Raw genomic sequence first — 144,179 nt, 5'->3', positions numbered from 1 at the left:
CCATTGAAGTTCTTTTGACACATGACTACACACATGAAAACAAGATGAATATGGATAAAGTTGAGGAGTTTTGTTTGTGATTGATTTGATGCTATAGCTAGCTCCTTTTAAATTCTTATACTTATATTTCAGATCTAAATACTGGTTGGCTTTTTTTCCTTGGTATTTGGGACTTGACTTGAAAAATTTAAATGAGCTGATTTTCAAAGGGTAGAAGTTATCTCCTTTAAAAAATTGAAGTTTATCAGAGTTGGGCTTTGAAGACATTTACTTTATTGTTTATATATTTTGTCCCAGTTATCATCAAGGCAAATGAAACCAAATTTTGTGTCTTCACATGTTTACTTGCTGAAAAACATCCTGTGAGAACAAAGCAATAGCAATTCCCCTGTTTGGGAGCTCAGAAGCTTAGGCCGATTGCAAAGCCTCTTTTCCTGAAAGAAAGTTTAGCCCTGGAGAGCATAGCAGTTTGCCATAGGCTTAACTAACTAGAAGAATGAAATGTCCTACCAGACAACTTGTCTGTGGGTTAAATCTATTTTACAGTAAATTGCAGATATTTTCATTTACTAGCTCAGATGATACACTGAGATTCTTCAAGAGAGGTTGGTGGCACATAGGTGAAATCCAAACTGGAAGCAATGGCAGAGACAGGAGAGATTTTCTATAATTATGGAAGAGATTTAAAAAGTTAACCAACATGCTGAGTTGTGAGGTGGATAATGCCCCTGAGAAAATTCGTTTCCATGAATTTTTCTGGTTTTGTTACTCATCCTCCCACATTTCTCTTTCCTTCCTCATTTCCGTCACAGCTGTACTTTAAATACTCTGGGATTGATTCCGCTTTCCCTTGCCCCGGTTTCACTGCAGTCCGTTGGGGTTAGAGCTTGATTTGTTTCTTTAATTCAGGTAGTAGTAATGTTCCATCTAAAAGACGAAGGCAAAACTTGAGAGAGTGACATAGAGTCTGGGAATGATGCTCAGAGAAAATGTAGAATGAAGACTATTTATTTACATACACCAAGTTCATGAACTATGAAGAAGTATTTTGTCCAGTTGCTTGTCTGAAGACCAAAGCATCTGCATAGAGGATTTTTTTCCAGTTGTGCAGTAGCTGTGGATGAGTCATCATGGAGAAAATAATGTTTACTGACTCAGGAGAACTTTTCTCCGGATATATCGCTCAGATATTACATTGGTGAGTGTTGCAGGACAGAGTAAAGTGAGTTACAACAATTTCTAACAAAAATTAACATTGTATCTACGGTGCCAGGGAGCATTTTTAGGACATTTCCTTTCTATTTTGTTGGAATAATGTCCTGAATCCTCTATAAGAAACAGAATGGATTAGTGTTTGGGAGACACTCAGACCTGTGGCATTCAACATTAAGGTCTACAGCTGTAGCATTTCTAATAAATATTGAATCACAACCTGTACACATATAACGTAATCAAAACTAATGCATTTCATGTATTCCAGATCTGCCCAAATAACCTGAGTTATGAAGTTGTGAAGAAGATGAGATAAACCTTAAATGTGGCACTACTAAATACTGACTATTACTGTATGCGTTGCAAGGATTCCTGTGATCTAAGTTTCCATTTTCTGTTTATGACCCTATCTACCGCTTTCTGCCTTATCTGGGTGAAGGGACCAATAAAGAGTGCAGAACCATTGTAGCTGTTTCGCATTAAAAAGGAGAAATAGAAAGAATTAGATAGCTTCAATGATTTCAACTTTGTTATCTAAGTGAGAACAGACATAATGAGAAAATTTCAGCTTCTTCCCTGAAGCAGGTTCAGAATTTATGGTATCTGCAGAGAAAAGAATTAAAAATCCTCTAAAATCTCGTTGTTCAGTTGGCTGACAAAAAAAAAGGGCGATGGTTGCCAGGGTTTTAGAATGTAATCCATAAAGAAATGTAGAATCCAGATGAAGTCCAACTGGATTTTTGTTTCTTTCAGTTCCTTTCATGCCAATGGGCAGACAAGGAGACAGGAACCCAGCAAGAGCTGCAGAGGATGAGCACCCCCTGCTCCACAGCCCTCCAACCTTGCACAGACAAATTACTTTTGCGGGGAAGAGACTGAGAAGCATTTGGAAGTTAAGGTAGGATGCTGGAAGAGAAACTACATTGTCAGATCTTTAATTATTTGGAAGCATTATTTTATGCATCACATAGGGTTCATACATCATTTTATCAGGCTACCATATGTCACTTCTTCTTCTACTAAATTGGTAACTAGCTGACATCTGAAAGCATTTTCACTTGATAAATTTGACTTTCCTGCCAAAGATCATTGACAGCAAGGTCTGGACTCAAATAATTTGTAATCCCCTTAAGGTGGACAACAGTCATTATCTCAAGCTCCCACTGAAAACCATTACCTACTTTCCCAAATTACCCTTAATACACAGTTTTCCCTCTCTCACAAGCACTGAATATACACACAAATCCAGGAATATTTTACTAAGGAAAGAAGGACATCCATTATGTAACTGAGAAAACACAACTCTAGTATCCTTAGTAATTTTAATAGATATTTTCCAAATCAATTTTCTATTTGGTCTGAAATCCCAAAAGGTAAGTGTCGCTTCGTGAGGTTACTTCATTTTTCTTCACTTGGCGAGCCTTGCTAGTATTCTGATGCCAGTACAAAGCCTTATTTCCAAGTGCACAAGCCAAGTTGACCAACTGCCAACGTCTGAGAGTACCTGTTATTCCCGTACCATGATTCTTCTGGGAGCAGGTAATGACTGGGGTCATGGAGTCCTGCAGGGTATTGTGGTAAAAGGCCACCTGCGCTAACTCAGTTGTGTTCCTACAGCGGAGGCTGTAGCACTTCTTTCCCTCGAGAAGGATTTGTATCTGAAAAAGGAACCTCTATGGCCCTTTACATTCTTGCAGTGCCGCTTACCAGTGACTTCTAACACTACACTCTGCGGAGATTTTGGAATCAGCATCTGGGTCTTCATCTATCAGTGAAGAGAGGATCTCTGGTTACAGCCATCACTTTGTGTGAGTGATCTGCTGATTCCGTAAACCTGGAGCCTCTGTCCAGATGTAGCCCTGGATAAACACACAGTGTAGATAAAACTAGCAGATTTCCGGCTGATCACCAAAAGGTGGGAGCAGAGAGTTCTTTCCTCTGCAGAGCACTAAGACAGTGTTTACATAACGTCCTTAATCACATTTTTTTTTCAAATGTGTTTTTTGCAGTGCTGCTCATCTCAAAGCTTCTTCCTTTCAAGGTAAGAAAAGGGGCTGCTCTTGAGTCTAATCCAAGTTATTGTTTCAACTAAAGACAGATTGAGTTGCTGCATTGAGCAGAGCTCTGTTTATAGCAGAGAGGGCTATTTTTCTGGTTTTTTTCTTTAAAGGTATATACAGGTCTGATCTCATCTCTTCAGGCATTCAAGAAGAATGATTGTATGTGTTTAATGAAAAGAAAGTCTCTTGTTTTACATTTGAGGTACCTTGAGATTATATAATACGTAAAGACTTTGTGTACTACATATGCACTATATATAAAACGCAGGCTCGACCAAGATGAGAAAAGCATTGAATGAAAAGCACATTGTAAAATATTGCTAAATTATGACCAAGAAACACTTGATTTTGAGTATCATATGAAGTATAGCACGGAACTTATTCCTAAACTAAATCAACAAGACCTTTAAAAAGCTTTCCATTTGGCCGTCACTTTCTCAGGTTATTCAAGGAAAACGCAAGTTAAATGAAGTGCCACTGATTCAATGTAAAAAATATAAAAAGCCAAAAATAATGTTAGCGGGAAATCCTCCTGCCTCACACACAACATCTTATACTGCCAAGCTGCAATGTTTTCTTTTATATCCTGGAGATTTTAGCATAAATTATTGTTTTACAGTTGGCAGTTGTTAGCATTCATGCTGTTCAGTCCACTCTAATGAACTTCGTTTGAGATTGAAATGTATGAAATCATTCTCCAGTAAGTAAGCAACCCATTAGCAGCAACTTCTGATGATTCCTTATAAAGGCAGGAGACATTGAACATATTCTTCACTACATCTACAAATCATATGCCAAGGTCAAACAACCATAGCGTTGCAGAGAAAACCAGAAATTACTACAGATAATGTGAAAAAAAGATGTTGTGGTTGTTGCATAAAGACAAGAAAAAAATAGTCCTTCCAAATCAGGACTGAAGAACTGTTTTGCAACTGTTTTCCTCTGGTAAGAGGATACCCACGGTCAGGCAAGGATAGGTGATACATTTATTGTCCCACCATTAAGCTTCAGCTAGAATTAAATTGGAAGAAGATAACTCCTAGGAATTAGCTATGAAAACAAACACTTATTAAGTTATTTATTTTTAGTTGCATATTAAATGTCACTTTGGCAAGTCAAAAGCAGTAATAATAATTCCAAAACTGTGTAATTTCACATTGCACAATAGAGCTCCTATAAAGCCACTCGACTTCAGCACTTCTATCAGGTTTCTGCTCTTTAGATTCCTTTCCAGATTAATTTCTAACTATTCAGACAGAGGCTGCTGCTCATAACTTCTTGTTCGCTTTATAAGGATATGACAAGACAGTTAAAAATACTCCGCGGGCTGAAGGGAAGGATATTAACAACAGTTTTATATATCCAGTTTGGCTGACTTAGGTTGAAAAGCTGTTACGCCTTGACCTGTGTGTGAAAACAGCTCCTTTGAGGGAGATTGGGACCAAGAGTACTTCATATGCCCTCTGGTTGGAACAGCACATGCTGGGGGCAACCAGCTGGAAAGCAGAGAAGGTCCCAGGGGTCCTGGTGATATAAAGCTGACCATGAGCTAACAAAGGGCTGTCACAGAAAAGGCCAACAGCCTCCAGGGCTGCATTAGGCAGAGCACTAACAGCAGAGTGAAGAATATGATCTTTCCCCCTCTGCTGAGCACTGGTAAGACTCATCTGGAGCAGTAGGTACAGCTCTGTGCCCCTCAGGAAAAGAGAGACACGGACATACCGCAGTGCATCCAGCAAAGGGCCATGAGGATTATAAGCATCTGACATTTGAGGAAAGGCTGAGGGAGCTGGGACTGTTCAGCCTAGAGAAGAGAAGTCTTGGGAGGACCTCATCAATATATACGAAAGCCTTTTTATTCCTACTTGAAATTTTTTCCTTATTAAAATGTAAGTTATACCATCACTATAATGTTCACGTCAGTAAATGACTTCTAAATGATCCTAACAGCATTATTTAGGGCAGGAATTTTGAAGGAACTAAAGAAATCTGATTTACACAACATCCTGATGTTTTTGGTCAAAGGCCATGAGTATTTTAATCTGTTCACATGCCACCCCTAGATATAAAGCCATTTCTGATGAAGCAAGGTAATGCAATTCTAAATACACATTCACAAGAGAAATGCCAGCAGGTTAGAGCCAGATCTGCTCCAGGTTTAATATCACGTTGTCCATACACAGTACACGGTAATTCCACTTTGCTCATATAATTTCTATGCTTTATGAGTATTTACATTTAAGAAGGTAATTTGCTATCAAGAAAAGCACCAGGCATAAAACATGAAAATTCCCAGTACTGAGTAGAACATCCTCCAGCTATAAAGCAGGTCAGAAATAGAAAACACCCTTCAGGAAGTATCTTGACAATCATGTTATAACTGCCTGGAAGGAGCATCAGGCTCTTTTTAACAGCCATCCTTCCCAGCAGTTTTGCCGTCTCCGCCCCAGACATCAGGCTAAGTATAAGTATCACTAACACATATAAAACCAGACGGCAGCCAGTATTCTTGCATATCTTCCAGCTCAGCTGTCATCTCGACTGATTCTCAGTGGGCTCAAATATAATCCGTTGAAGATGTCATTCCCACAGGAAGCTGAGGATCAGTTCACACAGGACTTTGTGTTTGTTTGCATACGCGTTTTCACTGTACTGAATGTCATTTTACTGACTGCACTTAAGAATTTCCCTCCCCCCCTGCACTGTGTGAAATGAGATTAGCCCCCAAACTATGAGGCTGTTTCTGACAGAATATACGTGAATCAAACCACAGAATGTCTCCCACATTTGTGAGAATGCCTTGAGGAAAAAAAAAAAGGCACCTAAATTGCTTCACATCCTATTTTGTCTGCATTACCCCTAATAGAAATAACAAATTGATTACTTTCTAAAGCTTGTGGTCCAGAATGATTACGAAGAGATTGTAAGCAAATCCTTTTATGTCTCAGGCAGATATAAACTTTTTTTCCTACAGGATGCTATCTCATATCATCTTCCCAGGATAAATTTCAAAAAAACGGAAAATGTTTTGACTCAGACAAACTAACTGCAAGGGTAAATGTACAAATAAAAATAGAAAAGAAAGAAAAAAGAAGGATTAAATAATAACATTCTTCTCTCTCGATGAAAACTTTACAGTATCTCCCATGGTAGGAAGAAATGTAACTATGACAATCAAATTTCTTAATTTAAGAGTAAGTTCATTTATAGATAGAACTAGAGGAGAGGCATGTGATGCCATTGGGCAGAGAGTGGTAAAGAACTGCTTCAAAATCACCTTAAGCTCAGTCTTCGCAATCTGTTCAATCTGTTCAAACTGACTTCCCATAATGGGGTCTTATGCACTCTCAATTCTATTAAAATTTATTTTTCTCCAAGAAAAAAGAAGATAAAATGCCGTGTTTAGTATGATGGAGATTTACACATATGTTCATGTCTGTAAATACATGGGTGTTTTTACAAAGGTCAAAAGGCAGCTAAATAAATCTTCAAGAACTATGTAATCCTAAAACAGCAAGTCCAAATGATAATTTACAGTGTATCTATTACCAGTTTCTGACTGTCTGTGGGAAGACTAGATGTAGTTTCAAGAAAAACATGACTACACCAGCTTTTAGGCAGCTGAATCTATTGAAGTGAATGGAAGAACATCAATTATTGAGAGAAAGGTTGCAAAGGAATGAGGAAAAAACATTTTTTAGAGACGAGCTCTCTCGTAAGGAGTAGTTTTTACAGCACAAAATGTAAGAATTACTTGATACCCAGAATAAAGAATATTTTAAAAATTTACTAGAGAAAGTGGCAAAACTCTACTCTAGAAACAAGCACCCGTCCACAAAGAATAGGGAATAATCATTACGTGATAAATCTGTGCCGTGCCACCATTGACTAGAACAGCATGGTTGGAGGAGTGTGTGGAGTATAGATTCTACAAAGCTGAAGAACTCGTACAAACAAGAAATGCAAAAACAGAAATACAAATGTGGCCGGTTAGAATAATAAACGTGCAAACCCAATCATCTTGTGTGTATTCCTAACCATAGGAAGTCTGATACCTTTCTGTTTCATAGTGTCTTAGTCATTTTAATGTGTTGTATACCCTAGAGAGAAGTATAGCGTCTTATAAGCCACATCTTCCAACTATAGCAAAGACAGCCAACACCCACTTGCCAGTTATAGAATTGTAGAATCGTAGAATAATTTGGGTTGGAAAAGACCTTAAAGACCATCCAGTTCCACTCCCCCTGCCACAGGCAGGGACACCTCCCACTGGCTCAGGCTGCCCAACGCCCATCCAACCTGGCCGTGAACATCTCCAGGGATGGGGCAGCCACAGCTTCCCTGGGCAACCTGGGACAGGGCCTCACCACTCTCATGGTGAAGAAATTCCTCCTTCTGTCCAGTCTAAACCTGCCCCTCTCCAGTTTATACCCATTAAGAGCTGTTTGTACACTGGTAGTAACAACCACCAGTTTACACCGCCTGGATGGCCGAGTCGCAGTAACAGTATTGAAGGACAAATCTTTCCAAAGTCTTTCGCAACACTGATAATATAAATATTCACGTGCATCAGCACACTGTCAAGGACTGTGATGTTGTATACAGCACAGAAGTGAAAGATGGAGTAGGTGAAGAAGCGCAAATATGAGATCATCGAAAAGAGACTGGAAAAACTGAAAAAGGAACTGAGCACATCTACTTACATAGCAAGTGTAGAAACATCCCTTCTTTTCCAGTTAAACTTCCCTTCTCCCAGACTTTGGCCTTTGAAATGGTGTTTGGATCACTCTTCTGGGAATTCCCTTTATTTCTTGAGCAAGTCTCTATCATATAGGCAAGATCTTCTGCCAACAGCAGAATAGTTCTATACTTTAAGACGTACATGTTCTGTGGCACCCAGGTTTCGAGACCTAAATTCAAGGTCTTACTCTAAAAATGTCTCTATCAGGACTCAAATTTTGTTTCAACTGAAAAGGCCAATTTGAAATATGCTTAATTAAGTGTACATAATTCTCCTGAGGAATACCATCAAAGTTGGTGGGAAAAGCTTTGAAAGATAGACCCAAGTTCCTTATTGTTTTCTGTTTTCTTTATTATGGGCTTTTTACACGTTAGTAAGTACAAAAATCATTTTAACATGTAATAGAAAAATAGATAATTATTCAGGTACATTTTGGAGTAACAAATGTTAGAAGGTAGTACAGGAAGAAAAATCTAACCTGGCAAGAAGCCAGCTAAGAAAAGGACTTTCGCAATGGAAAAACTTTCAAACCGCAGGACATAACGCAACAAAAGCTCTGATGATCATCCCAACTGCTTCATGCCCAGAAAAATTCCATTCTGCGTAATGATTACTGTGGCTGTGTGCTCATCTTTTCTTGGCTGTCTCTGTGAAGAACTTGTACTGCAGAGGGTTTTTCTTTTTTGATGACTGATATTCTGTTTCAGCAGCCAGTGGAAGTTTGCCCTTGACTTTTACAGAAGCTGAACCAAGATCCAGAACAAACAGTGACAGAGATTGCTGTTCTGAGTTGTATGAAATGGGTGAAAGAAACAAGTATAGGCATAAGAGAAGGAGGCAATCAGATTAATTTAATGGTTGGGAAGATACTTTACCTGGAGCACCAAATAGAACATTTCAGGTCGATGCTATGGGCCCACATTTCTCGTATCAGAGCAGAAGCATTCAAATAAAGCTACTTGGTCCAACTTGGCAAACTTATTGTTGTTTTAGTGGACAGGCCAAGGCCTGACTAGACACTAGACCAGAGCTGGCAAAACTCCTCACAGTCGTACTAGATTGATTTATCCTGACTGAAAACCGAACAATACAATGTCCTCTAACAAAATAAGGCACACCGGAGGCAATGTGTTAAAACTTTTGATGGCTTTCTTTGCGTTGAACCTATATTACTAACAGAAGACTTCAGAATTAATTCTGGCAGCATTCAAAAACATCAACTTGCAAAACTTTTGGAGTCAAGCCATTCTGGCAGCAAATATTTGGATTAGATTTGGAAGGTAATAACAATCCATAACAATTTTATATTGAAAAAAAGACATTTCTTGCCAAAAATTGTGCAAAAATTTTTACTGTTTAAGCCAGCAGAAATGCAAGACCTTTTTATTAGGTGTAAACTCTATTTTAGCAATTAGACATAAAAAGAAAAGAACTTTCAGACTACCATTACAATAAATTCAAGGGATTGCTACTGATTGCACCTATGTATAATTCCAGTGAGATTATTTCTGATGTGAATTTAATATATCAAAAGCTGATCCCAAAGTACTTTTGCTTTTCATCCACCATAAAAATATTATATAATTCCAGAAGAAGTGTTTGTTTCACACAGAATTACACTTCTGGTATTTCTAAAATACTTGCCACCTTCCCATTTAAGCAGGAATGTTTGTTATTGTAAATAGCACCAGTAATTTTGTTAATGCAGATCTCCTAAGGCTGTAGAATGGGTTCGTTTTAAAATCTCAGGTGCAGTGATTCAATTAAAATTTCAAATCTGAAATCAAGCTGGTAAGAAGAAATATAGCAGATATTCAAGAATTTGGCAATATGCAGATATCTTTGTTCCGTGGTTCTTTAAGTTGCATTATCAGCAAATCTCTAGTGCTGTTGTTGTTCAATTTCACCAGTTTTTAACTTGAGTTCATACAATTCCCCCAGACAGGACTTTCATACAGATCATCCTCACTGTTTCTATGGGACAACTGTTCTTAAATATCATTTGTTTGATGTGTGGGGAAAAAACATTGAACCAACTCTTTTCACGGATGATGGAGGTTGGTGTGGGGTGTTTAATTAACTGTTTTCTCTCTTGACATGTTGCTTTATAGTTAATGTAACAGAAATGCAGCTATTAAAAGATCTTGAGGTAGGAGTAGTCCAGTCTGGCCAGTAGCTATTGGCCCACCACCCAGCTGATTTCTGCTTTACTCCTAAACCAGAGCTGTGATTCTATGCAAGACTGAACGTCTACCACGGGAAGTAATTCTTACAGTTAATATAGTCCCCTCTTGTTCAGTGTTCCTCAATGCTAGACCTACACATGGAGAATGGGTTTTAAAGCCCAAATTCACAAAAAGTAGCAAAAATACAATATTTAAGATATACAGTACAATATTTAAGATATACACGGACAGGCTGAGAGAGTCAGACTTGTCCAGTCTGGAGAAGAGAAGGCTCCAAGGAGACTTTATAACGACCTTCCAGTACCTGAAGGGGCTGCAGGAAATCTGGAGAGGGACTGTTCATAAAGGCTTGTGGGGATAGGACGAGGGGGAATGAGTATAAACTGGAGAGGGACAGATTTAGACTGGACATAAGAAAGAATTTCTTCACGATGAGGGTGGTGAGGCCCTGGCCCAGGTTGCCCAGGGAAGCTGTGGCTGCCCCATCCCTGGAGGCGTTCCAGGCCAGGTTGGATGGGCCTTGGGCAGCCTGAGCCAGTGGGAGGTGTCCCTGCCCATGGCAGGGGGGTTGGAACTGGATGATCTTAAAGTCCCTTCCAACCCAAACTATTCTATAATTCTATATAGTCCAGACCTCCAGTTGATACAAACTTTACCGCACTGCAAATATTGACATAAGAACCAGTTTGAAATGTTATTTCGTTCTGCAGTTCTTGTGTCTGAGAACATAGAACTGGACATTTTGGTTTATTCTCCTCTCACTAGATTCGATGTGTCACAGAGTTGGGAAAGCCATCACTTCACACACGAGTGAGACATTCCTGAATGCAGCTGTTTGCACAAGCAAAACCATCTGGTGCCCAGTGGGGATTATATTAAGGTTCACATTAGACAGAATTATGGAGCTTTACCTAATGGTTCTCCAAGTCTATGTTCCTACTTACGCTGCTGCTACACACACAGCTGCTATATTTCACAGAGCAGCATTTTACGTATGCAAAGTACAGAGCCCTCTTCCTGACTTAAGATAGATTGCCTTCTGGAGAGGTGTTTTCTAGACCATAGATGTTTGTGTTTATAAAGGCAGATGTTTGTGTTTATAAAGGCATTGATGTCTGGACATTCAGCGTTACTATAGCACCATGGTAATTTTGTCTGTATAGAGTTCCCGAGCAGAGGATGGAGGAAACAAAATACTTCTGAAAAAGAAAAAAAAAAAAAATATGTTGAAAATCCTATTTACAAAGAGATTTAAAATCATTTTCAATTGGGTTCTGTGAAATTAGCACTGGGTGACACCTATTGCATCTTTATGTTATTAAAAAGCTTGTTGCCACACATTACAATTTTGCAGCTTTGAGATTGTTTTGTGTGTTGTTAAAAATTTCCAGAAAGGTTTCTTGAGAATATTATATTTACCAGGATGAACCTGACTCACAGCCCATTGTGGCCAACAGCAACACTCCTAGTAACAATGATATGTTTTGATGGCTTTTGATTGGAGGGGGGAGACTTAGATGAGACATAAGGAGGAAATTCTTCACCATGAGAGTGTTGAGGCAACGGAACAGGTTGCCCAGGGAAGCTGTAGATGCCCCATTCCCTGGAGGTGTTCAAGACCAGATTGGATGGGGCTTGGAGCCTGATCCAGTGGGAGGTGTCCCTGCTTATCGCAGGGGGGTTGGAAATAGATCATCTCTAAGTTCCCTTCCAACTCAAACCATTCTATGTTTCTACAATTCTGTGTTTCACTTTGTAAATTGTGAATTATTAAAAATTATGTCAGGAATTGACATGAAGTCATAGTATTACATGATATGACTTAGAATTTGGGGAAAAATAATGAACGGGGAAGACTGCCTGATTTGCGTTAATATCCATACAGTGTAATCCAAATGAGTTCAATACATTTTTGACAACTAAAACAGTGTAAAATATTCAGAAGGACAGCTAAACTCTCATATATATTCTCTCAGGTTGGTATATGGTCAAATATCCCTCAATACTGAAGCTCCTTTTTGGTTTAGGTTATTCACACGGGCTATTAAAGCCTCCATACTCTCAGCCTGAGGCTAAGCAAGATTCAGTTGGAATCCTGTAGCTTCCAGATGAGCGGAGTCCCAGAACATTCCTAATTTTTTTTTTTTTTGCATCCTCTTGCAATAAAATTACTGACAAGGTTAACCGTCTGCTATTTCTAAGGAGCAGTAAATCTCCCAGTGAGAAAGGTATTGCCCATTTTTCGGTTAAAAAAAAAAAAAGAAAAGAAAAAATTAAAAAAATCTCTTTGGAATATGTGTGAGAGGGAAAGACAAACTTTGCTTTAAAGCCTGAGCCTTTTTCAAGGCTGAACATCTCAAGTCTTTGCACCAAAAAACATTTGCAAATAATTAATAAGCAAATAAGAGCAAGCAATTCAGCAGCTATTATGGAGTGAATAATAGGTTACAATCTGAGACTATCCAGGGCACAGTCAGTTTTATACATTAAGATAATGAATCTATTAACTTTATTTCTCCTGATCTGGCTATGAATGTTGCTCACAATTAGTTGATGGGGGTTTTTGGGTGGTTGTTCTGATTTTTCAAGATATCTAAATAAAATTCCTTGAGGAGAGTTTTCTGGCTAAGACCACTCCAGTTCTTGTATATGAAGCACCTCCAGATTGGAATGCTTATGATATTTTCTTGCCGCAAGCTAAAATCAGTCAGAAACACTTGTGAATTTTGCATTCTTTCAGCATCTTGGTATTTATAGGGAAGGATCCGATACTGACACGGTAAAAGTGGTGATCCTCATGGTCCTCTGGGAAAAAGAAAAAAAAATGGAACCAAAATTGTGGGCAGTACCATTTTTAGTCACGATAAGAATGCAATTAAAATGCACAAGTCTTAAGGCTTGCTCCACAGAGCCAAAAGAAAAATTAGAAGCTATTAATTATTTTTTTTCTACACAGCCTTTCTTTCCCCACTCAAGGAAGGAGATGGAGCTTCATACTCTCTTCCAGCTCAGGTGGTGGAGCTTTCAGAGAAGTTCTACTTGTCCTGATTTGACAGAGAAATTTCCCTGATAAGGCTTTACTTTCTTCCCTAGAAACAGCTTCAAATTTCATATAGACTGAGATCACTACTCTAGATTAGAGAATATTCATGTCATCCGAAGTTATCTACTAACTGTAGCAAGGGACAGTGTGTGTATTTGCACTCATCTTCCTATTACTTATTGCAACAGTCTGCCAAAAAAAAGTAAATTTCAAATTGCGCATGAGATTTCATTCAGATTTCTTTCCGTGTTTTCAAACAGTACTTAAGGTTAAAAAATAGCTCCTTTCATCTCTTTTTTTCACAGATCTTTTAGGATGTAAGTGACAAAACAGAGAAAATAATATATGTGAATATTTTCACATCAATAACATTCAAGAACAGTGATCATAAATAAAAAATATTGAATTAGGAAAAAAACTGAAAGCCTATAATTTTTCAGTTACGGGTGCAATGTAAATACCAGAAAGTTAACAAAGACTTGACTTAATGGGAACACAGATGAGCTCTAAGCTATGTAAAAAGGAAGCCCAAATAATCAAAGACTGACTCAGCTTCCCGAAATATGCAAAGTGTAAACAGGAGAAATTCTCTTTGTAAACACGTTCTGTAAAGCCTTTGACACAGTCCCCCACAACGTGCTTCTCTCTAGATTGGAGAGATATGGATTTGATGGGTGGACTGTTTGGTGAATAAGAAACTGGTTGGATAATCCTGTTCAGAGAGTAGTGGTCAATGGCTCAAAGTCCAGAATGAGATCTGTGATGAGTGGTGTCCCTCAGGGGTCCGTACTGGAAGCAGTGCTGTTCAGTATCTTTATTAGTGATACTGACAGTGAGATTGAGTGCACCCTCAGCAAGTTTGTGGATGACACCAAGCTGAGTGGTGCAGTTGCTACAGTGGAAGGACAGGATGTCATCCAGAGGGACCTGGACAGACTGGAGAAGTGGGGCTGTGAGAACCTCATGAGGTTCAACAAGGGCAAGTGTAAGGTCCTACACCTGGGTCAGGGCAACCCCCCTTTTCAGGATATGACAGGGGATGACGTGCTTGAGAGCAGCCCTGCAGAGAAGCACTTGGGGTGCTGGTCGATGAGAAGCTCAACATGAGGCGGCAACGTGCGCTCGCAGCCCGGAAGGCCAATGGTGTCCTGGGCTGCATCCAGAGCAGCGTGGCCAGCAGGGCGAGGGAGGGGATTCTGCCCCTCTGTTCCTCTCTTGGGAGACCTCATCTGGAGGATTGTGTCCAGTTCTGGAATCCTCAACACAAGAAGGAGATGGAGCTGTTGGAATGGGTCCAGAGGAGGCTACAAAGCTGATCAGAGGGCTGGAGCACCTTCCCTAAGAGGACAGGCTGAGAGAGTTGGGCTTGATGAGCCCGGAGAAGAGAAGGCTCCTGGAGAAGAGCTCGTCCTTTGCTTGTTGTGTCTCAGGCATCATTCTAAGTGTCTAAAGTGAAAGGCTTTTGGCTACTTCTGTGCTAACAAATCAGGCAATGCCAGAGAATGTTCCTGGGCACTGGAACTTGAACATGTTAAATTCTTAGAACATTTCCTGGCACTGTTTTCCCTGGCCAATAATTGCTCTATGAAACAATTCCCAGGCATCACCTGAGTGTTAGTGCAGGCCAGAAACTGATCTCAATGGATGATCACCCTGGTTTGGTGGCTTAAAAAACAATGGATTGCCTTCCATGCCCCTTGGCCTCACTGCCAGAGGATAGTCCCAGGCGCATAGTTTCCTGATAAATACGTATCCTTTTGTGCCAGATCAAATAAAGATAGATTCAGAATTAACGTCTCAGATCCTGAGCCAATGTCATCTCGCATTTTTGGCCATGAGTTTTAACCATTCCCGGGGCAAAGTTAATCGATTTGACTATTCTCAACTGTAATTTTGGTTTAATTATCCTGACTATAAAACTACATTTTTATGGCCACTTTTCATATTGAGATCCTGATAACACAAGTTTCATTGAGAGAGTTTTATTAGCTGTAGTATGCCTCTTTCCTTTCTGGAAGTTCAGAGTGGGCTTTGAACATTTCTCAGTCATTTTATTATGCTTTCCTTCTTTTTTTTTCTCCCTTGGCTTTGTTAGTTCTCAGCACCGCAAGTCAAATCTAGTAGCTTTTTAAAGGACAGTATGTAAAAACCTCAAAACCTGTAGTTTCTATTTTGTCTTTCAAGCTCAGAATGGTCTAGGAAGGGAGCTGCAGGTTTTTTCCTGCTGATGGTTCCCATCTAATGACAGTAGCACAGGTATGAAATGAGTATTTCATGAACTCATGGCACAGTTTATATGGTTAACATTTAAAGTTCAATATTAGTGAATTTGAAGTCTGCTGGTCTAAAATCAATGCCTCCCAGCCTTAGTGGATGGAGGTGCCTCCCTAAACCAGAAAAGAGACAGCCTTTCCGCCCAGCAGAAGCACTTCTGCACCTCCAGTGATATACGCAAAGCTCACCTTTCTCTTAAGACCTCGGGCAATTTAGAAGTCTATGTCTGCCTTTCAAAGTACACCGATGCAGCCTATCATTGGCTTTTTCCTGATAAGACCGTGTGAAAACCATCCAGTGGACATATTTTAATTTGGCCTAAAATATTAATGATTAGAGAACTCAAACAAGAAAGAAGAAATTTGGGTTCTTGGCTCAATTTTGTTGAAAAGACTTATATTTAAGCACATAAATATGGAGCAGGTGGGTGGAAGCTCATTGCCTTCCATTCTCTTTTGAAGGCAACATGCTGGGCACTGAAGTACGCCGAGTTTTGTGCTGGGGTAGTAATCAAAAAGATATTACTTTCCTATGCTGTTGCTCAAGCAATCAGGTGAGACAAAGCAGAGGCAGAGATCTGGTTCCTGCTTGCAGTAAAATATTATTTGTTTTGCTAATAGTCTAAAATAAACCACATACACCTTCCAAGGAACAAGCTGCCAGCAATAGCCGCGCGAAAAACATTTAGTCACCTCTTCTCTATTGTCTTTTCACAGAAAGCTGCTGAACCGCACAGTGGGCTGGAGTTGAAGTGAATAGTTTTTCTTCACTCTCAATTAATTGTTACCCTCTTGTTAGGAGGGGTTCAATATCTTTGCATTGAAACCTGTGGCTCCTGCTTTCTGAATTAGCTCTTTAACTGCCTGAAGACCTTAGAAGAAATAAGTTCTACGGATGTCTGGTGAAACACGGACAAAAGGAAACCTCTCCACAGAGCAGCCCCTCCCCAGAGGAATGATGCCTGAAAAATGTCCTGGGAAGTTCCAAGCTAAGTTAAGATGTTTCTATTTAATATTGAAACACAGAATTTTAGGACATCCTTAAGATAACACTGATAAGAGTCCTGTGTGAAACCTACATGAGTTTTAGGAATTCAAGTTCTAACTTTGGAAGGAAGAGGGAGCCTAGGACTATATCTGTGCTAGTAACTCAAAAATGTCCAGGAGCTGCCTGTGGACCCGAGGCAAGCTGGCATGAAGGAACCCGTACCATTAATAATAAATGTTTTTAATCCTCCAAATCAGGGCAGTTTCATCCAAACGGCAAACGGGAATCACTCTAGCAGTGTTTAATTTATTGCTATAGATGTTTTAGGGGGAATGGATCTCATCCAAAATTGTCAGACTTCCATATCTGAAACAATCTTCTGCAAAGTACTGTATTTCCAGCTGTTTCTCTTCTTTATTTTCCTCCACAAATGCATAAATTTCTGCCATATTTTGTTAGTTCTTAACTAGTTCTATGTTTATATGATCAACACTGTTGTAACGAAGAAATTTTACATTACCTATACTGCACATCTTTTCCAATAAGTCATCGCTTTTGCGCAGCTACAGGATTATTTTTGCAGGTTCTTCATTCAAAGTGTTATTGCTACAAGTGGGAGTTGGATATGAGGGTTAAAAACAAGTTATTTCTTTTGGATGCTGATATTAATACTTCATTTAAAAATATTGAGGCATTGCATTTGCTCCAATGCTCTTCACTTACTGTGTGCTAAACAGAAAAATTCGTATCGCTGCATCCAAAGCAGCGTTGCCAGCAGGTCAGTGGAGGGGATTCTGCCCCTCTATTCCAGTCTTGCGAGACGTCATCTGGAGTGTTTTGTGCAGCTCTGGAATCCTCAACATAAGAAGGAGAATTAGCTGCTGGAACAGGTCCAAAAGAGGCTACAAAGATGATCAGCAGTCTGGAGAACCTTCCCTATGAGTACAGGCTGAGAGAGTTGGGCTTGTTGAGCCTGGAGAAGAGAAGGCTCAGAAGAGACCGCATAGAGACCTTCCAATACCTGAACAGGATACAAGAAATCTGGAGAGGGACTGTTTACAAAGGCTTGGAGTGGTAGGACTGGAGACAATGGGTATAAACTGGAGAGGGGCAGATTTAGACTGGACATAAGAAGGAATTTCTCCACAATGAGAGTGATGAGACACTGGCCCAGGTTGCCCAGGGAAGCTGTGGCTGCCCCATCCCTGGAGGTGTTCAAGGCCAGGTTGGATGGGCCTTGGGCAGCCTGAGCCAGTGGGAGGTGTCCCTGCCCATGGCAGGGGGTGGAACTGGATGGGCTTTAAGGTCCCTTCCAACCCAAACTATTCTATGATTCTGTGATTCTATGATTCTATGATTCTGTAATTCTATGATTCATTCCAGCTGACAACTTAAGCAGAGTTTCTCTCTGACCTAAACACTGCATTTACTTTGTTTCCAGTGCATGACCTTTGTGAACTTGAATTAACTCTTCCTCATAAGATATTCCTATATGTTTCATAGGTTGTAAAGAGTGAATACATTTTGACAAAGTTCAGACCTGACAGTCCTGAAGCCAAATAGCTCATCTGTTTTCCAAAAAGTACTGGACCTTTGTATGGATAGTAAAATTATCCAGAAGACAGAAAATATTCAGAAAACTTTCTTATGATACATAAACCCTCATGTTTTAAGGCACGAATCAGCTCCCACTTGCTGAATGAGAAGGAATTTCCATAAAGGTAGTATCTGATGTTACACCAAGCTGAAACATCTGCTTCCAGATAACGTTGGACTGAAACATGCACATAGTTGTCTGACAATAATTAACGTCTTTTGTTGCTTTCATGGTTATTTGCGTTCTTCACAAACATTTCTCACAATTACTCGCAATTTCAACATAGAGAATTTGCAGGTTTCATATCCATTTTTTATTATCATCTTTCATCATGCATGTTCGTAAAAATGAAAGGATATGAAAAAAGGTGGGAAATGGGTTGATGCAGGCATCCCAGTCAGAAAGTCAATTGTAAGAAATACATTCAGTCAACAAGGGAAAAAAATAAACCTACATGCATCATGCACACTTTGCAAGATGACTTGGCTGACTTTTGGGGTTCTCTGTTTGACTGCCAAATGAATAAGTAGAGAGTCAAATAGTAAGATATCCAGTCCCATCAAAACCTACTGAGAATCCACTGAAGCTCGAACAGTAAAAATTTCCAGGAAAAATGGAATCCCGCTATGTTTTCCTCAGAGTGGTCTTACAACAAAACAGACTGTGCACATGCCTATGATTAATTACAATGACTTGTCAGAAGTATCCACACCACCACGATTCAAAAATGAGAGCAGAAAGGGCAGCAAAGCTACAAAACAGGCTGTAAAAAATTCTGAAGGAAGGCAGGAGTGAATAGGGAGCCAACAAGTTACCTGTCAGGCCACAGAGAACAAGGCAGGGAAAGGAGTAACTCAACAGAAGACAGAGCATTCAAAGACTCAAGCTGTCGTAACAGAGCAGCTGGAACAGAAGAGTCTTTTTCTATCATGGGTATTTCCTCATATTTCTATTTTATGCAGGGATGTTGGGAGAAAAAAAAACAACTCTACATAGGCCTGCCTCTTTCTTTGTTCAGAAATATGGGGACTCATATGATATGAATGCCATTTAAGATAAACAAAGTAGTAGTCATATCAGCAGAGATGCTTGCCAAAGCAAAGCTGTCTAGTATGACGTAGCAAGCCGATCATATTTGTCCAAGTGAATGTGCACAGCTTTCACCTAGTTTTGAATATCCACTAAAAATGACGGCAGTTAAAAAAAAAAAAGCTCTCATGACATGTAACAGGCAAAACTGTCCAAAGCTTTGAAAGCGGTACTGGGAGGAATACGTTTTATTCCAAGTTCTGTTGTTCTTTCTCCATCTGTCAAATTTCTCAGGTCGTTGTTGACAGCAGGGAGGTATCATATAGGAAATAAATGTAGAATAAACTTGATGACTAACTTGGTGACTAACCTGATCTCCTACTATGACAAGGTGGTTTAATTAGTGGATGATGGAAAGGCTGTGGATGTTTCCCATCTAGACTTTACCAAAATCTTTGACATCATTCCCTACAACATTATCCTAGAGACACTGGCTGCTCATGGCTTGGACTCTTTCCTGAGTTAAAAACTGAGTGGATGGTTGGACCCAAAATGTTGTGGTGGATGGAGTTAAATCCAGTCAATGACCAGTCACGGTGTTCCCCAGGGCTCAGTTTTGGGGTCAGTTCTGTTTAAAATCTTTATGAATGATCTGGATGAGGAGATCGAGTGCACCCTTAGTAAGTTTGCAGAAGGCACAAGGTTGGGTGGGAGCATTGACCTGCTTGTGGATAGAAAGGCTCTCCAGAGTGGAAAATCAATGGGGCAAAGCCAGTTGTGTGAGGTTTAACAAGGCTAAGTGCTGGATCACAATCACTCCGTGCAATGTTATAGGCTTGGGAAAGAGTGGCTGGAAAGCTGCCTGGTGGAAAATGACCTAGGGACGTTGGTCAATAGCCAGCTGAATACGGGCCAGCAGTGTGCTGAGGTGGCCAATAAATGATGGTTAACAGCATCCCAGCTTATATCAGAAATGGTGTGGCCAGCAGGAGTAGGGAAGAGATCGTTCTTCTGTACTAAGCACCAATGAGTGAATACCGTGTTCAACCGTTGTCAAGCATTGACAGGCTGCCCTGGGGAAGGGATTGAGTCATCATCCCCTGAGTCATTTAAAAGATGTGTAGATGTGGTGCTTAGGGTCATGGTCCAGTGGTTGACTTGGCAGCGCTAGATTAAGGGTTTGACACAATATATTTTAAAAGTCTTTTCCAACTGAAACAATTCTATGATTCTATAAAGAGTCTTGATTAAAAAAATGTGCTGTTAGTTTTAGTTAAAGATGTTTGGGTTAAGTAAATGTCAGATGTTGCCATCAACTTCTGATATTTTTCCTCAATGAAAAAAAATTAAATATCTTGTCCTTCCTGCCCCTGTATTTCATTTCTGTCCTTCTATCCTCTAATTAAAAGTGATGTGAAAGCAATATTAAAGAAATTAAAATCTAGCATTTCTTCGGTCAGCTTGATTTTAAAAACACATCTTGTTTGGTAGGTATCCCTGGAGGCTGTTTAGTCCAGTGCCCTCCGCAGACCAGGGCAAGCTACCAAGTGAGGTCATGTTGCTCAGAGCCTTGTCAAGTTGTTTTGGCTGTCTGAGTAATGAAGATCCTAAGACCTTTCTCGGCAACCTCCTTCAGTGCTTAACAACTGACACAGTTTTATACTCATATCCAGCTAGAGTTACCCTTTCACTGACAATATCTAAGACTTTAAATCTGTCCTCTCCTCCTTGGGTGGCTGAAGATAACAATTTGATATCTCTCCTTTTCCTTCTCTTCACTGGGATGAACAAGGTCCTTTTCTTCTTAGACTCTTCTGAAACTTTTATGCACAAGATCACTGCCTTAGTGGATGGTCCAGTTTGTTAATATTGCTTTTGCACTGAAAGACCTCAAACTGGACCCAATATTCAACGTACAATTTTAATGAATGCAAGGTAGAGTGGAGTATTGAGTTCATTTGACCTGCAGATTACACTGTGGCCAATGCAGTCAAGCATGTGGTGGCCCTACATTGCAAGCATGCACAGGTGGCTTGTACAGCTCGCTGTCCTCCAGGATGCTCAAGTCCTTTCTAGCAGAGCTGCTCTCTTACAGGTGACTGCACAGTCTATACCATTGCTTAGGGCTGTTCTGTCCCGGGAGCAGGGCTTTGCATTTGTCTTCATAGAACTTCATGACATGCTTGTAGGCTTGTTGCTCCAATTTGTTCATGGCAGGGCCAATACATTGCATAATTGACTGTCCTTAATTTTATGAATTTGCTGAATTGCCTCTGTCCCACTGCCCATGTTGTTGATGAAGATAATAAACAGCAGTGACCCAGCCTCAGCCCCACAGTAACACCATTTGTAATCAGCCATGAGTTAGATTATAAACCTTTGGTCACTGTCCTCTGAGATCAAAGAGATCCATCCATTCAGTCTGTACAACAAGAAGTTTATACGAATGATATGCAAGATTGCATTACGGCATTGCGAAAATCAAATGAAATAAGATCCACTGTAGCAAAAAGAAGTCACTGCAGTTCTAGCTGAGCCTCAGGACTTTCTATGCAACATTCTGGATCCAGGCCTCTAGCAAGCAGCGAAACTCCCAAGGCAGAGGTGTGGTCAGCAGATAGGTGCTCCTTTTCCCCACAGAAAGCAGACTTTCATCGCTGTCACCCATCGCTCCCTCTTTGTGACACAGGTTCTACCCTCAGAGCAGGCATGGCCAGCTATGACGTCTCCGTCAGATAGTCTGGAACATTTCTTATGCAAGATGGATTCTTACTGACCTGGAACAGAACTTTGTTTCTGTGAACTTCATGCTTTGTTAGTGATCAGGATTAAGATATTTCAATAAAGAGCCTGAAGAACTTGGTGAGCAAGTAATTACATGGAAGAGGCATCCTGAAGACAACATCCAGAAGAGCATGAAGCTTATAGCCATCATCCTTGAACCTGAAATATGGAGATTTTCTTGAGATATTAATGATCCAGAAATGGATTACAAACATATTTCTCATTTAGAATGAAAAACAACCCCAAGACTAATATCTAAGGGTATAAGTCCTTCTTATATACGTTGAAAGAAAATTCTAGGGTTTTGCTTCCTTTGCAAATCATAAAATATTTCTCTAAAAAAAATCCCATGAAAGACTTGTTGAAAGAGTTCAAAAAGTTCGGTGTAGAATTCGTTGAAATGTTTAATATTAGGGAACACAAGACATTCCTGAAGTTCTCTAACAAGTGAAGACGTCATTAATCTGAGATTATAAAAGATCATGGCACTTGAAGGAAAATTCCCAGTCATTATTTAGATTTTGGCAAGTAATGCTCACTAAACATGTGCAATGATCTTGCATTACTAAATGCTGCTCTCAAGGAAATTCCACTTACCATTTATTATGGACCTTAATTTTTCTTCATAACAATGAGACAGTCCATAGTCTAAGACATCATGTCCTAGGAATTCCATGAAATCCCTACCTTTTCCTTTGCAATCTCAGCAATCTATTTTCTCCTTTCAGAGAAGGGAGTAATTGTGAGAAAAAATCCTTTACTTAGCCTTTACATGAGGATGAAAATGAGTATTCCTGTCTCAGCAACGAGTTCTTCCTCCTGCTGAGATATACTAAAGTCTTAAATCTGCAATTAAAACACCTGAATATCAGGTTCAAAAGGCTGAATTCCAGTTAAAGTGTGTGGGGCTCTAAAGTATATTGTCAATGGAGCCTGGAAAGCACTTCTGTTCCCTGTGTATTAAATGCATATAGGTTGATTCTGTTTATGACCTATGACCTCCTGTTTGACACTTTGCTGCCACCCAGTAGGACACAGTAGGAACCCAGTAGGAACCCTGAGTTCCTCTATGCCCTTTGTCATTCTGTTGTGGATGTTTGGGTCAGCCTAGGACATCTCGGAGGGCACTCAGGAACCACTGTGCTGATGGTCTGGTTAAATAAATAATCCTCAAATGCTTAAAAATCACATAGAACCTTATTTTCATTGCCTGCAGTGGAAATTTAAGCACTTAAAATGCCTGTAGATAACTTCCCCCAAGCGTTTAATTGGAGGAGGTGTCTTTAGTGCCATTAATGTCTGGGCTAAGCTAATGCAGAGTGACAGAAGTGGCACTGCAAACAACAGCTGTGGTAAAGGAAGCATCACTGACAGTGGCTTTAGCCACCTTCTGCTCACACAAGTGGTTCTAAAAATAGGCTTACAGCAGAATCACTGAGCAATTCCAGAGAAATCATCTAGGGAAGAATACAATGTTATTCAGCAAGAACGAATGTCAAGTTCTGCACATAAGTGAGTGTAATCAGCTCCGTAATGACAGCATGAATAATTTGAATTCTGGTGCTACAGAAAAGGATCTCTGAACTACAATGAGTCACAAGCTGAAAATTATCCATGATAGGCTGCTGCAAAAAAAAACCCAGAACATACCATGCTGATATAGATAAGACATATTTTTGTCTGCAAAACACATGAAGTAACTCTTGTGTTCTACTTGTCGGTAGGACGGCCTCAGGGGGTGTATCATGTCCATTTTGGGGCAGTGCAGATCAAGAAGCGTATGAAACAGTCCAGAAAAGAAACAAAAATGACTGAAGGTCTTAAAAACAGAGCCCATAAAGAAAGGCTGAGAGAATTAAGGCAGGGCTGAGGGAAGAAATTTTCACACGACTTTATCTTTTTTTGCCTTTAAGAAAACAAAAGAGAATGAGGAAGAGAAAGACACAAATCTGTTTCTTGTGCTGATCCTTAGTAACGTCTTTCAGCCACTATGGTTTATTTCTCCCATGTGTGTGCATCAGGATCAGAGTCCATGACACCAATTTGTCCATCACTACTCTTTAGCTCACCCTCATGAGTGAGACTTTTAGCAGGAGAAGCCTTTCTGGAAATGTGGCACTACTGCCAAATATTGAAGACTGTTCAATCTTGTAACCTTTTCCCCTGCTGTAGTTGGTATCAGCTTGCATTTGTACAAAGAGTTTTTACACCACATAAAAAGCAGACTGAGTCAGAAACAGAGGCAAGCTACACATTACCTGAAGAAATTAATAGTTTTTATTAATTACGTGAAGAAGCTTGACTACCTTTTTGTTTCTTTAAAGGCAGAATCAGAATATAACTATCGACTGAGGTCTAAACGGTGCTATGGAGTTGTACAGAAAGTGAATTGTTATTTAAAGGGGAAAAAAAAAAAAGAGAAAAAAATAAATCCATTCATTAAAATCTGACATCAGGGAGTAGCAAGGGTCTGTTTCTGCCCAAGAGCATGGGAGTCAAAGGTGATGGACAAACGCTGCCTCCACCAATGGGACGCCGTCCCACAGGGGCTGCGCATGGTGAGCAGAGCCGTGGGCTGGTAGCACGGTCCATCAACAGACCCTGATCCAAGTCCACGGTTAATGCCAGCGTTCCCATCAGAAGCCAAAAGGAGACGGGGCCAGGGAAATGGCTGCAAACACACACAGCTGCAGAATTGTTTGAACAGGGGCAGAGAGCCCCAGGCTGAGATGAAATGCAGCCCTGGACTTACAGAGAGGGATGGGGAAAGCCCAGTGGAGGCTAGATATGGTCAGTAAGGCCTATTGTTGTTCTCAGGACTCTGAAAAGTTTCAAAGGAACAAAAAATAACATTTAACATACACCTGACTGATTTTAAGGATACCTGTATTTAAAAATAATTGATTCCACATAGCACTTAAAATCCTAAAGATGACAGATAAAATTCAACAAACACAATAATTTGTTCATTGCTGTTGAATTCAAATACAGAGGTCTAACAATAGCAAAATATCAGATATAGTTGCTAGTAAATTTGAGCTGAAGGGAAGATTTTTGGTCTTGGCTCAAGCTTGAAGGTTTAAGCTTAACAGAATTACAGTTTAGGCTGGTGGCAGGACCAACTGTGTCAAAAGCTTTTTTAACAGTTATATGGGTTTGGCAAATATCTCATTTAATCTCCCGAGAATTGTTGTTTTGTGAGCATCTGGCTTCATCTCAAGCGGGAAACAGGCTTTTCCAGCTTTGGGATCTTACTGGAAACCATAAACAGAGGAGTGATGTTGAAGCTGGGAATTCAAATATGTCCCCGCCCTCCTTGGCCACAGATAAGATGAGTTGATAAGATGCGACATTCTAGTTTCAATCCATCTGTTCTTTCAGGCACTATCAGATGCACAGCTCGTTTAACCGACAGCGAATTCGCAGAATAATTTGTATTACTCGCATTCTGCCATAGCCTCAGTGATCTCTTCTCCTTCCCCACTTCACTCACAGCCACAGACTCAGCTATTCGTGGTGTGTCCCTCTCCTCATTGTAGTGGGAGGCAGCTGGGCTCTCATGGATTGTTTTAGCCCATTTGGCTGCGAAAGCTGGCTGGCAATCCTGTACAGCTGTAACCTTGGCCCGCTAACTTTCTAATGAAAGCCATGCCACCGTGGGTACCAAACGGAAAACAAATACCCTTTTGTCCATGGAAAGTCTGGCAGAGAAGCAGATTCACTTTTGTTTCAATAGCGAATTTCCTTTGACTGGAGCCCTCCCTCAGTAACTCCTTTGATTTGCCTCCGTTAGTCAAATTGACTGAAGAGCCAAGGGCAGAAGTTCCGTGGTACTTCAAACTGCAGCTGCTGATTATTTGAAACAAAGAATGAACCATGAGTAAAGAAACCCTGCTAAGAGAATTCTTAGAGGACAGTCTTACTGGGAAGTGGTTTCACTCCCCAAACAGGTTTTTTCTTTCATACATACACAGATTCAATAGACAAGCTTTGAGCAGTGAGGAATGTCTGGCATTTCTGCTGTCCCTGTGCGTGTACATTGGAGTGCGGTATTTTTAGAAGCCCATCGCATCCAAGTATGCATGAATTCTCACGTAACCTCATATTGCGAACAGCTCGCAGGGTCAGGGATGTTGGGGCTTAGATTAAGCACATGCTTTAGTTCATGCCGGGTGTCCAGAAATTATTGAAAATGTGAAGATTTCCAAACAAACACACACTGCGTATTCCAATCCAGGGGCAAAATGTGCTGTAAGACTCAAATGAAGCAGAGAAGCAGGAAAGGTTATGGTAGCTTGAGTATGGTGTACCTCTGCAGAGCAGAGATATTATTCCTTAGTGTGGAGAATGTAAGGGGAAAGGTGGACATTCAGCCCACAGCAGACAGCCTCATGGCTTTTGTAAATGTAAGTTTTTTCTTAGGAGAATATCTTTTTTCTAGATAGGAGATTTCTACTGGGTCTACCGTAGCGTCCTGACCCACGCCCAGAAACGATGCTTTCGTTGTTTTCTCTTGGCCTGACCATCTGTCAATCAGCATTTAAGTGCCTTCACATCAGAAGAGAACTGGGTCAGCTTTAAAAAGAAGGCCCAGGGAAGGGCAGCTTCAGAGCATGTCTAGTTGGAGACAGCAAGTTATTCGCACACAAAGGTGAAATTCAGAGAAAGGGGAAAAGTTGCAACTCAAAGCTTTCTGGAGCTTTTCTAATTTCCCTTTATTTCCAAAAGGATAAGAATGCCATTTATAACAATGTTAGAACCTGGCAAATATAAAGAAAACATTTAAAATAATACCGCAGTGCTGGGACAGAGGTTTTATTGGTTGAGCCACAGAACACATTTACAACAAACTTCCAGTAAAAAGGGCACTTTTTTAAGGGTAGGGTAAGAATCTCTAAACTGCTGAGTGACTTTGGACCCCTGAAGCTTTGGAGGCCAAGCAGAGGACAGTTTAAAGTGCCTAAAGTGCCTTGCAGCTTTGCCCTAGCACTGAAATACTGAATCACTTGACATGTAAATTATTAGGTGCACTGAAAAATAAACACGAACATATTCCACTAGGGCACTTCTGAAAAAAAACTACTTTTTCTTTTTTTTTTTTAACAGTAAAATAAGGAAGGAATAATTGTAAACCATGGATTCTGCAGGTCCTTTTTTTTTATTTTTCATTAAAATGCATAATAAGACTTTAAGTACCTAATTTAATCATAAATGCTTGGGCCTAAAGTCATTTGCTGAGTGAAATCCAAGTTTAGAACATAAATACAACATTCCTGCATAATGCAGCTTTGATCTACTGACTAATAACAAGGAAGGATTCTTGTTCTATTACTCCCAGAACACAAATTAAACGGGCTTTGTGTTATCTTTTTCTAATCTTGATCAGATCTGTATGTCTTGTAGGTCTAAGAGGGCAACCTTGAGTACTGTGTTCAGTTCTGGGTCCCTCACCACAAGAAGGATGTTGAGGCTCTGGAGTGTGTCCAGAGAAGAGCAACAAAGCTGGTGAGGGGCTGGAGAACAAGTCTGACGAGGAGCGGCTGAGAGAGCTGGGGTTGTTTAGCCTGGAGAAGAGGAGGCTGAGGGGAGACCTTATTGCTCTCTACAACTGCCTGAAAGGAGGTTGTGGAGAGGAGGGAGCTGGGCTCTTCTCCCAAGTGACAGGGGACAGGACAAGAGGGAATGGCCTGAAGCTCCATCAGGGGAGGTTCAGGCTGGATATCAGAAAAAAATTCTTCACAGAAAGAGTCATCGGGCACTGGAACAGCTGCCCAGGGAGGGGGTCGAGTCGCCTTCCCTGGAGGTGTTTAAGGAACGGGTGGATGAAGTGCTGAGGGACATGGTTTAGGGAGTGTTAGGAATGGTTGGACTCGATGATCCAGTGGGTCCTTTCCAACCTGGTGATTCTATGATCTAATTATAATTCTGTTGGCTTAAGGGCAATCCCTGCTTTTGGATCCAGACATTTTTAGAAGGGTTGAAGTGACTTCTTTCTCTTTTAGTTTTTTTGTGGTTTTTAATTTTTTTTTAATTTATTTTTTTTTCTAAGTTTCCTTAAAAAAGAGAAAATGAAGAAATGGAAAAAAAAAAAGAGCTAATAAGATGGCCAGTTTTATTTGTTGCTTCTTGTGAATTTGTCTCGAATTCAGAAGGCATTTTTCCTCAAGAGAGGAGATAAAGTCCTAAATAAATAAAGATAACACGGTGTCACGTTACTGGAACTCTGCAGGCTCGTAGAGTGCCCTGCAAAAATACTGTGGAAGAATATGCTGGATGTCTTTCTAGTCCCTATGGTAACCACTGGAGCGATAAGTTGTTCTGAGGACAAGCGGAAAAAAAAATGCTATGAGAAAAACAGACCCTTCCTAACTACCACAAGGAAAAGGCATGATCTCTGCAGCCTCCTAGCAATAACGTACGCTGTGATTATAAACTTAAGTATGCAAACAGAGATCCAAGTGCCAGAAAGAGGATAAAAAACAAAGAGCTGCCCCAAGGCTCTGTGGTTTTATGACGGGGCTTGAGGTACTGAGGTAATTTTCAGCCTGTAATTAATATTTCCCTGCTACTGCCAAATCTTCCTCAAACGAACGTCTCCTCTTTCAGGGTTCCTAATTGGATATCCTCCGAACAAAGTCCCATGGCTTGAAGTAATGTAGCGATCACAATAAAATTACGGCATAGTAGCAGTTCTCCAAATACTTCCTAAGCACTGTAGGTGGCTCCACTGTAGTTCCTTCATTTCCTACATTTTCACTTTCTCCGAGGACTATCTCCTCATTTTGCTCAGTGCCCACTCATCTTCAGGGGTGAATCCAAGCCAGGGATGAATGAGATTTCCATACTCCAGGGAAGAAATATCTCTTACCATTAGCAAAACATATCTGGAGCATTCTCATCAGAGCTCTCTAAGCTCTTACCACAGCATTACCTCGTGTGAACCTTCATATGAGAAGAAGACGAATTGCTCATAATTGAATGTAAAAAACATCAGCTTGGCATACTGAAGAAAGGGGGTCATGTTGTTTTTTTTTTTGCTGTAGAGAGCTCAGAGAACAGGAAGGAAATGTTCTTGTGGAACAAGGGGGAAAGGAAGAGGATCTGGAGCATGACTTTTCAGCAGAGAATTGGAGGAACTAGCTGAGAAAGATGAACACCTGGCATAGTAATTTAAATTCATAACATAATTTTGCATTTAAACATCAGACCTGTAGCAAATATTTAAAATTTATATGTTAAATACTGTTTCTAAAAACATATGCCTATACACCAAAACATACAAAAATGTCACTAGCATGCAAAAATTTATTAATAACTGTAACAATGAACAGTTCCTAACCAGAGAAATATTATACCCAATTATAAGAATTGTCTAAAGAACTAAGTGGGTATCCAATAACACTCAAACTAGCAAAATAGTCTTTCCTACAAAATACGTGATTGCTTTAAAGTATTTGCTTGCATCTCACTCTGAAGGTCAAAGAGCTCTTTCCTGCAGCTCACCAGAGCCATGACTGCCACTGAAAGGGGCCTTTCACGTTGTGCCTCTGAGCTGGGAAACACTTCCTCTAAATACAAACTTAGAAATCCTTCACTTCACCATTCTGCCGTTGCCCCTCGAAATCTCTCTCTCTTATTACTATAAAAGGAGGAAGAAAAAAAATCCAATATGATTAGTTTGTTAAGTAGATAAAATACACTCTGAATTCCTGCACACCACTTCCAGAACTTCAGCAACAGATGTACCTGAACTGTCAAAGCGTCTGATACCAGAAGGGTTGCAAATTCCCTTCCTTCTGCTCTAGGTAAGGTAAACTATTGTCTAGGTGGGGTTTGACTGATATCTCCTAGGTAGAAATATGTGCATAGATTAACCTCTCTGAGTAGAAGTGTGCATTTACCGTGAGCTGTCAGTGAACCATATGCACAGGATAGTTAATAAACCAGTCCCAATATACATAATACACTACTAGTCTCTACTATAGAGGCAATAATTAGTAACTAATGTAAGGCAAATTATCCCCACATATCTCTGTAATCCTCAAATTCCATTCAGATAAAATTTTCAGGTGAAAAACAGGATGTGTCCAAGACATGGCTATATCCACCTGGTAAATAACTCCGCTTCTACAGAATATCAACAGCACGTACCAATTTGTTCTCCAAATCTAGATATTTTTTATGTCTTTTGTCTCATGAGGCTGAAATTTCTGGTCATTTTTGTTGCTCTTATCTTCTCTATAGTGGGAATACAAATATTCTGTGTTTAACTTTGCTGCATCTATTTACTTGCCAGTATCCCTTCTCTCTCATTGGAGAACACAAGCCTTATAAAGGTCAAAGTCATGAAAAAAGCACTGTTAGCAACTGCAGAAAGAAAATGGATGGAAGATCCAATTTTGAGAAAGCTTCAAAGCAAGGATGTGCACTTGTCACCCTTTAATCTGCCTTCCCTTTTATCAAAAAGCTTTTCTTGCTACTGTTAGCAGGATGCACCAGAGAACGTGAGTTCTATCAGTGTACCTTACAAAATCAATGAAAGTCCCTGGATCTGCAGGGTCATGAGAGGATGGATAGTGCCACTTCAGTCACATGATATTCTTTAAGGCCTCTTCCAACCCAAACTAGTCTATGATTCTATGATTCTATGATTCTATGATTCTATGATTCTATGATTCTATGAAAATGAGGTTACTGCAATATACTGCAAGGTACCTTTAGGAAATTATTTTTGTTGTTGTTCAAATAGAGATAAAATGTTGTTGAAAGTTCTTTAAAAATAACTTTTATAAAATGCCCTGTCACAGAAAACACAGATGATGGTGGCTACATCCGAGGTAGAAACAAGCTAAAATATCCCCCGTGAGGTCATAGCGATATTCCAGGGCCTTCATGAAAATGTGAAGTATGTCACAAGGGGGATTTTCCTGATGATAGAATGTATAAAGAGCTTCAATAAAGCAAGCAACGGAGTTAATTCTGGTGGAAGGGATCTACTTTGAGTTATTAAGAACTTGCTCTCTCTTCCTGTATCTTTCTCTGACAATTTAGATCAGTGGATCCTACAACTCAAACCACAAGAGAAGAGTACAACCTGTGACTGTTAACTTATTACTTCACTCCCAGTTATAGACCTTGGGCTGCCAGGAACCTCCTCCGTCACTTTTTGGCTCAGCACAGGGCACTGTTTGACCCACCAGTTTGCTCTGCTGCCTTCTTACCCCTTTGCGTACACATAAACTCAGAGGAAAATCTAGCTATGGCTTTTCTAGTTTAGAAAAGATTATTTGTTCCAAGCTGTTATGTTTCTCAAGTGAATATCGAATGAATTCATATTTGTGGGAACTCTTGTAACGTTTCCAGCTTTACACAACATGTTTGTTTTAGGGCTCTGGTGACGTCTGTAATGTGTGGGTCTGTTGAGATTTGGAACAGATGCATTATTTTCCTCAGCCACCTGGAAGAAAGTAAAATATTGAGAAAAGCTGGTTTATAAGGACTCCCCAGTGCCCACAAACTGGTCTGGTTAATAAGAGAGAAAATATTTCTGATTTTTTTTTCAACTGCAAAACAAATGGCTAAAAAATATAATGGCTGCTTTCTTTCAAGGAAATAAAAATGTCAGGAGAGTTGCAAGGCTTACAATTAACACAGTAGCTTTCCTAGAGTCCTGTTTTGGAAGGACATTAAGGATTTGAGAATGTATTTTTCAGATGATTCCTGCAAACCTAAAACTAAAGAGAACAAACCCTCAAGCTTGTGTGACAGCTTTACCAGGAGATAGAGGAAATTCAGGGGGTTTGTTTAAGTTATTAAATTTTTCTGCTGGCTAAAAGACATTCTTGGTGTGTATATTTGAGGTTGAGAGAAAAAGATCTCTGCAAAAATGAGACAGAGACCACGTGACAGACCAGAGAATGGATTTTTATCCAGACAGAGGGATGTTGAGTTAGTTGCAAATGTCCTTGACATTAACAGGCAAACTGCTTTACATATACAGATATCATCAGCCATATAATTTGCTGAAGTCCTCATTTGCTTCCCCTCAAAATAATAAAATGTGGCAGAATATCTGTAAGCTCCATTCCTTCCTTTGAAAGGCAGGTCTATCTTCAATTTGAAAAGATGAGCCCTGTGTCCTGCAATCCTGAGCAGATGGACTTCATCTACCAACAGAGACTTTGTAGATGAACAGAGGCTGGGGTAGAGGATCAGAGGAGGATCTGAGAAGATCCTGCTGATCTGCGGACGGCTCACAGGGCTCTATTTGCTGCTCTGCTCACATATGGTCACATGGCCTCAGAGAATGGTGGCATCCATAAGAAGAAATACCAATATTGCCTCAAGATGGAGCTTCGTTTGTGTAGATGTCATAGAATCATAGAATTGTAGAATAGTTTGGGTTGGAAGGGACCTTAAAGATCATCCAGTTCCAACCCCCCTGCCATGGGCAGGGACACCTCCCACTGGCTCAGGCTGCCCAAGGCCCATCCAACCTGGCCTGGAACCCCTCCAGGGATGGGGCAGCCACAGCTTCCCTGGGCAACCTGGGCCAGGGCCTCACCACTCTCATCGAGAAGAAATTCTTCCTTACCTCTAGTCTAAATCTTCCCCTCTCCGGTTTATACCCATTCCTCCTCATCCTATCACCACAAGCCTTTGTAAATAGTCCCTCTCCAGCTTTCTTGTAGCCCCTTCAGGTACTGGAAGGTCCCTATAAGATCTCCTCTAAGCCTTCTCTTCTCTAGGCTGGACAACCCCAACTCTCAGCCTGTCCTCGTATGGGAGGTGTTCCAGCCCTCTGATCACTCTTGTAGCCTCCCCTGGACCCGTTCCTACAGCTCCATTTCCCTTTTATGTTGGGGATTCCTGAGCTGGACACAGTACTCCAGATGAGATGTCAAATACATCAGATGAGGTCTCAATACTCCAGAGGAGGTCTCAAATGATGATGTCATTTCTTAATGACTGTGTATATAGAATATCCATATGTGCAGAGGCCAAGGGTTGTTACAGACCAGTCTACAGAACCTGCCTGAACTAAGTGTTCAAACCTTAAAAATACCCCTGAAATGTCCCTCAGTTTTGCCCATGCTATAAAACATATCAAATACCTGTCTCATTTCTTTGTCTCAGATTCCTATTACTCCTCTGTCTTGGAGTAAATCTTCGTGGTCGTGGTTAATACATAGAGCTTTCAGTCACAAGACTTCCCATGGATGGGAGCATGGATCCCTTCCAGGGCGACTACCCTGGAGGACCTAGGCTGGACGTGCACAGTCATAATGGTTTTTTCCAACCAAGCAAACCAAGCTAATCCATGGAATTGAGGACTGCATGGGATGAGCCTCTAGCTGACTTAACTTTGCCTTTTGTATTGATAAGTTATGAACAACCAAGTCACTGCAAATACATCCACAGCGTATTAGATTAGCAATAGGGTGACAAGAGCTGTTTGGTCGAGTGACTGATCTTCGCCTTCTCTTTCATCAATAAAAATGAAAAACACAAATATTTCTGTTTAGCTGACTTTAGGATTTCTCAGGTGGTTAGGAAGAACTTGTTACTGTGAAAGTGTTTTAAAATATCTTCACAGGCTGAGTATCTTTTACAAGTTGACCTGAAACATCATCAATGTTAAGTAAATAAGCTAAGGTGTTTCTTAACCACTGCAGCGAATAAGGAGGAGATAGTATATACAGCAAAAACCCCTTGCCAGAAGCAAGAGATTTTGTCCAAGATACACACATTTCAGCAGCAAATGTAGAAAACAGTTTCCTCATCAAACAGCCCAAGCTTCTGGTCTACAAATTGTATGTTTGGATAGATAGTGTTCTAAAAGAGACAACTTTCTGATCAGCTGTGTTCACGGGCTTTGGAGCCCCAAATCTACCTCTTTTTTTTACATGCTACAGCTCAGCTGCAAGACACACACATTCGGATTTCCAAAGAATCAGGTTTGAGCCCTTTATCTTCCAGTGAAATGATTCTTTGCATTTCTTTGGAACTACAAATTTTCAAACAAAACAATCTGCGTTTATCGTCAAGAGAATATTGAGTTTAGCTGAAGTTTGCCTTTGTCTCTGCATTTTATAGTTTGAACGGCAGTAATTGAAATATGATTTGTAACAATTTTTTTATGAATCACTACCAAAATTCTTGCATTGTCCTTGTGCGCTGGCCATTGTGTAAGACCAACTCTTAACCACAGTCAGTTAATCTCATCTTTGAAATATCGTGACATTTACATGGCAAATGCTCCGTAAAAGGATCAACGTGAGAGAAGTGGTGGGTACTTCTTAAGAAAATAAACTGAATAAAATACTTCTTTTTCAAGACTGCCCTCTGTGCAGTGAGCTTGAATATAAAGACATTTAGTCATAATACTAAGAATATAAAATATGGAATGCATTCCTCCCCTTTGCCCCCCAAAATCTAAATCTTCATTATGTAGCAATTATAATTAGCTACATCTGCAAAATGCATTGCTGCATTTGAAAATCCCAAAGGTCCCAGTGCAATTTCTAACAGATGTATCTCTGTTCTTAAACAAAGGGGAATAATGGTTCAATCAGCTCTTCAGCCCACTAACCACAAGAAATACATCAAGTTATATATCTAACATCTGGTGATGATATAATGTCCCGGTTTGTTTTTCAGCATCTTACATGGACCTAGAACTACGTCTGGCTGTGAAGCTCAGCAGAGAATTGCACTATCGTTCACTTCTTATTGCCTTTTCAGAAATGCTATGAAATGTTTCATTGAAATGATAATGTATTTATGAAGTCTATTATTTAGTGAGCCATTTGTCATCCTTGTATCATGGAAATAAACCAGGTATCAGGTTCACAGGAAATGTCTGTTTAAGTTAGACTCAAAATTGCTCTGCTGGGGCTTGTTGCCATGCCTGATTCTTCTAGCTAAGCCCCGCTTGAAGCCAAAGTGGGAGTGAGATGAGCATAGTTGGATAAAAAGCTAATGGGAGTAGAAGGATTAAGATGAGGAGTTAAGGATGCAACAAGGAGAAAAAGAACAAGCAGCACATGTGGCACTGCAGTACAGCAGGAACGTTGAAAGGTACATCGGAGAATTGACAGCAGGACTAAATCCAAACAGGGATTGTCAGCTAATGGAAGAATTACATAGAATTGTATTCTTCAAGCAGCTCACCTAATTACCCCTGTAATTACCCTAGACATCATCTAGTCCTTTGGGATTTAGATGCCTAAAAATTGCCACCCTTTAAAATTCACTGCTATGATTGTGCTGACTTTCTGGAAAATGCTAGTTGGAATGAACCAAAAGGGGACAAGTTCTTCTTAACAAAACACTCCAGTTTGCAGCTATGGACCCTGGCCTTGTTTTACTTCCTGTCATACAGAGCTTCATCATACCCTTGACCCTTAGAAGAGCAACGAAGCTGGTGAGGGGGCTGGAGAACAAGTCTGACGAGGAGCGGCTGAGAGAGCTGGGGTTGTTCAGCCTGGAGAAGAGGAGGCTGAGGGGAGACCTTATTGCTCTCTACAACTACCTGAAAGGAGGTTGTGGAGAGGAGGGAGCTGGGCTCTTCTCCCAAGTGACAGGGGACAGGACAAGGGGGAATGGCCTGAAGCTCCTCCAGGGGAGGTTCAGGCTGGATATTAGAAAAAAATTCTTCACAGAAAGAGTCATTGGGTACTGGCAGAGGCTGCCCAGGGAGGTGGTCAAGTCGCCTTCCCTGGAGGTGTTTAAGGAACGGGTGGATGAAGTGCTGAGGGACATGGTTTAGGGAGTGTTAGGAATGGTTGGACTCGATGATCCAGTGGGTCTTTTCCAACCTGGTGATTCTACGATTATATGATTCTTGGAGTTAGTGGTGTGTCAGCATCATTGCCCTGGCTTACAATCAGCTGTTCTTCCATGTGGGGCAGGCTAGCCTTGGGATAAAGTTGTTCCCAAGTCACTACAGTGACAGTACTACTACTGCTGTGAATTTTCTCTGCTTTCATTTCATAAAAAAATTCATATTAGACACACCTAGTTCTCAGCCTCTCAAGTACTCCTCTGCCACTTTGCAAGTCATCAAATTACTGTAAAACCACTAAAAAATAAAGTCTCAGTAATCTTCTAAGTTAAATGTTAGCAAGTAGCTGAAAATTAGCAGTACCATGCCTTTTTCTCAGTTACATCTGAAGGAAAATATGAATTCACAGAAGTGATTCCCTGGAAGTGTTCAAGGCCAGGTTGGATGGGCCTTGGGCAGTCTGATCCAGTGGGAGGTGTCCCTGCCCATGGCAAGGGGCTTGGAATTGGATGATCTCTAAGGTCCCTTCCAACTCAAACCATTCTATGATTGTTCTAAAAGGATGGCTAAAGAACAATGCTGTTCTTTGGAACAAGGAATGGTGCTTTGGACGCCATGGCACATGGAATTTAAAGCCCAGACAAGGGTGACATTTAACACATAACCTCATTCTTAGGGTGTCTCTTTGAATTAGTGTCGGTTGCTCACCGTGCAGCATATTCATTTTCATATATCCTGTTAACAGTTTCTTAACTCTCATTATGCATCATATTAAGCTTAAGAGCCAACACTCAGATTTCAAACATTTTTTCAGATGGGACTACTTTAAGTATAAATATTTATTTAAGGACGTTCTTACATTTTAAGACAGCTACTTTTAAATATTTTCAAACTATTAGGAATCCAGTGTACTGACTTCCGTAGATTCCTAGAACCTCCACATTTGCATTTTGGTCTTCTTATTTACACATAAGCCAAAAACTCGGAGTACCCTGTGACCAATCACTTTGGGCATAAGTGAATGTAGATGGACCATATACGGATACTGTTTGATGTCATTGATGATCTGGATGACAGGGCAGAGTGTACCCTCGGTGAGTCTGCAGGTAACAGTGAAATGAAAGCAGTGGCTGACACTCCAGAGGGTACACTGTCATTCAGAGGAACCTCGACAGGGTGGAGAAATGGGCCAACAGGAACCTGATGAATTTCAACAAGGAGAATTGCTAAGTCTTGTACCTGGAAGGAACAGTCCCAGGCACCAGTATGTGCCGGGGCCACCCAGCTAGAAAGCAGTGTTGCAGAAGAGGACCTGGGGGTCCTGGTAGACACTGAGTTGACCATGAGTCCCCTTCTGGTTCAAGTTCCCAGAGGTGTTGTAAATAGAATGATTCTGTTTACAGTAGACTTTAAAGTAGCTTGTCTTCATTCGGTTAACCAAATTCCTATGCAAAATAAAGGCAATGACAGTAAAAATTCAAAAGAAAGAGTAAAGGGAAATAACACGGAAGAAGGAACAATAGTAAGGACACAAGACCACTAGTGAGCTTCAGGTTTTCAAAGACTTCACACAGGCCTCCATTATTATGTCTTCTTCATAGATAGGAGATTTAAACATTGAGCAATTAAAAGAGTTGCCTAAACATGCTGGAAATTAATCCAAGAATTAAACCACCCTGTTTCTTATTTTCAAGGCCATCCTGCCTTCATTTAACTGTTCAAGATTCAGCCAGACAATGCCTAAGGGATGTTTTTCCCCATTTCTGGCTTGGTTCAGAATTTTTTTTTTTAGGATCAAGATGACAAATATTATCAGTGTAGAATCCAACAGCTCCGGAGACAGGAGGGCCAGCAGCTCTGTTAGCCATGCATCCTTTCTAACCACCCAGCATGGTTAGAAATCCATCCAGATGGTTTCTTTATAGCACTTTTGATAAACAATCCCTACAAACACACTGAGTTTTAAATTACTCATTCAAAGCACAACCCATTTATATGTGTTTAACAGCAAAATCTCCTCCAAAATTCAATTTAACCACTTGGGCTAAGACACAGCTTGACTAGAAGAGTTCAAAACCATTTTTAGTATTTCTTATTCTGATTTGAACAATTAATTCTACCTCTGACAATTACTTAAAAAAATCCCAAACCTTTTACTTTAGTTACATCATTTATATAAAATACATCAAACATAGGATATTTCATACAGACTGTCAAGTTCTCCCAAATAGCACATTTCCACTTCTCAGTACACAGGTTTGTGTTGCCTTCAGGTCAGGGAAACAGAATTATAATAGAGAACAGAAAAGCCAGTTACTGAAAAGCAAATAAAGTATGGATCAATATGGGAAGAAGACGTTTAATCAGAATAATACTATGATGTACAATACGATTTAGTGGAAAAATAATAACAACAACATACCAATTTAAAAAAAAACATTTCAAATGCTGCAGATAATTCTTACACAAAAGTTTCCTCTCACAACAGATGGAATGTTCTAGATACTGATGAAAACATCAGTATTAAACCAAAAGCAGATACCATTTGTTTAGATACTCTGCTGTTCTTGCCAATAACCATTTATTTATATTAGTACACCTTGCACTTAATTTTGCGGAAATTTTGCCATGAAGTAAACAGAGGAATCTCTTCAGTTTATTTCAGGGACTATTCCACACTTGGAGGAATTGAATGGAGTTGCTCAATACTCAGTAACCCTTTTTCTCCTCCAAAACTGCATTCGATCTGAAGCACCTCAAGGAATTCTTCCATTGCATTTTTTTCAAAATATTTCTTTCAAAATAACTATGAATTTTTGTCTTATTTGCTGTCTTCATGATGATCATTCAGCACAAAGCTCTTTTAACTTCCCTTACGGAACCAGGCACTGTGGTACTGTAGATGCTTTCCTCTTGGATCTACCCTTTGACAGAATACTTTGAATAGGACTTTGGACCCTTTTATTTTAGGTACACCTCAATGATCGTCATGTAAGAAGAGAGGCATGTGGGCTGTAGATGTCACTAGAAGGGCATGACAAAGATCGTATGCATTGTAGGAATAGTTACATATAATCACTATAGGCACAGAAATCTTTAATTCATAAAAATCTAAAATATTTCATAATTATCCCCAATATAAGAAGGATAAGGCTCCAGAGGAGGCCACGAAGATGATCCGAGGGCTGGAGCCCCTCTGCTATAAGGACAGGCTGAGAGAGCCAGGGTTGCTCAACCTGGAGAAGGGAAGGCTCTGGGGAGACCTCAGAGTAGCTTCCCGTGCTGAAAGGAGCTCTAAGAAAGATGGAGAGGGACTTTTTCCAAGGGCCTGGAGTGATAGGACGAGGAGGAATGGCTATAAATTGGAGAGGGGCAGATTTAGACTGGACATAAGGAGGAATTTCCTCACCATGAGGGTGGTGAGGCCCTGGCCCAGGTTGCCCAGGGAAGCTGTGGCTGCCCCATCCCTGGAGGTGTTCCAGGCCAGGTTGGATGGGCCTTGGGCAGCCTGAGCCAGTGGGAGGTGTCCCTGCCCATGGCAGGGGGGTTGGAACTGGATGGGCTTTAAAGTCTCTTCCAACACAAACTATTCTTTGATTCTATGATTCTCTGAAACAAAATACACGCGATAAAGGAATACCATAATCAGTGTAAGTTTCCTTCCTGCCTGCAGCTGGAAACTCAAGTATCCCATAGAGACATTCTAACTAATTTGCTCTCGAGTTTACAAGACAAAAGGGAAGTATGTTTTTTTCTGCCTGATTGCCAGAGCATTTATTCAGGGTCTGAGAGAGTCATGTCATGTAGTCATGATCCTGTGCGTGCTTCCTTGGTGTGCTGTGCCAAGACTGATATAATAAGCTTTGGAAATCTTCACTGAAGACCAAAATGCACTTCTAGAGATCTAAGAGAGCAACCATCATCCGAACAGTATGGCAAGCTGCCAAGGAGAAGTCGCTACATCTTCTGGGAGAGTTATAGATATTCTCTGACTAGTGACTGATTTTCTGCTATCTGCCCAAACCCACAGAAGTGAGTTGTTACTCGTAGTTCAGTTTCATTTGTAGCTGGGCACTCCCAGGGGTGGACCTTCTGGCACTGAGGCTTCTGCTATAAAATGACAAACTTGATGGTCTCCTGTAAAAGGAATTCTTCAGTGCAATCCTGTCTTTAAACTGTAGTAAAGTGCTATCCCTAGCAATGTAACTAGGAACGATAAATCTTAGAGATCTTATCACTGCCTACAACTGCCTGAAAGGAGGTTGTAGAGAGGTGGGTGTTGGTCTCTTCTCCCAAGGGACAGGTGATAAGATGAGAGGGAATGGCCTCAAGCTGCTCCAGGGCAGGTTCAGATTGGATATCAGGACAAAATTCATCACCAAAAGGGTTCTCAGGCACTGGCAGAGGCTGCGCAGGGAGGTGGTGGAGTCCTCATCACTGGAGGCATTTAAAAGACAGGTAGGTGAAGTGTTTAGGGATATAATTTAGTAGAGGACAAGTACAGTTAAGCTTGATAATCTCAAAGGTCTTTCCCAACCAAGCAATTTGATGATTCTATAAAATTTATCAGAAATGTTCCTTGGATTACTTCTGTTTTCAGGGAATGCAGCTGTGTCTTTTCTGTTTATTCGATTTCGTTGTACTGGGCACGTGTAAACAAGCCAGAGTCGGGACATGGGCCTGAGATGTTACAGAGAATGGGGTTTCTTCTCAATAAAAATATATTGCTCAGTGCTGTCGCACTCATCCGCAGTAGACTGACGTTATTGAACTGATCTCCTGTTCTTGTATCTTAAACACCAAATTCCTTCACCCTCTTAACACACAAAATCCAGAACTACAGGAATATTATTAGATTGTTTGGGGTAAAATCTTGGTCCAATTAGGTTCGTTCCCAGCACTGCTCATGCAGTGTCAATGATGTTCACTGAACAGAGACAAGACTCCAGCCCTGTCTTTTATCTCCTCTCCGCAGATTTTTATGGAATTTTAGAATAAAATAAAAAAAAACCCAACTAGCTGGATGGAGATAGGAAGAAAAAAACAGGAAAATAGTGGCCAATTTGGGGAAGCCGTTTCTACAGCACTTTTGCTAGATCATATCTTATTAAAATCTTAAATCGTAAATGCTTTATCCTTTAACTATTCCATAAGAAAATGGAAGAACATGATTTTAAAACAGCTGAAATGAGGCAGCTTTCTTCACAGCAGACTTCGTAGTACTATCTCATTTTCTTTGCAAGACTCTGTAAATCTACTATTTTCTGTAAAGTCTGGGGTGAACAGTTTGTATTCTAGTAATAAGCAGTCTACAACTCAGCGCTTGGTTTACAAAATAAATGTGTGGTTTTCACGCTGTTGGCATTTTCTTTTTCTCTTCTAAACTAACTCTTTATTTTCACCATTCAAAGCAGCAATTAATAAAAAAAAAAAACATGCAAGAAACTTTTTGGTGTGCAAATATTCTAACACACAAAATAATAAATATTATGGGTTTTAAGACAGTCGTAGTTATATTCTACTGCTAATCTGAGTGGTTCTAGAAGACAAGTGGAACGGCTTGCTCTGTTCCTATTGGAGAAGCAAAAACACCTCTGCACAGAGCAGATACTCCTTTCGACCCTCTCACAAATAAGCAGTCATCACAAAACCAATAAGACTGCTACTCACTTGCAGCGTTGGTTTCAACAGACACACCGAAGTTTGAATGAACTTCAGGTCTTCATCTGTGGCCGAATAATTTTGCAGAGCTGTGGTGGAGTTCACTGGCACCGGCAAGTTCTCACGTCTGCAAACCAAGGCTGTTCAGCAGGCCAAGAAGGCATTTGATTTTCCAGTGGTGCAAGTCCAAGACTTAAATATGCAAAATTCCTGACCACGGCTTAGCTTAATGTAGCCAAAACTCTTTAAACTTCTAATATAAACAATTTCTGCACCGTATTTTTCTGCTCTTTCGTAAGTGTGGGCTATTCTTGTTTTAATTATATTTAAATTAAAGACAGGGCTACAGGCTGCAATACAGACGAGCTTGCGGATGAAAGGGAAAGGAGACAGGATTATCACTAGGAACACACAGCCTACACAGTATGTTTACAGTTTCAATCCTGACTTTCCTATCAAAGCCTTTCTCTCAAAGCTGTTGTACTTTTCAACAGTGTATCAAGAGTGAAGCAAACAGCAGCAGAAACAACAGTGACTGTCAGCAGACTTTTTTCGTCTTGGGAACAGCTTCTCACCACAGAGAAGGCGCATCTTCTTTATTTTTCCTTTACTTTCTTGCTCTCTGAAGTGTGTTCAGTTATACTTGGCTGATTTTTGTCACAAGGAATGTCAGGCAGGGATTTGCCTGCAGCTGCATCAGGACGTTGATACCGCATTAAATAATTTGAAATCTGAAGTAAATTACTTTCTCCGATCAAAAAATTCCAATAATTACGGATAAATTTGGATTTCTTTCTAGACTGAGTTATTCTGATTAGTACATCACAGTTAAATACAAAATAATGCATGGGGAGAATAAAGAATGTGACTCCTACTTACACAACTGGAGGCTATAAAACAGCTAAAATCACAGAATCACAAGGTTGGAAAGGACCCATTGGATCATTGAGTCCAACCATTCCTAACACTCCCTTAAACCATATCCCTCAGCACTTCATCCACCCGTTCCTTAAACACCTCCAGGGAAGGCGACTCGACCCCCTCCCTGGGCAGCCTGTTCCAGTGCCCAATGACTCTTTCTGTGAAGAATTTTTTTCTGATATCCAACCTGAACCTCCCCTGACGGAGCTTCAGGCCATTCCCTCTTGTCCTGTCCCCTGTCCCTTGGGAGAAGAGCCCAGCTCCCTCCTCTCCACAACCTCCTTTCAGGTAGTTGTAGAGAGCAATAAGGTCTCCCCTCTGCCTCCTCTTCTCCAGGCTAAACACCCCCAGCTCTCTCAGCCGCTCCTCGTCAGACTTGTTCTCCAGCCCCTTCACCAGCTTCGTTGCTCTTCTCTGGACACACTTCAGAGCCTCAACATCCTTCTTGTGGTGAGGGGAAAGCAGCTTTAGGATCTGGCTGAATGTGATTTCTTGGTGTGATTCAGCGAGTAGGAGTCATCTTAAACTCTGAATACACACCCATAAAACCTTGAAGTTTTTAAAATAAGAAGTAAGAAGCATGATCTAGTTGACAAGTAGAAATGAAAGTAAGAGTTATGCTGAGCAGTGCGGGAGCTGAATACCTGCACATAGACACAAACTATCGTAGGCTGAAATTCTTTGTGAAAGTAACTAACCCACAATCGCAGTTCACGTTGTGGTGATGCAGAAGTAACTTTTTACAGTTTTCAGTCAAATCCGCACATCTTTTTAAGACCTTATTCAAACACCAGATAGTGTCTTAGTGTAAGAAACACTGGATAAATTGAGTTTATCATGTTGTGCAGGTGCTAGACAGGACTGCAGTGACTTCTGTGGGCTTCTGAAGTCTATTAATCTAAAGTACTAGGTAGGAGTTATGTCCCTTTTTATTGTTCCCCAAAATGTTTGATATTAAAAAAACAAGGTGACACGCTTTCTGAATAAACCTGAAGTTCAAATGGCAATTATTTGCTGCTTGTTACATGCAGGATGTGGGGTGACGGCAGCATTCCACTGCAGAAAAAAAAGAAAGAACATACAAAGAAGGTTTTTAAATTCACATGAACATCTGCCTGCGTCAGAAAGAAGCTGTCATTTTCTGACCTCAAGGCAGCAATTGCTTGTTATTGCCTGAATTGATTGTTGGTAGAAAAGAAAATCCAAATAATCCCATGGCAATATTTAAATACTCTCAGTATAAGAGAACAGGTTGGCAATAACAGGGCCATATGCCAACATGCCAAGCCAGTTCAGTTACTGCAGTAACTTGGATTTAGTGGCTATAAACTCGAGAGAGGCAGATTTAGACTGGACATTAGGAGGAATTTCTTCACCATGAGGGTGGTGAGGCCCTGGCCCAGGTTGCCCAGGGAAGCTGTGGCTGCCCCATCCCTGGAGGTGTTCCAGGCCAGGTTGGATGGGCCTTGGGCAGCCTGAGCCAGTGGGAGGTGTCCCTGCCCATGGCAGGGGGGTTGGAACTGGATGATCTTTAGGGTCCCTTCCAACCCAAACTATCTTATGATTATTCTCTATATATGAAAGCTGTCACTCTTGCCTCCTACGAGTAGCAAAAAGATGGCTCTCTATTGTAGGTTGACTTCAAAAAGTGAGGCCTCAGCCTGGTGTCACCTTGCCGAGTTCCTTGGAACTGTGAAACCCTCAGCATGGAAATTCATAGCAGAGAGTGCCTAAGCTGGCACGTGGGTATGGGAAAAGGACAGGAACCCCAGTTGCCCCTTTGGCTAATGTTTCTAACTGGCTGACTCTGAACCCTTCTCTGGAGCATTCCATTCAGACCCCTAAGTAAGCCCTCATTCATCATCTGGAAGCTGCCATTCTGAGGGGTCAGTCAGATGATTTGCACCAGTAAACTCTTTGGCACGTTGTCTGGAGTTCATGTTTAAGTCCCTTAGCTGTGAAAGCATGGAGGAGAAAAAATAAAAAGGTGATCTTTGTTGAAAGAGAGGCGATGCCTCAGAGTGGAGGAAGGGGACTAAACGCCTGCCTTACTCCCACACTAGGAGATGGTCCAATAACCGGCAAAATTGATTCCCAGTGCCTGGAGACCCTCTATTTCACGCTGGTACACGTGTTGCTTTGGTATATTGAATCAGTTCCTATATTCCTGATGAACTGTTGCATTCTGCCTGAAAAGAAATCAGAGTACTTGATGAATTTTTTTCTATTTTTCTCTCCACAACAAAGCAATAGCTTCGTTTCCTTTCTCAGGAAAATTCCCGATTACTTTTTTTTTTCCTCTGGGCACTTTTTTTCATGCTAATCTCTATGAAAAGAGACATGAAGCACTTTACTGTGCTGATCCTCGGACTGGCTGCGAGCCAGGTTAACAACAGACAACATCTCATAAAGATATAAGTAGGTAATGGGATTTATTTTGGCAACAGAGCAACATTTTTAAAGCCTGTGACTTGTGGGAATGTAGAATTGTATCACTGAGGGAGGCATCAAATAGACACAAATATCTTTACTGAACACAACAATTAGGCATATTCCTATATCACAGGAATTGCTGTTCTGTTCCATTTCAGAATCTAAACAGATGCTCAATTTGTAGCTTTTCAGCTAAACACAGCTGGTCAGATCTTCTTGTAACTTAGACATATCTGATCTGTGCTTTGCTCCGTCTGTTACCAGGCTGGAATGCTAAAGCACAGAGAAAGGACCACTCATAACACTGCTGCTGATTAAGACAGTGTTAGTATCTAGTAATTTATTACATGTCAAGTAATTTACTGGTTCCCATTAGTTTTAATAAGGATAATGTTGTTTCCTCCCACTGAAAGCCTGACAAAATCCATTTGTGAAGATACAGATTAATCAGGTGGATCTAACAAAGGAGTTGACCCAGTGCCCTGGAAATCCTAATTCCTCAACAAAGGTTCAGAGTGATTTGGCAGTAATTCATATCCTATGATGGAGAAACAACATGATGTAAATAAGAAGACCTTTCTTGCACAGGAGATTCATTTTGAGATGAGATTGCATGAATCTGGATATGCATTTGTGAAATCACAGAATCACCAAATCGCTTGGTTGGAAAAGACCTTTGAGATTATCAAGTCAAACCATACCTGTCCGCTACTAAATCATATCCCGAGCACTTAATCCACTCATTTTTTAAATCCCTCCAGGGATGGGGACTCAATTGCCTTCCTGCGCAGCCTGTTCCAGTGCTTGAGAACCTTTTCAGTGAAGAAAATTTTCCTGATGTCCAATCTGAACCTGCCCTAGAGCAACTTGAGTCCATTCCTTCTTGCCCTATTGCCTATCACTTGAGAGAAGAAACCTGCACCCACCTCTCTACAACCTCCTTTCAGGCAGTTGTAGGCAGTGATAAGGTCTCCCTTCAGCCTCCCCTTCTCCAGGCTAAACAACCCCAGGTCCCTCAGCTGCTCCTCATAACCCTTGTTCTTCAGCCCCTTCCCCAGATCCATTCCCTTCTCTGGACACGCTTCAGCCTCTCAATGTCCTTCTTGTAGTGAGGGGCCTAAAACTGAACCCAGGATTCAAGGTGTGGCCTCACCAGTGCTCGGTCCAGGGGCAGAATCCCTTCCCTGCTCCTGCTGGCCACGGTGTCTCTGATCCAAGCCAAGATGCCATTGGCCTTCTTGGCCACCTGGGCCACTGCTGGCTCATGTTCAGCTGGCTAAAGATGTGCACACAGAATGAACACAGAATCAAGTGCATTGGAAGGCAAGTTGTGGCTGGATCTATCTGAAGACACAACGAAGTGAAGAAACCATAAGAACGGGCTGTAACCAAATGTTATGAAATTCCCATAAAAATTGGGAAAAAAGTGTTCAAGAACATATTTCTGCTAAGAAATAATTGTACTTTTAAATACCCTTTCTGAGTGTACATGTATTTTTTTCCCACCACCTAGAAGAAAAAGCAAATAGATGCTTAAATTCTATGTGTCATAATATTAAAGAAGCTACTGAAGCTACATGATTCATTAGCTCATTGCTTCGTTCCTAGAAATGGAGTCTTGATCATGGCAACCTTAAGGAATATGGATCTTTGACAAAAGCCTATGCACTGGAACGTTCAGCAAATGATCTAAACCATACATGCATCGAGAAGAAATCACTTGGAATTTACTTGGAAATGTGGTCCATTTTATTTTAACTGAAAAGCATTCATTATACAGTGCAAACAGTTCTTTGGTAAATTTACTGATTACAATAAAAACAACAAAGTCATTGTTTTAGGTAACATTAAAAAAACAAAATAAATATGTTAAATTTGCAACATATTACAGCAATATTCTCACAGTGGATACTGAGGAAATGGTCATCTAGCCATTGGCCATTGTTTCAGAAATGTTAAAATCAATACTGATTCCGCAGACACTGCAATAAAACTGAATTAGCACAACCCATGACTGATTACATTTTAAACTGTGGATAAAGACCTGTTTTTTCCTGAATGGTTTTTAATCGGATGGATGGCAGAAAATAACTCAATATTACACTCGTTTAAGCATACTCAGACTCCTAAGCCCATTTTATATACCATATGAATAAAGAGTGAACAACGAAGAAAACCTCCCACTTTACTCTGGAGGCTGGAGAAAAGGAACAATCAGATATAAGGTACTATTTTATAATGTATAAATGGAAATTCTCTTCTCCTATAAGCGGAAATCTTGAGAAAGTTAATTTAATATAAAATTGGACTAAAAGAATGCAAGTAGTAACCAGCTGGATCTATTACTGTCTTATTTAACTGTTTAGACAGTTAAATTATATTTGGTTTAGCTTCACAATCCTTCCTTTTTGAGGAATTCCTGCTATAGGTCAATGGAAGTTCCATCTGAGTTGGAATTACAGGACGAGACATGTGGTTTGGGCTCTCAATAAAAGTCAACAAAACACCAGAGCATCAAAGAAATAGAGGAATGACAGCCTCTAGTAACCGTGTGATACTCAAACATGCTCGCCACACACAATTTCTAGAAGTATTAACATAGAAAATTACGTAAGTCAAAACATTGTATATAAAATCAATTAAAATAGTCTTAAAAATATAAATCGTAGCTCCATGTGTACCTCTACTACACACCTTTAACATATCACTCACATGTACATATTGTTCCTACCATAGCATGAAACTTACTGTAGTAAGCTTTAAAAATACACCAAAGTTTGACTGTATTGTCATGGTATCAGTTTATCAAATTAGAAATTATTAATGTTAGTAATTAGAGAAATTATGTGCCAAAATCTTATAGTGGAACTCATATTGCTGTGCTACGTTAGACATCAGACAGGTATTTGATCTATCATGCAATAATTAAGTATTCAGTCTGTGTGCATAATCTGAAATGTTTACGATGAGAATGTTTAATGTTGTGCAGATTTCTTTGATACCAAATCTCTGCTCCTTAAATTTGAACAATAAACTCAGAAGTTGATGAAATATTTAATACCAGAAAAGCCCTGGTTCTAGTTAGTCCTGACTTAGAACTTTAGGACAGAGACATAAATTCTAACATATTAAGTGTTCAGGGAGAGAATCAATTCTGAATAAACACAAACAAGCTGCAAAATGAGGTATGATAGTTGTCCTTCACTGAATATAATATAGAATTCCTGGTCAAAAATATGCAGTTTGAATTCTAAAAACTACACAACTTTGAAATGCTAGTGTAGACGTATACTCTATAGCGTTAAACATTTATTAAACGGGAAATAAAGTCCATTGGCAGGCCATTTTTAACATGAATGATAAAAAATATTGAGGTAAAAATATATATGCATTAGATGAAACTGGAAAAAAACCCTAAAAAATCAAATACCTTGTCAGAAAAAGTAGTCAATCGACAATTAATCAGGATGCTTGATTTTGACTGTTTGGGTTTTTTTTGACAAACAGTGCCACAATATAATCAGGAACGTGTATTGACAACACGCACAATGAATCAGTAGGAATCTTCCTCTAGAAAAATGGCACGTGACATCATTTCACATTTTCAAAACAGGGCCATACAAATGCGTTGAGTTGATCCGAGATCAAGAGGAGTGAGCTTTAAAACGGGACTGGATGCTCATCTTACAATGATTTAGAATAAATGAAACAAACAAAGAAGCTGCCAAGCAATTACATATTTTTTTGACAAAAAGGATTATTTTTAAGATCAAATGCTACTCTGTCATGTATATTCTGCTAGAAGGAGGAACACTGTCGATACATTTGTAAGATACATTCGGTTGTTTTTTAGTATCTTCCAATTACATCTATTTATATTTCCTTACTAATTCTACCTTTCTTCGGGTGAAAATTTTGATTAGTTTTGCTCCTTGAATTAATGAAAGGATGCTGAAAGGTGTCGGGTAGTTTTCTTTATTTCCTTGCTGGTCCAGATGTAGAAATGTTAGCGTGACTCACCAGTATTTCCATGCAGAAACTGGCCCTCTATGGCATTGCTTTCGGCACAGTGACCTTGTGTTTTCCTTTTTCCTTCATTTACTAAATAATAACAAAGAGCTAAATATCAAGTCAGACTGGTTCTGAAAAAGGGAGAGTAAACTTTTCATGTTGCTAATTAAAAATAGGAAACAAAGTGTTCATTTTCGAGTAAGTCTTAAGCCCAGTCACTTTGGGTACCTAAAACTTCCTGACAGTGTTCTTTCAAAGTAGCACCAGTTTGTGTTTGTCTAACCTGAGAAGTTTAACACACAATTAACTTTGACCTGTTTGCTGTTTTCCCTTTCGTTAAGTTTTGCATTGTGATTACCTTCATGGGCAGAAAAGAAAATGATATATTATGCTATACTGCTACAGCACCATTAGAATATTGTAAATCTTGATTTCTTGCTGTTGTTAAAGACTGTAGTTACCTGGTTTTGCCATCAGCAGGCATTGATATGGTTTGAGGAGTATGCACCCTAAATTCTTAAAAAGCAGACTTATGGCTTCTTTTTATTAATATTTTGTTTTAAGCAGACTGGACAGCAATCTCCTTTAACCTTCACTGGCGCTTCGCAGTCAGCTGGTGGGCATGATTCTACAAAGCAGGTAATCTGACCAACCTATGTCAAGAAATAAAATAACAAAGTCAGAACACACTCGGGTATATGTTCCAGGCAAGGAATACATTTTCAGTATATGGGTCCAGAGGAGGCTACAAAGGTGATCCGAGGGCTGGAGAACATTCCATACGAGGACAGACTGAGAGAGTTGGGGTTGTTCAGCCTGGAGAAGAGAAGGCTCCGAGGAGACCTTATAGCGACCTCCCAGTGCCTGAAGGGGCTACAAGAAAGCTGGAGAGGGGCTGTTCACAAAGGCTTGTGGGGATAGGATGAGGGGCAATGGGTATAAACTGGAGAGGGGCAGATTTAGACCGAACATTAGGAAGAATTTCTTCACCATGAGGGTGGTGAGGCCCTGGCCCAGGCTGCCCAGGGAAGCTGTGGCTGCCCCATCCCTGGAGGGGTTCCAGGCCAGGTTGGATGGGCCTTGGGCAGCCTGAGCCAGTGGGAGGTGTCCCTGCCCATGGCAGAGGGGTTGGAACTGGATGATCTTTAAGGTCTTTTCCAACCCAAACTATTCTATGATTCTATGACTATGGAAGAATAAGTTCTTATTCATCCTTTCTATGATCTCGATAACTACGATTAACTCCACGTAGTTTACGTCAGCATAAACTTAGACTGAAAAAGTTCTGCATATCACGTCATCTTTAACAGAGCACTACACCACTTTTTCTAACATTAAGGCAGGAAACTCAGGGAGACCAAGTCCTGACATATTTCTTTTACTACCTTCTTAAAATTTTACTATGATAAAAGAAAATGAAAATCTAGGACTAAGTTAGATGAGCTTTTATTGATTTTTATGCATTCTAGTAGAATTTTTCAAGATGTCTCTCACTTCGCCATTCATTTTACCATTATACATCCATGAAAATAGAATTATAACAGAAGTACATAAAGGCTGGATTGAAAACCAGCGTCAAGGGCAGGGATATCTCAATAATATATATTTTTGCACCAAATAACTGAAAATCCATTATAAAACAATTAGCAACCCAGAAATTAAGAAGCAAAAAACTAGAACTGCTGTTTTATAAGCAGAACCTGATCTAATTTTTATCTCAGAATGGCTTTCCACATACTTACTTTACATTCACACACAGTACAAGGGTCCTTTTTCCAGGTTTCATTGCTGGAATATGATTTACCCTTTTCATCAGTGCAATCTGTTTTACTGAGGCGTGATTCAAGTTTTTTTATCTGAAAACATTAAAAGAAAGTTAATAACTGTATCAAAGACAGGTTTTTCTGGAAACGGGTATTGGTATGGAAACAGTCTTTCAAAGGAAAATTAACAGGAGATGCACCTTTCCTGCCATTGGAATATAGAACTACAGGATACAAAGAAAAGAAAACTACGTGACATATATGGAAAGACCAATCCAAACTTTCAAAAATGTCTAAATGAAAAGGAGGTTAAATACAAAATAAAACATTAAATTTAATTAAAACCATTTGCTTGGATATTTCACTATCTCTGTTTCTTCCTTAATGATAAAAAGGGGGTCATATGATTAGTTTATCTGGCTGACTGCATGCTTCTTGCAAACAGTAATCAGGAAGGCACAGTTTTTAACCACACCTCAGTCTATTTTACATTCAAAAAAGACAGAACTGACAGAAGTGTAGTGAGTCTTAATATAGCATTTCCACTATACACATTATTTGTATCTATAAATTACATGGGAAATCTGTTCTAGATTAACTTCATTATTCTAGGCAAAAATTTAGGCCTACTTTCAATTTGTCTGTCTTGTAAGGTATATATTGTTAAAATTGAATTCCACTATGGCTGACTTATTCTGAATAAAGAGTTTATCCCACATTGGAAAAGTCTTCTCTAAGTGATCTAGACCATAATTACATTTGCAGCTGTAGTCTGGCATGTTACTTGTTATGATGTCTACGTTTGAATCATAGGCTTACATAGATTCTATAAATCTCAGGATAAAAAATGAATTCTAGATACATTTTTAGACACAAACTAATCTCCTGTTTAGTATACAATGGTTATACTAGGCTTCGGGTTCAAAAGTCAAGAGGGTCTAATTGTAGAATAACTCAGTATAATTTCAAAAGAACATAGAAATAAAGAAGAATAACACACCATGTTCTGTGTTGTGTTTTGTTTGAGATACTATGTGGTGGGGTTTGGCTGCAGTGGATGTCTAAATATTAAAAACATAAGAGGAGCGGTGTTAGGAAAACATGATAAATTAAATATATGACTAGAAACTGTCCATTACAGCAACTTACCTGATTTCTGAGGCTTGAAATAGTTTTTTGCATTTCCAGAACAAATTCTTTGAAGTCATTCACGGCGGGTTTGTTTGTATTTTCATTAGATGCCGACGTGGCATTATGAAAATATTTACTCTGTTTCACAGAACTGCAACAAATGAATGCCAAGTCAGGATAGTCATCTGTCTCATTTGCATTTGGCTAGATATTTTAGAACACTTAGCAAAACTGTAAACGGTCAGTAACCAACATAATTAGGAACCTTCTTCACGCTGAGGGTGGTGAAGCCCTGGCCCAGGTTGCCCAGGGAAGCTGTGGCTGCCCCATCCCTGGAGGGGTTCCAGGCCAGGTTGGATGGAGCCTTGGGCAGCCTGAGCCAGTGGGAGGTGTCCCTGCCCATGGCAGGGGGGTTGGAACTGGATGGGCTTTAAGGTGCCTTCCAAACCAAACTATTCTATGATTCTATGATTCTAAGAGACGTACAAGAGTAAATTATGTTAATCAATTCAATCTGTTGATGGGTAACAGTTAGCAAGGGAACTGTCCATGACTAATAATGTATTACTTGGCACCACTTAAGAGAGCATTAAAAGCAAAGAAAACACTAATTATTAAGTCAATTATTACATTAAGATACTTGAATCCATACAAGAATTTCTGTTTTGTTAGTCTGTCTTCTCCAGAGCTAAGGGATACTGAAAGAATGAACCGCAGAAGAAATCCTCTCTCATAATAGGGCTGATGGTTTATAATCTTTCTGCCTAAATTAAATCAGCACTTATTGGCAGGTGTTCAAGCTACTTAGTTTCCCATAGTTTTTCATCTAAATTAAAAAAAACCCTCTCTAAACAATATAACATGCCAAAATTCCAGTAAAACAGCTGCTATTGTATAACAAAAAGTTTAATCTTCCCCACCTGCTCAAGTAATTGAAAATGAGAAGGAAAAAAAAAAAGAGAAAAAAAATCACCTCATCACAAACGCCATTTAAATACAACAGTGAGCATGAGAACTGATGAGAATGTTAAAGAACGGAGGTTGCTTTAGCTTTATTTATGCTATAAATAAGGCATTGTAAATTTACTAAATTGTAGCCCTGATTAGTAGTTGGATTGTTGTAGATTTTTGAGCTTCATTTCTGAAACACAGTCAAACAGCAAGTTAACACAAAAAGGCTGCTTCTCAGATATAAGCGTTTATTTTTTTCTTTCTTTCATTTTAATTTAATTTAATCCTTCTACAGTTTTAGAATTATGGGACTAGCATCTTTAAAAAGTGAATTACTGTTTCCTAAATTTAAAACATTCTAACAGTTCACTTGGAAAGCCAGACAGAACACCCTTCTTCAAGGGAACCTTTCCTTTTCTCTCTGCAAGTAAACTTTTACACAGCTCCTATATTCCCTTGCTTAAAATCCAAAACATCTATAGGCTCTCTTACTTCAGAACAGCTTCTGATCTATTAAGTGAAACACAACGGTGGTGAATCTTCAGTGCTATAACATTCGCATGAGTATTTGAAACTGCTAAAATACATGTACCCGTCTACACATCTGTCTAGATGCTTTCCTTGCCAGAGTGGGCAAACTCTGCTTGGTCATCTCAGTCAAGCAGATAATTTCATTTGCTAAAAGAAGACGAGCTGTATGGAAAGAACAATAATTCAAGAGAGTCTCAAATTCTCTTATTGTGAAGCATCTTCACAAAAAATGTTTGGTCTGAGCAGAACTCAGGTCGTTTCACTAATTCATAGATAAGTTTTGATTCCCTGGAGACAGCAGGAACCTTTTGCAGTTGATTGTGACCAACACTGTGGTTTAATACCTTGTTACAGTATTTTCATAGAAACATGGAATGGAATGGTTTGGAAGGGACCTTAAAGATCATCCAATTCCAAGCCGCTGCCAAGGGCAGATACATCTCCCACTGATCAGGCTGCTCCAAGCCCCATCTAACCTGGCCTTGAATACTTCCAAGGTTTTGAGTATTAGTGAGTTATAAACAACATTGTATGACTCCTGTTCTCTGGTCCTGCCCTGAGTATTTTGGTACTAGAAACAATCCCTACCAACATAAGAAATTTTTATGCTAGTGCTATCAACACTTGGTTTCCTCCTCTTTCTACAGGAGGATCTGATGTCTCTGAAAAGGAAAGGAAATAACTTGGTTACTGCAGGCGCAACAGGAATGTGGGATTCCAAATCCCACAAATTAGGCTGATTTTTTTTTCTTTTTTTTTCATGAAAAGCCCAGGAAGAACAAAAGCATTATATTTGTGTCACTCGCAAAGGGTCTAATGCAAATCTGAGCTTGAAAAAAAGTGCTCAGCAGATAAGCAGACCTGTCAGAACAAACTACATCAATCATAACCTTGAGAAAACAGACACTGGAAGAAAGTGTTATGCTCTTACAAAGAAATCTTTGAGTTTCATTCCATTTTTAAAACAAACAGTTTTCATACTTCTTTAAAAAAAGCAAATCTCACCTTACTGTTTTGGACATTTTCATTTTCTTCAAGGGCTTGTCCTCCTGAAAGCTGTAATCAAGAGAACGTCTTCCTCGGAAGTGATAAGAAAATGCATTAAACTGTCCTCTCGTTCTACAGTCTGAAATTAGAGAAGAAATTACACATTATAAACTACACTATCTTTCAGTGCTTATAATATTAATCTGGTTTTACAGTATCTCCTGAATTGGCAAAGGCAATTCATACATTCAGCCTGATCCCTTTAAAATCACTTTGATGGCAGATGAATATTTCTTAGTAATACAACATTTAAGCCAGGTGGATGGAGAGAATTAGATTATTCTTGGACGAGCTCTTAGGTATGAAACAAAGACATACAAGATTATTTTCACAATTAAACAGTAATACTTTAACTACTCTTTTAAATTCTGAAATTTCCACTCTCCGTTTTAAATTATTTTCTGCTTTTTGACTAGTTACCTATAGAGGAAAACAGTGATATAAAAACCAGCCCGTTGCTTCCTCATCTATTCCACGCATTAATATTTGGGTTTTTTTGACATTTGAAAGAGAATCTTTAATTAAATTCTGAAGATCATCTGTAGATGCAGTTTACTGCTGATCAGCCCTATTTCTCAGTTTGAGGGATTTGAAGGTATCACCAGTCACTTAGACTCCAAGACCACATCATAGAATGAAAATCTCAGGCCTGAGAATAATCATGACAGAAATCTTCTGAGATCCTAAGAGGACGTCTTCACAGGATGAAGTATGAATGATGACGTACGTCTTTCTTTCAGTTCACTTTATTTAGCATTCCAAACACAGTGAGTATTTGGAAGGAGTTCCATTAAAAAATAAATAAATAAAAAGAAAAGTAAACCAAAACTGGAACAGAACTTTGGAGGAGAGACAATGAAAGAAGCAGAAGCTTTAAAGCAAAAAACTATAGGGGTCCAAACTGCAGTGGGAACCAACAGACCAACAGCATGTTCAACTCTTAGAAGTGGAGAGTCTGCTAAGAAAACAGAAGGCAAAGACAAATACAGGATTCCATGGACATATCCCAGTTATGTCTGGTACCAGCAGAATAAGCCATGAAAGGAACTGAACCCGCGAAGCTGGGGAAGGGGCTGGAGAACAAGTGTTATGAGGAGAGGCTGAGGGACCTGAGGTTGTTTAGCCTAGGGAAAAGGAGGCTGAGAGGAGACCTTATCACTGCCTACAGCTGCCTAAAAGGAGGTTGTAGAGAAGTGGATGTTGGTCTCTTCTCCCAAGTGACAGGCAATAGGACGAGAGGGAATGGTCTCAAGTTGCACCAAGGGAGGTTCAGATTGGACATCAGGAAAAACTTCTTCACCGAAAGGCTTCTCAGGCACTGACAAAGGCTGCCCAGGGAGGTGGTAGAGTCTCCATCCCTGGAGGTATATAGAAGATGGGTAGATGAAGTGCTTAGGGATCTGCTTTGGTAGTGGACAGGTACAGTTGGACTCATTGATCATAGAATCATAGAATCACTAGGTTGGAAAAGACCTCTTGGATCATCAAGAAGCTTTGAGGTCCCTTCCAACCCAAATCATTCTATGATTCTATGATTTCCAGTTCAAAACCAATACCTATATATCATTCTTGAACAGAATATATTCACAAAATTCTCCTTCCCTTCTCTTTCCTTGCAGCTTGTCCCATTCTTGAGCTAATTTATTACCTTCCTCTTCTAACAACAGCTTCACTGAAGAACTAGATATTTACTGCCAAAATGTTATTCATTCCTCTTATGTGTTCTGCTATTTCTCACACAATCTTCTTCTTGGCCACTTAGAAACTAAGCTCTTTCAGAACGGAAGAGCCTGCTGAGCCTGTAAGATGCTTGGCATGAAGGCATTTTCAATCACCCTTCCACACTTCTGTCAGCACAGTGAGAAAAGGAGTTAACCTCCAAAGGGCCACTTGAGAGAGAACTAATTTTGGTCAGTGGAACTTTTTTCTTAAAGCAATCTGTTACTGAAAACTTTCCTGAATGGCACAGAAATTTTAGTTTCTTTTGGAAGCAATTCTTGAAAGCAATTTCTGCTGCTCTCCTTTGTTTAATGACTGCTAAGGTCATCTCACAAAACAGATTTTTTTAGTTATTTTTACTTTTTTTGGTACAACAGCACAATGGTCCATTGTTTTTATTCCTTCACTGTTTTTTAGTAACAAAGGGCTGAAATCCTGGGAAGGTTTTATCACCTTAAACTGGTAAATACAAGAACCATATGTTCAGTGACATCTTGAAGGACACAGACCTGACATTTCTGTAATTTTTAAAGGCTCAAATAACTCAACTTGTCAAGTGAACAACTCCTGTTCTCGGTTTCAGTTTCAGATACAAGGGAGAAGATTGTCACTGATGAGAGATGCAAGACAGAATGCTCTTATCTAGCCTTAGGAAGTCTAAACCAAGAGGTTTATATTTTTTTTTTTCTTCAAAAAAGAAAAATATGAAGAATACCTTAGTAGTTGTGGTAAATCAGAAAAATGAGCCTAAATTCCTGGGGTTTTTTCAGCCCACCTAAAATTTCCCCAAATGAGCTACACCCAGTCCAATTAATTTTCTCCACAGAAGTCAGATGTTTAAGAGCAACTTAATAATTCCTTTTTTCTATGGATAATGTTTTCTTCTAGAATCTACATATTGTTACGCTGCAAATGTCAAGATAATCCAGAAAGCTGGGTGGAAACAAACCTAATGAAGTTCAACATAGCCAAGTGAAGGTTTCTGCACCTTGGGAGGAATAACCCCATGAACCGATATAGGTTAGGATTGGACCAGCTGGAAAGTAGCTCTGCAAAGCAGGATCCAGGAGTACAGCAACAAGTTGACAACGAGCCATCAATGTGCCCTCAGGGCCTGAGAAGGCCAATAGTATCCTAGGGTGCATTAAGAGGAGCATGGCAAGCAGGACAAGGCAGGTGATCCTTCTTCTCTACTCTGCCCTAGTGAGGCCCCATCTGGAGCACTGCATCCAGTTCTGGGCTCCTCAGCTGAAGAAAGACAAGGAACTACTGGAGAGAGTCCAGAGGAGGGCCACAAAGATGATCAGGGAACTGGAGCATCTCTCTTATGAGGAGAGGCTGAGTGAGCTTGGTCTGTTTAGCCTGGAAAACAGAAGAGTGAGAGGAGATCTCCTCAATGCTTATAAACATCTAAAGGGTGGGTGTTGAGAGGATGGGGCCAGACTCTTCTCAATGGTGGCTAACGACAGGACAAGAGACAACGGGTGCACACTGGAACACGGGAAGCTCCACCTTAACATGAGGAAAAACTTCTTTATGAGAAGGTGGCAAAGCACTGGAACAGGCTGCCCAGAGAGGTTATGGAGTCTCGTCTCTGGAGATATTCAGAACCTTCCTGAACACATTCCTGTGCAACCTAGTAGTTTTCTCTACTGCCTGCAGGGAGATGTTGAGAGGCTGAATCTTGGCTTTAAGGACTCATCTAGGAGCTTAAGTTTAAATGCAGTGAATGACAGCCTATTGCTTCCCTGCTGCTTTTCACCAGGGATGGTGAGTACTGGCATGAGACACGGTAGCAAAGACAAGACACTGTCCCAGTTTAAGGTCTCCTGATCTTAAGTTTATGGATTAGAACTATATCTTACCGATCAGAGATATCTGAAAAATATAAAATATACTTTGTCTGGATGAAATAAAAATACTGATTCTTTCAATAGAATTTGTAATAAAAGAGAAATGCTACATGAAATGTACTACTATTCAAAGAAGAAAGGATGCAATCCGTAAAATTACAGACCCCAGAACTTTATCTTAGCAGCCTGGAAAAGTCTCAGTTGTTATTAAGCTAACAGATGCTGTCTTTAAATGTAAATTTGCATTTTAAATGTAGATTTAATTTAAAAAAAAATACATTTGTATGTAGAAAGCGAAAAAACCCTGTAACATGTCAAGAAAACCACAAGATCTGTGTAAAGATAAAACATGTTCAGGCATAAACTGCACCATTGTGGTATTTTGAAGAGTTCTTGGTAAAGCACTTCAATTGTCACCAAAGATCTTGTAGTCTCACACTGAGGCTTTTGTTAACATTTTCAAACATTAAACTTTTCCACAGTATTTTGCAGCTTCGTATTTTCATTGAAGATGAAAAGGCATGATGAGTAGTGCATAACAAAATATAAAACTAGAAGCAAAAGACAGAGAATTTTTAACTTGGAGTAAAGCACGATTGTTAAAACAAATAGTCCATGTCTTTCTGGAAGCAATGCTTAAACCAAATTGATTAATGTGGTCAGTACAGAAGTGATGATGGCATAATTGTTGGTCTGGTTTTAAAACGCAGGAATTCATAAATATAGGTCGATCCTACTGGGAGGCCATGTATAAACGCACCCAGACTAAGAATGTGTCTTAACTCTTCTAATAAAATACAGCAATTTTAAACATTCTTAATTGTAATTTGTACATGGCTGTTTTCCAGAATTAAAGAAAGAAGAACAGTATCTGATACAGGAGGTGGGCTGGTTGCTAACGGAGAAGCAGTTCGGAAAAATTGTCTTCCTAAATCACTTTAGGCTTAAGCTGATGACTTCAGTCTGGTCTGAATCACTTCCCACTGGGTCATTGTTTGGCATAAACCAAAAGGCTAAATACATTTTTCATTTTGATTTACAAAAGAACGTGCAAAACTTCTAAAGACTCACAATGGAGAAGTTTTAAGTTTACATATTTGAAGTAAAAACATGTTTCCATTTGAGCCGATATGTTTTTGCACCTAATTTCTGGTCTTTTTTGTTTAACATAATTAATCTTACAGAAACACTTAGTATATCCATAAGAGTGTGCTTATATTAAGGGAAGGGAGATTTATGGTTTCTGTGTTTTAGGTTCAGAACTGAGCTATAAAGGCAGTCAGGGGAATCCTGAAGGTGTACATTGAGTGCTTCTTTAAAAAAAAAAAAGTATTATTTTGCACCAGAGAACCTGAAAAAAGCACCAAGTTTCTTGTCTAAAAAATGTGAAACTTGGATTTTCTTTACTCACTTAAAGAGCTGCAGTAAATCTGTAGTTATCGCTCACCATCTCTGACACGACGAAGAATGGCAGAAAGTGAAGGAAGCCAGAAGAAAAACTTCTTTACCTTAACAGAATCCCTTCTTTTTTCCTCCCTCAACTAGTAATACTGTTGTAGGGCATATTAACTGAAATCTAAAGGTAATCTGGTATTGTTATTATAAAAAGGAATAATGTCCTGCTTTATAAGAAATAAAGGAATAAATGTCCTGCTTTACTCAAGAAATCTAAGAAGTAGCTTTTTGTAACTATTCTTCATACAGAAAATATTTTTACTTTAACAAGCCAGGAAGGATTACAAAACCAGAAGCTGAAACAGCTGAATGCGAGTCACTTATTAAACACAAATAAACTGAAATGAACGGCATTCTGTATTCTAAATTTTAACTTAGAGGGATTTTAATTCTAAAATAATTGGAAGTATTTTAAATGTAGAGAATATTATAATGGGTTTTTTTTTCTTATAAACAAACAACAAATATAAATTTAGAAGTATAAACAAACCTAAAGTATTTAACTTAAAGTAAACGCTGCTCCTCAATGTATTCTGTGCCCCCACTTCACAGAGGTGACTCCTTAGTGCCACAGGACCAGCCCACAGAAAGTATCACATCCATGCAAGAAAGCAGTTCAAGCCACGCATACTTTGTTTTTTCTTCATTAACCGCTGCAGAGATTTCAAAAGAGTTCTGAAGAAGGGGATACAGCTTCTTCAAAGAACCTGAGTTATTTACCCTTTCTTTTGCTTGGCAGTTGTCTAACTGTACTGCATCCAGTAGTACTCTGTGGTAGTAACATTCTTGAATGAAAATACAAGCTAGGCTGAATATTCTAAAGAAGTTCCAAAGACAACATCTCTAGAAGGCTCAGTGACAGCCTAACATTTAGAGAAGCAACACAGAATTTCTCAGAACAGCTCTACAATTTTTCCAAATTGATGTAATTAACGTATTTGTGAAACCATCAGCCACGTTGTGTGAACCGTGGCAAAGTGAACTTGGCCTGACCTGGTAGAATTTGATTTGAATATGAATAATTGCCAGCTAATAAAGCAAGTTTTTTCCAGTTAATAATTTGTTTGACAGTGACTTCTAGATAACCAGGGCTCCACAGTGAAGTTCCCAAAATTCCTGAATACACTTTTTCAGCCACAGCAAGTCATCTGAATTTTGTCAAAAGAAATTTATAACGACATTGTCCAGGAGATCTCAATAAAGAGAGGTCACTGTCCTCTGAAGTATTTTGTTGTTGGTGCTACTGCAAAATATTCTACAAATCTGCGTGATCCAGAAGGTTCTCTTGGGAAGGGTTCTTTAACTATGATATAGATGCAGTGAAGTCTGATGTGAAGATGGCTAAAGAGAGGTTGTGCAGAATAACTGTATTTGAGACAAATGCCAACATACAGACTAGCAAGAAAAATGGGATTCTCATTATCCTGAGATTCATGTAGCCAAGTAAACCTTGTTTCTGGAGGAAAAAAGCTTACTTGTGACAAAAAACAAATCAGCCCAATGTCCTAACTTATACAGGAGATCGGGATGAACAAGAATATTTATCCACAAAAGGAAGAAAACAGGAAAACAGTTAACTACACCATGCAATGCTCAAAATTATGCTATGTTTACAATGTCTCTATATAATATAAAGCATGGAATAACCACTCAGTTAACAAGGATTTTGCTAACTGCTTTATTCCCTTATTAAGAAGCAAGGAACTTCTTAAGACTTCTTAAGAAGCATTATCCTACTTTCCCCTTTTTGAGGCTTGCAATTAATGAAGACAAAAAGGTTATCTCAAATAAATTGTTCAGCATCACAGCTGATGAGTAATGACACAGAACCCAACCTTTGATACAGAGTCAGATGAGTAGACAACATCTCAATGTTTACGTCAGTAAATAAGGATCTTTCTCACTCATCTTCTTCTAATGGGAAGTTAAATAGTTATACTCTGCTCTGGATTTGAGTTTCTAACAGAAGGTGAACCACAGTCAAATATCTTCTTAAAATAAAATGAACAGACACTAAAGAAAGCGCATGTTAATACATCCAAATCCACCTTATACAGACCTTCACAGCAATCTTGCCACATCCTGAGGTCCAGTTTAGGAATATCTTCACAGCTACTATATCCATGTGGGAATTCAGCCACCTTAAAGACATCGTGTTGTACCCTGGTTATGTTGTCACCATTGTCACACAAAACTCTGGCAAGAGATATCTGCTTGATTTGAGTGAGCTGAGCAGGAGTGAACACACCCGGGTTCTCATACCATAACCTGTAATCTCACAGAAAAGACAAGTTTGCTAGTGAAAAAAAAACAAAACATGGAGCTTTCCATAGATATTGCAATATTGTATTCAGAATGAAATTAATTATTTCATAAATTCTATTCTCAACTTTACATTATATCCAAGGGAGGGATCCGGATGCCAAAATGTAAGCGCTTGGTGTCATTTCAGCCCTACTTGGGGTTATGCTGACACTCCGCAAGGGATGGAATCTCCAACAAATCCTTTGATTTCTCTTCTAATCCCATTTTGATGTCCTGGGTATCTTTGGACATCTAAAATGGCACTAGACTAACAAATTTAGAATTCTTTTAAGGCAGAGGCTTAAACTGCCATATATTTCGTTCTCTGGGCTACTTTGAAATGGTGATGAGAAAATTTGGATAGAATTGCTGAGATCAGAGGAATGGTTAAATCTCTACCTAGTTTATTATCTGGATAAGTGAGACTGTTAATAAATTCTTTTCTTTGAAACTATTTTAATGACTATACTAATTCAGGGACTTATTAATATATATACTCATTTAATTCATTATATACATTATATTGCTTAGGGATATGGTTTAGTAGTAGACAGATATGGTTGGACCTGATAGTCTCAAAGGTCTTGTCCAACCTATGGATTCTACGAGTCTAAGGAGGAAACACTGTGGTTTCAAATAATTTATTTTTCATAAGTAAGGGGCTAAAAGCCTGTTATCAATAGAAAATATAAATAATACATTACTATGAAAAGCAAGCCAGTCCCTGGAAAAGAGTATTTTTTAAGTTACTCTCCAGGATTTGAAAACATATTGCACTTCTCTAACATATAAGAATTGCTCATCTTAGAAAACTGTAGTTATAATTCTGTATTGATACTTTTTTGCATCTATTTCAAAATTCCAGTACCTGAAGGGGCTACAGGAAAGCTGGAGAGGGACTATTTACAAAGGCTTGTGGGGATAGGATGAGGGGCAATGGGTACAAAATGGAGAGGGGCAGATTTAGACCGAACATTAGGAAGAATTTCTTCACCATGAGAGTGGTGAGGCCCTGGCACAGGTTGTCCAGAGAAGGTGTGTCTGCCCCATCCCTGGAGGGGTTCCAGGCCAGGTTGGATGGGCCTTGGGCAGCCTGAGCCAGTGGGAGGTGTCCCTGCCCATGGCAGGGAGGTCAGAATTGGATGATCTTTAAGGTCCCTTCCAACCCAAACTATTCTATGATTCTATGAAAAATAAGTAGGAGGCTCTTTAAACTGTAGGAAAAATCAATAACAAATTTCTACTAAACTAAAGAATTGTCAACAAATTTCATTTTACCCACTTATAGTTTCATTTTTGTAAGGCACTGGGCAGTGCCAAATGAATTTCCAGCTACTGTGATCAGAAAAAAAAGACTTTGACATTTCCATCTTGACATAAAATCAGGCTTCCTTCAAAAATCACTCCTTTTCCCTGGACAGGCGAGCTCATTTTGCAAGGCGCTGGCAGCTTTGATCCTCTGCCCCATTGTAAAGGCTTTTCAAAGAAGTGAGAGTTGCTTTCATTGTGTCTAATAATATTTCACTCTTTACTGGCATGTTGCTTCAAAACATCTGTATTCTTTGGACAGCAGAATCCCATTTCCTAAGTATTCATTGCTTTCCTATAGTTTCTAAATGTTGTTTCAGGAAGAAAAAAAAAAACCTTTTGCTGGAAAAATGCAAACAGACACGCAAAAAAAAAGCAGTATCATAATCTTGTTGTGACACAAATAGGTACTTGTCAGCAGCAATCTGGAGCTCATACTGCATATATTTCTCCTTTTACTCCCTCTGCCTCTAGGCATGATGGGTTTATGTTTTACAGCTTACTTTTTAAACGGGTTTTATGTCAGAAAGTTGGGGGTTTTTTTAAGTATACAACAAGGTTTGTGTTATTGACTACAGAAATAAAAAAAGCCTTTATACTATCCTAAGTAGCAATTTTACAACTTACATAAAGCAAGAAACATTGGATAAAGTGAATCTAATCTAATTTGGCAATGCTTACTCGGTTTCACTTTCATTAGGATGGGATTAATCAGCCCAAGTCTTTCTACCCTCACAACATACAAAATCCAGGATTCTAAGTCACAAACTACGTCAAAATGAGGGAAATGTTGATTTTCAGATTCCAGATGAGTGTGCTGAAAGCATGCAAAGCAGATGTAACTGCTGTAACAACTGCAAAGACTATTTTCCCATTTCAGGTAGCACAGAAACTACAAATGAGAAATTGCTCATAATGTGCACGTAAAGTGATTTAAGAACAATTATCACATTGTGTTCTTTGGAATAACCTGTCTGCTTTTAATATGCTTTTGGTGCACAGACCGCTTGTATTGAAAATGTATTGAAATATGAAATATGTATAGGAATTACACACAGAGTGATAATTTTCCAGCCTAGTCTTTAAGTAACAGAGATGGTGAAAGTATCTCAATCATCACAATTTCTTTCCCAGTAAAATAATTAAATGCAATGAAAGGAGATTAGTAACATCCACTTTTCAGAAAGATAACTAACACGAATAACTGCTAAAAGGAAACTCAGAATGTGTTGGCTCTGGTGTTTTTTGCAGGTCAGTATGATGCTTCTGTACATCATAAAAAGTGACAGACCGAAGAAATAAATTAATCATAGCTTCTAACAACGTCTGAAACCTCTATTCTTTATCTTTTCGATTACATATTATAAATGAAAACATAATGCAGTTTGATTCGGAAATGAGACTTTGCAAAGGTTACTAAGTATCCTCAATTTAAAATTACTTTTGGTTTCCATGATATTTCAATTTACCTGTCTCCATCGCGAATACGCCTAAACTGTGTGCTTAACAGGCACATCAAGGTTGGCCCCAGTCGGCTCCCTGGAACTAAATCTTCTACCATTAGAGCAGGAAATAGGTCTATGTTCAGTGGGGAACCATACAACCTATAAATAGAAAACCACAGATCTTTAAAGTCAAATCTTTTACATTTACAAAATAAGCAGTATGTCATAAAATCAAGGGCAAGAGATACAAACAACCTGCAGTAAAAATGACAGCGACAGTGCTACATCGGTTGTGAATAACCTGTAGGTGTATATGCAAGAAATCTTGCAGTGTAGGTTGCTTATGTGAACAACATCACAGGGGTCTGCAAGCCTAGCGCACAACTGCTTTTCTCCTAGTAGCCTTCTTCTGATTCCTTGGAGCTGTTTCTTTTTCAATAGCTTCTCTTTCCTGTCCCTCAGTAATCTCTTGGGGTTTTTTTACTGTAGTGAGACTAATTCTCTGTCTTTGTGTAGATAAAACTAGGGGTGGCAGTAGCTAAGGGTTTATTTTCAAACATTAAAGCTCTAAATATGAACAGATTACCGGTAGAGAAGGATGTCCGTGTGAAAATACAGCAAACAATATTCCCATTTGGTTTAGTGTATGGAATGGATAGAACTGGACATGAATGTAAACACTTGCATGCAACTAGCATTAAATATGACCTTATATTGAAACAACTTTCATCTTTAACAGCATTTCTAAAACTGGACAATTCAAATTAATCATTTAACAAACACATGCAGTATATATTAATTTCTTATTGATCACAGAGATATAGAAATAAAGAAATTATCTGCATGAGGGAATTTTCCATATCTATCGTGGTACGTATATTTCTTAAAAAAATCTCTTTAACCCTTTCTTAACAAATATTTTCTTCTAGAGAAGACATTTAGCTACTAACTTTGCATGCACATTTAGATAATTGATTGTTTTTCTTCACCTCAGCCTCACCTGCTAAGTTTCTCCCTGATTTCAGGATTCTTAATTTCATTTTTCAGATCTTCAAAAGTCTGAGCTGAAGAAAGATTACAGTAAACTCTAAAATCATGGTAGGGAGGAATTCCATGATCTCTGCCTCTCTGAATATTGATAGCTGCCAGATCTAAAGCCACAGTACGTGCCATGGAGAAGAGTCTTTCTGTTAATTCTGTATTGAGTAATTGTGATGGGACACGCATCTTACCAGCAACACCAAACAATCCCCTTAGAAGTGGATCAATGCCTCCTTCATTTACAATCCGAAATGGAGAGAAGAATGCCTTATGAAGAGGTAGAGGGCCTTGTGGAATAGGTTCAAAGTTTTCATCCAGTCGATACAGAAAAGGATTAATAAGTGTGTGACCAAACCTAAAAGCGGCAGTTGCAAACTCATTAGTTATGCCAGAATTAACACTGGGATCATAACCCTTATATTCGCCAAGCATCTTCATGCCTACCTCTCCAAAGATCTTAGGTAGCCAGTGGCTAAATGTTATGTGTTGCATTTCCGCACCAACAATTTTGCGTGTTTCGTGATATATTGTGTCACCGTCCCAGTGTGGATTGAGTTTCAGTAGCTCTGTGGCAATTCTGTTGTGTTCTCTAAACCACAATGTGTGGATGCTGGTAAGACCCAGCTGTTCGTTAGAACGCTGATCACCAGCTAAAAAGCAGGGAATTGGGCTCTCATTTTCATCTCTCATACATTCTGTTGGTGGACCAGTAGCGAACGGAAGAAGGGGCTTGCCAGATCTTTGTACAATGCCCTGTCTCAGAAGGCCCCTTTGACTCGCCAAGTCTCTGATTTCTAGTGCTTCACGGTCCGAACTGCCATAAACATTGGACGCATCGATGTATGAAGTCAGCTGGTTGATCTGTTCTCGTGGGTAGACGGAATTCATCAGGAGAGAGGTCATGCCGCTTCCACAAACTGGACTGGAGCGTACGAAAAACATGCAGCGCGCACCATTTCGGACTCTGGGATCATTTGGTGGTATCATGATGGAAAAGCATGGAGGATCATTTGTACAAACCGAACTGCAATGCTGCCCATCTGAAAACCTGGCCTCGCTTAGAGCAGCCACAGTGAGGTCAAGGTCATGGTCAAGAAACTGACCCCACTGCATGAGCATGTGAGTGTACTGGTCATCAGGAGTTATTGTTTCCGTTCCAATCAGAGTAGTCGAAACCAAGCGAGGCATTGGGAGTGGGTAGCCGTTAGAGAGCCTCTTGGGTTCAATTCCCCGAGGCAAATTAAATCCATTTTCGTAGACTGATTTTAACAGACGCTCAAACGCTGTCAGAGAAGCACCCCACATGGGGTGCTGAAGGTTGTTGCACGTTCCATCGTATGTCCTGTACTTCTGGTGGAAGCACATGTCTGAGCAGTTGTTCACTCGTCGATGGGCTGTACATCCTGAGAGATTAGCTATCAGATTCAAGTACTGTGGGGATACAAGGTCGTTATAGTGATAACCTGAAAGTGGAAAAGAGACAGAGAGAAAAATCAAAGACTTCATAGGTTCATGGACCCCACATATCATTATTTTTTTTGAAATGTTACTTATTATACTGCATTTTCTGCCAGATTAAACATCCCTTTTGTTTGAAAAGAACAATAATAATCACACACATACACACACATATATATGTATCAGAACATTAGGTCATTTAAGCAACAGCCACTATTAGGTCACAGGGGAACTCTAAAATGCCGACTCAAGTACAGCTTCTACAGAATGTTTACAAAAGAAGCTCATCTCTTATTTGATCACTTAAGAAAGCAGAGATATTTTCAGAAACAAAACACTCATCTTGAGCAAAATGGGTAATTTTTCCCCATATCTGTAAAAGCATTTACAAAACTGTCAATAACTTTTCATGGATTTCAAATTTTTTTACCTTTCGAGACTTGATAATTCACTGAACATTCCTATTTTGCTTTGCTTTATTACAGAGAATTTAAAGAAAAGAAATCCAACAAAAAAACACATGAAAGACAATACATGAAATTGAAAACAAAAAACAAAACAAAGCATGAAAGACAAAACCACAGACAATACAGCTAAACAGAGGATTGCACTCTAGGACGAGTGGTGTGGAGTAACTCATATTCACTACTACCCAGCACTAGTTTCTAAACAGAACTGGTGTTTGCATAGCACTTGGCATGGGTTTCCTCTGCAACCCACATCATTCACCTCTGGGACTACAACATACAGCTTTCCAGCGTTTTTTTTCTCAGTTCGTAGAAAAATAATATATACAAAATATACACCATTAATTCATTAGAATTATGGTTTTATAACTTCAAAGTAAGGCTGTACGCTGCATGATCTCTGCTGTGGTATGACAGCATGTGGAAGGACTGAAGATCATAAGGACTCCAAATACAGTGCTGGGTTACTGCAGACAGCAGGTCAGGCTGCACCTTGTCCATGCTGCCTATTAGGAGTCATTCTAAAAAATGTTTTTTTTTCTTAGAAAGAGTTTGGCTTCATTTCATGAAAAGAAAAGGCATTGATTTGGGCTACATCTGCATTATCGGCTTGTGTAGAGCAACAGAAATGTGTCTGTAGAGCGAAATTTTTCAGGTTGAGAAAGACATCTCCACTGTGTCCATTGTGCAAGAGGAGTACTTTCTCTTCAGAAAAGCTTTACATTTTTTTTCCTGGACTGAATATGGCCCTGAAGCACATTTTTCACTTAATTTGAAAAGATAAAGTTCCATAGACCACAGCACAACTCACACCAAAGTGAGTAAGTGGAGACAACTGGGAGGTTCACTTTAAATGGGCCCTGTTGATCCAAAGCACACCCTAAGTGATCAATGGATATCGTATGGATGAGCGAGATTCCGCCATCCAGGAGAGAGTCTAGGAGGTAGAGTATTTGGCAATGTAGATGGATATACTTTTAGTTAACTAGGAACCATCAAACATCACCATTGACCTTGATCTGGAAAGCTTGCAGTCAGGAGTAAAACGAAATAACAGAATAAAGGCAGAAGGAAAAAAGGAAATGACTGAGTGTGCAAGGTTACCACATTCCCACAGGCTCACAAGGTTTCACCACGATGATAATCGCTCAAGAACATGAACTGAATGCAGTTTTGGGAGATATTGGTGCAGGCTAACTGCACATCGTCAGGAAATGTTCCTTTTAATGCTGAACTCAGTCTTGGTGCGCTTGCAAAGACCCTGACTTTCACCTACGTTCAACACATAAATGTGTGCACATTGGTTCTCTGCCAATTTCTACAAAGCAGGACAATTTTAAACAATCTAGTTAAAGCCCCTCTTTGTCTTTGCCTTGGAAGCGACTGGACTGCTCAGAGCTGCTCAGCTGAGACAGGACCTGTGCTCAGTCCAGGGATCTGTGTTTGAACAGACCCAGGCTATGTGTTCTCCACGTGTTTTACAAGTTAAAGTGAAGGTACTGGAGACCTAGTGTTCGCATTAGGCACACCTAACCTGTTCTTCTAGGCCTACATAAATTATTTTATGGAATACTCCAGGCTAGGAAAAAGGAAAACAAACCACAGAGCAAAACCAGTAAGTGCCCAGTGGGTAATGCAGCAAAACACACTCTTTAAGGATATTGTTGATAACATATTTTAACGTGCTGGCTACCAGGGCAGTTTAATTCTAAAACTACACACAGAAAATGTATTTTTTTTATAATAATTCTCCTTTTTAAATGACTTCCATTCATCACAAAGTTCTTCTCTTATGATCATTACTCATGCAGTCTTTATGTAAATAATTGTCTGCTGTCGTTATCATAGAATGCTTTGGGTTGGAAGGTACCACGAAGGTCATCTGGTCCAATCCCTCATCAACATTTCTGATATCAAGTTGTTAGCAAAACTCAACTATGAATAGTTTGGGTGCAATGACCTTCATTACCAACTTAAAATAAAAGGTTTAGCTTCTCCGTTTAGAAGTTCAAGTGGGATGCAATGGATTACATTCAATGGCATTCTGAGCAGCATGGAGACTGCCATAAATGCCCATCTCAGAGCCTTAATTACCCCTCGCGCTCGAAGGCACTAACTCGGGCTCTGCTTTCTAAAAGGCTGGTTGCTGAGAATGTCTAGTGCTTAGGAGCTGGTTTGCTCAATTCACATAATATTAGCTACATTTTTTTTCAAACAAAAAGGAAGATGCTTCATGGAGTCATAGAAATATCGATTAGAAGGGTCATTTTACCCAGACCAAGCTCCTGCTTGAAGCAAAGCTGTCTCCAGCACCTGATCAGCTCAGCTGTATCCCTCTCTAGTGGGCATGAAAACCTCATGGGTTTTCATGTGGGCATGACTGCGACTGCTCAGCTTTTCTGTAGGAGTTGTTCCAGTGCTGCATTGGCGTCCTGGAGAGAAAACGTTTCCTAACATCCAGTCTGAACGTCCCAAGCAGCAATTTGTGGCTGTTCCCTTTGTTTTACAATCTGGCACTGCAGAGGAGAATTTGGCTCCCTAGTCTTTCCTTGGGATATTCCAAGATTTTACATTAAAAAAGTCTCTGAATGGGAAATTGTCAAATTTCTCAACTATTCCCAATGCAAAAGTGCTAAATAACACCTTTCATGGAGCTCTGCATTTGATATAAAACCAAATACAGGCAAATAGGAGTATTAAAATCTGAGCACTAGGCTATTTAAATGAAAACAGGTTTATTTTAATAATCAAGTACCCCTAAAAGCCATGTTTCTGTATATTTTGTAGGGCAGAGAGGCAAGCTCTGGTTGTGAACAGAATTTTGTAGGTTTTAATGCCAATTTTTGGTAAACATAGGTGACTGATCCTAGTGAAAATTAGTCAAGCAATTCACACACATCAGACTTCATACACTCCTAGTATTATATTCAATATGCTTGCATATGCATCTAATCAAAGAACCAAATTAAATTGAGTTGCTCTTATAAAACATAAGCCTTCAAAGAAATTTGAATAGGTTTTTGTGGTAAACTATCCCTCATAAATTATTTACTCAGCTCTAATAATGAGCAACAAGCTTCTTTTACTAGCAAACGTTAAAGGACTCCACAAAGCTTGCAGTCTTTGGTCTTATAAATACTTGACTAGTTCGTGGTCAGAGTTAAAGTTTTCGGAAGTTACAATAAATACGCAATTATAAACATCAAAAAGAATATAATGAGTAAAAATATTTCCTCTAGATTTCCAGTGTAGCTTTTGGCCGGGTCTCAAGTCTCTCTCCTAAAAGCCTACCATTATTTCCAAATGCTTCAGTCTGTCTCAAACCTATCCACACACATATCCACACACGGTAGTTGTATATGCCCCAACTGGACTTCCTGAATTTGAACTTGGACTTCAATAACGAAAAGGTAGAAATACTAAACCTCACATTTTTCTGCTATTTATAAGAAGCAGCAATAACTATTTCTCATTACATCAGATCACCGTTAAAGGAAACAGCTTAGTTTGGCACACACTTAAAGAAGGAGCAGCAAATAATTCTTTGAATACTATCATGATACACGCAGAAACCTTGGTTTGAAAAGCATACAAATCCTTCTTGTTATATCATCTTTTCTCCTTGCCAAGGCACGCGGACGCTAAATGGTTTTACTTAAATAAACATGAACAAAGTACTGATTATTTTTAATACACAACTGTCTGTTTCGAACCAATGGTCCTACGAATTAACACACAGGGAGTTAACAAACAGGACTCATTATGCACATCTATGATACTAAATGTGATCAGCAGAAGAATCTGAACGTGAATTTTTCCCTACCATGTCAACATCAGGAAAAGAAAAACCACTGTACACGGAAAGCTCAAAAAAACTTGAGTTACACCATATTGTAACAATGTGCAAACCAAGGACTGAGTTGGGCAAACTGCAAAGCCAAATACTCCACTGATTTCAATGTAATGGTTCTGCAACTGAGACCCAGACTCGGAAAAGAAATGTGTCTAAGTATAATGACTTAAGAAGGCAAATATGCTTCAACACAGAAAAATAAGGAAAGAGTACTGACTTGTTCCATTCAGGTCAACCATTAAACCATCTTGTACATGATCTTGAATAAGCTGTAATGTCCTTTCAAATATTTCCCCAGCTCTGGCTTGCTCAACAGTGTATGGATCCCTTGGGTATCGAAATAAGGCTAGCAAATCATTTGGAGAACGAGGACGACTGATAGATAATTTGAGAAAAAAAAGTAAGTGTACACAGGAGTTACAAAATAACAATACTACATAAATCATGTAAAAGTTCAGTGACATGGTTAGTACATACCTTGGTTACTCATCTCGAAATGGAAGGCAAACAAAAAAATACTGAATAAGTTAATAAAGCAGTAAATATTTATTAGCAATTAAACATTTAGTAGTCTTGTAATACATGTGATCTCAACAAATTGTTGCAACAGAGATCTCAACAGATTCAATAGGAAACCTTACATGTTAAAGTGTTAGTATTCCCAAAACTAACCAGATGCTAACAATGTTATTTAAATAATAAAATGACATTTCGCTTAATAAATCTTCCCTTATTTCTAGTATACACAAAATTAATTTTGACTTCATATAATAAGAGAAGAAAATACCTGTCAAACAGATGTGTACGTGTTGAATTTATTGCTCTGTCAACAGTCGCAATTGCTTCCACAATTGATGTTTGTACAAAAGGATCTCCATTTCGGCTGACATTAGGGACTACAGAAAGAGGAATTCACATGTTATTGCAAAAATGGCCACACACAAAAAGATACATGTATAAAACAAAGTCTAGACACGACATCACTGCAGTTGTACAAAGTAAACCCCTGTTCTTTAAGCTTTAGTTCGTCCAAATATAAAATTCTTAACCACTTTGGAATTCTATAAAAGCATATTACAGTACTGTAAAATTCATTTAAAACTGGAGTTAATCTAAGTTTAAAAGTCATCTTGCTTATAATTCCAAACCAAAATAAAGTGATAAATTCACACAGCATTTAACTGTCCATTAATTAGTCCTAGTTTCAAGTAAAAATGACAAAAGAAAAAATAAAATAATGTTTTTTTCTTGGGATGGTGTTTTATCACCTTTCAAGTGTTGGTATGAAGAGCCTGATTTATATCCATTGAAATCAAAACAAATATTCCCTTTGATTTCAATTAGCATTTAATTAGTGCTGAATTAATACTGAATTCAAAGTAAAATTTGATTTGACTTTGCTAAATGTTAAAGCATTTACAGGTATCGTAGAATCATGGAATAGTTTGGGTTGGAAGGGACCTTAAAGATCATCTAATTCCACCCCTCTGCCATGGGCAGGGACACCTCCCACTGGCTCAGGCTGCCCAAGGCCCATCCAACCTGGCCTGGAACACCTCCAGGGATGGGGCAGCCACAGCTTCTCTGGGCAACCTGGGCCAGGGCCTCTCCACTCTCCTTGTGATGAATTTCTTCCTAATGTCTAATCTAAATCTTTCCCCCTCCAATTTAAAGCCATTCCCCTTAGTCCTATCACTACAAGATTTTGTAAACATTTCCTCTCCAGCTTTCTTGTAGCCCCTTTGGATACTGGAAACTGCTCTAAGGTCTTCCCGGAGCCTTCTCTTATCCAGGCTGAATAACCTCAACTCTCTCAGTCTGTTTGCCGTTTAGAAAAGATGCATCACACAAATTCAAAGACATTTCTCCACTAAAAATGAACAAAACACAACCCCCTTCCCCCAAATTTAAAGAAAAACCCCAAAAAATTAACATTGCTGCTCTCCTGAGCTGAGTCTAGTAAGCAACACATTATATATATATTATATATATATATATATATTATAGTTTTAAAAGCTCTAAATTATATTTATTTCAACCAGCCCTTTGCTTTCTACTTTAAAATCATCTGGCTTTTAAACGCTACCTTAAAAATCACAACTCTTCACAACACTGCAGACTCATGAACGCACAGGCCCATTCATCTGCCTTTTTACACAGTACTCAATTGCAGCTGGATGTTTGTACAACATATCTAGGGCTAATAACCTTCCTTTCAGGCTAAACCAAGAATTACCAGATCCAGGGGCAACAGCTAACAATTTCCAGAGTCTGTTTAGATTGGAGAAGCTACACAGGAAGAAGGGTAAAGTAGGAAAGAAGTCCAACGCAAACACACTGGAATTAAATCAGCAGATGGACAAAATCAGCTGACATAAAAAAAATGTTGTTTGCAAGCATTTCACAGCCTCCTCTCCTCTCCTCTCCTCTCCTCTCCTCTCCTCTCCTCTCCTCTCCTCTCCTCTCCTCTCCTCTCCTCTCCTCTCCTCTCCTCTCCTCTCCTCTCCTCTCCTCTCCTCTCCTCTCCTCTCCTCTCCTCTCCTCTCCTCTCCTCTCCTCTCCTCTCCTCTCTCTCCTCTCCTCTCCTCTCCTCTCCTCTCCTCTCCTCTCCTCTCCTCTCCTCTCCTCTCCTCTCCTCTCCTCTCCTCTCCTCTCCTCTCCTCTCCTCATTCTCTTCCACCTGTTCCTCCTCTTCCACTTCCTCCTCCTCCTTCTTTTTCCTTCTCCTGCACCTCCTCCTTCCCCTCTTCTTACCTCTCCTTCTCCCTCTCCTCCTCTTCCTTCTTTTCCTTTCTTTTCCCCTTTCCTCTTCTCTTTTCCCTTTCCATTTCCTTTCTTTTCTTCTCCTTTCCCTTCTTTTTCCTTCCTTTTCATAATATCATATTATACGTAGAGTTGGAAGGGACCTTAAAGATCATCCTGTTCCAACCCCCCTGCCATGGGCAGGGACACCTCCCACTGGCTCAGGCTGCCCAAGGCCCATCCAACCTGGCCTGGAACCCCTCCAGGGATGGGGCAGCCACAGCTTCCCTGGGCAACCTGGGCCAGGGCCTCACCACTCTCATCGTGAAGAATGTCTTCCTAAAGTCTAGTCTAAATCTTCCATCTTCCAATTTAAAGCCATTACTCCTCATTCTGTCACTTCATGCCTTCGTAAAAAGTCCCTCCCCAGGTTTCCTGGAGCCCCTTCAGATACTGGAAGGTCGCTATAAGGTCTCCTCAGAGCTTTCTCTTCTCCAGGCCAAACAAACCCAATTCTCTCAGCCTCTCCTCATGGTAGAGGAGCTCCAGCCGTCGGATCATCTTCGTAGCCCTTCTCTGGAGCTGCTCCAACAGTTACACATCCTTTTTATGTTGGGGATTCCAGAACTGGACATGATACTCCACAATATTGTGTGGAACAGATGTAATCTCAGTGTTCATATGAGATGTGTTTCTTTCAGAGCTTGCTTTCTGATTAATGGTACACGTGGACTGAATCACAAACCTTGGTCAGTTGTTAACTCCACTGCACTTTATTTTTGTTAAGATTATTTCCTGCCAGTCATTCTCTTTTTAGACTAATAAATATTAAAATTCAAAGCTCCCTGCTAGCCTTTCACACAATACCTTTTTTTTTGGGGGGGGGGGGGTGGGACTGGAAGAAGAAAAATGACAATTATTTAAGCAATGGATACTTAACTCACACAATTCCTGCTTCACATTTAATCCAGAGACTTACAAAACAATGGAAAAGGATAGAAGAGAATAGCCAAAGGAAAGCATCTTTAAAATGCTCTCAAACACAGCCCACAAAACCTGCCCTCCAGCTTCTATAAATCTGCCTTTATTCTGTCTCAGAGTTAAGAAAAGAATGTCTAAGATGTTATTAATACCATCCAGATATCAAGTATCCAGTACTTATAATTTGTCTATCCTCTTTTCTTCTCTGACTGCTTCATTTTTACAGCAGCCATAGAGAAACAGTATCTGATATCTTCCTAGTTTTAAGGAGAAACATCATTTACAGTTTTACAGTGAATGCAGATTAATCAAGGACAGTTCATTAATTTTAGGTTTATTGGTGCTACAATTTACAAGATAAAGAACCACATCATATTTAAATATTGCAGGTCAGCTTGCCTCAAGTTGTGTAGTTTATTAATTTCAGCAGATGAGAATGAGAAGTTGACACCCGCACAAAGTCAACGAAACTGGTTTCCATTGAGGTTATAGTTCAATTCACGGCTTACTTTTTCAGAGCTCTTGTTGATTTGAGAATTGGTTATTTTTATTTTTAAACAAAAACAACCAAACAAAAATTTGTTTTTTTGCTATGCATCTCCAGAGCAATCAAGATTAGCAGATTTTGATGGACTTTCTTTCCTTTGCAGACTTCATTTATGTAGGTGAAAAGTTATTACCCAATGATTCCCAGTTCTGCTATTTTTCTCTCAGAAATCATCTTTATTGATTGAAAAAATATAATTTTTGGTAGAGGAGGGGATAGATTGATAGTCTACTAAAAGCAACGTAAGCCAAGGAATATCATAGTCTTGTTAATACCATGTGATTGACACCACGGTAATCAACACATTATAAAAATCACTGACACATATTAATGACTTTAGTAAATAAAATACGGAATATCATGCTGAGAAACAATCACTGGGAAACAATATCCAATATATTAAAGAAATCACTGCTCAATACTTATTTTTCAATGATACAAAATATGTCATGTTTTCTAATGAAAGGCAAGAAATCATACAGTTTCCTTAACATTTTCCATCAAAATGAGTCTGACTCAACAAGTCAAAAAAGCACTAGAATCAATCTGTGTAATAAAGTTATTTACTTAGCCTCTTTGGTTGCTTTATTACTAATTACTACGTATTAACTATTATTTGCCATTATTACTTCCAAAAAAAAAAGAATAGGCTCAAATAGTGTCTTTTTCCTTCAACTGTTTATTCCTTTAGCTTCTTAACATCATTATGACTTTCCTAGGTTCTTTCACAATCGTTGCAGCCTTATCTTCAAACACGTGCTGTAAGTGCCCCTTTAAAGATGCCCCAGGACTTTTTGTCAAGTTATCCCTAAAGATTAGGCAGTGTATTCAACTAGCGGATTCTAATAGATCCAAATAATATCTCAGGAGGAAAGCGGCATGATTAACTGGAGCCCAAATCATTGTTTGTTTCGCAGCTTAACCCCTCGAGACATTCTGGCTGACATATTCCCATCTTATATGTGCGCAGATAATTGCCTGAATTAAGTGAAAGGAAAAAAATAAAAGAAGAAAAGATTAAGAGAGGAAAAGGAAAATATGAATAAAAGAAAGATTTTAACATTCGATTAACTTTTTTGTATCTGACAAATTAAGCAATTAGAATAAAACTAATATCGTAACTCATAGCTGTGACTGATACACCTTACCGTTAACACTAAGCACCATACTAACAGAGGAGTATCCTATGGTATTCCGGGCAACACATTCGTATCGACCTTCATCAGCTGTTCCAACATCACGAATGGTAAGAAATCCCTCTGGACTAACATGAAATTTTCCACTCTCAGTTACCTGGACTCCATCCTGCAGCAAAGCACAACGATTAGTTATTCTAAACACTCTTTGTTTTCAAATCTGAACGTTTGCCTTCTTTCTCTTATTTTAAATGTTAATTTATACCTCTGTTTTCTAAAGTGTACAAAGTATTTATTTGCTTCTGAAAGTACTCATTATTATAAACCAAAGTATTTTAATAGTTACAGGTCTTCACCACATAAAATTTACGACCTCAAAACAAGATTGAACCTCTTGAGAACAGCTTTATATATATCAGTTCTTCACGTACTACAAGTTTAGCAGCTACTGAAGGTACATTAAAGGACATTTTCTAATGCTTACTAATTGAAGAGAAGAAGATAATTAGGAAAATTGAAGAACAATATTAGCAACTCATTAATTCACCAGTAACTCTAACTGTTCAATAAAACAGTTGTGCACCAATGGAAATCAAAGCCGTAGAGAGCTTATCAAAGCGTTATCGAAACATGTCCAACCTGACAGCATCAAAAGATTCGGCAGTACATTTTTTTTTATTGCTTTATATCTATGATATCATTGAAAGTGTGAATGTTAATAGGATATTTGCACAGAACTGTCATTAAAATGGATAGGCCTTTTAAGGTCTACATTATGAGTTTTAGCAAGTCTGTGTAATGATATGCGTAACCATATATATATCTCCATACACATAAAATTTAGGTTCTCTAATATAATCTCTAATATAATCAAATCGAACCATCATCCCAATACCATTTCACCTATTAGATCACGTCATAGAAGTGCCACATCTATATTTTTTTAACACCTCCAGGAATGATTCAGCCTGGAGAAGAGAAGGCTCCGAGGAGACCTTATAGCGACCTTCCAGTAGCTGAAGGGGCTACAGGAAAGCTGGAGGGGGACTGTTTACAAAGGCTTGTAGTGATAGGACAAGGAGAAACAGCTTTAAATTGGAAGGGGGAAGATTTAGACTAGAGATAAGAAGGAATTTCTTCACGATGAGGGTGGCAAGGCCAGGGAAGCTGTGGCTGCCGCATCCCTGGAGGTATTCCAGGCCAGATTGGATGGGCCTTGGGCAGCCTGAGCCAGTGGGAGGTGTCCCTGCCCATGGCAGGGGGGTTGGAACTGGATGATCTTTAAGATCCCTTCCAACCCAAACTATTCTATGATTCTGTGGTGAGTCCATATGCTCTGTATTAAACAAGATTTGCTGCTGGAACTTCAGGTAACATTTTCAGACAGCAAGCAAGCAATAATTTAACAGAGCGCACTTTAAACAGCTAGTTACAAAGAGACAGAAAAGCCATAGCCCTTCTGCAACAACCCAACAAGTATTTAGTACCTTATTCCAGGTGATTACTGGCTCCGGCTCTCCTTGAGCGCTACAGGGGATCTGCACATTTGTGCCAACTTCCACTGTCATGTCACTGGGAACACTGGCAAATACTGGAGTCACTAAAAAAAGCAAATAATATTGACATGATATAAAATTCAGCTTGTGCGAAAGATGATAAAAAAAGGCCTGTGCCACTTATTTTTTTCAGTTGCCCAACATTTCTTAATCTATAATCTCACTCTCACTGAAAGTTTTTAATTGCTTAAGGTTTGTCTTAGAGATAAAATCCCTCGCGCCTGATTTCTGCTTCAGGCTGATTTTTAAGTACCCTTAACTTCTAATAAAACAAGCTAGTATTTGCCAAAAACACTTAAATACTACAAATTAAAAGCTCTGAAAAAGATTTCTGCAAGAAGCTAAATCTGAATAAAGACACCAGAATGAAAATCCCATCAATTTGTCAATTCTTTTAAGTTGTAATGTTTTCAATAGGAACAACAGAGATTTCTTAGATGATAAAAGCAAAACTTTCCACAACTCATTCAGCTGTGATTCCCTCCGCCTGACTTGCTGAGGTGTAAGCCTTCACAGTGCTCCTACCCCTTTGACACCAATGAGCCCATGGCCTTTAAGGATCAAAAAATCACTTTCAATTTTAAGAACACTGGGCACACAGTTACTTAAATCTAGTCTGAGGAAAAGGAATGCATTTTTTAATCTTAATTTCCTTGAAATCCCGATCGACATCCAGCACTCAGATATCATCATGAGAAGCACCTGAGAAGCATATAAACTGGAGAGGAGCAGATTCAAACTAGACATAAGGAGGAATTTCTTCACCATGAGGGTGGTGAGGCCCTGGCCCAGGTTGCCCAGGGAAGCTGTGGCTGCCCCATCCCTGGAGGGGTTCCAGGCCAGGTTGGATGGGCCTTGGGCAGCCTGAGCCAGTGGGAGGTGTTGGGTTGGAACTGGATGGGCTTTAAGATCCCTTCAAACCCAACTACTCTATGATTCGATGATTCCCTCAATATTATGGAGGCATTAAGAATTGTATTTCTGCTGTAATATGTCAGTCTTTTTGGGGCTGTGGGAGGAGGTTTTGTGTTTATAGAGAAGTATCTGGCCACACATTTGGCCACATATTTACAATACAAACAAAATCCGGCCCAGGGCTTAAATTGTTTGTACGTAAATGGTTACCAAAGACCAGAAACTATTTAAAGAAGGCATCCTGAGTCAAGGCTTTGGATGTGAGCCACGTCATGCCGGCAAACAGACCTGGACCACTAATCTGTATTCATTAATACAGATTTAGCCACAGTGACCACTGACCAGACATTCCTCAGATAAACAGTCCTTTTGTTAGAAGACCAGAAGAAAAAGTTGTCTTCACACATCGTTGGAAAAAATATTGAAAGGAATGTATGGAGAGCTCCAATTTCAGGCTGTGTATGTAGCCACACCAGGCTTGTATTCACTATCTTTTGGTGACTGGATTTTGCAATCCTAAGTACACAAAAATCATTTAATTACACTTTACTCAAGTTCAGCGACGTTTAACACAGCTAGAAAGCTATACAACTTTTTAAAATTGTGTTTTGTTTCATGGAATTTTGGTCAACACCTTATATAGGTGAAAGAAAATCTCGATTTTGATAAATCTAGTACTACTCCTAACTAAGAAAAGATAATGGATTTTTTTCTGACAAACCTCTATGGCTTAGGAGGACATTTGAACCCCTTTCACTCAAATACTGTTAAAAATGAAGTTGCTAACAAGAAATGCTTTGAACTAAATGGTTAATCTCCTTGAATTTAAACACCAAAGTAATTAAATTATAAATATTAATATGATTGCAATTAATCCCTGAAGTAGCTTACTTAGAATTAACTTGAAGAAATGCATAAGAAAAATTCAGTGGTTTGTTGGGGTTTTTTTTCTCTCAGCTTATTTTAAGTGTAAGGAATCACTTTCTTTGTGAAGGTCATTCTGCTGTTGTAAAATAAAATGTTCTGTTTCTAGACATCAAAACATCATGTTATTAACACTATTTAGCTATCAGTGAAGAGTCTTATAATAAACTAGTCTTTTCACAAAACAAAATACTTTTCCCAAGCATAGGAATTCTGTGATCCTCAAAGCAAACGTCTGTTCTTTACCAAAAGAGTAAATCAAACATCTTCCACAGAAAAGAGACTTTTATAAAGGAATGACACCCTGTACAAATTCTGGTAAGTATCCACACATGTTATTTAAAACTACCTGGAACCTAAAAATAAATACACTTGGGAATAATAATCAGAAATATGAAACGTTATCAATACCCTGAAGAGCAAGTTTTCTTTCTTTCAAAATGCATAGTCTCATTCTAACAAGCTTTTATCAAACAAGGCCATGATTAGTTGTAAGCTTATGTAGTCTCCAAGTGTCTTCCAACAAAGTCTGTCAGGGCATACTGTCCACATGCTCAATCTACAGAAACTAATAAACCATGTTATAAGTCTAACCCATCAACTTAGAATCACTGTAAAATGCAACAAAAATCCAGAAGGAAAAACAGATCTATTTTTTAATTCTAAATAAACTACTTCATACTAACATTTTATGCCATGAAAAATAATTAATTTTCAATATTACTTTTCAGGGACGCAATAAATCACACACATTATTTTAGTGTAAGCTTAATTATTTGTTTTTTTTCCAGCAGTGGTGCATGGAGAACTTACCTCTAGGCTGTACAGTCAGATATACAACAATTCGTTGAGATCCGATAATGTTGACAGCTTGGCATTCATACTGACCCTGGTCATGCAGAGCAACCCTGGAAATCCTTAGGGTTCCAGAGGACAGAACTAAGTGTCTTCTGTCAACAGACAACTGGCCTCCTAAAACACAGAGCAACAGCGTTTGCTATTTATAGCAGTGCAGAACAAAGTCCCTTTGTGTCAGAAAAAGAGAAATCCAGAGGACGTTACAGTTGATAAAACACTGGAAAAAATTAGTCTCTAAAAAAACCAAAGTTTGAAACCTTCCCTTCTCAGAAGATAAACATGCAGAGCAAACAAAACATACATGTGCACACAATCATAATCCTGATCTCTTCTGTGTTTGTGGTAGAAATAAATATTTTCACCTAAGAAGCGTGACAAAGCATCGGAGGGAGAAGGCATGATAAGAATGCCAACATGTCTTACTGTTCATTTAATATTATTGTCGTGTGTGTAAGACACAATCTCATGCGCCTGAGCCATCTAGAGATTCGACAGAAAAATATATACAGTCCTGAAAAATGGAATATAATACAAATGGAATAAAAAGGAATTCAGTGTACCCCAGTCTTCCTTTCAGGACATTTCATTTGATTGGAGCAATCTTGGTAGAGGGAGAAACAGGGACATTATCAGCATCAAAATGATCGACAATTTGTTAAAAATCTTCTTTATCTATAATAATTTAGACTTTTCTAAGACTTATTTTGGCTGGTAGAGCTATTTCACTTAATTCTACTGGAATATCTACTGATAAAACATCCACGACAGTATTTCTTCCTGCTGGATTTGGCTTAATGCCTTTACAGCCACAACCTGATAAAACAATCAGCAGAGTGCACCCCAGTGTTCCTGTCAACACATATGAAGTGACGGTTACTGATGTCGGCTACAAGTCGGACTGTTCTGGTTTCTGAAGACAGCACATCCCAACTCATTTCAGATCTCTAGTTAATGACAGTCATCTCCATTTCTTCTGCAGTAAACCAGCACTGCTCGTTATTCACACGTGCTTTGTCTCATATTTCTTAAACATTTACTATAAGGAATTTATTATGGAGATATATATTTTAGTGACTCTTTTACTGGTACGGTTGGACTTGATGATCTCAAAGGTCTTCTCCAACCTAGTAATACTATGAATAATGAGAAACATTTGGGCAGCAAGTTTCAACTTGCCTTTTCCAGCTAAAGCAGAAAGAGATAAACGCTATTTCCTTCAGAGACTGAAGCATCTAAACAAACAAATGCAATTCCTTTCAGTGCATGAATGATTCCAAAATGAGAGCTAAACTACTCTAGAAGTTTAAAAGTGAAAAATGGAACGTGTTTACCTCCTTTAGTCCAGGCAATAACAGGCTGGGGGTAGCCTTGCGCTTCACAAGGGAAGTCAACCGTCTGTCCCTCAATCACTGTTTTGTCTTGAGGAGTGACAGTAAACTGAGGTAGAGCTACAGAAGAGAAAACAAACTGGTTGAAAAAAAATACAACTGAGAGATGCCGAACTCTCTGAAATTACAGACAGTTTCCTGTATGACTCGAATAGCTCATACTTGGGGGAAAAGTTTAACAAGACCAAATGCCGGGTCCTGCACTTGGGGCACAACAACCCTATGCAGCACTACAGACTGGGGGAAGAGTGGCTGGAGAGCTGCACAGAGGAGATGGACCTGGGGGTGCTGGTTGACAGTTACTGAACATGAGCCAGCAGTGTGCCCAGGGGGCCAAGAAGGCCAACGGCATCTTGGCTTGGATCAGAAATGGGGTCACCAGCAGGTCCAGGGAGGTTATTCTCCCTCTGTACTCAGCACTGGTGAGACCGCACCTCGAATACTGTGTTCAGTTCTGGACCCCTCACCACAAGAAGGATGTTGAGGCTCTGGAGCGTGTCCAGAGAAGAGCAACGAAGCTGGTGAGGGGCTGGAGAACAAGTCGTATGAGGAGCGGCTGAGAGAGCTGGGGTTGTTTAGCCTCGAGAAGAGGAGGCTGAGGGGAGACCTTATTGCTCTCTACAACTACCTGAAAGGAGGTTGTGGAGAGGAGGGAGCTGGGCTCTTCTCCCAAGTGTCAGGGGACAGGACAAGAGGGAATGGCCTGAAGCTCCATCAGGGGAGGTTCAGGTTGGATATCAGAAAAAAAATTCTTCACAGTAAGAGTCATTGGGTACTGGAACAGCTGCCCAGGGAGGTGGTCGAGTCGCCTTCCCTGGAGGTGTTTAAGGAACAGGTGGATGAAGTGTTGAGGGACATGGTTTAGGGAGTGTTAGGAATGGTTGGACTCGATGATCCAATGGGTCCTTTCCAACCTTGTGATTCTGTGATTCTGTGATTCTGTGATTTGGGTTGGAAGGGACCTTACAGATCATCTAGATGCTAACGGAATTATTTTATATTGTGAGCGCTATAAGGCAGAGAGCTAGGGCAGCCGCTGGTGCAACAGGAACATCTCCCTCACAACCTGGCCCTGGTGTTAGTTGAGGCCTCTGGGATGTACTCCCATAGATCCAAAACAAGAGTTACAGCAAGACTTGTAGAATCAAACACAGAGTATTCCCTGGATTAAAAATACCGCCTTCTCTTTCTCTCACAAGATGCTCAGCTAAAATGTGAAGAAAATGCAATGTATTCAAAATCATCCCGAGTTGCTTGTTTTCTTCTTTACCCAAAAGAAAAGCAGGGTGTGGAATACAGGACAGCTTCTGCAGTAATCAAGGCGTTATCAGTACGAGAATGCATTTGTTCAGCTTTCAAAACACAATCATCCACTGGCGAATGATAAATGAACAAACCACACAGACAAGTTGTTGTATACTTTAAAAACTGAACTCATTAACAAAGCATTTGCAACCTGAACTGTTTGCCAACAAGAGATGTCAACATGGGGACAGCAACAAACTTAAATTTAAAAGTGAATCAAAATGTATTGCAAATAAAACTTTTCATATTAAAACACCTGCAAAAGGATAGTCTACATCTATATAGGATTTTTTTCAGTGAGTTAGTCTATAAGAGATACTCTGAGTTAAATGTATAGCAACTTTCATATAAACTAGACTAGATGCATGTAATCAAGAGAAATAAACTCTCATGATTTTAGTACCATTCTGACAATTCAGAAAAAAAGACAAACCCACACAATTTGAAGCAATATATTCCTCCTAAAATGTTTTTCAGCATGTTAAAATTGAAAGGGGGCATTTTAGATTAGACATTAGGAAGAAATTCTTCATGATGAGGGTGGTGAGACACTGCAACAAGTTGCCAAGGGAAAGTGTGGATGAACCCTGGAGGTGTTCAAGGCCAGGTTGGATGGGGCCGTGGGCAGCCCATCCAGTGGGAGGTGTCCCTGCCCATGGCAGAGGGGTTAAACTGGATGGTCTTTAAAGTCCCTTCCAACTCAAACCATTCTATGAGTCTACCTCACTCCTAGTTTAACGTTACTCACCTTGGACTATGATGTATGCAGTCGCATGGATATTATCTACGCTGTTAGTTGCGAAACAGGTATACTCGCCACTGTCCTCCTGCTTCACATTTTGTATGTAAAGTCCTCCTGATGGAGTTATTGTGATGCGAGGGTCACTCGGTAAAGGAGTTCTGTCCCCTTTGGTCCAGGTAATTCGTGGCTGAGGGTGTCCAGTTGCACTGCACTCCAATGTAACGCTCTCACCTACCAGCACTTCGGTATTTTGTGGGTGAATCACAAAACTTGGCCGGGCTATGAGAAAAGATTGATGTTTAAATATTACTTTTAGCTCACACAGCATTAATTCAGCTAAATATTGCAACAGTTTGGGGAAGCCGAGGCATTTTAATAGCTCTGCCCCAACATACTTCTAACCTTGGTGCAAACTCTGCCTCGCATTAAGCCTAACCTAGCTATGTTTATAAATGTCAATAGAGAAGAAATTAAAGTTCATATAATTGCACTGATATTTTTTCTTAATTCCCATTAGAAACACATTCAAACGTTTCTTATGAAGGTCTATTTAGAGGCACAGATATTGGCTAAAAATTGCTGTAAGTACACAAAAGGGAAAAACTGATCAAGCTACATTTCAGTATCTTTTCCCAACTACACGTATAAATTGCAGTCACGGTTTAAGCTCACCCGATGCTGAGTGAGAAAACAAAACTTTCTCCCAGCTAGGTTTGGAATTTATAAACATTACAGTCGTGGACAGGAATTTACTGCTTGCAAACACGAAGCACTGGCAAGATAAAGATTCGGGCTAAAAAGCTCCTGAGCAAGGATCACTGCTTAGGGAGTGCCAAAGCCTTCAAGAGTGGCCTGTTCAGAATCTTGTGGTTTTCAGGTATTCAGAGAGAACGTTACTGCACTGAGCAACGCTCCAATGCAACAGCTTTTCATAATCCTTCTATAAAGACCCTACACGTCTATCATCAGAATTGCATACTACAATAAAGATATTAATTAACTACATTATTTACATATTTGTTCCAGGGATATTACAACTTCATAATCTAGTTCTTAAGATGCCCAAGCACAAGAAACCTACATGCCAAGAACATGCCAGAGCTAAAGCATTTCATTTTTAGCAATCCTATTATCAAAACAGTTGATAAATGCAAGATTCAGAAACAATGTTCTTTACCTGGTGACTCAAAGTATCGAAGAGTAACTTCCTGAGTTTTCACTTCTCCAGCCACATTTTTTGCCATGCACTGGTAAATGCCTTGGTCTGTTTCTTTAGTATTCTGAATCATTAACGTGCCATCATCTAGCAAGTTTAGACGGGAATCCTCTTTCATACTGAGCTCATTACTGTGACGAAAAGAATCTGCTGGAGTTAAACCTTTAAATCACAAGCACAGAAACCTGCCAACTAATAAAACCCAAAATACATTACCCAAAATAAATGAGGGCAAAAAAAGTTTTACTCTGTTACGTATCATAAAATAACAAAACTTTTATTTTTCCCCTAAAGAAAAGAAGAAGAGGAAAAAGAAAAAATGACAGTAATTTTGCTTATGCAGACATTACATCTTCAAAAAGAAAACTCAGAATACTTTTATGAGTAAAAGCTTATAGGCTTATGGGGGAAAAAGAAGAATAAAATACATACATGCAGTCTCATTTTCTCTTAAGGCTGTTCTAACTGGCAAATCAATTTAAAATGTTTCCACTAATGTAATTTCACCACTCAAGATACTTTCTGCTAGGAGAGGGGTTAGTTGCTGTAAAATCATCTTTGTGCCAACATGTGCCTGGATTGCGCAAGGAGCACTAAAGAACCTGATTATAATCAGTACTGGTTTGAAACACAAGTTAAGATCAGGTCTTTGGGCTATGTGATGGATACATATCTGTGATATTAACTAAGAACAGTTACGGGGATTTATTAAAGAAATTCTTTCTCACTCCATCTCTCACTACATGATGCAGAAAGCACAGAAGAGGGATGAGATTTCACCCCTTCTGTACAAAACCCAGCCTAACTGCTGATCTATTCAACATACTGCTCAGAATGGTCAATGGCTTTTGACTGAAATCTTGCCATATTCACCTTGCAAAGAGCTTTGCTCTCATTCATGAAGCCAGGAAACAAGCCAGAGTCAATAATCCCACACCCCAAGCTCAAATTTCTTCTTAAAACTCTTTCATATGTGTATTCTGAATACATGTTTTCTTTGTTTATTATAAAAAGTACACGAGCCAAAGAAAATTTCAGTAAAATAATTATACCATCCAAGTTCAAGGCTCTGTTCTTGACATACTCCGTAAACATCATATCCTTGCTGCATGTGAGCTCCTTACAAACATCAGCACAAAGCTACAGAACTAGGACTCTATGTCATTCTATTTTATCAGCATCTAACAAACAACAATTGTTCATTTGCTAATATGAAATGTGAGCGAATTTATTTTCCAGATCAGGTTTTCCATTTGCATAAGGGCATTATTAAATCAAAGTCTGCATAAACTAGTGGTAAACTCACAAGTCATGTGCCTGTCATAAATTAACACCAGTTTAAGCCGGGCAACATGCAACCACGTAGCTTGTTCAGCCACGCTGTGCCCAGCACTGATGGAGAGAGCCAGGCTCCGGGCACGGTTCATGCAGCCACTCTGCAGCAGGCTGGCCTTTGGGCTGCTGAAAGATGTTTTTACGGGTCCTTCCCACCTCTGGGAAGCAGTGAGAAGCAATGGGGCAAGCTGTCCAGAGAGCTTGCGCCACCTTCATCCCTGGATAAAGCAACCCGGTATGATCCTGCTTTGAGCAGGAGGCTGCACTGGAGACCTCCCGAGATCTCCTCCAGCCTGAATTACCCTGCAGCCTCGCGGTATAAACACTTGTCTTCTCCATGTAGTAGTCTGGGAAGCCTGGAAATTAATAACCCCTCGTCTTCTGGGATGGAGCTACACCCTGGAGGAAAGCTGCCTCCAAGGAGCTAGGGCTAAAGGAAGGCTTCCTCTGAAATCTAGCTTTTATCCAGTTGTAACTTTTGCTCTGCCTCAAAATATAAAGCAAACAGACCTGTGCAAAAGCATGCAAACACTAGCTGAACCACAGCCTGCACGTGCAACACATCTACGTTAGATTGCCTGGTACTTACACACAAATTATTTACAGGTGTACGCACCTTTGCAGATATAACGACAGTTAAAAATCCAACCAATAACGTTGTAGTCATAAATGAATAGTTTCCAAAGTTATCAGCTCTAAAGTGTCCAGAACCACTAACAGATCCCGCCACTATTTCTTCATATACTTATTTTAATCTATGCTTCTGCTGTAAGCATTAGACATATTTGCAAGTAAGACAGGTGGACACGCACCCAGAAATATATACACACCCAGACTAACACACTTACTTCAGGTTCCTTTCTTCCTCTTTTTAACTTACTTGTTTCGGAGCCAGATAATTTCTGGTTTAGGATTGCCTTCAGCTCTGCAAGTGAAGTACACTGTATTCCCTGAGGTAACATCCACATCCTGAGGCTCTGATGTAATTCTTGGCCTCTCTGCATCAACAATAAAACATATAAGAAACTCTTAATTGTTTGAAAACCACTAAAGAATGGTAAATAAAAGATTTTCCATACACCTCGTAGAAAAATATCTTTCACAAAAGTTTTAACTTAAAATATTTATGCTCTTAATCAGGATTAATAGCATTTTTTTCCTCTGCAATGGTGACTGTGGGCTTTCCGCCCTTCTCCATTGTTCTTTAGGACCTTTTAGCAGACGGGAAACGGATTGTGCAAATTTGTATCAGGTTCTAAAGTAGCGGTTGGATTTATTTGAAAAGGGTCTCAATTTGCTTATGAAAGAAAAACTTTAAAGCAGCAAGCACAAATGCCGTTAAAAATAACTTCCTCTAGATAAGTATCAGTGCCTAACCTGCCTCCTACAGAATAAATTGTCCAGCTTGCTTCCTGCACTTTTTATACTCAGGCTCCTTAGATGTGCAAAGTGGTAGGATGCCACGTGATTTATTCTTGCACCAAACCCCATTTTTATTGTCTTGTTCAAGAACCTTATAGATGTTTCATAATTCTCAGGACTGGAATTACATCCAACACAAAAAAAAAAAAACCCACAAACCAAAAAAGGACAATTGACTTCTTTTATATCTTCATCTCATCATGTGCCTGGGCAGACAAATGCCCACTGCATGATGAAAAACCTGCGTTTTGGCTTCAGACCTGGAGAGGTGCCAGGGCTGAGCCCCAAGATGTCCCTGGGGCACAGCCTGGGCTCTCCTAAATTGAAGGAATACAGACGAACAAAAGGATATCATAAAAGTGATTATCCATTAATCCTTCCGTAACAGGATTTCAGTGCCTGTGCAGGGCACTCCTTGTAAGTGTACTGAGTGAAAGATAAATTCAATGGCCCCACCCCAATTCCAATAATATCAACAAGAGTTTTAACGATAATGTCTGTGAAATCAGGAGCAATTCTCTATGGTTTCTTTCTTCCCTTTCCCCTGTGAAAAAAAACAAGGAATAAAAGGCACCAGACAATATTAACACAATCCCAAAGACTTTAGTTCACAATCCTTTTATCATCAAAACTGAAATATAAATAGGAAAAATAAACTCCTTCCAGATAATCACACTCAGTTCCTCCATGGGAAATTTCAAACATAGCAATATTTGTTTCATTAAAGACAGCCTAAGAGGTAAAAGTTCTGTCACAAGTAGACAAAAACTGAGAAGGAACTCAGGGAGATTTCTGGAAATCACTAGTACTGACCCAAAGCAGTCAGTGTTATTGAAGAGCACAGATGAACATATTCTAACACAGAAAAAAATCGCAGTCTAGGTGCATTTAACACATTAAAGAAACCAACAGGAAGCAGCAAACCCACCACAGTTAAGTTCTTCTGGTGTTATCGTGGCCACTGATCTTCCCTGGATCCTTCGTGGATACTCACAGGTAGCGGCTGCTTGAGCGTTACCCGACTCCGCGTAGGTCTTCAACAGCTCTGCCAGCCACAGGATTTCACAGTCACAGTGCAGAGCATTCGAATCCAAACGCCTGCACAAAACAAGAAGCGGCCACACCAGCTGTGAGCCAGCTTGGACTATTTTGCTATGATCAAAATGGTTCTGCAATACCAGCAGTGCCTTTATCTGTGATGACAGACAACAGGCTGCAAGACAGGGGACGGTCACTTGCTTGTACACATTGTGGTTGTCTTTATTACAAATATGTATCTTATTTTTACTGCATAGGTAGGGCTGTGTTCAACATAGCAAGCACGTTTATTTTTTTAACCTCGGCATTCAGTGAATAAATCAACTTTCATTTAGATGTTATACAATCTTTGCTTAAATAAGAAACTCGTACCCGTTCTCCCCACATTTTTCTGCTTAGTACTTATTATAGCAGTAACTTTACAGCTAACCTGACATCTTTACAACTTCCCATTTTGCTGATCAGGCCACTGAGACAAAGACCCACAGTTTTACTTAAACATTAAGCTCTTGTTGAGTTCAGTGGGTCAGTAACTTCGTGAAACACCTGCGTACTGCAGATAACAAGAACCCATAAATTTTGTTGACTTTCTTCCCAGCAGTGAAGTACTTACTACATGGCGCTCTGCATTTTCTAGTAGAGGAAAAAACATATTAAGTAGAGATATCTGTACGATTAGAGATAGATAGATAGATAGATAGATAGATAGATAGATAGATAGATACATACATACATACATAAATACATACATACATACGTACATACGTACATACATAAGAAATAAAATTGCATAGCAAAGCAGTATTTGGGGATGATAAACTTTTGCATAATTTTGTCTTTCAATGTTTTTTTTTAACCTATTGTACCAGATTTTGTGAAAAACAGGCAAGAACAAGCAAAACTATTTTAAAAACTATTGTACAAATGTCTCCCAGTGTATCAGACGTTACTGGTAGAATTTAAATCCGGAACACTAAAGTCACAATACGACCTTTAGGGATAAGCTGCCCAAGGTCAGAGGACACCACGTCAGCCTAGCTCAGTGTCCTGTTCCACTCAGAGCCAGTATTAAAATTCCCCTTTGCCTAGGAATTACATGATGAAGAAGAGTTCCTTTCTGTTCACTCCGATTCCACAAGAATTTAAGGGAGATGTGAGTGAACCAGCTGCTACTGGAAGGTGCACACATCATCAAAATTGACTTTATTCAGCCTTTCACCCACAGTTAAAGGTATGGATTCACAACGGTCCTAAACCAGCAGGACCACCTTCCTGTAGAGCTGGCGCTGTGACTTGCAGCAGAGCAGACCCTCAGCAGTCCTCCCAGAAACGGGGGTTGAATGCATGACTGTCCTTCTCGGAACAGCATTCTTGGATAATTTAAAGTACGTTTATCCTAGATCAGTGGAGATCCAAAGTGGGAGACAGAAACCCCTCTGAAAGTCACTTTACTGTGATACTCTCACTGAGTTGCAGTTTGCAAATGCTGCTGAGGGACTACGAAGCCTCTAATTTTTCCAAGTTTTCTGCTTTTGAAAGTAATACAGATTCTTAAATCGTCAAGCACCATGTTTTTATCATCAGATAAGAACAAGGAAAACAACAGAATATAACAAAATAATCAAATATTGAAAGATGTCATAGAGGGATCACCTGGTAAGCCACAGACAAGAGGGGGTTGGAACCAAACAACAGAAAAAAAAGAAGGATCTGTGTATACTATTATGGTCTACAAAACGAGACCATATGATTACAAGTCATTCCAAGACAGGAAACAATCAAAAAGATTTAGTCACTAAAGACAGTAGAACATAAAGCAATGGTCTCAATCTATACAGGTGAACAACTGGAGCACAGCTCAGGAAAAAATATTTAAAACAATGAAAGGCATTTGCAAGGAAGGTACATATCGCGAGGTATGGCATAATTAGACTATTTTAACTTTCTCCCGTTCAATAATATTTCAGTTTACTTACAGTCTCTTCATGGACTCTAACTGACTAAATGTCCCAGGAATCAAATGAGCTATTCGGTTGTTATGCAAAAATCTGTTAAAAAGCACAGAAATATGCATGTAATAATTCAGATTTTGAGATGTATTCATTGCATTTACATTCTTCTAAAAATCCTCTAAGAGAAAGTAACAGTACAAAAGAACCTTTTTGCATAAATTTATTGGCTGCTGTTTTTAAGTGGCCTCCAAGGTGTATTTGGTGTGTCCATAAGGGGAAATAGAAGCCATAAAAAGACATAGGAAGCAAAAGGAAGGGAGTTCATAAGTATTCATACGAGAAACTAAAAAAAAAAAAAAAAGTCATAGTATAAATATTCTACTTCTTCATTCATAACATTTATTTTAGGCCAAAGATTGATCACAGCTCTTTGGGAAACAGTTTTGCAATAGAAAAATACAGAACAGGCAGTGCTCGCTTCTGCATGCCTCAAAGGTTGGCCTGACCAAAGCAGTCTTGGCAAAGACTATGTACTAGCTACAATAAAAATATTGGATTAAAAATAATCTGAGGGAATGATAAAAATATTATTTTCCATTTTCAAACATTTGATTTAGTTCAAATAAGGAAGCAAGCCGACTTCTGATTCTTACCCCAAGAAAAACAAACTTACAGCCTTTCAAGTTTTGGAAGATGGGTAAAGGATTCAGGTTCCAATGTTTCTATTTGATTAAAGTGCAGATACCTGAAAATATGTTAAACAAAAAAGAAAAATACTGAAACAGTTTTCTGAACGAAGCTGAAACTTTGTAAAGTATTTGTTATTATTTACACAAATTTTATAAAGCATTTGTTATTGTCTACACGGTATTTATACAGCTAAATGGTGACAGTGAGGTTGTGGCTTAATTTGCTTTTGTTACCTCCTGAATCCTACATGTGAATCTGCAAAATACAAGACATGACAAACAAGAAGGGTTTGCAGATCACTGTGTGTGCTTGTAAATTTATGCACAAAAAAAATGTGTTTGAAAACCATTACTTTGGAGATTTTGGAGATACGACTTTGAACACTCTTCTGCAATGTTTAATTTTTATTAGTAAGCATATTTGAACAAATACGCATGGAAAAAAGAAAATATTGCAGGTTGTTTAGAAAACATATACCATTTCCAACAGAATAACACTTTTACAGGGCAACTGCACTCATTGCTATCACCTTAAGTGAGAATTTCAAAAGTTGCTGAGAAGTAACCTGCTCTATTCCATGAATACCGGCATCTAAAGCTATGAATGCTCTCAAAAGCTCAAAAGCCAAACAAATTGGTAATATAAAACCGAGTTTGATTGAATTGCTTTCAAAATTGCTTCCCAGTAACTGGTGTACAATTAACCACCACAGCTGAGCTCTGTTTGATGCTCTGTTGATACTTAATGTAAGCTTTTAATATTGCACAGCAACAAATATTACACAGCTGTTAATCCTGTAAAACTGAAAAAGATAGCAAGATATTTAACTAGATTATTAATCATAGAATCATAGAATCACAGAGTAGGTTAGGTAGGAAGGGACCTCAAAGATCATCTAATTCCAACCCCCCTGCCATGGGCAGGGACACCTCCCACTGGCTCAGGCTGCCCAAGCCCCATCCAACCTGGCCTGGAACCCCTCCAGGGATGGGGCAGCCACAGCTTCCCTGGACAACCTGGGCCAGGGCCTCACCACCCTCATGGTGAAGAGATTCTTCCTTAGATCAGACCTAAACCTGCCCCTCTCCAGTTTATACCCATTACCCCTCGTCCTATCACCGCAAGCCTTTATGAATATTCCGTCTGTAGCTGCTGTGAAAATGGGCAGCAAAGGCAGGATCATTCCAGTCTTGACTATCCTGTGGAGGTACTCCATAGCCTTGCAGATGTGAATATAAGAAGTAATTGATAAGACTCGCACAAGGAACTGTGAAAATGATGTATAACCTTTGGATCCTGATTATATCCAAATGTATTCAAGCCTCCTAAAGCTTCCTTTTTGACATCTGATAAATTCAGGAAGATCTGGAGAATGTGTGTATATAGAAATCACCCAGAGCTGAAGCTCATCATTTGAAAACGAAATCTCAAGACCACGAAATCTCTTGAAAAAACCAATCCTTTGGCACGAAAAGCAATAGGACACAGGAATTCCCTCATGCTGAAACACCGCACATGCCCTGACCTGAGCTGAATGGTCACTGCAGAGAGAGGAAAGGGGGAACAAGCAACGATTACAGCAGAGAGGCGTTGCAGTGAGCCTTGGAAGGCGCGTGCAGCGGGGAAGCCAGGCACGTGCCTGGCAATCTCCCAGATCCCCCGCCAGCAGCAGCACGGCCCAAGCGCGAGCCAGCGAGCGATGCCAGGGAGCAATGAATGGGGACCACAGAAAAAAGCCAAGAAATCAGCACGGATGTGATCAGGCACATCGGAGTGTCAAGCCTGCTTACTGCCAGTGCAACGCGTGGCCACATATTGCAGGGAGCATAGAGTGTGATCCTGTTTGCATAAGAAAACAAGAACCGTGTCATCATGCTATGCCTGTCAGTCTTCCACTCCCTATTGAAAATACAGGCCAACTTCATCTAAATTAAAAAGACAGACATCTCAAAGGCATATCCTTGCTGCGAGGGTCATTTAAACAGCCAGCAAAAAGAAGAGGGACCTCAGGTCCAGCCCTGAGGACGGACGGGCAGGATGGGGCCAGTATCTGCCAACAGGAGGTACGTAGGCACAGGTCACCAAAAGCCAGAGCTCTTCTCACCCACCTCCCCAGCATCAGCAGCATTTGGGAGGAGGCAAGGCAAGGTGGGGATCGCTGCAGCGAAACAGGATGAAGGGGAAAACTACAGGGTTACTTCTTTTGAAGCACTTTTGATTCTGGAAAAAATTGCATACATTCTTTTCGTGTGCTAAATTGAATTGAAATTCCTGTGCCAATAAAATTGACCTCTGTCAATTCTACTTCCATTTTCATGATTCATTAGCACCTTGCAAACGTATCTCTTTATCTTCCCAATAAAAACATATCTCTTTATCTTCTCAATAAAACATATCTCTTTATCTTCCCAATAAATTTAGCCTCTTGTACTTCTTTGTCATTGACAAGGCAAGATTTTAAGTACAAGTAATACCTCTTACTGGGACAACAAATAATGTTGGTAAAAGCAGGCACATCGAGGTACACAACCCCTTCTTCCAGGGCCATAGATCAGAAGTGAGATCAGCAAAAGGAGAATAAGAAAGGACACCTCTCTCAGATGGTTTAAGTGATGTTTACAACATTGAATTCAAAGCAACAGCTCATAACTGCTGTTTAGTATTCAAGACTACTATAATTACAGATGTAAAAAATGTTTAATTTGCCTGAAAACTCATCTTGTTTTTCCAGCCAAATGAATCTGTCTAATTAAAACACTAATTCTGTTATAAACCTTGCCATGTTTACAACCTCAAATCATCACAGATACAACTAGAATAATTCAGGCACTGAAGCACAATAAAACAGTTAACTCTACCTCATCAGAAATCAGCCTGCCTAAAGTAGGTCAAAAAATCAAATCATGAAGTCCAGATGGAAAATACTCCTAACTGCTTCAAATGACAAGTTAGTGAGGTTTTACAGGTCTGTCACTGTTTAGCAAAGCAGAACAAGATTTTTAAATTATTACCTTGAAAAAGGTCCTGAGCAACTTGTCAGGTAATTTATAAATAGAGTAATGTATTAAATAAGTGGGAAAAATAATTAGCCAGAAGTGTAATTCTAGAAAAAAATAGATGTAGAAACCAGATTGTATTGTAAGTCTGCAATAAAAAGAACAAAAAGTCCTTGGCTTTACAACTCACACTTTAATCACACTTTATCATTTAGGTTTATAACTTACATACTTTTCTTGTATCATAGAATCATAGAATAGTTTGGGTTGGAAGGGACCTTAAAGATCATTTAGTTCCAACCCCCCTGCCATGGGCAGGGACACCTCCCACTGGCTCAGGCTGCCCAAGGCCCATCCAACCTGGCCTGGAACACCTCCAGGGATGGGGCAGCCACAGCTTCCCTGGGCAACCTGGGCCAGGGCCTCACCACCCTCAGCGTGAAGAAATTCTTTCTTATGTCCAGTCTAAATCTGCCCCTCTCCAGTTTGTACCCATTGCCCCTCATCCCATCACTCCAAGCCTTGGTAAAAAGTCCCTCCCCAGCTTTCTTGTAGCCCCTTCAGGTACTGGAAGTTCACTATAAGGTCTCCTCGGAGCCTTCTCCTCTCCAAGCTGAACAACCCCAACTCTCTCAGCTTGTCCTTGGATGGGAGGTGCTCCAGCCCTCGGATCATCCTTGTAGCCTCCTCTGGACCCATTCCAACAGCTCCATCTCCTTCTCATGTTGAGGATTCCAGAACTAAAAAGCGATGTATGCACATCTGGAAACAGAGTGCATCTGCAGCTCGATTTTGGGATCCGCAAACAGCAAACTCACAGCCTCTCAAGCCAGGCATATGTGACATTTCGGGTGGGATCCGGTAATCCAAGCACAGGCTTATAAAGAGGCACATAGCAGCTGTCTAAGCACAAGCACATAGAGGCAGCTTTCATTGCCTTTCGGGTACTCTGGCTGCTTTCCTTCTGCTGCTTCAAAAAAAAAATGCAAGTTTCCTGCAGCGTTGCGTTGCATTTGCCAGACACAAACATATGTCTTGCAGATTTAACAGGATCTAAACTGGTACTAAGCAGCTACTTTTCACCAGCTGACTTTTTCCCTTCGTGCCCTGCCATGGCTGAAGAGTTAGGTGAAGAAATATGTATGGCTCAGTGCGTTTGAGCATCTAGAACTGCCAAGTGTCTTCAGAATTTACTCTAGCACAAGTGAGTTTCAAGATCTGATTCAAAGATCTTATTCCCTTGGCAGAAATCTCTGAAAAAAAAAGAAGATATTTCTACTACCTCAGCAGCTAAGAATTCCGCCGTGGAGGTTTAAGAAGCATCCTGCCAGCCATAGTAAATATCGGGCTTTTTCTTCCCTTATACATGCAACAGGTGTCCTAAATCAAACTGTATTTCGTTTCTCTCAAAGAATAACATCAATAAAAACCCAACTAAACATAATGAAAAACTCCCCCAAAAGTGTTTGCGTTACTGTTCAGGCTTTTTTTTTAAAAAGCAACTGAGTTTTACTCTGCTTCGCTGGAGCAGAAGAAATTAACTATGAATCGACTTTTCCCCTGAGATGTGGACCACAGCATCTACTTCTGAAAACACTGAGCAAAACATTGAGCAAAAAACAATCTCTGAAAACAGTGCAAACTCAGCATTTGGCTGAGTCAACACATCCAGCAGCAAAATAGGTTTGATAACTTAAAGCCGTAGAAGCTTTACATGGAAACGTCAACTGAATAGTCGATGAAGTCCCAAATTGAAGTTAGAAGACTGGGAACTTGATCAAAAAGACTAACTTTTCCTTTGCAAACTCAGTCATTCTCCAAAGGCAATGTGATAAAACAGACTCTCTAGAGTCGGAACGTGTTTTTATGCAAAGGTGCATAAAATGGCAAATCTCTCATAAATTACAAATCTCAATGAATACTCCACTAAATTGATTTCCAGGCCTGCCTTTTCCTAGCATCCTATGCTCCCAATTTCCCACCTGGCAAGCCTTCTTTTGAAGCTTTGCACCGGAAAGGGCTCTAAAAGAAGCAAGCTTTCTGCTGTGCAGGGCAGGATCCCCCAATCGCTGCCAGGACACAAGGACAGTCGCTGAGCAGTGACTGTGCCAGGCTCTGTTTCCATACTTCCAAGCTAGAGATGAGACTCAAATCCCATATAAAACTTGATTTCATACAGAATAACATTGGTATCTCAAGCTCGAGCTTACGCTTATACAGTCCAATATCACTGCAAGCAGAGAGGCTTAACTGCAACCTAGAAGAAAAGTGTTAATATTCCAAAGCGATTTATGTTTTTCAGTCGTAACAGATGAATGGGAAACAGAGCAAAATAAAGAAGAAAATAATGTTGCCACCTGCAGCATATCAAGGTTGTGGCACAGGGAAGAATACTATTCTGGAAGCATTAGTAATTCAATAAATAGACCTTGATATTTAAAATTCTACCGAGAAAATAAGAATCGTTACTAGCATGCTGGTCAGCTCTACCAGCTGCTGTCGATATGCTGCAATAATCATTTCTAGAGTAGTAGGAAGAGAAAAGCTTTAAGGAAACATATTACATCTATGTATGTTTCATAATTATCACTTATATAGGAGCTCTACCTTCAAAAGGCATCTATTACCCTCTAAAATGACCTTGTATGATTTCATACCAATCCAAAGTGTCATTTTATTTCAGCTATAGCCTGTGTCCACTAACATCCACCAGAGCTTTATACAAACAAGGAAAGTGGTACATGTCACCGAAAATTTCTAACGCCCCAATAACTGTCAGGAGATTCAAAATTTTCGTTGGTCCTAGAATAAAGATGTTTAGCCTTCTCAATTTATACGCTACAAAACTCAACCGTCTAGTACAGTTATCTGACAGTCAAGCTGTGAAATAGCTATGCGTTTATAGCTCTTTCTGTTTTCCTGAACATTACCACAATGAATGCATAGCAATGCTTTTTTTTTTGATTATGAAACAAAATACAGTTAAAATTACTGGAATCAATATAATCCGGTTTTGTCATGCTAAGGACTACACCTTGCATTCTTTTTCAGTAGAAATAATTCTTCAGTCATTATACAGGAAAACAAATACGACGTTAATCAATCGTTCTAGAAGACATTACTGAAAAATCTACATTACAATGAACTTCCTTACTTTTTAAACATCCGTACCCGGCAGTGATTAACACATCAACAATAGTAAGGTTTTAATTTTAAATTCTTCTTGTTTTAAAACAGAGCAAAAACTGGGTTAAGCTTCAACAAACTAATTCAGCTTTAGTTACGCTGCATAAAACTAAGTAACTGCTGCAGTTAAAGGAATTGCAATGTCATAAAACCTACAGAAATGAAATCAGAACATCTCACTACGCAATGCAAATTACTTTTCAACATTTTGCACAATAACGCTTTTTCTTCATCAAAGCTATGTAACAGCTTTTGGGGACACGGGGTGGGTGGGGATTCCAATCACAAATGAAAGACAAACATAGAAACAAGGAATTCGACACAGAGATCAATCGTGTTTTTTCACATGCAAATGATTATGGGGCTCACTGCCTAACAACCCAGGGAGTACAGACATGCAGAGCATGCAGGCAGGATGTACGGATGGAGACGTGCACTTTTCCTCTGCGAGGGGGGCCATGGAGATGACAGCACAGAAGAGAAAAGGCACTTACAGTTGTTCTAGAGAGGCAAGTCCTTTAAATGCTTGCCTGTCAATTGACTGGATTTCATTCTTGTACAAATAGCTGAAACAAGAAACAATCAGTAATATTAGTACACACACAAGAGCTACATGAAGGTGGAAAAGAAGAATTAAGTTGACACATGAAGACAGTTTTTCAACTACATATCGGGAAAAAAAAATACAAAACAAAACCTAAACACATACACGTAAAAATACTTCAGTCCTTGAGATGTCATCCCAAATGTTTGCCAAAAAAGACAAAACTCTGGGGCCTTGTAGACCCTGAGACTGTCACCTGGATGTCTTGGGCTTCCCAGTGCCCACTGTTATTACTTACTGTCTCTTGATGGGCTTGCCAAAAGTCAAAATAAATTCAACTCAATGGGACAGAATTGCATCAGAAGTGCCTTTACACACCGGGGATGCCATTTCTTTAAATGATGCCATTTAAAGAAAGCTTCTTGCTTTCTTTAAAATATCTCATCTAAATACTGGTACAAATATTCAAATTATGATGGAATAAGTCTTTTCACTGGACTTGGAGAACAAAAAAGTGAGAATTTCTGTTAACTTTGCCTGTGTCACCTTTTGAATGTTTAAAAAAAACATACAAGATAGAATATTGGTATCACATCCATAAAACAGCATTGTCTATTTGTTTTATCACTGTGCAGAAGATGGACATTAGGTCTCCATTGATAGCCTATAATATAAATGGAATAAACACGTGCAAAGTACCAGTACATTCACATGGGTTGTCTATGCCTTTTCTACAGAATCAAAATAAATCAGGATGGATCAGTGTATGTGCTCATGTTCATCGTGCTTGTAACAGCAAAGATGGTTTAGTGAGAGGGTGTTGGAGGAAAATCACACATTTTAGCTGATGATTGCAGCTTCTGCATGGAGGCAGCAAATGAAAATATTTTGGGGGTTTGGTGTCAGTCACTCTCTTTTTATGTTAGGTTAGGAACAGGTTCACAGTTACGAACTTTGTAACGATTATTGGACAAATGATTTGAAACTCAGTTAATCAGGCATGGATTTCTATGAAAATAAAAGGGATGAAGAGACTTTGGACCACAAATGGCTTTATTAGCAGGCATTCTATTAGTAGTTGTTTTCGCTTTTCTGTTATTGTAGTTTTCAGTAACTTACTGGAAATATTGCAAACTTCCTTTGAAGCAACACATAAAACACTGGCTCTGATAGAGTCGGCGGCAGTTTTTACACTGACTTGACAATGGGCAACATTTCACAACAGGTACTAACAAGGAAAAACGTTGTAGGTATCTGACGTTCAACTCATGACAACTTTGGGGTACCATAGAGAACTATCCTTCTCTTGGCTCTACACTTAGTTTTCCAAGGCACTGCTTGCTGAGATTCCGGCACATTCATATACAAAGACTTGGGTGCGCTTAATTAACATAGAAACACATCTGAACAAAACGTAGTCCCTCCAATAACAGAACATATAAAATGCTCAGAATTATGAACAAATTAAACAGGAAAAACATACTGTCACATAAAATTACTGTAAAAAGACAGAGAATAGATGTATTACACATTTTGGATGTTGAATTGCTTCTTATGCTATTTGAAAATAATACTGTTTCACAAGTATTCAAATAATTCTTTTTACCAGTTCATTTGAGGATCACAGTCATCACAATTTTGTCTCTCCTTAACTTTTCTCTGTGTATGATATTAAATTCCTACCTTATTTTCCAGTAAGAATTTTAAAAGCACATTTCGGCTCGCTCCCTAGATAACTTCAAAGGGCTGAACAACTAAAGTGTTATTTAACTTTCATAAAACACTCCACTTGGCAGTGTTGAAATTTCTCTTATTCTTCTGAGTGGTAAATTTCTGATTAGACCCAGCAAATCAGAGTGGGCTCAAATGGTTTTAATAATCAACCTCAGTTAAGCATCTGTCATTTGAATAATTTTATTCAAGAAATCTGAATGAATTCATTTTTTTAGATAAAAATGATTTACCAGAATCAATTATGTAGTTTTTATTTACTTTTTGAAGACAAAGTAAGGCCGACTGAAAAAAAAGGTGGGTTAGAGAATGACTGGGATAACAACAATGACTCGGATAACAACTTCGAGTTTGGCTGAGTTTTACCACCATACTGCAGGGAAGGGAGCAGCCTTTCGTATTTGTTTCTGGAGCTCTTACTAAGCCAGTGCAGTGGGATTTTAGTTGGGAATTCAGCTTTAAACTACAGCTTTCTCCATTTGGATCAGAAAACCCTCAGCTGCAGAACACTCAGCTGAATTCAGTCCATCGGGTTCGACCTCCACAGAGAAACCTCAGCAACCCCGAGGCTACAAAAACAGTCCTGTGCCAAATGTGTTAATCAAAATCTCATTTAATTGTGCATGTGTTTCCCTGAGGATATTAACATAAAGAAAAATATATAAATATTTGCCTAATGAAGAGAGAGATGACAGAATACAAAATACAAATAAGTAGCACTCACAAAAAATATTTATGTATTTCTAAAATGCTACAGTGCCTAACAAGTAAAACTTTGTAAATACTGCACTAATTTTTAACAAATACATTCTCAAAATGTATCCCAGTTATGTTAGCAGAAAAAGGATTGAGAGTACAATTAGGGAAAAAGTAATTTAGCATTTCATTTACTTAAAAGCTCTGTCACAGAACTGAATCATTAGAATTCAGAATGAATAAACAGTAGATTAAGATGACAAAATCACATATACTGTTAACACATTAATTTTCTGGTGATTACTACTAACTGTTTCCAGAAAAGTTAAATAACATTTTTCCAGAAAGGGTGATAAAGGTGAGATATACTGGTAATAAAACTTAGGAAATGAACAAACAAATAGGTAATCAGTGTACAGAAAATTAGGAAAAAAGACGTAGTTAAGCTTAAGTAGTGGTTAAAATGCTTGCTATATCCCCTATGAAGATAATTTTCCTTGTATTTAACGGACCACAAAAAAAGTCACATGATTTAAGGAAGTAAGATCCAGGCATATTTGTTTAGAACTGGAGGAAAAAAAAGTTTGAAAGTTATAGTAACATCAGCCATTGTAGAGTTAAATCTGAAGAGTAAATTAATAGAGCAAATATGGATTTATACAAAACCATAAAATAGACAGTGGAATTAGCAACATGAATTGCAAAGAAGATCTGGAATCTTTGGGGGTGTTCAAAGGACAAAGGAACAAGACCATGGTAGCAATGGTAGCAGAAGACACAGAAGGACATGTGACCCAATTCCTTCTCTGGAAGGTTGAAGGTCAGCAGCTCCACACTTTGGCAAATCTACAATGTATCTTCTACCACTATTACTTCATTCACCAAAGGAAAAACAAACCATGCACATTCCCTTCCAGTAGTTCCAGAATTGATACATTTCATAAGATCTTAATTTTCTTTTATCATATGCTTATCACAATGATGCTATGTTTGATTCCTCACCTCTCCATTTGTTACTAAGTGAACAGGTATCAATGTTGTTGCCAAAGTTACTTTCATCCTCCATTTTTATTTCCTTCATAGAAACATAGAATCACCAGGTTGGAAAAAACCTCTGAGATCAAGTCCAATCATACCTATCTGCCACTAAACCATATCCTCAAGTACCTCATCTACCCGTCTTTCAAATACTTCTAGGGATGGGGACTCAACCACTTCCCTTGACTTCCTTCACTTTACCTTCTTGTTTACTGCTCTGTAAATACCAAGTGCTTCTCTTTATTTGAAGATCTTCTTCATCATTAATCTATATTTTATATTTTTCCATATCTCCTCCCTAAATTCTTTCTTTTTTAACTGAATCTCATTTTTGTCCACTGCTGATTCCAAACCTTCTAGCATCTTATGTGTTAAAAGAGTTGTATGTGTCTACCTTCAATTCCTGGTTACCTTCCCTCTTGGAGAACAAGCTGTTACTTTCAGGATCAGGAACAATTATCCTACCAAGTTTCCAACCTGGGCCAGGGCCTCTCCACCCTCATCATGAAGAAATTCCTCCTTATGTCTATTCTAAATCCGCCCCTTTCCAGTTTATAGCCATACATATGATGGAGTCTAAGCTACTAATGCCTTTTTGATCCTTACTAAAGAACCATATTGTCAACACTAAGGTATATGAAACAAAGACAGAAAACAAAGACAGAAAACAAGTATCCTCTTGGTTTTACAGCAAAACAATATTTCTTTCTTTCCAACTTTTAGTATATGAGTTCAAAGACATCAACAATTCAACACAGCAAGATCATGCAGAATTGTTTATAAAACCGTCACAATTTCAATTACGTAAAGAATGAGAAAACATATATTCCTCAAGAAATAAGCTTCAAAAACTGTTAAGCTCAGAATTTTGTTTTTATAATGTAAAGACCAACATTTGCAATGATGACTGTGTTTAATGCACAGAAAATTGAGAAAATAACTTTACACGGTCAAAATTTGTAATTCAGACAGACAGTTCTGAAAGCATATATACCTCATAAAACTCTTAAGCTAAATTTCAGAAAGAAATATTACAAAGAAGCAATTGAAAATTCTAGGGTTTCTTTGACACTTGCTGGAAAAAAAGGTTTTGTCTGAGAGCATAAAACCTACTTTTTAGCAGGGACACAGGAGCAGGTCTTAAAATCTATCTCTCAGAAACTGGCTTTCTTTAACAAATACACTGTATTATGTTTTATACTTACATATTTTATATATCACTATATAGTTACGAATCTTTTTATACGTAGTTATATATTTATATTTACTAATAGTTTTGCATTTTATATTTACATATAATTATTTTTTCTAGATGAAAGCCACTGAGAAATAACAGGTTTTCTAAAATTCCTCAGTGAATTATAGATTTTCAGAACCACCTTCACTCTGGTACTTAAGGTCTTAGGAGAACACGTACCAATGATTTTATTTTATGAAACCTGACAAGTCTGCAAATATCCACAGGATCAGCCTATACAAAACCTCAACTTTTCCATATGATTTGGCTTTACAATATTAATTTGCGAATCATATTTCTACGTTTTATAGAATCTCTCTCCCTATATTTTCTACTTCAGTTGATCCTATTTGGAAAAAATGGTCTGTTTTGCTCTCATTGTTCCACAGAACGGAGTTAGCATGTACTTAATCAACTGAAATTTTCACAGCTGAGCTGCATTTATTTGGTACATTTAAGCCTTCTGTATTGATTATCACACCAGTAGCAGCATTTGAACAACCTTAAGGCTGCACAGTTAAAAGTTAAGCATTTATATCACATCTACTGAAACAGGGAAAAAGATCCTCTTGAAGTTTATTTTAGCAAAATGAGGGATGGCTTTAAGGAAGAGCTCTTGCAGTTAAACGGTTCACCGCATTTAACCCTATATTCAACTCTTCAGAGGACAAAAGAAAAAGGAGAACATTTTCCTCTTAGAAATACTGATACAGATAAACATTACTACATGTATATGAAAACAAATCATTGTTCATTTATCTTTTTTTCACTCTTATTAAACTGAACAGAATGCATAGTTGTCTTTTATCTCTGGTTTACTACAGCTACGCAAAGGTAAGCGTGCGAAAACAAAGAACTAATAAGTAGTATTTTTGTAGTTACTGGTTATGGAAAGAACCTGAGCAACCTTGAATAAGCAGACCTTACTTACTCCACTACCAGATGTACTATACAAACATATTTTGTAACAAATACAATCATCGTGGACTTTAATAATTCACTGGGGATAGTTTGATCAATATTATTTTCCCTGCTACTGCATACGGATTAAACAATTTTAGTACTGAAAGACAATACACATATAAATGAGACCAGGAAATGTAACCAAACATAGCTTGGAAAACCACGTAATGCGTCTGCACAAAGCTATGTTATTAGTATTTTCCATGCATCTCCCACCTCTCTAAAGCTATTCAGGCTGCATTCTTGAAAACGAGATGGAAAATTAAGCTTCTGAACTGTTTCCAAAGCAATGAAATCTCAAAGCGACCACTTTTTCTGTACAGCATTCAAGTGATGAACAATACTCCAAGACAACAAGGTGAAATTTTTCTCAATGACACTGCATAAGTTGGACTGCAGAGACTAGAGCTGAGACAGTTTCCTATTCAGCTTTAGTATTTTATACTAAACCAACAGTTTTTTAATGCGTTTTGTTTATTCAGCTAATTAACACACTTAATATGTTTATTAAAAATGGGAGAAGTTACTCTTAGAATACACAGGGCGTCTGAAGACACAGAGCTTATGGCAAATCATATAGTTACTTTTCTATTTTGTGTTTGACTTAGTTTTTCTCTTACAAATTTATACTGCATTCAGTGGACAATGTAGGACTAGTCAAAAAGCTTACATAAAGTTACAACCTTCTGCAGTCAAAAATCTTAGACCAGCCACTTTGAAATCACTTTTCCAAACACAAACTTTTTCAAGTGAACCTTTAAAGAAGTATCTTCCTAAATTTCTCAACATACGCATTTATAAATCAGCAATTAGTAAGTCCTTTAAAATCTACTGCCTACAGACATCAGTCTTATATCAGCAAACCTCAAAGCACCTACTCATAGAAACAAAGATTCACACTTGCCCCCACCCCATAAATGAATTTCACAGAATTTTAAAGCAGTTTATCTCCCGATATAGTGAGTCAGATTAAAACACGATCTCAGATTAAAACACTTCTGAACTGAAGACGTTCAGTTACATGCTGATGCAAAAAGTGACATTCATTTCACTTACAGATATTTCAGATTTTCAAGGTCTTCAAATGCCCCACTGGGTATTCTCTTGATTTGGTTGTTGTTTAGAAGCCTACAAAAAATAAACAGATGTTTATTTTGATATACAGTTACAGTTGGGACAAAACCAAAAGAAAACAAAATTTCCTTTGTTTTTATTATAAGCTACATAACCAGGCTTTGCTTTCAAATACTTCAGGCCTAAATCTCACTTCCTTCACTTGTGTAAATACAAGGAGAAATTTGTGAGATACTTATCTGTGATAAGTGAGGAAATTTGGCACATTATCAAATTAATCATATTAAATCTAAAGCGAAAAGGGCCTTAGGGTTGAGAAAGAACTTACAGTGTGTTCAGGTTTTTAAGCCGTCTAAACTCTCCAGGTTGGATTTCTTTAATCCTATTAAATCGTAGGTCTCTGTAGAATAAAAAAAAGAAGAACCATGTTATTAAAAAAAACCCCTGTGTATTTTTGCATATGAAAACCCAAACTCTTTTGTGACCACCATGACCAGGCTCCTCCCATAAACCATAATTTTTGACTAAAGTAGAAGGCAAAACAAATCCAAACACCACTTGGCACATTTGAGCAGAGCATTGACCAAACCCACCCTCAGCTGTCAGTGCTGAAGGCTGTATCTAAGCTGAACCTGCTGGCATGAAGGATGCTCTCTTCCACACTGAAGCACCTTGTAATGGCATATTGAATAGTATTTCACTAAATTGAATTATCTCTGTGTTTTAAAAGCTGCTTGTAAATAATAAAGTAAATAAAAATGCTTATAAAAAAGCAGATATGGAAAAACTGTGACCAGAAAAAAGGTCAGGGAAAATGGAGGCAGTTTGAAAAGACTTTTAAGTTACTCCTTCCTTTCGTTTTGGCTAAGGATGCTTAAGTGCCTTAAGTTCTCCTGCTTTTAAGAACCTGTAAATCCAGCTTCCTGAAGAGATTTCTTTTCTTATTGAATTTTACTTTCTCTTATTATACAGGTATCTTTTTATACATTTTAACCATCTTTAATTTCCCATTAGATCTAGAGCTTAATGAGAGCTTCTCCAAGATGAAGGAAATTGATCTCTCAAGCGAGGTGCTCTAGAGCACGCAGGGACAGGGACAAGGCTGAACATGGTGGGGATGTGGGGAAACACCACGGTTGTGCCAGTCTCACACCTCTCCCCTGCTGAAAGAAGGTGCAGCATTTTCCACCTCTGCCCACCTCCTGTCCTCCTCTGGCTCCAAGTTGCATGACCTCGCTGCTTGCTTGCACCAGCTGTTTTATTCCCAGCAACTCAGAAACCGAGTTAACCAACTCAGCAGGACCAGAAAGGAGCTCATACAAAAGAAAAAAGCAACCAAAAAATAAGTTGCTGTCTGATAACCAAAATGAACGGACTCCCTGCGAGGCCACACAGTGAGAGATGGACTGAGAGAAAAGATCAGAACCATGTGAAACAAAGGAGGGCACCAGGTCTGTTCTCTTCTCTAGCAGGAGACCAAGCACCTTGTAGGACCTTGTAGCTTCTGGCAAGCAAAGAGAAGGGAAGCAAATGGAAAAGAAGTGAAATCTGAAAGACTGATCACACCTATTGTTCCTGGTGAACACACCAATTGCTTTCAATAAGTTGGACATAAACATGCCATACCTTCAGAATCATAGAATCGTTACGCTGGAAAAGACCTTTAAGATCATTTGAGTCCAGCCCTTAACTTAGCATTGCCAAATCCACCACTAAGCCATGTCCCTGCGCACCACATCTACATATCTTTCAAATACCTCCAGGGATGGTGACTCAGCCGTTTCCCTGGGCAGCCTGTTCCAATACTTGACAACACTTTCAGCAAAGAAATTTTTCCTATTAGCCAGTCTAAACCTCCCCTGGCACAATTTGAGGCTGTTTCCTCCCATCCTGTCGCTTGTTACCTCGGAGAAGACACCAGCACCCAACCTCCTTTCAGATCGTTGTAAAGAGCAATAAGGTCTCCCCCCAGCCTCCTTTTCTCTGAGCTAAACAACGCCGGTTCCTTAAGCTGCTCCTCGTAAGACTTGAGCTCTAGACCCTTCACCAGTTTATTTGCCCTGGTTTGGACACACTCCAGCACCTCAATGTCTTTCTTGTAATGAGGGGCCTAAAACCCAACACACTATTTGAGGTTTGGCACTATTTCTGAAACAAGCCAGGATGCTGTTGTCCATCTTGGCCACCTGGGAACACGGCTGGCTCATATTCAGCCTGCTATTGGTCAACTAGCCCAGGTCCTTTTCTGCCAGGCAGCTTTCCAGCCACTCTTCCCTAAATCTGTAGCGCTGTACGGCATCGTGGTGGCCCAAGTGCAGAACCCAACAGTGGCCTTGTTGAATCTCATACGTTTGGCCTCAGTCCATTGATCCAGCACATCCAGATTCTGCTGGAGAACCTGCCTTCTCCTGCCTTCTCCTTTTGTTCCTGCAAACAGTCCCATATTACTTGGTGTCATCTGTAAACTTACTTAGGGTGCACTTGATCTTCTCATCCAGATCATTGGTAAAGATATTAAACAACTGGTCCCAGCACTGAGCCCTGAGGAACTCCACTTGTGACTGGACGGCAACAGAATTTAACTCCGTTCACCACATCTCCTTGGGTTCAGCCATCCACCCAGTTTTTTACCTAGCAAAGTGCCCCTTCAAGCCATGAGCAGCCACTTTCTCCAGAAGAACACAGTGAGAAACAGTGTCAAAGGCTTCAACCTTTGCACCATAACCAGTCCTAATTAAAATATAAATGTGCACTGCATTTGAACAGAAAAAGAGTTATTACAAAGTCTCTCCGGAATTCAGTATTTAGTCAAAGGAAATATAGAAAAGTCAGCTGCATTCTAATCCCATATAATGCCCCTGGCTGAGGCTGTATGTAATCATAGAATCATAGCATCACCAGATTGGAAGGGACCCATTGGATCATCGAGTCCAACCATTCCTAACACTCCCTAAACCATGTCCCTCAGCACTTCATCTACCCGTTCCTTAAACACCTCCAGGGAAGGTGACTCCACCCCCTCCCTGGGCAGCCTCTGCCACCGCCCAATGACTCCTTCTGTGAAAAATTTTTTTCTGATATCCAACCTGAACCTCCCCTGACGGAGCTTCATATATTGGGGGTTATAGTTCCCTCAAGTCTTTTGCAAAGAACATAACCATCATTCCTCACCAATCAGCCCATCATGGCCCATTCAGTTCTGGAACAGTGGCCTCAGAAGGACTTTTTCTACCTAAGTGGTTTAGGATGTGGCCCTACTGTTCATTGTAAGGAAAGGATTAGACATGTGGCTTTGTTTCCATTACACTCCACCAAAATATGTGGTCAGTGACTAGAATAAATGAGGGACGCAAACTGTGATCCCTTATTTAGATGTGTGGTTCAACTGCCTGTAGGCAGCAGGACAGCCCCTTTACTCACCTTCCAATTGAACTGAGGATTTCTAGAGAAGCACAAATCATCATAGCTTCAATCTGCCTTCTCTAAAAGTGCCTTCTCTAAAAGTGCCTTCTCTAAAAGTGCCTTCTCTAATTACAGGCAAACAGTGTTATGTTTTGTTCATCATTCATACCAGAAATACTTAACACACACGAAAATATGGCCCTCATGAGAAAGAGATGCTGCCCACGAGTCACGGGATCTTAGGTGCCAAAATTTTCTAAACAAGCATTGAATGTTGTAGACTTCACAGAGAGAAAATACAGCAGACCCCTCTGTATGCATCATTGGACATGACATTCCACTTCACTGAGATAATCCACTTTTTGTGGATTATCTGCAAATTTGTTGTGTTTTAAGTAAGCATTTAAGTTTTGATTAAAATAATCAAAAGTGCAAAAATGCAATATTCATATTGAATATTGAAAACTGAGTATTTTTCAATAGCCTCAAAATACCACTAGAACTAGCAATCTTTAGCTCCTAAACAACGTGAAACTTCTCAAATTATCTATATTTTTTTTAAGTTTCACAATTAAACCCAAATCTTGAATGTTTTTTCAGATAGAAAAGAATATACATTTGCCTACACGGAATCAAGCCTATTCCCTATAGTGAAACAAAGGGAATAAATAAGTCCATGACTCTCAATGAAGGAGCCAGTCCTCTGTGTCAGCATCAAAATGAGCACCCTTTTGATGTGTCAAATCCATTCTGCAGGAACTCACTAACATAACTAGGGATTAGCAATGTCAATCAAAATAATTTACATTATTTTACCACCGCTGCTTATGGTGATGCTTTATTCCCACTCCTGAAACTACTTCCTATCTCATACGAGGTCGTTAAGACCACTTAATACACCAAGTTGGAAACCCTATCTATTTATTTTCAATCTGCATAAAGGTGTTAAAAAAGTCCTAATGAAACACAGCACCCAAATTTCCTCTAGAGCCATGTGTATTTGGTATCTGCAAGTAAAACGTTTCATAGCAAGCTATGATGACGATTATACCTTTTCATAACAACTAACTATATGTTTTGTTTGAAGTTAGTACTACAATTACATTACAATTAGAGAAAAAAACTATATTAATCTTACTGAAATGTAGGATTATGATTTCGGTACATTTCTTCAAAGGGGACCTTTTTCTCAAAAGGAAGTAACACTTTCAAGTGTGAACTTGAAGTTTTTCCATTCATTATTCAGCACAAAATTCCCCAAAATAGTGAGTCAGATCTCAAACGCTGTTTAAAATAAAGAGCACACAACCTCTTTTGTTCTCTAAATTAATATAATTATACTTCATGAAGTATTTCTTGTACGCAGAAGACAAAAGTTGGTAAATCATAACTACTGTAGATTTCTCAAGAAGAAATTCTGTGAAACCATGTTAATCTCCTTCTATAAGGTGATAATAAACTGAGTGGGTAAAGGAGACAAAATATATATTGTACACAGTAATTTAAGGGTTTTGATATGAGCCTTTCACATAAACACATCAGAGAAGTATGGTTTAAAGGATATTTCTGTAAACCAAGTGTTTAGGGAAAAAAGAGGATAAAGGGAAAAAGGATAAGCAAAGACAAGTTTTTGAAATGAAAGGCTGTATCAAGTAGAGCAAGGCAGAAATCTGCTGTCATATTAAATATCTGTATTAAATATTTTAAGACAAGGTTGGTAGAAGAAAAAAATAATCTTATGAAGTTTGTAGTTGATAGGAAATTAGGAGTGGCTGCAAATATTCTGGACGTCTGAGACTAGAAACAAGACTGAAGTTACAAACCCCTGAGAAGGGAAATAATTAACCGAACAGCAATGAGACAGGGAAGAATCAAAGAGTCACCAGCTCTTTCAAAGCCAATTTAAGGTTTCAGTAAATGAGTACAAGAAAAATTCACAAAGCCTCTGTCTGCACTGTCACACCATTGCAGAGAAAAAAATATTCCATACCAAACAAAGGATCACTTCTCAGGCTTGAAATGTCATTCTCCCATGGTACAGACCCCGTGTCCAGCTTATGAGGATTAAGTCTGTTCCATGGGACAGGAGAGGAGCTCAGACCCAAAGCGTTAAGAGCAACCAGAGTGCCAGGAAACATCCCTGCAGAGAGTGAGCGGCAGGAATGAGCCTGAAACAGGTATTGGTAGCTCCAGCTCTGGCCATTCGGATCCAGATCTACAGGCATTTTGTGTTGCTGAAATAACATGTGGTTAATCAGCATGATAAAGTTTCTTATCCCTTTCTTTCAGACTAGTTCCTGCCCAATCATGCTGCCACATGACTTTCTACTCACAAAAGCCTGCTCCCTGCCTGCTCATTTCTCTTCATCTTTTTGGTCGTTCCCCACTTAGTTCTTACAAACTGACGGTATTCTGGCTATGTGCTGTACTTCAGGGCTCAGTGAATCCGACTTCCACCGGCCAGCATCAAAAAGTTACACCAGCAGACTGAGGGCATCCACCCCTGTTGCTCACCGTCATTTTTCCCCTTCCTAATCTCTAAACAATAAATGAAACAACCAATAAAAAATATGCAAACACCTATGACGATGGCATGGGATTTTAGAGTACTATAATAAATTCTACATAATAATCCAAACCTAAACGTCATGCAGTCAGTTTTCCAGATAAACAGTTAGTACATCTAATTCCTCATTCAGGTATTCTTCTTTATTAGGTGTTTCATAGCAAAAATATTTACTTATTAAAATGGTACCTACACAACGTATTAATAAGTCTAGGGGAGAGCATGCTACTGCTGCTTTCTTGGATTGGTCTTCTACCTCAGCATCTTTCTTCAGAGAAATCCTGCCTGACCTCCCCAAGACACTTTGCTGACAGTGTTATCTCTTAGCTTTCCTTCTCAAACACAGCTACATATATAGATGTATTAAAAAAAAAACAAGTCCTTACAATGAAAATGAATTTTCCTTTCTTGTGGGAAGTGTCCCTGCCCATCGCAGCGGGGTTGGAACTAGATGATGCTTAAGGTCCCTTCCAACCTAAGTGCTTCTATGATTCTACATAAAGGTCTAAAACCTGCCTTTCAGCCAACTCACAAAAACATCCTAAATACTAATGGTTACCATTTTCCTGCTTCTTGCACCCATAATGATTTAAATTGTCAAAATACACTTCAGTCATACAGACTTCCACAGAAGCTGAGCCCATCACTTTGGAGCAGTAAGTCTCCCTTGAGTAACACAAATAAAACAACATGTGGGCGATGCCTTGTAAACCGAATACTCTCAGGATTATCTCCTTGGCCCCGTGTCATCTGCTCTGCGCTAATCCATGGAGCGCGACCAGGAAATGTTCGACAGAGCGCAAGGCTGTGCAGGCCAAGAACGTGCCAGGGAGCACGCTGACAATTTAGCACTTGGAAGCTCCTGAGAGTTGCATTCCAGCGCCTGAGAAAGGTCTGAGTCCCACAGCATCGCAAACAGTGATGAGTCAGGAGGGGTGCCAAGCTCTACACGGACAATCAGGTGCTCATAGACAGTGGCTCCGCCGCCTTCCTATGTGCCGCTATGTGAAAATGACGCAAAGAAAGGCTATCGATCTTATTTCCCTCTCAGATGGGAGGGACTGAAAGCTGGGGAGGGACTTTTTACAAAGGGTTGTAGTGATAGGACGAGGGGCAATGGGGATAAACTGGAGAGGGGCAGATTTAGACTGGATGTAAGGAGGAATTTCTTCACAAAGAGAGTGGTGAGGCCCTGGCCCAGGTTGCCCAGGGAAGCTGTGGCTGCCCCATCCCTGGAGGTGTTCAAGGCCAGGTTGGATGGGCCTTGGGCAGCCTGAGCCAGTGGGAGGTGTCCCTGCCCATGGCAGTGGGGTGAATCTGGGTGATCTTTAAGGTCTAAACAAGCATTCGTTGTTTGCACTATTCTCACACAATTCTGGGGCATAAGACTATGTCTTAGTACTTTTAGGGTAAACCTACTGTTCCACATCACCTGTCTTTCCATACTTTAGCTCTCTTCAATCACTTGGTAATCTCCCAGCATTTGTCCTAAGCTTTTCTTGTCCAAAAACTAAAATATGCTGTTATATTGCAGTAGATGCAATCAACAGAACAAACTAAACACGATGATGTAGTTACACTTATTAAATTTGCTCTGGACAACTATTTTTCAGCATATTGCTCTCAGATATAATAGATTATAAATCACATTCACACATTCATGCTAAGAAACACTACACGAAAATCAGACTAAAGTGAAATAGACAAATACCATTCAAAAAAAGTAGGATTTCCAAGTTTCACCAAAAAGAAGTATCCATCAAGACAGAATAAAGCCAAAGCATCACATCTAACATTAGCAAACTAGAACAATGCACTTAAGTTTATAAGATCTTCATTTGGATTAATCTGTTGTATTGAAAGCATCTGATTTCATACTTTAAATTGAAAATATCTGTATCGCTTTTAGCTTTGGACAAGACAAAGGAAATGTGGACGAAATCAACATAGTCGTATAATACACTGATGTTTGAAACATGATGTTGACACATTAGTGACATCTATTATCAATTATCATTAAAAAGAAAAATACTGAAGCATTTACCAATGAAATAAAATCTTGACTTTTTTTGTTAGCAGTGAAGATAAGTATCTCATTAATTTGTTTCGATACTTAACCAATACTTCAGCACTGATTTAGGACACTAAGGAACTTAAATTCAGAGATAAGTGAAACCTAAGATAAGTGAAATCATCGCAGCAGCAAAATGGAAACACCTGAGAGGATGTGACCATCTGAAGCATCTTAAAAACTGAAAGTGTGGATTCTTAGTGTTCTCTAAATGTGGATTATAAAAGAACAAGCCCTGTGCCAAATCCCTTACCTCAAAGACAGACACTTATAAAAGCTCTAGTGAAAACTACTTGATGCTAAAATGTGATTGTGAACTGCATGGTAATATAAAGTTCATTACTTTAATTTGACAAATTAAAAGGAGGTGGTGGCTTTGGTATGCTAAGAATCGGCAGGAATAATGCAAACTACTTTCAATGGATGGATTTCTCATTGTTACACTGTTTGATACTGAGAGATATAAGAAGGCTGAGAAAGATGTGCATGTGAAAGACGATGCAGTCTTATTAATCTGTAAGGTTCGTTATGAAATGCTGATTGGCAACAAGAAGTGACCAAACAGAAAAATAACAATTCCTTCAGCCGCGTGATAAATCCCGAATCTGGAAAAAAGTATCAACTAGTTAATCTCATTTTCCTTTAAAAAGAGGGAGAAATTCAATAGATAAATATAATATTTGTGGACTTATTAGATTTAATAGGTTGAATTAGTAATCTAAGTTAAGAATGACCAGTGCATTTATTGTTTGTTTAGCTCTCTTCAGATGTTTTAATAAAGTAGAATCATAGAATCATAGAATCATAGAATCATAGAATCATAGAATAGTTCGGGTTGGAAGGGACCTTAACGATCATCTAGTATTGTCATAACTGGATCATTTTGCCATTGGCAAATTCAGAAGAACAAAATAAGAGCGAAACATTAATTTTTTCTAACTGTCGAAGATTAATTACTACCCAGCAGAAATAACCTATACCATAATGCCAAACTACTATGTTTCTCAACACAGAACAAAAGATCTGCAACTGCCAGCAAGACTACATTGCTTATGTCTACTTTATTCTTATTCTTTTTTTATTCAAGGTCATCCCAGCAGGAAATGAAAAACAGCCATCAGCACAGTAAAAACATTCAAACAGAGCAGAGCATGAAAATTGGACAAAAGAGGTTATATAATCAAGTCAGGGCAGCAACTGGATGATGTCAATGGCACTTTAATACTGCTTTAACTGCCGCCCTGTAAAAAAAATGTGTCACTTTGTTGAACAAACAAAGAGAAGGCAACCACTTTAAAAAAATGTAACTAAACCCCATTTTCAGCTTTAGCACTACTTATAGTAATCCTCACTACTGGCAGTGTAACATTTTCTATCACACCAGAAGAACCAAGATTTCTTTTTTATTTTATTTTTGCTTGGTTTTAAGATTTAGCCCTCGTCATTCTCTTACAAACAAAATTACATCATTCTCACTTTTCTTGGCAGCTAATTTTCCGGATTAAGTCTGCCTCAACCTAATTATTAGGTGCACTATGTGATTTCTGCTAATTTACATGGAGAATTTTTTTATTATCTGTACATAAGCACTCAGCACACAAAACAAAGCCACGGCAATTTTAGATGGGAAACTAAAACGTAATTCTTACACAGTGCATGAGTATCCTAGTCAATAATATTTAGTATACCATAATTTTAGTAAAAAATGCAAATGGTTGGATCACAAAAATACTGAAATCTGAAGAAGAGGACACATCATTTGGCAGTACTCAACTTGATTATAAACCCATGACTATGAAAATATAAAGAACTAAATCATAGAATCATAGAATTGTTTGGGTTGGAAGGGACCTTAAAGATCATCTAGTTCCAATTGCCCTGCCATGGGCAGGGACACCTCCCACTATATCAGACTGCCCAAGACCTGGATGATCTGGATAACCTCCCAATTATCTAATTAAAATAATACCTATATTGCAAAATATGTAACATTTGTTAAAAGGGACCTCAAATTCATAAGTCTTAAAAAATATATTTATTAGGTACAGCTTTGCTGAATAAAAAGCTTGTGATACAGCCTTCTCCAAGAGCTAAGGATTTGTTTTAACTAACAATTATTTTACCATTAGAGTTGAAAAGAAAACATTTAAATGGGAACTCAATGAATAGCAATGCAGTATTGTCTTACTAAGTCGGTAGATCCCTCTGCTGCCCTTGTTGCCAATTTTTCCAACCAGCTACGCAGCGCCATTAATAGGACTTGAGAGGGTTTTGTTGGTTTAAAGGTTTAGGCATGTAGGTCAAATTGTCAAGAATTATACATGGAAATTTTACTCTGGCATGATCCTGGCTCTTTGTCTTACCTTCTTTCAGAGTCTTCCAAAATCCAATCACTACAGAAGTACCGTATTTTAAAATTCGAAATTTTGTTTTATAATTGTTTCTAATTCTTAAGCTACCTTAAAAAATAAATAAACAACAAAAGCCAAGAAAACAAAACCAAAAAGCACAACCGAAAAAAACCACCCTTTAACAGTATGGGCAGCATTCCAGAGATGTAATGCTATTTCTACAGTCTGAAGAAATAACAAGAAAACGTGAAATCTGTCTTCCTCTCAGGGGGATCTAATTCTAAAAACCAAACAATGAAAAGGTCGTTGACAGTACAACCGCCTGATTCATGACTGGTTATTTTTGACAGAAATATCCCTGGGGAAGAGTTGTTTTCTTGTCCTGCATTTATGCAATGCCCAAGAAAATAGGGCACAATAGCTGTACCTGAGCGCTGTTCTAACACAAATAAGTGACGGTTAAGGTCTTGGAACCAGATTTTTTGCTAGAGTCATAAATCAGCCTTTTCTCCCCCCCTATCTAGCATCTTGCAAACTAAATGTTTCTGCACTTGTCTGTCTCACAGGGATGCTTAAGTCTGAATTCTATATCTATGAAATACTGATATTCTCAGAGGAAAGAACTGAAAACCAGAAAGAAACATTATCATCCCTTGACCTCCCACAAAGGACACATCACACAACGGTAGAGAAGTTCCTCTCTTAAAGGCAATTATTACTGTCAGAACTGAACCATACCTCTGAGAAAAACATAAATCTGTGATTCAAAAATACCATGAATCAAGCAAAATCTGACGACTGGCTAGTCATTCTAGTAGTTAACCACATTCACTGCTAAAAAGGGTATAGCCTCACCCTGCTTCCACCTTCAGCATGCTTATCTCCAGTTGCTGCTCACTGGGATTAAATAGCCGTAACTGAGGAGTAGGATTGACCATTTTTTCTTAAAATGGTCCAGAGGAGTTGAGCACTGAAGTACATAAATGATTTTATTTTTGCAATAGTTCTTAAGAATAGATAGATAGACAGATACATACATACATACATACATACCTACGATCTATGTATATACATACATCGATCTACGTATGTATGTATGTATGTACATACGTAGATCGATCCTAAAACTCAAAACATGGATGGGCAGGAAAATACGCCCACAATTCTTAGTAATTTTTCTGAATACAGGCTGGGGGATGGTGTGATTGAGAGCAGCCCTGTGGACAAGGACTTAGGGGTGTTGATTGACGAGAAACTCGATATGTGCCAGCAATGCACGCTCACAGCCCAGAAGGCCAACCGTGTCCTGGGCTGCATCCAAAGCAGCGTGGCCAGCAGGGCGAGGGAGGGGATTCTGCACCTTTCTTCCACTCTTGTGAGACCCCACCTGTAGAATTGTGTCCAGTTCTGGAATCCTCAACATATGAAGGAGATGGAGCTGTTGGAATGGGTCCAGAGGAGGCTGCAAAGATGATCCGAGGGCTGGAGCAACTCCCATACGAGGACAGGCTGAGAGAGTTGGGGTTGTTCAGCCTGGAGAAGAGAAGGCTCTGAGGAGACCTTATAGTGACCTTCCAGTACCTGAAGGGGCTACAAGAAAGCTGGGGAGGGACTTTTTGAAATGGCTTGTAGTGATAGGACGAGGGGCAATGGGTATAAACTGGAGAGGGGCAGATTTAGACTGGACATTAGGAGGAATTTCTTCACCATGAGGGTGGTGAGGCCCTGGCCCAGGTTGCCCAGGGAAGCTGTGGCTGCCCCATCCCTGGAGGTGTTCCAGGCCAGGTTGGATGGGCCTTGGGCAGCCTGAGCCAGTGGCAGGGGGAGTGGAATTAGATGATCTTGAAGGTCCCTTCCAACTGAAACCATTCTATGAGTCTATGGTAGATTAGTTATTTCTTCCTTCCTTTGCTGTCAGGAAAACGGATGCACGTGAAATGCAAGCGAATGTGCATATTCATAAAAGAAAATCCACACTGATGCAGAAGAGTCACCTGCATGTTACAAAAGTGACTGAGGCTATACGACTTCTGAAACCATCTCCTAGCTCTGACACTTCAGCCCTTCTCCCACAGGACTACCCGGATGGGTACAACTCACATCAGGTGAGTATCAGCACAGCAATGAGCTCTCAACAGCAGCAGATCTTACAGCTGAAAAAAAGAGATGTAAGTGAAGGCTGGGAAAGAAGTAACAGACCAGGAAGGCAAACTAAAATACTTGTATGGAAATCTCATTTCCCCATCAGTGCAGTTTTGGAGACTTCTCTTTCCTCGAGGCAGGAAGCCTCATTGATGCAGTGCATGTAAGCTTGCATGATATTTATTATATTAATGAATAACATCCAGCATCAGCAATGCCCATGTCCTTACTAAAGAATGCTCATTTTGTCCCTTTCAGTTCAAAAGAAGTCTTGCAATACGAGATCAACATCAAGCCAAAGGATGTGGAAAACTGAAGGATTTGCTGCATCTAAAAATAAAGTCTAAATTTGACTCTACAGGCTTTATTCATTGCAAATCTGTGTGTCACTCTCCCTCTCTACTAGGCGGATTTTATTAAAACGTATTTCCAACCGTTATGTACTCTCCAGTTACTTCTAATACAGATCTTGCTGCATTAGATGGAAACAGACTCAGAGGTGTTGTTAGCATCTACCTGGATATTTGTTCTTGTAGAATGCTAAGGGTATTTTATTATTAATATGGAAAGCAATAAAGAATAAAAACAAAAATCCAGGTACTCTATCACTTGGCTGCAGAGCGGCTTCCTGGTTTTAGACAAAGAAACGGTTCTTCCTTCCATTTCATGGAAAATCCCAGGTCATCTCCCTGAAAAGGCTGCAGCTCCTGGAATCACATTTTCTGCTTCCTGAGGTTAATACAGGCTGCCAGAGCAGATAAGTTAGCTATTTTCGCACTCTGCCTCCAGCTCCTCCTGCTCCTGGCAAAGCAAACTCAGAACAAAAACTGGGAGTGACTGGACTGTGTCAGTGACTGACGGGACTCCTCCAGTATTTATCTCTTCATTCCTCTCCATTACAAATAGCCCTCTGTGTTTCTCTCTCTTAGGAGAAAAGAAACTGCTTTCTGCCTATGAAGAGCAACCGAAGCACGACTTCCAACCTCTAAGTACCCAACTGCATGGCTTAGTGAAGGGGTTCTCTGGAAACAGATTATTCCTTCCTTTTTCTTCTTCCTCTGTCTATCCTAATATCAATATCAAAATTATAAACAAAAACCAATTAAAGCCATTTTGGAGCTGCTACCAATTTTCCACTCCAGCTTCCTATCCATTAGGGAAAACGTTGTCTTACACAATCCATCAAGTGAAAAATAAAATATAATAATAAATACTATGCTTTAGATATTTTAATTATATCCCACAACATGTAGAATCAACACTCATTTCATTTTATCTTACATGATAAAAGTAGGGTTGAACTAAATAAAATGCCTTCAACTTCTTTTCCTGCACAATTCTTCTTTATTTACTCAGAGTAAATCTGGATTGACCAGATTAAAAAAAAACTTGGAAAACTGGATTGCTGCAAATTACAGATGTGTCTAGTATTTTCAGGTAAGTGTTACTGGTCTTGTGTGTGTATTTGCTAGTTATTTAAAATTCCAGTAGTCTCAGGAGGTTGCATCTATTTTGCTTTAAGTCATGCATCCTCCTCCCAGCAGTTTTAATGTTGGCAGTATAAAGTCACGAATTAATTAGAAATCACTTTTTAATATCTCTGCAATTGTTTAATCACATTAATAATGTAGCAAAACTACCAGAAAGCAGCACGAAAAACGTTCAGGTAGAAAATGTTTTTGCACATTTAGATGTTGTTCCTAAGGCAAAAAAGTTCATTTCTGAGTGTAAGAGAATTCTGTACTACTTCAGTTGCTATAGTCTAATGCTATTTTTAAAGTAATTAAATCTTATTTTTCCATTTTGAACACATTTCCGCTTATATCCTTGTTTTCATCATCCTTTATCAGTTACAAACTAGCTATCACTCAAGCCACATAAGTACAATTTGGGCCACAGACCAACAACTTCACGGGCTTCCCAGTAACACGTTAACAGATAACAGTGACTCTCAAGGGGGTTTACCTAGTGTTTAACAGAAAGGAAAATACTTTCAGCCACGTGTTCATGTAAAAGAAAAAGGGAAAATTTAGAACATTTGATTAGTCTTGCCAATGTAGAATGAAAAAAAGGAACTATCAGGAAGCGGTTCTTCCCCTCCTTCCACCTTTCAGGCCACTTTGTCACCGCGGATGACACGAGTGTCCACAGACCACGAAATCAGGGAAATGATTCAGTGAAACCAAAAGTTTTTTCCTTTGTCTATTCCTCAGATAAATCTGAGAATTGACTGAGAAGACCAAGGGCAAGAATAAGCCACTGCTTTTGGCATCCAGCAGCCAAAAAAACCCGAGAATCACTCACAGGTTGTTTCTGGGTTGGTTTTTCTAGCAAGAAAGAGATACAATCTCTATTTTGTAAATTAACAGAAAACTGAAACAAAACAAGTAGGTACAGACTAGTATTAATACACTAAATAGACTTAAAGACATCTTACTACTTAAAGACATCTTCAGTGTAATCATCTCAAAAAAAGAAGAAGTCTGAGTACTATCTGCAGCCAAAAGTTAAAAAAAAAATTCAGAAGCAGGTATATCTACTAATTACTTTTCAGCTTTGAATAATAAATTCTTAGAATGTTTCTACTACTCAAAAATATATACTTAGATTGGACATAAGGAGGAATTTCTTCATGACGATGAGGGTGGTGAGGCCCTGGCCCAGGTTGCCCAGGGAAGCTGTGGCTGCCCCATCCCTGGAGGTGTTCAAGGCCAGGTTGGATGGGCCTTGGGCAGCCTGAGCCAGTGGGAGGTGTCCCTGCCCATGGCAGAAGGGGTGGAACTGGATGGGCTTTAACGTCCCGTCCAACACAAACTCTTCTATGATTCTATGATATTGTGCATCAGACTATTTTTACATGTTAGACAGTATTTCTTCTACATCCACTAATTTTATGCAATTCTTCACATGCAGGACATATTCAAAATGTATAAGGAAAACAGAAGAAGGCAAAAAGAAATGATCTAGTCCAGAAAGGACATGAAGTTGACACAGTGAAAAACGTATCCGGAAAAGCTCATGTCATAACAGGAAAATTAGAAGATTTTCTGGCAAGTTTTCAAAACTACAATTCACTGAATTAAGAAAGCTATTTTGGCATGTATCAAAATTTTAGAAACTTCAAGCTCCTTCCATAGAGGACTCAGGAAAAAAGAACAGACTGAATTTTAAAGCTTGCTTTAAATAACACATAGAATACGCTTCTATAGTAAGAAAGGTCTTTACAGACCTTTAATAATTGCCTGGTAGCTATTATTTACACTCCCGACAGCTTTGCCTTCAATCAACACATCACACATGCTTTATCGATACATAAAAGTCTTACTAGCAAACATTTTAATTGATTTACTGTAGCTAATTCTAACTCTACGTAGGTGTGATTACACGTACTTAAGCATTGCCTAGGCCAATAAAATTAAATAGCAAGTTAATGACTTGAACCTGGCCAGAGCAAAGCACTTACTCACATAATCAAATTGCTCTCATTTGCTCTTGCAGCCCTGTCGCGGCTCTGCGGCTCTTCCCTCCCCATGAAAGTTTGTCCTTTTTCTGGCACTTGAAACCAAGCACCTGGGCCTATTTTATGGAAGGCTCAGAATGTTACCTAAGTCAAAGATCTGAATTTTATGATGCAGTTCACGTTTTTAGAGAATAATGAAATGCCTGATCCAGTGGGAGGTGTCCCTGCCCATGCCAGGGGGGTGGAATTGTATGATCATTAACTTTCAAAAATAATTGAATCATAGAATCATAGAACAGTTTGGGTTGGAAGGGACCTTAAAGATCATCCGGTTCCACCCACCTCTCATGGGCAGGGACACCTCCCACTGGATCAGGCTGCCCAAGACCTGGATGATCTGGATAACCTCCCAATTATCTAATTAAAGTAATACCCATTTTGCAAAATATGTAACATTTGTTAAAAGGGACCTCAAACTTGTAAGTCTTAAAAAATATATTTATTAGGTACAGCTTTGCTGAATGAAGAGCTTGTGATACAGCCTTCTCCAAGAGCTAAGGATTTGTTTTAACTAACAATTATATTGCCTTTAGAGTTGAAAAGAAAACATTTAAACGAGAACTCAACGAATAGCCAGGGCCTCACCGCCCTCATTGTGAAGAAATTCCTCCTTATATCCAGTCTAAATCTGCCCCTCTCCAGTTTATATCCACTGCCCTTTGTCCTATAAGACATTATAAAATGTCCCTCCCCACCTTTCTCGTAGCTCTTTCAGATACTGGAAGGTCGCTATAAGTTCTCCTCAAAGCCTTCTCCAGGCTGAACAACCCCAACTCTCTCAGCCTGGCTTTAAGGTCGCTTCCAACTCAAACCATTCTATGATTCCGTGAAAATACTCTCACCTAACAAATTTCTCAGTTTATTTAAATGCTGTCATACCAAAACTTTTTTCTTGAACCCGAATTAGTTATTATCCCAAAGAGTGACAAAATAGTCCTTAAAAGGCATCTTGCTTCGATGGGCAGCTTCTCACAGCAAATCAGTCGTGTATTTTTATATACGTACACCACACCATTCCAGTGCTGCTCCAGCTTTTTACATTATTTTAGTAGATGATGCAATGGAGCATGTATTTGTATTTGTTTAGAGCTTTGAATGGCTCACTAGAGTTATCTGATTATCACGATAATCAGTCGTGAAATAGAAGCCACCATGAGATATCCGAGTGAGATTTTATATCGAACTACCCGATCAAAACTATGTAAAACCAAAATATTTACCTTCTGTAGAGCATGGTGGAACTTCAACAGAGGCTATAAACCTCTGAATTCAACTCTTTGGAGAAGTCTGCACTGAATTTCATGCAGACCCAGCTATCCCTCACACTGCCTGGAGATAAATCAAAGCAATTTATTTATATTTTTTCTCCTATGAAGGAAATCGGCAGCCGTATGGCTAAGGAAAGGCTATTAAATCCATCAGTTTGGCTAGCAGAATGCAAATCATTTGCAAACGAGCAGTCATCATCTTGCTTACCCAAAGCAGTCTTTAGTTAAGGTAATGCTGTGTACTAAGTAATCTTCCTTTTTTAGAGCAGCCAGGCAATGAGCAGACTGTTGTAATAAGTGATTTAAGGGGAAAGAATGCTGAAAGAAAATGTTTCTAAAAGATTTGGGGAGTGGCAATTGGAAAGAGAATAAAAGACCTGAAAGTACGAACAACAACAGAGCACAACAGAAAAGGGAATCATGTCACAGTCATTAAAACTAATTTTAGAGTTAAACGTAGAAAAACATTTTAAAAGTCTGAAAAAAACAAGAGACAACACTGCATTTTACCAAAAATCACAGTCTGATTCTACAAACTTTCACAAGGCTCAAGAAACGTGTCAGGCAGTGCACAATGTCTTTGATGTCCTAATCTTTGTTAATGTGTCTAAATACAGATTAAACTAAAAGACGTGAAGCTGAAAGCCCACACCAATCTCTCCCCTATGTGTCTTTCTCAAGAAGTTTGAGCATCTTTGTTATTTGTGAAAAATTAAACTTTTTTTTTCTTTATTTTCTTTGTCACTTGACAACAGTAAAAACTCCATACCAAAAAGAAATCAAATTTGGCAGCCTAATAAGCAACGGAAGGAAAAGGAAATATTTGAGTCACTCCGTTCCGGCTCAGCCAGATCTCACTGCACCACCTCTTTGGACTATCTTGAAACTCTGCCCATGTTTGCAAAAATAAAGCTATTTTTGTTTTGGTTTTGTTTTTTCTTCATCAAACCCAAATGGAGCAAATGATACATACAATTTGGCTCACTTGTTTCCATTTTATTATATATATATACACACACATACACATGCACACAATAGCATGGTGTATGTATATATATATATATAAAATATAAACTCAGACATGCACACAAATATTTAAAATATTAACTTATTTTTATACCTAAACTTCTCCAGAAAGACAAGCAACTATAAATATTTAGCTTGGGTGATACAGATTTTAAATGTCACCTTTATAAACAGATCATTTCTGTAAATGAAGTCAACCTATAAGGCTGTAAACACTTTGGCTTGCTGGAAAGAGACTCAGCAAGCATCCAAGTCAAAGAAGAATCAGAAGCCCGGAGATTGCTCATGTATACAAAGCTAAGCGTAAATTCACATCTGCAAAATGAGATCTAGAGCGTTCAATGTATTCAGTCACAAAATAATACATGAAGTGGGGAAAAATACTTTAAACAAACTACAGTAAGCTTTGAAAGTCTCCGAAAGGTGAATCCAAAAAGAAGCCATTGAAAAAATACAATTTGGAGAGAAGAATCAAGAAGGGTGAAAATGCACAGTTTGTTTTTCAGTTGTGAACAACAGAAATAGAACTGGAGCCTGAAAACATTAATAGAGCATTTTCATTTTACCCATTATACACAGTAAAATATTCCTGTAAAAGGGCATTTTGTAATTCAAAAATAAAATATTATGCAATTTTGCACATCATGCGCTACTTCTCTTCTTCTTTTGTTGTTTTCTGAATAGTTGTCTGCTATTTTTTCATGTCATAACAGCAACAGAAATTTTTTGTGTCATGTTACATTGTTTTCTTCCCACAGCTTCTTTCTGTCTTTACCCTGAGCTCTGTTCTCTTCTTTTTTGGCTATTATTTTCTATTTTTCTTTTCTGCTGGACTCTCAACCTTTTCATTTGAAGTTAGTTTACTTACAAGCCTATCCATAAGCAATTTAACACTTATTTAACACCTAAAAACCAGTTTTTCTGTTGGTAAACGACCAAGTTTTCTGCTGGTTAATGACATCTCCATCTCATCTTTTAATGAGCACTGATCTCACCTAGGAGAGAATCAGTAAGAGCTACTCAGAAAAACAGAGGAGGTTGGAATATTAGTCATATTTTCCTCTTAGGCACGTGTTTACCACAGTGTTCAATGAGACAGTCACCCCCCTCTCTGTGTCTCAAACCCAGAACCTCCGGATGATGCAAGGGATAGGCATCTCCCTGTTATTTTTTCACCAGCCTTCTCTGGGAATTAGGAGAGAAGGAGTGTATTGACTAATGTCAAAGCATCCATTTCTTACTTTTTCCACTGAGTAATCCCATGTTTGTCTCTGCTACTTAGAAATTTCTTATTCAATGTCCCTCAGGTCCCTAAATTCCCAAAGTAACGATGAAAATTGATATAACGCGTGCTTTTAATTTTGCTGTTGTTTGGGAAAACTGAGTAACAGCAGAGGCACTGAACCTATCTGTTAGCAGAATCGGGAAGACAGAAAATGTTTTGAACTGTGATTTTCAACTGGGGACCCAGGCAAAACCACCAAGTGATCCACTGGTTTATATAATCATCAGGGCTTTCTAAAATGTTTCAGCAGAAGAAACAAAAACCTCCCGTGCTGGTGACAGTCCAAATTCCCAAAGCTTTGCAAATTAGGAGAAAATCTTTTGAAACAGCTGGAAAGCATCCTATACACTGCAGATCAGCGTGTATCGAGATATTGGTAGTAAATGGCAAATTTTCGTAGTGAGGGAAGGTCACCACTGAAGTTGCAGAGAAAGCTGTAATGGGTTCTTCATTGTTCAGTTTATTCGTAAGGGGAAGAGGGATGAACAACAGAGAGAATAAGGTTTTGCCTACAATATTCATCTATTTTAATAAGGTCTGACTAGGAGAAACAGCAGAAAGACCTGTCAAGAGTCCATGAATGGCTATTAAAATGCAGACAAATGCCTATTAACACAAAGTAACATAGATGGAGAAACCCAAACTACAAATAAAACTGTGGACCCAGAACTCATCATTGCTTCTTATAGATAAGATCTCAAGCTACTCTTGATAATTCCATGAAAACAACATTTCAAGAGAAAGAAATACGATGCTGTGAATTATTATCATTGCTTCTTATAGATAAGATCTTAAGCTACTCTTGATAATTCCATGAAAACAACATTTTAAGAGAAAGAAATACGATGCTGTGAATTATTAGGCTAGGAAAGAAACAGAAGATAAAACCAGAGATGATCGCAGTGCTGCAGTATAAACCCCTTGTTAGCCCACGTACCAGATCTGTCCATGTAAATGCTAGGGAAAGTTATAATTCCCTCACCTCAAATCATGGCAGAGCTGGGAAAAAGCAATTCAGATGATGAGAGGTTAAGAACATTGACCTTTCAGTGAGAAGACTCCTCAGCTTTAAAAAGAAATGAATGGAGAAGCTTAGGATCAAAGGTCATAAAATCATGGCTGGCATTGAGATGATAGAGAGGGATCAAATATTCACTATTTCTTCCAACAGAAGAAATGAGGAACACCAAGTGAAGGTAGCAACTTGCAGGCTTCAAACAGAAGAACTGAGCAAACTACACCGTGTAGTTCGTGTAGTGCTCCTTGTCACCAAAAGTTATCAGCATAAGTATCGGTGTAAGTAACTAGATTAGTTGAAAAAAAGAGGTTAAACAATTTCTGGAGGAGAAATCCATCAAGATTTACATATAATATGGAAATAATCTTTAGCTTAGAAAATCCCTGAGCTGTAATTTATTGTAGGAGTGAAGCACTACATGCTGCTCTATGCTGTCTGCTTGTTTATAAGCTGCCCTTTCAGTCACTCTCAAAGAACAGATATTAGGTCAAATGGATCTTTGATTTTACTCATTACTGACATCTTTCTGTAAATAAATATGTATTTGGCACTTTAACACTCAAATGTTAAGCATCTACTGGTCAAAAATACATCTTATTAAAAGAGATGAAGAGCAGAAATTATGTTTATTAGCTGTAACATGACATTTTTCTTCTATGACAGTGTGTTAAATATACAGTAAAATACTTGCAGAAAACAATGCGTATGATTTTGCTCCACATGTATTCCCATTCTTCAGGAAAGAAGTTGACGAGGGTTAACTTACTGCTGAGGTGACAAAAATATCTTCCCACTAGTGGATTCAGTGACTTGCAGATACGTTCTTGAAACGAAGACTCACTTGGGCTTTCTGCTGCATCCTTCAGCAGCTTTGCTTGATGTCTAACCAGTAAACGCCAAACATTCTGTCAATGCTGTGCCCTTCTGCCCCCTGCTAAGGACCACGTACATTCTGCAAGCTCTGCAAATGTCTCCTTAACTCATTCATGCCTCAGTCCTGGCTCGTTCCATCAGCAGTACGAGACAGATTGCCTGGGAAAGGCTTCTAGCACGGTTCACATCCTGCACACCCACCAAATTTGCTTTGCTGCTATGAAAACATTCTCTTCTGAAAAATATTTTAAGGTTCTGTTTAGACAAACAAACATCAATATCCACATACAGATGTTTGAAGTGTTTTTATTGTCAACAGAAGACTTGTCAACACACTCATACAGGAGAGGCAGGGCATGAATAAATGAATAAACTGCCCAAATGGAAGCAGTTTAATTCAGTTGTCTCAACAGTGGTATCTGCTGTTCATTCAATGACCACTCAAGACATTTGTTAGGAGCAAGCAGGTATGACACAGACCCAATGGGAGATCAGTGTCCTTTTTGGAGAGGCGGCTGGAGGCTAGAAATTATTTTCTTGAGGGAATTAAAATGGCACTAGATACCATAGATGGCAAATTAACTGAATCCTTTTGCATGAGCCGAGTCCTACTCCAGGCACTATGGACTGTATTGTCTAAGTTGCTCCTCACTAGAAGGGAAGCACAGACACCAAACATGACCGCAGACTCTCCTGCGTACAGAGACCTACATGCAGATGTTTTAATCTCAAATTGAATTCTGCATTTGGCCCAGGGAAGCTGTATCTGCCCCATCCCTGGAGGTGTTCCAGGCCAGGTTGGATGGGCCTTGGGCAGCCTGAGCCAGTGGGAGGTGTCCCTGCCCATGGCAGGGGGGTGGAACTGGATGGGCTTTAAGGTCCCTTCCAACTCAAACTATTCTATGATTCTACAAAATTTCCATGAAGACAAAGTAATTTTTATTGAAACAATGTTATGCTTTCCCCCTGCTTTATGTAATCCAAGTAAATTATCACTGGCATTTAATGCAGTTTGCTGCCTGGCCAAGAGTCTGTCAAGATCTGTGTCTGTATTCAGTTATTCTCCAACACTTCAAGTAAACTTTCAGTATCTGTTCTTTTTTGAACAGAGTATACACAAATCTCTGCGTCTTAACTAAAATCTTATACCAGTGTCATATCTCTTGACTACCTCCTATACGTAACGTGATGCTCAGCAGTGATCAAGCTTACTCGCAGTCCAGATCTGAGACTACAATCCTTCGTCCTCCACAATGTTGAGGCGTATTTGTTCGCTATCTGAATTGCTTAATCTACTGCAAGTTTTCTAAAAGGGTTTCAAAGATTTGATCAGAAGCAAGGATCCTGCATTTTTCAGATGAGGATGGATGGTAGTTTGCTGACTGATGACGATGCATCATTTGCCAACCGCAGATATGCAATCGGCACGCATCATTCTGCTATGAAAGCCCAGAGACTCCCGCAATGACAGAATTCATACATATTACTCATTTCTTTTCCCCTAAATATCTCTGTTAAGAGGCATAATGTTCTCACATAGCAACACTCAAATGCAAAATGTCATTATGTTTCCATTACCCCAATCTCTTTGGTAATTCGTGTACACTGCAAACAAACGTGATTTGCAATTCAGGTTTGTTCGGTTTTCTTTAAATTGTATTAGGACAGATGCTCGTGAAAAGTACCCGTATTGCTTTTCACTGACATTGCAAGTGTACATCAGATCCCACAAAAATTCTCACGGAGCTATGAAAAAAATGTAAATACTTGTTATACAGCTGCCTAGAATTTCACCATAGACATAAATAGCCAACACTTTCCCCTTCCCCTTTGGATGGTTTCTTGATATGTACACTATAAAAGAGAAATTAAAATAAACAAATAAAAAGATACGCACTGTAAACTGTCTAATTTATAGAATATGTTGGAATTACGGAAACAAAAGCCATAACAAGGACCACTGAGACTGTTGCCCTCAATTTAATTTCAGTGACCATGTTCAAAAGATACTCACTTGGAACGACTGCAATCTAAAAAGTCCTATTAAGGTCCTATCGCTTAAAATTACACTAATGCATTGAAGAGATGTTTTAGTCATAACAGACATACAGGAGAGCCAAAGAAATAATTACTCATAGCAAATATTATTACAAATGACTTCTTTCAAAATAAAATGTACTTCACACTGGTTTACGTGTCATTCTTAACGACAATCGAGTCCGTTTTCTTGTGTGACAATTATTTTTGCTTTTCTGCTTATAACAGAAAGTTAGTTTCTGTTCTTGCTGAGTCTTTGGGATCCAGCTGCAATGAATGCAATCATGGTTGTACAGCTAGGAAAAAATCGGAGACATCTAGGTGCTGCCAAGAAAAACTGTGACCAAATTTTAGTATTGGTATGAGTATGTGTAACTAGTCCTGTAGGCAGGTTTTGATTTTGGTCAGGTTTAGGCAGATACAAATAATAACATATTTCATTGATACTCAAAATCAGAATGACAAATACCATGAACTAAAAATGGCTGCAAAGCACAGAAATCCCTCAAATAAATGTAAAATAGAACACAAGTCAGGGCAGCAATAGTGCTGCACCCAGAACTTTACATTCCTCAACCATTTAAACGCTCTAATATAAATGTGTTTCAGCAGTTTCCGTGAATGCATGAGCACTCTATATTTAGGCAGAGATGAAAGGAAACTTCCAGGACCATACTTAAGGCGTGAAGTGATTTTGCAAACCGCTGTAGAAGTGGTCTCCATTCTTAAGAGAAGTCAGAATCCTCTGCTGACTGGGATGCCAGCCCTAGTCCTACAAGGAATTTGGGCGATCATCCCAGCTTGGGTGAAACCACGTGCTCACGCAAGGCTCCACGAGCACTTTCGAAGCTGGCAGAATCCAGCCTGCAGAAGAAATTTAGGGCATGGATCCCAGCAGGGAAGGGGGAATTGCCAGGAAGTTGGGGAAGCAGGAGAGAGAGAGAGAGAAAATGTACAGCCAGAAGCAGCGCTGGCAAGGTCAGCAACTAGTAATGTTATGAACAGTTTTCAAAAGAGAGCCTGAGATTAGGAGTAGACATTTTGGATATGTGGGGAAAAACGTTTGGCTGCAGTGTTGGTCTGAGCTCCATGCTGTTCTAATCCATATAACAAATTATATGTGAAGTAGAGCAAAGCCAACTCAGCTTCCAAAATGGGCCAGTTTTCAGAACCAGTGCTCAGCAAAAGAACAACATTACTGTATACCTACAAATAAGGAAAATCTTAGGGTGATATCTTTTTAACAGAATTACTTTGCATGGTCAATCTGTGTACTAAGGAAGAAAAGAATTTCCTGCGCCAGTAAGATGGGATTAATCCATCAGCAACACTCTTTTATAGAATCATAGAATAGTTTGGGTTGAAAGGACCTTAAAGATCACCCAGTTCCAACCCCCTGCCATGGGCAGGGACACCTCCCACTGGCTCAGGCTGCCCAAGGCCCATCCAACCTGGCCTGGAACCCCTCCAGGGATGGGGCAGCCACAGCTTCCCTGGGCAACCTGGGCCAGGGCCTCACCACCCTCATGGTGAAGAAATACCTCCTTATGTCCAGTCTAAATCTGCCCCTCTATAGTTTATACCCATTCTCCCTCATCCTACCCCCACAAGCCTTTGTAAACAGCCCCTCTCCAGCTTTCCTGTAGCCTCTTCAGGTACTGGAAGGTCACTATATGGTCTCCTCGGAGCCTTCTCTTCTCCAGGCTGAACAACCCCAACTCTCTCAGCCTGTCCTCAAATCCAAGGTGCTCCAGCCCTCTGATCATCTTTGCAGCCCTCCTCTAGACCCTCTGGACTTTGCTGGATTTTATTTCAGAGGGAAGGCAATCAATTGAAAGTAATTAATTATTTCTAATCACCTAGCTATCAACACCGCTACTAAAGAACACGCACTTTGTATATGGGCTCCAAATGAAAGACAAACTGTGAGAGTCAAGCCAGAGGTGAAAGAACTGCTTCTTATTTTATGCTTATGCTTAAAAAAATAACTACTCTTGGGTGTAGAGAGCCTTCTGTGGGTGATGGGCTTAACACTCCTGTGTAGAACCACAGTTCTACCTAACAGGAAGGTAAAAAGGAGTGATGAATCAATGAGTACCTCAGCCGTGTAATGATGATTCTGAAGGTAAGTCCTACAGCTGAAGGTAGGCAATTCGTATGCAATAGGTAAGCTATTTATGTGTAATTGGTACCTTCAAACTATTGATTACTAAATAAATTGTACCATTGTTCTTTGTGTAGACATTCAAATTACCTGACTGTCTTCTGGCCTCATCTCCTCCCCATTCAGGGCCATTCAGAAGAACCTTAGCAGCAGGAGGAATTGTGCTTTTACAGGCCTATTATTACGTACTTTATTTATAACAGTTCCCTAGCTGGTTGGTGGAAAAGGAGAATACCCACTGCCACATGACAATGGATATAAATTGGAGAGGGGAAGATTTAGACTAGACATTAGGAAGAAATTCTTCACCATGAGAGTGGTGAGGCCCTGGCCCAGGTTGCCCAGGGAAGCTGTGGCTGCCCCATCCCTGGAGGTGTCCAAGACAAGGTTGGATGGGGCTTTGATCAGCCTGATCCAGTGGGAGGTATCCCTGCACATGGCAGGAGGTTGGAATTAGATGATCTTTAAGGTCCCTTCCAAACCAAACCATTCTATGATTCTATGACAAGTAATTTTGAAGGTTACTGGTCATCCGTGGGGGATTTTGAGAATCGCTGGGTTTTTGTCAAGCAGTAAAGAGTAGTTTTAACTTCTTTTTCATTACTTCTACTTGCGTTACACCGGAATGATAATTCAGATTTAGGATCCTAGACAATTTGATATGTTAGTGGGGTTACAGGAGCATAATGCTTGCATTGTTCACACATTCTCCTCTAACTCCCTGCAAGACTATAAATACCTACCGTAAGGGGAGCTCCACCCTGGCTAGATTTAATCTAATACTTTTTGCTTTTTTCAAGCCCTTCTACCTTTAACACGAAACCAAGCCATTACGACTCGACTCCATAGTCTAAAATTTATTAATTTTTTTACTTTTTTTTTTCTTTTTTTACATTTAAAACGATTCCCAAAACTAGCTTTACACAGTTTCCTGTAATCTCCAGGCAAAAGGTGTTCTGTAAATGTACTTTGTTTCATATGTAAGAAACATTAACCACCCACTTCCTGTATTGTTCCCTAAAAGGTTTACAAGTACTGCAGGACTAACCACACTCTGCCAAAGGGCTGTGCTTCTTGCCAAAGAGGGACTCGGTTCATGTTAAACGGCTGCACTCCTCACATTAAATAATACTTGGATGCTGAAACACACCAAGACTTTATAGACCCCTTCTGAAAATATCTGACAAAGTCACAAGTCAATTTATTACAGGAGGCCCCGCAAAAAAAACTCCCAGGGCCAAGCTCTACTCAGCATCCACGGCTGCGTGTGTGGAAGGGAAGGACAGGGCTGGTGCCAAGAGCTTTCTGAAGCCCAAGGAACGTATAAGCAGGTCAGTGGAACAAATCTGTTCCTCGCAGTGAGCCTCGAAACAGAACAAGAGTGCGATGCTCGCTTCGATCTTTGCGTTTATTACAAGCAGATATGGCTGGAAAGGTCAATGTGGCAGTCGAATCAATGTGAATGAAATAGATTTTAATCTTTGCCAATACGGGATTTTATTACCAAACTGCATTCTATTACCAAACTGGATTTTATTGGAAACACAATGCTGCTCAAAACAGCGCCTGGATCCCCCAGCGGAATGGCCGGGCACCTCAGCTGACACATTGCAATTAAAAAACCAGGACAGGGAGCTAAGTCTGCACGTTCTTTGCAGACACCTGAACCAGGTTAGTGCTGGGGGTTTGGTCCTTAGCTTTACACCCCCAGGTTTACATTTACTCTGCTCATACATCCTCACCGCGTCTGAGAACTGAACGGAAAGTGGTGGATCCTTCCTGCCAACCGAAAATCCTTTTAAGGAGGGTAGCGAGGGAGCAGCAAAAATCCTTTTGGGGATGACTAAACTGGAGAACTGTAAACCCGCATGTCCTTCGCAGGGACCTGAACCGGGTGAGTGCTCGGTGAGCCCGGGCTTTGGTCCAGGGGCTCAGAACTGGACTGATCCTCCCGCAAACCAACTATGCTTCTCAGCAGGGTACCAAGAGTGCCGCAAAATTCCTTTTGTGGGAGACTAAGCTCGAGATACGATGCCCGCAGGTTAAGCGCAACATCCACCTTTAAGCAGCGCTGCGAAACCCGAGGGAACCGGACACATCTCGCCATCCCTCGGTTCTGGAGCATCGAAACCCACCGGTTCTGGGGCATCGACCCCCCCCCCCTCCCTCCCGTCTGCCGGAGCTCCGGTGCACCGAATCCCCCGGTACGGGGCTTTGACACCTCTCGGCTCCCGAGCACCGCCGGCTCTTGAGCATCGAACCTCCCTGCTCTGGGGCATCGAACCCTCCTGGAATCTTGGGCATCGAATCCTCCCAGCTCCGGCGCATCGAATCCTTCCCCGTCTCCAGGCCATCGACACCCTCACCCCAGCCCCCAGCTCCGGGGCATAGAAACCGAGCCCCCGGCTCGGAGGCCACCAAAAACCCTCGTCTCCGGGGCACAGAACGCTCCCGGCTCCGGAGCATCGAAACCCCTCTGGCTCCGGAACATCGAACCCCCTCGACTCCGGAGCATCGAACCCCTTCATCTCCGGAGCACCGAACCCCTCTGGCTCCGGAGCATCGAACCCCTCCCGGTTCTGGGGCATCGACCCCCCTCTGGCTCCGGGGCATCGAATCCCTCTGGCTCCGGAGCATCGACCCCCCTCGACTCCGGAGCACCGAACCCCACCGGCTCCGGGGCATCTAATCCCTCTGGCTCCGGAGCACCGAACCCCTCATCTCTGGAGCACCGAACCCCGTCATCTCCAGGGCATCGAACCCCCTCGTCTCCGGAGCATCGAACCCCCCCGGTTCTGGGGCACCGAACCCCCCCGGCTCCGGAGCATCGAACCCCCCCGGTTCTGGGGCACCGAACCCCCCCGTGTCCGGAGCCGCGGCCCCGGGACCCGCGGGCAGCAAGCGCAGGGGGCGCCGAGCCCGTCTCAGCGCCCCCCGAGTCCCCGGGAGCACCCCCTCCCCGAGCGCAGACAAAGAGCCGAGCTCCGCCGCCCCCCGAGGCGCGCCCCGGCCCCGCACTCACAGGATGGAGGTCTGCGGGGACACGGCGGGGATGCTCTCCAGCATGAGGTGCATGCAGCGCACCGTGGTGCGGAAGCAGAGGCAGCGGCTGGGGCACCACACGCTGCCCCGCGGCGGCGGGGCCAGCCCCGAGCTGCCCAGCAGCAGCAGCAGCGGCAGGCAGAGCCCGGCGGCGGCGGGCCGGGACATGCTGCGGCGGAGCGAGGAGCACACGGGGCGGCTGCGGCGGCTCCGCTCCGCGCCTCGGCTCGGCTCGGCTCGGCTCGGCTCGGCTCGGCTCGGCCTGCGGCGGAGGGGAGGAGGGGGCGGCGCTGGAACCGCCCCGCGGGGAGGAGGCCCGGCCGGGAGAGGAGAGGAGAGGAGCGGGGGGGAGAGGGGAGAGGGGAAGGGGGGAAGTGGAGCGGGAGAAGGGAATGGAGGGGGAGAAGGGAAAGGAGAAGGAGAAGGAAAAGGAGAGGAGAATGGAAAAAGAAAGGAAAAGGAGGAGGAGGAGGAGAAGGAGAAGAAGACAAAGAAGAAGGAGAAGAAGATGAAGAAGATGGAGAAGACAAAGAAGAAGGAGAAGAAGACAAAGAAGAAGAAGAAGATGAAGGAGAAGGTGAAGAAGATGGAGAAGAAGACAAAGAAGGAGATGAAGAAGAAGGAGAAGAAGACAAAGAAGAAGCAGAAGAAGATGGAGGAGAAAACAAAGAAGAAGACTAAGACAAAGGAGAAGGAGAAGGAGAAGGAGAAGGAGAAGGAGAAGGAGAAGGAGAAGGAGAAGGAGAAGGAGAAGGAGAAGGAGAAGGAGGAGGAGGAGGAGGAAAAGACAAAGGAGAAGACGAAGACAAAGAAGAAGAAGAAGACAAAGAAGAAGGAGAAGAAGGAGAAGAAGAGGAGAATGGAAAAAGAAAGGAAAAGGAGGAGGAGAAGGAGAAGAAGACAAAGAAGGAGAAGAAGATGAAGAAGAAGGAAAAGAAGACAAAGGAGAAGGAGAAGGAGGAGGAGAAGGAGAAGGAGGAGGAGAAGGAGAAGGAGAAGGAGAAGGAGAAGGAGAAGGAGAAGGAGAAGGAGAAGGAGAAGGAGAAGGAGAAAGGAGAAAGAAGAGGAAGAGGAGAGGGAGAGGAGAATGGAAAAAGAAAGGAAAAGGAGGAGGAGGAGGTGAAGGAGAAGAAGACAAAGCAGAAGGAGAAGAGGATGAAGGAGAAGAAGACAAGAAGAAGACAGAGAAAAAGAAGGAGAAGAAGACGAAGACAAAGAAGAAGGAGAAGGAGAAGGGGAAAAAAGGAAAGGAGAAGGGGAAAAAAGGAAAGGAGAAGGGAAGGGAAGGGAAGGGAAGGGAAGGGAAGGGAAGGGAAGGGAAGGGAAGGGAAGGGAAGGGAAGGGAAGGGAAGGGAAGGGAAGGGAAGGGATAAGAGGAAATGGGAAGGGAAAAGAGAAGAGGAAATGGGAAAAGAAAGGAAAAGGAGGAAGAGGAGGAGAGGGAGAAGGAGAGGTAAGAAGAGGGGAAGGAGGAGGTGTAGGAGAAGGAAAAAGAAGGAGGAGGAGGAAGTGGAAGAGGAGGAGCAGGTGGAAGAGAATGAGGAGAGGAGAGGAGAGGAGAGGAGAGGAGAGGAGAGGAGAGGAGAGGAGAGGAGAGGAGAGGAGAGGAGAGGAGAGGAGAGGAGAGGAGAGGAGAGGAGAGGAGAGGAAAAGCAAGGGAAGGAAAGTAAAGAAAGAGGGAAAAACCTTAACCATGAAAGTAGTGAGACACTGGCCCAGGTTGCCCAGGGAGGTTGTAGCTGCCCCATCCCTGGAGGTGTTCCAGGCCAGGTTGGATGGGCCTTGGGCAGCCTGAGCCAGTGGAAGGTGTCCCTGCCCATGCAGAGAGGTTGGAACTGGATGATCTTTAAGGTCCCTTCAAACCCTATGTATAATATGATATTATGAAAAGGAAGGAAAAAGAAGGGAAAGGAGAAGAAAAGAGAGTAGAAGAGACAGGAAAAGAAAGGGAAATGAGAGATAAAGGGAAGAGAAGAGATAAAGAAAAAAAATAGAGGAAATGAGAACTTTTATGGGAAGAAGCAAGTTCATCAAACGAAGTCCCATTTATGCTTATGTACACAATCCCTGGACATTTATTCCCTCTTAGTGCTGCAGCTTCTTCTCCTAAACCAGGAAAATCAGATTTGCCCTGAATCACATTCAGCTGAAGATTTTGGGTAGGTGTGTACACTGGCAAGGAGGTGTAAGAGGACCATCAGAATGTAGCTGCTGAAAAGAATGGTTGCAGCCTTAGCTCCCGTGATCTCAACACTTTCTGAAAACAGATCTCGCATGAGAACACAAAACTAGATAACCTCTGAGATCCCACACATTGCCCTAAATGCGTTGCCATTCTTCTGACGTATCAGGTCCGAAGTAGATAGATACCTTCTCTCTAATCCTTTCCATGCTTTGGTTCCCAGGGAAAAACGTGGGAATGTCATATCTATGATGACAGTTACAGTGATCGCAAGTAACCTATTAAGTGTAACAACATCACATTCTCTTACTAATGATGGGTGTCAGCACCCCTAGTTCCACCCCAGAAATGATCCACTTCTACATGTTTGCCTGTGTTTTTCTTCAAGGAGCAATGTAGAGACCATTCTTGCCTAAAACTTAACTCCAATATTCTTACTCTGAATTGTGCTGTGAAGACTTAGTTTTAGCATATGAGTCAGGGAATGACACATGTTATTTTTTTAATACCCAGTCAAACACCTCATGGCAAGCTGAGAGAGTTGGGGTCAGCCTGGAGGAGAGGAGGCTCCAAGGAGACCTTACAGCAACCTTCCAGAACCTGAAGGGACTACAAGAATGCTGGAGGGGGACTGTTTACAAAGGCTTGGAGTGATAGGATGATGGGCAATGGGTATAAACTGGAGAGGGGAAGATTTAGACTGGACATTAGGAAGAAAGTCTTCATAATGAGGGTGGTGAGGCCCTGGCCCAGGTTGCCCAGGGAAGCTGTGGCTGCCCCATCCCTGGAGGTGTTCAAAGCCAGGTTGGATGGGCCTTGGGCAGCCTGAGCCAGTGGGAGGTGTCCCTGCCCATGGTGGGATTAGGACTAGATGATCTTTAAGGTCCCTTCCAACCCAAACTATTCTATGAGTCTATGCAGGAAATCAGAGCCCGGCAGTGTGCTACAAGTGCTGGAAATAATTGACAGGCCCAGAATCAAAATATGCTGAGTTATTATCTGTAATTTACTTTCTGCAGAAGTACTGCAGAAGGACTATATTTTTCCTGAGCCACTATGTTTCTGCTCTCTAAAGCGAGACATGATTGCTTGTGTTTTCAAAAAGGAGTTCGCTAATGGAAACATGGAAGTGTTTTTCTTGTTCAAAGGAGTCTTGAGTCCATTAAAGCATCCTTCAACTTCCCATTGAGCAGGAGGCTGCCTAACTGGGACCTTGTAGAGGGTGGTGGAAGTTTACAGAAGCAGCAGGTTAAAATCTGCATCACCTCAATGTCGATTCAGAAAGCAGCTGCTATATATATCACCCCCTCTGCATTTGTAATCAGTGTTGGGAAATAGGCATGTCTTAATCTAAGAATTATATTTGTTTCCTGGTCCAGGAAAAGCACTTTTGACCTTCAAAGTGCAAGTGTTGGCACAAGGAAATTTTTGTCTCGGAAATGCCACTCATGTTAGAGCATCTTGTCCATTGTAAATCTGTCATCCTGCAGTGCCAATACTAAAAGCAGCAGAACATTTGAGGTTAGAGAGCTAAACACAGTCATGCAGAGGTATCACTAAACTGGGATATTCATAGCATTTAGGAAAATATAAGGACAGTTTATTTTGTGGCATTTTGGTGCTTTATGATGATTGATTTAAAATGTAAAGTACATGTTCAAAACTGCTCATGTTTTCTAAAGAAAATCATAATCATAGAATCCCTCGATTGGAAAAGACCTTTGAGATCATCAATTCCAACTGTACCCGTCCACTGCTAAACCATATCCCTAAGCACTTCATCTACCCGTCTTTTAAACATCTGCGGGGATGAGGACTCCACCACCTCCCTGGGCAGCCTTTGCCAAGTGCCTGAGAACCCTTTTGGTGAAGAAGTTTTTCCTAATGTCTGATCTAAACTTCCCGTGATGTAGCTTAAGGCCATTCTCTCGCGTCCTATCACCTGTCACTTGGGAGAAGAGACCAACACCCACCTCCCTACAACCTCCTTTTAGGCAGTTGTAGACAGTGATAAAGTCCCCCCTCAGCCTCCTCTTCTCCAGGCTGAAGAACTTCTCTCAGCTGCTCCTTGTAAGACTTGTTCTCCAGCCCCTTCACCAGCTCCGTTCCCTTCTCTGGACACACTCCAAGGCCTCAATGTCTTTCTTGTAGTGAGGAGTCCAAAACTGAACTCAGGATTTGAGATTCAGCCTCACGAGTGCTGAGTACAAGAGCAGAATCACTTCCCTGCTCTGAACAGGTTTTAGCATTTGGGGACTTACTAGACTAGCGTACTATTAGAAGTATCTATGTTATATGTATGTAATTCTGAGCATGAGGTTAAAAACGCATAGATATTTTCACTCTAATTAGGCAATTTAGCCTTAACCTGCTATATCACATTCTTGCCATTTACTTTGTTACATGTAACCTTCGGGCTCTTGGTTAATATATTATTAATGCCTCATAAGTCATTTCAGTTTGGCTTTTTTTCATGCTCTGTGGAATCCAGTAGCATTTGTAATTAGCTCAGCAGTAGACACTAAAGAGAATATTAATATTTCTAATTAAAATATAATGCAGATCAACGTGACATTCACCGAGACGCTGAAAAGGCAGTCAACTCTTTCCTTGTCAGTGCACCAGTTAAAGATCTTACCTCTTGTTTTCAGTCTATAAAACGCTAATTTGGCAGGAAAGAGAAGACAGAAATATGCATAGACTGAAAAGTCTTTCCGGAGGTGACTAAGAAGATCCAAAAAAGCTTTCAAGAGATTTTCACCAATAGTAAAGAAGGAGTTTAAAAAGATGCTTAGAGAGTGGGTTAAAAAAGAAGTCCATTTTACTTAAAGCTGCAGAGAAAAGCCATTAAAGTTATTAGGCACTGTAAATTAGTCTAACTTTTGAAAGTCCTCACAGTTTCTCAATTGTTCTTCACAAACATTCTGGAATAATTCTCTGAAGTAAATAAAGCAGGAAACCTGTGAAAAAAAATTTTTATTAAGTAACTGAAAACTAAATGCAGTTGCACGAGGGAGAAAACAAATTTCTGGTGTTTGCTAAGTTTTTTATTGTACAACCTCAAATCTTTTCCATTTCTTTTGAGTTTGTGGGTTTGTTTGCTTTGGTTTAGTTTGTTTTTTTTTTTTTTTTCTTTATCTACATCTTATTTTCTTTTATAAAATGCACTAAAAAAAGCTGTTATAATGATTTGAATATTGATTGCATTCTATTCTAAATTGGTAGCAGTTCCTGATAACTGAGGCTCCCAAATGGTTTTGATATATCTTTCTATTCTTAGCCAGTTTTCATAGAAGAATTTTTCTGAAATGTGTAGGGTCATTTTTGTTGACCTTGCATATAAATATCCATGGGAAATTTGTCTCCTGTTTCTTATTTCTCCAGTTGAGGAACTGACCTAGCAAAAAATCAGATTTTTGTGCAGGAAATGAGGGATTTTTTCTTACTGAACACTAGGAGAAATGCCTATTTTATAGTTAGATATAGTGTAAATCTCCATTTGCTTTTAAAAGTTTCCTACTTACCTTTCAGATTTTTGTCAAATACTGCCACTTGCTGGTTTTATTCTGTACCAGTCATTTAGTTTTATAGTTCCGTCTTTGCTGGAGTAGTATAAAACCCTTTCTAAAATATCAGATGGTTAACGTTTTGATCTTTTGTTTTGCTAAAAAATCATGTATAAGAAAGATAAGCTCAAATCTTCTTCAGTTTATTTTATATCTCCATGTACCAGCACAGGACTCCAAAGCTTAAACACATCTGATCTTCAATTTTTTTTTTAAAGGCAGAAGCAAAATGCAGACTGGTTTTGAAATCATATAATTATGCCTTTTATTTCTGTTTTATACGCAAAGTCAGTGTCATGAGGTAGCCGCACAGCATGTCAGCAAGAGTGCTAAATTCATGGTACCGGTAAAATCAGTTATTTAAATTTATAAATCATAGAATCACAGAATCACCGGTTGGAAAGGACCCACTGGATCATCGAATCCAACCATTCCCAACACTCCCTAAACCATGTCCCTAAGCACTTCATCCACCCGTTCCTTAAACACCTCCAGGGAAGGCGACTCGACCCCCTCCCTGGGCAGCCTCTGCCAGTGACCAATGACTCTTTCCATGAAAAATTTTTTTCTGATATCCAGCCTGAACCTCCCCTGGTGGAGCTTCAGGCCATTCCCCCTTGTCCTGTCCTCTGTCCCTTGGGAGAAGAGCCCAGCTCCCTCCTCTCCACAACCTCCTTTCAGGTAGTTGTAGAGAGCAATAAGGTCTCCCCTCAGCCTCCTCTTCTCCAGGCTAAACAACCCCAGCTCTCTCAGCCGCTCCTTGTCAGACTTGTTCTCCAGCCCCTCACCAGCTTTGTTGCTCTTCTCTGGACACGCTCCAGAGCCTCAATATCCTTCTTGTGGTGAGGGGCCCAGAACTGAACACAGTACTCAAGGTGTGGTCTCACCAGTGCTGAGTACAGAGGGAAAATAACCTCCCTGGACCTGCTGGTCACACTGTTTGCTTATGAGCTTCTCTCTGCTCTACTCAGATGCCTACTTTGTCAAATACCTCCTGCTTCTTCATAGTCAGAGGCAACTTTGATAGTCCTGTGATCCCTGGAGGTGTTCCAGGCCAGGTTGGATGGGCCTTGGGCAGCCTGAGCCAGTGGGAGGTGTCCCTGCCCATGGCAGGGGGTTGGAACTGGATGGGCTTTGAGGTCCTTTCCGACTCAAACCAGTCTATGATTCTATGATTTAGGGATAATTCTGTAAGCTTTGCTTTTTTATTTAATAACTGTGCATTATGGATCTATTAGTTAGATCTATTATCTTTTTTTCCTTGTCTTTTTTTTTTTCCCCACACTCAGCTCTCACAGGTAACACAGTAAGGGTAGAACACTTACCCACCTGTGTTTGCTAGTGAAGCCCGGCTTGAAGAGTACCACCATAGGACAACTCATTTTTTATTTTTCTAGCTTTTGAAATTATATTCTAGAAAAAGAACAATAAATAGAAATGGAAAAATAGTATTAATCCCTTCTTTGGCAAGCTGCTTAAAACATAGGAAACCATAGGTCCTTGCCCAGCTGACCTACCTGGTGGAAGAATTACCCTGCGATGGTAAAGGAAAATAAGAAAACACCCTGAAGAGACTTTCCCAAAGGAAAGTGTACTCAAACCAATGAGGTCCTGGTTTCCCACAGAGTAATTTTCCTTAGTACCAGCATAAGGGGAAATTGGGTGTTATTAGTATAATCCCTTGCCTACACTGAGGAAATACCTCACCCAGAAGAGATTCCAGGCTATTATTTGTACCACAGCTGTGCCTGGAGGCCTCAGGCGGGATCAGAGCCCCCCCCGCAACGTGTTTTACTGAGGTAAATAAGAACCAGTGCCTTCATGGAAGACAGACAAATGTGATAGGACTGTACTCATTTCCCAGATGGGTACCATTGGTGTCCTCTTTGCCCTGAGGCTGGGGACCTGGCTGCTGGTGTGCAGGGCCAGCCTGGGAAGAGCAGAGCTGGTCCCTGAGGAGTGGGAGCTGCTGTGGGGAGAGTTCGGGCCCTCCTACACGGGCAAACGGACCCACTTTTAAGCCAGCTGCCATTCCCAGCCCCAGCGCCACCATCCTGCACAGCCATCTTCCATCTGTGTCAGGACTTGGTTTCCACCAGTGGACCTGATCCTAACCCCAACCCATGGGTCAACAATCCAGCCATCCTCAGGCTACGTCAGGACTTGGTTTCCACCAGCGGACTTGATCCTAACCCCAACCCATGGGCCAACAACCCAGCCCAGCCTTGGCCTGTCCCTGTCCCCGGGGAGGTGCCCACTGCCCTGGGCTTTGGTTGCTCCAGTGCCCACCAGCTGTCCTGCTCCTCGCTGAGGAGTGAGGTACACCCTGGCTGCTAGACCCTGCCCTGGGGATGCCCAATCCCAGGCAGCGTTGGACGATTCCAGAGCACAGTAAATGCTTTCTGTCCTTCTTTTGAAAGAATGAGCGTCATCCGGAGAAATGTATTCAGCAGAATTCAAGGAAGCTGTTTTCCTACTCTGCTGGTGCATGTGAGGTCCTGGATGGAAGGAAACAGCCCATTCTGGGCTCTACAGATCAAAGGGGGTGATGAGAAACTGGAAGGAGCCCAGTAGATCACGATGGGGATGCACAAGGGCCTCAAGTACAAGATCTATTAGTATAGGCTGAGGGGATCTGGGCTTGTTTCATCTGGTGAAGAGGGGGCAAGGTGTGATCCAACAGCAACCTATGAAACCTCAAAACTGAAAAAAACCCAATAAAGTGCCATAATTCTTTGCAGCGGTGGTTATATATATATATATATATATATATATATATATACACACACACACACACACGCCAAAGTGCAATGGTTGTAATTACTGACTTGAAAAGCTTAGGATGGACATTGAGTGAAAGTATTTTTCACCAGGATGGTAGCGTGGCATTGTCATCTGTTACCCAGAAATGCTGGGAATCCTCATTCCGAGAGATTCTCAAGATTTGATTAGACAAAGTTGTGGCTGATCCGAGATAGTGCTGGCAATCATTCTTGTCTGAGCAGGAAACTGGTCAAGAGGCCTTCAGACATCCCCTGCAGCCAACATCTCTGTGGTTATGTCATCAAATACTCATCTCACTGTAACAGTGTGAGCCTAAGTGATTACCTGGGGTAAGATGCCTCACAAGCCTAAAAGGTGACTCATTAGCAACTCTACCATCGTGATGTACTCTGGGATAGACATAGTCTGCTCTAGTCATGACCACTTTAGCTGCCAGTAAAATGCAACAGTTCTTCTGGATTAAAAATCAACTTACTATAGTTTGAGCAGAGTATTAGTCAAACAGAGGTCTTGGAGAAAAAAAGATATGATACTTTAACAGGACATTCAGTATTCAAAAAGAAAAATGCACGTAGATTTTTGTGTTTAAAAATAATAAACCAGAAAAATACAATTCCTCAAACTTTCAGGTCAGATACCAAAGTGCACCATGAGGCGATGTGGTGCGTTCAGCTAGGCTGAAGATTTGGGCCATCTACAAACCTCCCTCAACTCATCCGTGTTTTGCTGGCTGATCAAAGACAATGGGACTGTTCAACTAGGGTGGGCTAGCTCAGTCCTGCTCTCTCCCTCAGGGCAGTTTTCATGTCCTCTAATAGCTCCCTGGATTGCCTAATTCCTGTTTGATCTTTCTCCTTTAGTCACCTTTGATGTTCTGTTGTTGGTTGTTACAGGATCTCTGGTTAAGATTAAGTCATGTTAGACAGCGAGAAGATCCTGCGAAAGGGAATACAGACAAACACGAACTCAAAAGGGAACAAACCCCAAAAGTGTTCTTTGCTCCAGGTGACCAACCCTGAATTCCCACAGTTGAGTTACAGTAGCAGTGAAATCACCCGTCTTTATCATAGCTCAGATTATTGTTTCATGACTAAAATTTCTGTCTATATTTTTTTTCCTGTTGCCTCTATGAATTTTTGTATGAATTTCAGAGAGCAGAACAGTCTTCCTAGATCCAGGGCTTGGATAGAGTGAGCCAAACATTATTCCTAGATCCAGGGCTTGGATAGAGTGAGCCAAACATTATTCCTAGATCCAGGGCTTGGATAGAGTGAGCCAAACGTTATTCTTAGATCTAGAGCTTGGATAGAGTGAGCCAAACGTTATTCCTAGATCCAGGGCTTGGATAGAGTGAGCCAAATATTATTCCTAGATCCAGGGCTTGGATAGAGTGAGCCAAACATTATTCCTAGATCCAGGGCTTGGATAGAGTGAGCCAAATATTATTCCTAGATCCAGGGCTTGGATAGAGTGAGCCAAACATTATTCCTAGATCCAGGGCTTGGATAGAGTGAGCCAAATATTATTCCTAGATCCAGGGCTTGGATAGAGTGAGCCAAACATTATTCCTAGATCCAGGGCTTGGATAGAGTGAGCCAAACATTATTCCTAGATCCAGG

The 144,179-nt window shown here is 39.9% G+C and overlaps 1 protein-coding gene across 1 annotated transcript; it reads right to left on the bottom strand.

Annotated features, from left to right (window-relative positions):
* Nucleotides 1–46,434: 46,434 nt before the first annotated feature.
* PXDN (peroxidasin) lies at nt 46,435–134,274 on the bottom strand. The gene is made up of 23 exons (XM_054062213.1): nt 134,009–134,274; nt 105,592–105,663; nt 105,246–105,317; nt 98,475–98,546; nt 91,782–91,853; nt 91,133–91,204; nt 89,047–89,216; nt 87,577–87,694; nt 85,323–85,492; nt 84,152–84,424; nt 82,042–82,158; nt 80,666–80,824; nt 77,945–78,057; nt 76,470–76,626; nt 71,839–71,947; nt 71,269–71,426; nt 65,233–66,736; nt 64,257–64,391; nt 61,235–61,443; nt 54,107–54,227; nt 51,638–51,770; nt 50,468–50,581; nt 46,435–49,378 (listed from the first exon to the last, which is right to left on the bottom strand). The coding sequence occupies exons 1-23, from the start codon at nt 134,194–134,196 to the stop codon at nt 49,256–49,258; spliced, it is 4,431 nt and encodes a 1,476-aa protein (XP_053918188.1). The 5' UTR covers nt 134,197–134,274; the 3' UTR covers nt 46,435–49,255.
* Between the last annotated feature and the right edge of the window lie 9,905 nt (nt 134,275–144,179).

This window comes from Cuculus canorus, chromosome 3 (assembly GCF_017976375.1).
Source record: "Cuculus canorus isolate bCucCan1 chromosome 3, bCucCan1.pri, whole genome shotgun sequence".
NCBI lineage: Eukaryota > Metazoa > Chordata > Aves > Cuculiformes > Cuculidae > Cuculus > Cuculus canorus.
This window is presented reverse-complemented; position numbering and strand designations above follow the sequence as displayed.

Coding starts and splice junctions, on each gene's coding strand:
- PXDN (XM_054062213.1), bottom strand. CDS start 134,196: ATGTCCCGGCCCGCCGCCGCCGGGCTCTGCCTGCCGCTGCTGCTGCTG. Junction 87,695..89,046: donor ACCAGAAGAACTTAACTGTG/GTGGGTTTGCTG, acceptor TTGTTGATGCAG/AGAGGCCAAGAATTACATCA. Junction 71,948..76,469: donor TATGGTGCTTAGTGTTAACG/GTAAGGTGTATC, acceptor CTCTTTCTGTAG/TCCCTAATGTCAGCCGAAAT.